Consider the following 144,179-nt stretch of genomic DNA (forward strand, 5'->3'; position numbering starts at 1 on the left):
AATCATCAATAAATGAAACATAATGTGGACTTTCCAATGGAAGGAACATCTACAAGACCAAATACATCAAAATAAATAAAGTCTAATACACCACAATATTTATGAGAACTCAAGTAGAATTGAATTCAGTTTCGTTTTTCATAAATGCAATGCTCACAAAAATCAAAATCAATTTCACAATCATTCAAACCTTCAACAAGGCTTGTTTTTTCAATGCCCTTAAACTATTTTCTCCAATGTGGCCAAACCTTTGGTGCCATAACATAGTTTGCTATGCAAGTAAATTTTTTTCAAAAAACAGAGCACCCTTAGGTACCCAAAAGCCATGTCCATCTACTAAAAGCGGAACCCTCACATCTTTCAATGAAGTATCCAAAAAAATTATTTTCACATAAATTCTAATACAATCAATATTGTATGCTTCTAGCTTATACAATGTGCCAAATCTGACAACTCTAGCAATCACCATAGCACCTCTAACCTTTTTACACCTTGCATCAAAAGAGACTACTTGCACACCTGCATCTATAAGTTTGCTAACAGATAACAAATTTTGTTTTTAGTCCAAGGATATGCAACACACCATTAATCCTTTTTACTTTACCACGACCAACAATATCTAAATGAGAATCATCACCCAAGTACACCTTACCTCCATTAAATTCTTCATATTCTATTAAACCAGTCTCTATTGGAATTCATATGAAAAAATGTACCTCAGTCAATTACACATGCATCATTATCTGTATGAGTGGCCAAAGTTGTAATAAACACATCACCATATTCCTTCATAGACTCATAATCAAAATCAAACTTCTTCTTTTTCTTCTTTGTTTCTTCTTTCCAATCCTTACAGAAGTGTCCTGATTTATCACAATTCTAGCAAATGATTTTGGACTTTCCAGAAGATTTGGATCTCCCTCTAGATTTGGATTTATCATGTTTCTCATTCTTCTTTCTTTTTTTCCTCAGGTCTTCCATGAGTAGTCAAGGCTTTCTTCGAACTGATCAATACCTTCCTTCGCATCTCTTCACCAAGCAAGGCACCCAACACACCTTCAAATTTTAAAATAACAGAAGTATTGCCAAAAGCTATAATAAGATAATCTCGTGAATCAGGCAAAGAACAAAGCAAGATCTAACATTTCTCATCCTCATCCATCTTGATGCCAATTGAGCCATCAACATATTGAATGCTTTCAGGTGCTCTGCAATCTATCCACCCTCTTCCATTCTCAAGGAATACAATTTTTTCTTCAAAAAAATCTAATTTAATTAAGATTTGGCTTGATACATCTCGTCAATCTTATTCCATAGCTTCTTTGTAGAGGTCTCTTCATGGACATTGATTAGAACAAAGTCTACCGAGTCTAATTAGGCCCGAGTGGCTTTATGATCCATAACATCATATTGAGTAGTCACAATAGGATCTAAAGGTCTTCAAACATTTGTATCAACAACATCCCATATATCTCAATATATTAGTAGATCCTCCATCTTCAAATTCCACATCTCAAAATTACTTCTAAAAAATTTCTCCACCTCTACTCTCACTAACGAACTTATTTGAAAATTCATGCAACAAGATAAAAAATTATCTTCTACACAAACTCCCACTCAAATCTAGATTAGTTCAAAAAATTCAACAACCCACAACTGAAATGAAAGGTGATCAAATTCTGATACCACTTGTAATGAAGTTAAGTAGCGGAACAACTTCCTACACAAACTTTGAGAGGAAGGTAATGCAAAAACTTTTACAGATCTTTATAACACTTATAGAAACTTAATAAAATTAAACATCAATAACATGCATACCACAACACAATGATTTATGTGGAGAAAACCCTTTTGGGAGAAAAACTCCATACTCCAAAAGATGGCCAATAAATTATTCAAAAATCAACAACATATTACAACATACTTGTAGAGCAAACTTCTTTCAAGAGTATAACCAACATAGGTCCTAAGGCAACTCAATAGCTATCAAACTCTTCGAGTGCATCACACTACATAGTCGTTAATACAATGCTCTTATAATATAGGGTTGCCTTCTAGGGCAAACAAAGCACACAAAAATATCCACCAATAGATCTATGACCTAATAATAAACAATCGGGATTTACAATAATAAGATACATTAAATGTAGCTTTATCAACTATTGAACATTCTAGAAGCACTTCCACAGCACACATAATACACTAGTAGGAAAAATCAAGCATTCCTTATCCAACACTCTAAATGCACTTAAACATTTGTTTTTTTTTTCAGACATCGAAACGTGCGAGTATAATTTTTATTATTGCAAGGTTGAGACGCCATTTTCCTAAGAAAAAGTTCAATAGCATAATTTTGATATTTGAAACCAAAAAATGGAGAATATCTTGGAAGAAAATGATCAATGGATTTACATATGAAATAAGAATCCAGATGATTGATTAGATGAAGAATGGATAAAAGTTAATAAAAAGTGCTTGGAATTATTCATGTGTTTATATAATTCTATTTAATTGAATTTTTATTGAGACTACTACATCTAAGTTGTGGGACATAATAGGAGATATTTATCAAACTAATATTCTCATTAATAAATTATTTTTAAAATAAAATTGCACCCTCTTAAGATGAAAAATGAAAACTCAATTGTAAAATACAAAATCTATTTGATCTAATCTTTGAGTCAATTAAAACCAATTAATGTCAAAATAGAATAAGATAAATGTATTCTATTATTATGTTCATTACCTAAATCTTAGGATAATATAATCCTTGCAATTAGTAGTTATTTTATAGTTGATCTAAAGCTATATGTCCTCATTGCCACCTTGCCTATAGAGGAAATAAGGAGAGAGAATCATATTATATATGTGGTAATATCTAAAAAGATAAGTAAGCAAAAGTCAAAGAATGTATATAAGTTTAAGGGAAAATATTTGGTAAAAGTGGACTGAGGTGTTGGAAGAATAATGATGATTCCTCTACAAGTAAATCATATGATAATGAATCTACTAATGCTTTTATTATTTCTGAAAACATGACTTCTAATAAGTCTTAATTGATAGACTTGGCACATAACATTTTTGAATACGTGACTTCTAATAACTCTTAATTGATAGAATTGGTTACATCCTATCACATGCACCTCACAAGGAGTGGTTTTCAGCATATAGATAATAATAGCACATAGAAAATATGAGTCAAGAGGAGGTAGAATTAATTTTCAATTAAAGAAAATGGTGAAAACCCTCAAGTGTTTATTGCAGACCCTTAGTTTAGATAAAATTTTGATTTATGTATCTAAAAAGTACGACTCAAGGTTGCATATTACTTTTAAGAATATGCAAGAATTATAGGTAGAGTCTACAAGGAATTTAGTATTGGCTAGGAACATACATTTGGCACCTCATTTAGGGTAGAAGCAAGGATCTATTAATATAATTGATAATTTTATATTTTATTAAATTGTGGCACCATAATATGGGTCATATTCCAGTCAGAGTGGTCTCAAAACCATCATAAATAATATGGTTGATGGTTTTTCTATATATTCTACCACTTTCAATTTCTTTCAAATCTATTTTATGGAAAACTAATATGGTAGTATTATAGTTACAAATTGGATATTATTCATATTGATATATTTTGTCTTATAATTTATATGCCTTCGATTATAAAGTGTTTCTACTATGTAATAAGTATAAAAGTGGGATCCTAGGCCTATGAATGCAAACTAAGCTCTCAAATCTCCATTGAATACCATTGGGACATAAATAAGTTCATATGCAACCGTTATAGGAGAACTGCACAATAGGATTTATGTTCCTTTGTTGCAATGGAGTTGAGATTATGAAATGTGTGTGAATGAACTAGGTTAAATGATTGGAAAAATTATAATTTTTAGTAATAAATTTAATATACATAATAAAAAACTAACAATAGGCCAAACCTACAAAGAAGACATAGAGAGGAACCTTGATCTGCAATCAAGAGCTAAAAGTGTTAAATTGGTGTGTTGGACACTATAATCTTTGGGGTGTCCAAACTGACAAAATGGGTCAAAAATACAGTCAAGATGTCACATAAGTTTGTCTCCCAAAAATCTAGATAAAAAGGTGTTAGACACGTGTGTTGAATGCCCCCTAGTCTAGGGGCTTTTGCATGTTCAAAATTTGTGAATGTGTACTATAATCTGCTCTACACTCTTGTAACACTCTTTGCTATCAGTTCTGAACCTATACACATGAAAACAAGGAAGAATGGTTGTGTTGTACAAGGGCTTTCCTAATTCAAACCATCTGTTGGTATTCCAACCTCTACAACAACTATGAATGATGAAAAAGAAAGCTTGTTCTAGAGAGCACGGAGACTAAACAATAATGGAAATGCTGAAATGAAATGATTATACCGTAGGTATGGAATGAAATGATTATACCTTAGGTATGGAACCCTCTCATGGAGTTAAACATAAAGGTGGTGATGTAATGCTCTTAGACAAGTCCCACAAGTGTTAATTCAATAACATGATCTAATCAAACATAATCAACATGAAATCATACTTGAATGTAGAGTGTTGTAGTCTGCTCCTCAACATGTAGAATACTTAGATTTGAAATGATTGAATGCTCTTGTAATTAATTTAACCCTTATAAAAGATCGAATATGTGCATCATATAGGGATCACAAGGTATTTTTGATAAAAAGCCAACATAAATTTATCTAGTACCAAAATCGAGACCAAATTTGAAAATGTGAAGCCCGACAATTGCATTAGCTGCAATTTTGAAGAATTTTAGCAGGATTGTTATGTTGGACACCTAGGCCCCATAAAAATAGTGCCTTCAAAATGGAATCACAAATGTTGGAGTTTGTTAGATCTAGTGCTAATACAACTATATGATGACAGTTAAATTATAGGATCAATAATGAATATTTAAAATAGAAATGACCCTAAATAGACTTTAAATGATCTAGGAAAAAGTAAACTAAAGTAGGTGCTAAATAGAGTGTATAAAATTCCCTCGAAGGCTATAAAATTCAGGCACGTAGCTGTATATTATTTAAGGAAAGCCATTTTCTCTTGTTATATAGTTCAAGGTTTACGATATCCAGTTGTAATTCAATACCAAATACAATCCGGTACTTGTAGTGTATTCATAATGGGAAACTTCAAAAGCTTATCACCATATCAAGTGTCATTCTTAAGCAATAGTATTCATTTTACGTTAGGAAAATTATTACAGAAGTGTTTAATGAAGTTATAGTAGTGTAAATTATGGTTTTGCCAACAGGTTCAGCTGAATTTCCCGTTATGGTTTTGAATGATCTCAAGGAGATAAGAAGGCTTCAATTATGAGCAAAGGCCCTACAGAATACCACGTTTACTAAGATCAGAGCTTAGTTACAATTTTCATCTCCACATTTCACCAAACATATTTTAATTCCAAGAAAATGCATGAACAGTCCAATGGCTTAAAAGATGTGGACGAAAAAAATTGGTGTTCCCCTGTGAGAGAATGACAATAATAATTGACCGAGAAAGAGTTGCAAACATCAATATTCAGCAATTGTACAAGGTAGGCAAACAATGAGAATCACAAGCAACAAACCAATGATGTAACAAAGGAGGATAAATAAACTCCAATTTCAAAAACTTGTGGAGTCTCTTAAATAATGAATGTATCGAACATTTGAACATATTGACATGTTTATTGAAGCATGTCCACTTGAAACTAGAAACATTTCGCAGCCTGATAATCAGCTTCAGAATATGTCAGGCCGTTTTATTCACATTTTTCTGTACCCTCAAAACAGATTTTGCAGCATTGACAAGTTGTTTTGTTTATTAAAATGCATTATTACAGCAATATATTTTTTAAACAAATCATGGAAGCTATTGATTTCTCTAGATTCATGTGTTGGCTATATATACCATTTCAACACAAAACTAATGTAGTGAATGCTTGTGTAAAAGCGCACACTTTAAAAAATGATTCTGAAGATTTGTTGTGAAGCCCTACAATCTTTGAGAGACTTAGTTCACCTAATACATTATACAGAACATCAACAAGTTTCACACTGATTTTTGGGAACAATGAGGAAATAAGGAAACTTTCTAGGTATTGATAAATTGTAATATGCGTATTGAAAACGATCTACAACTGGCAGAATCTAACAATGGTTGGTCACTGTCAATACTCAGTCCACATGAAGTATAAGTTTACCACTCACCACATGCAGTAATGAATGATATTCTTCAGAAAGATGAAACTGCCCCCATTGAGATCCACCAGAAAGTATCATTTTTTTCAAATGGAGGCAAATCTTTGCATTTCATAGCACCTGTAACTAAGGTTTGCAAAAAACTGATGAAGATTGTAGAATACCACTTCCCATTTTTTAGAAAACAAATTTTAGCCTCTACTTTCTTCAAGAGATACAAAATTATTTCTTTCCTTCAGAAATTCATCAACTGGCATACCAGATTTATCTGGATCACCTACTTCACAGCTTTCAGTACTTCCTAAAGCAGCTTGGACCCTACGAGTAAATTCTTCATCAGTGGGGGCTAACATATATCGAAGACTGAAACTAATACCATTTTCAACAAGGATCTCATGTCGTGGAATGATACGAGAACTCAGAGAGTAACTAAAGAACCTGTTTCATATCAGATTCTTAGGGATTAGTTATCATTAACTCAGAGAAAGGATTTTGGTTAGAGTTATCATTAACTTGAAGCAATGAAGAGAATTTCAGTTGATATCATCAAAGCAACTATAAGAGAAATTCACCTTGGGAATCCAATTAAATCCTTCAATGGTCGAACCATGACTCGCTTCAAGTAAAGGTATTTTGGTCGGATCACTGACAAATTGTACTTGAGCAACATTGGGAAATCGGCAATCATCCTGCCTAATATTTGAGGAGGAATCCCAATTGCAAAGAAGAATTTTGCAACGACCTCGAGCTTACCTGATAAACTACATCCAATAAGTTCTGGCTCAGATGCAATTACTTTCCCAATATCTGCTTCAGGAACTCCGGCTACTTCTATAAGGAACTTTACCTAAAATTCATGAAATAGCAAGCAATCGAATAAGGAAAATATGCATTATTCAAAGAAAACAATATCTAAGAATGAGCGTTGAAAAACAAGGTTACATCAACTGATATAAGGTGTGTCAACATCATCAAAATACTATTTTAGCACCGTGCAAAAAGTCAACAAATCTTGACAAAAATGAAGCCACAGGTTGCATACAAAGAGGAATGAAATACATGAGCTAGGTCTACTTCGTTAACAAACAAATTGCTTTCAATATATGAAATTAATACCGCAAATACATCTCCCCAAATTCATAGCGTCAATTGATGGCAGCATTCTCTAAAGAGTCGCATTCAAAATCCTGTTTAAATTATTTTTATATCTCACATATAACAACAGATTCACTTATCTGATTAAAATTAACAGTCAAAATGCTTCAAAATTTTGAGGAGGTTCATTTTAGTAAATGTAAAGACACTAAATTCCCATTGCCAACTGTCAGGATAAATAAGCACCAACTCAGAGATCTTGAAGGGGACGCTACAAAATAGCCACAACTATCTTAATTTGAGATGATGGAGCTCAAGCATTTGTCTTATTTCAACCAACGGTTTTTGTCTGTAGTAAATAAAGGTATATATTGTTTATATGTAGCATATTGACATTCATGCATACCACTCCATCACCCCTCCCTTATTTTTACCATCTTCATCCACAGTTCCTTGCAATGTTATTATATTCCCTTATACCCCAGCCTCATTCTTTTTAGGAGTTCTTGTCCGTACCCTTGGGATTCACTGCATCCCATTCCTTTTTTCTCTCTAGATATTTATTTCCCCCCATAAACTTCATACTTAACATTGTTATGAGTGTCTTCTTAGATTGTCACCCATTTAGAGCAATTTGCTTTCTAGCTTACTCAGATCAACCCTAACCTTCAATTATCAAAGATTTGTCTTAATCATCATGGACTATGCCTCCATGATTAGTAAGAAAAAAGACTTTAGAGTTGTAGCATTTAAAGAGAATAATTGACACATAAAACTATGAAATTAATACCCACAGAACATTTCCCATTCATTAATAAATGCAAATGAACAACAGTCACTTCCTTTCACCATTTCATACATTTTGATTTTCTACAATATCTTTTAGTATGCTATTGTAATGAACAAAGCCTGATTGTTTGTTCTTACAACAATCCCCTAGTTAACAACACAGCCTATTATTTACAATAAATCTTCAAAATAGGGAGTTTCTCATATAATCTTACCAGTGCTGCAACCTAAGTTGAGGAATAAGAAGGGAAACGAGACAAGAGAGACATTAGAAAATAGATGACAGCAAAAAGTATTGCCTGAGACTACTTACCAAGGCCAAAATCTAAAAAATTGATTGTTGAGCTACAGCTTCTTTTATAGCTAAGTTGTGTAACTACAGTCACTTGACCCTAACTCTGAGAGTTTAACATGGTTTGCACGCTTCATCTCAAAATGCTCCTACAAAATAGCGAGCTTCCATGTTAGAAGCCCTCTTCAAAACCTTGGGCAAAGGACCCCTACCCAAAGGGCATGTGGCATCTTTTAACTGTTCCCTCCATTATTAAGGTGTTAGCTCCAAGTGGGACCACATATCCATTTTTGAAATACATTTTTGAAACAACATTTTAAAACCACGCATGGTTTAAAAAAAATCATGCTAGTACCAGGTTTAAAGTGCATGTCCACTGTGCACCATGCATGTATTATCATTCCTGGACAGAAGATTGCACATTTCACACCATTTATGCATTATCATTCTTGAAGAGAAGATTCAGCACCTGAAGGAGAAGGGCAAGTAGCCATAGAAGATGGAGTATCTTCTTGGACAATAGAATCATGAGTTACAGTAACCACTTCATCTATATAATCATATATATGAGGACTAGGATCAATTGTTTGAGACAGAACCACAATTTGAGGTATATGATCACTTATTAATGAAGCTCATATAAATGCCGACATGAATCCTTTCCAAATATTCTTCACCAAACTATATCCTTGATATTCATGTTTAAAGCCACAAATAAATTATTTCTCTAGAACTCCAACAGCCAAATTCAAATGAACTCGCTTAGTTGATTTCTAAACCCAGTTCCATCTGGAATGGCATTGACATTAATATGTTTCTGAAACTGGTTCAGAACTATATTAACCCAGTTGAGCTAATCACTTTCATTAAACACTTATCTGTACATGGTACAATCGACACAAGCATACCGAAGTTTACTTTGCCTTGCATAGCTTTGTTGGCATCGTCCATAAACACCTCAACATCCAAGATCATCTTTCTTATATCATCTAGCAGGTCAAGAGGTCCGAGTAACAAGAGAACATATTTGAAAATAACCTTCTATTTATTAATTGGCTAGTTTTTTACATTTAATCATATTGTATCCAAGACTCTTGGTATTTTTAAAATATAATGCATTTTCTTGTTCACTGTCTTGGCTGTTAAATGAAAGTGATTAGCTCAACTGGACTAATACAGTGCTGAATCAGTTTCTCAAATGTATTAATCTCAATTCCATTCCAGATGGGACCATGTTTAGAAATCAACTAAGTAAGATCAAGAACCATTGGCGAACATAGCCCCTGTTTCAACTCTGCCAATAACTGTTATTGTGCCTTGTCCATATAAACTTTGCTTTAGCCCCCTTTTGTTACCTAGTTCAGAGACCATGCAAAGTGAGAGACTCTGAGCACAAACTTTTTGTAAATTTAGCTGGGTGCAAGAATCTCATTAGTTTTGTGAGAGATTTCAGGGTCAATATGTCCTTGATCACCTAAAACTTCTCTAGATTGACACATAAACCATCTGTGGCAAGTAGCCAAGGCAGTGGATTCTATCCATTCTAAAAGAGCACTTTCCAACATTGGTTTAATTAATCATTTATCACACCTTGTGTTTAAGTTTAATTAGGTAATTTCTATTTTTTTACTTGGATAAATTAATAAATAAGAGTGCATGTCATCTCCTTGATTGATGGTAGCACATGCCACCTCTACCTCACATTTTGACTGACAGTAGTTTGATGCCACCTCTCCCTCATCAAGATGAGTTCTCTTGACACCATAACTCCTACATGTTGAGCCAGTCCTCAAATCTATTGAATTTTACTCAATCTCTCAAGGACACTTATCATATTGACCGGTAAGTCAAAATTTGACGATTTGTATTTTTTTTTCTCAAAATTTCAGGACTCCAGATTTGTGGTTTATTTTTACCCTTGGTGAGCATATTTTTTCTCAAATTTGTAAAAACTTTGTGCAATATAAATGGGCATTTTATGCCTTTCCTTTGTAAAATACTAAAAGCACACTATAATAAAGTGCCAAAACTACAGTTTCTTTACATAAAGGGTGTAGAGTGTCCTTTCTGCTTTCCCAATTCTTGTTTGTTTCTTCTTTCTACATTGTCCAGCATGGCTGATATTAGAATAATATTAAGTTATTAAAGATACAACTTACAGGTGTAATAAAGTCACCTTAGTGGCAAGTTTTATTTCAATTTTTTTAGTTTGCTATTTTTAGCATTAGGTGAGTTATGTCATGTTTATCCATTTGCATGGTTTCATCCTCCATTCTCTATATAAGGAGATGAACCTCTTTGTAATTATTATCTCCTTAGTTAATAGAATATTAAGATATCAATCCTTTCATCTTCACAATGAATCGGAAAGGGTTGCTTATGAAGCAACCCCTTAAAACCATTCCATTTTGAAATCGGTGCCACTTTCTTGATTTCCAACGAATGTGCACAACTCTCAGGCCATGTGACAGCATGCCCAGGAAGCTTTAACTTTGTGAAAGAAACCTGTTGTTCGGAGAGATTTTGTGAAGGATAAAGTAAACCCTCCATTTGTGAAACCCATGTATCAAGCTTCTCTGCACTAATTTCACCATTGTAGGGTTGAACATCTATTTTTGTTTCTGCTTTGAAGAATCTTCAAAATTCTGATGCTTCTTGCTCAAGTTCACTCTTTTCAGGTTCATTTTCTTCTAGATGTTCTTTTGAGATTACCGCCATTCCTATGAAGGCCAGCACGATCACCTGTCAAGTTTCTCTTCAACATGGGTAATCCGTGCATCATCTACTTCCAACTTTCTAAACCTTGCTTCTCCATCTTCTACTGCTATTTTCTTCTGTTCTCAATCTCCTCAATCAATACCTTGATTTGATTTCAGGCTCAAAAAGCAACAGATCACTACTCCCACTTGCTCTAGGTGCAAGTACAAACCAAAGAATCAACAAAACATTGAGTAGAACCACACGTTTGCTATGGACAGTGAACCTGATCTGATACCAATCTGATTGATAAATAGAGAGAATACACCTCACAAATGTTGTTTTATATTGAGGAAAGTTTACAACTATGGTTCATACAAGCATTTGACTAAGACTTGGCTCCTTTCAAGTATTAAAATAAGACTAATACATAGCTGACAGCTCATTTCAAGCATTAACAAAAAACTAATACTTAGCTCATTTCGAGCAACCACACTAGAGACCAACAATGGAAGACCAAGAGTCACAACTTCAAATTCCACCTTGGAGTCAAATCTGCCCTAGAAGACAACAATGGATGACCAAGAGCCACAACTTAAAATTCCACATTAGATGTCACTTGGGATATTTAAGCTTGAGTCTCCACAAGTAGAACCCAATTCTTTAACCAATTGTGGTGGGCCCAAAGTTATACTAAGAGGGGTGTTTGAACCAGTATATAACACACTTTCAATTTTAAACTTTATTAAACAAAGAATGCAACAACTCAAATGCAAAGAACACAAGTACACAACATATACGTGGAAACCCTAAATAGAGAGAAAAGCGTGGCAATAAAAACTGCTTTATATGAAAGATAGTTTTACAACTTGTAGAGGCACCAACCCCTCATTCAATATTCCAGCTTTCCAAGGATGATGGATGATCCTAATCTGCACACCTTATACTGTATTTTTTCTTCTCTAATTAATCTCTATGTTACCCCAAGTTTCCGGGACAAGGATGGCAGGGGACGGCAGGATGAGTTCTAGGATGGCAAGATTTTTTGCCCATTTTGGGGACGGTGGGGGGGATGGCAAAGGGGACGGCTATATAAAATATAGGGAAATTTTAAATGTTCATATGAAAAATAGATAAAGCATGTAAATTTACATTATATTCATATGAAAACATAGATAAAGAATGTATATATACATTATAGAACTTTAACATACCACATTTGTGTCCAGAATTCATTGTCAATGCTCAATATGCTTTCTTAATTCAGAATTCATTGTCAATGCTCAATATGCATTCATAATTCAGAATTCATTGTCAATACTCAATATGCATTCATAATTGAAAATTCATTGTCAATATGCTAACACTTGTTTGCATGTACTTCATTGTTTCTTTCTAATTGGAGGATATTTTTATTAGAATATTTAATTATATTTTAGTCACCTATATTTAGTTCCTTGTTTAATGGTCATTTAGCTTTTTAGTTAATTAGCTTTTAGCTCTTTAATCTTTTACTTTAACGTTATGTTCTAATTATAGAACATCGTCTTGTAACCTCTATATATACGTGTGTATATCGTTCAATGTAATCATCCAATTATTGAATCATTCATTCAATTTATTTTTCATGGTATCAGAGCGGGTCGATGGGATTCTTTAAAGTTTGGCGAATTTTTTAATAAAAATTCATGGCCCTCTTTCTGGAATATTTTCCAGATTTTTTTTAATTGTTTTTTAATAAAAAACGATTTTGCTTTTTTGAAGGCTTTTTGAGGGTTTCGAGGGTTTCTGGTTCGTGGGCGAATTTCTTTGTGCTGGGCAGCAGTTCATGTTTTTTTTAGGGTTCTGGTTTTCGTGCCTGCAACCTGGAGGTTTTTTTTGTGCAGATTGAAATTTTCCTAGGGTTTCTGCAATTTTCGACTAGGGTTTCGACCCTTCAGTTCAAGTCGAAATTTTATTCTGGTTGCAGATTCTTGGTGGGTTTTTTGAGACCTCAACTGGGTCGTCATCATATTTTTTTGGGTGCATCGTTTTCCATGCCTCGATTTTTGAGACGTCGGATCTGCATTCTGATTTTAGATTCTTGGTGGGTTTTTCGAATGCTTTTCTGGGTTGGTCTCATATTTTTCTGGGTGCATTGTTTTCCATGCCTCGATTTTTGTGCCAACAAAATTGCCTTAGAATTTAAAAAGTCAGCAATTTTTGCTAATTCTGTGGATGTTGGGAATTTTGGTGTCTTTTGGGTGCTGTTTATGCTGTACATCTGACCTAGGGTTTCTACCCCTTTTCTTTTCCGTTTTTTTTGAAAAAAAAAATCGTCAATATTGTTTTTTTTAACAAAAAAATCAAAGGTATTTTTTTATTTTCTGCAAATTATTATTTTTTTTTGTTATTTTTCAAGAAAAATTTCAGGTTTTAAGTTTGAAGAAAATTTTAATTTTTTGGTTTCTTCCAAACCTCGAAATTCGTGTCTTAGAATTCGTGCCAGAATTCTCCTCCAGTGTTTCAGATTTTTTGTGCAGCTACTTCTATTCTGATTTTTGAATCAGATTCTTTTGTCTCATGCTTTCACTAGGTTGACCTTGTTCAACCTCCATTTTCGTGATGGCATCTTTGACCAACATCATGTTGGAACACAGTCAAAAGTTCAACAGCTACCACAACACCTGGAAACAGTGCATGTTCACGATATCTGAATATCGTTGCCTTGATCAGATTGATTTAGGCCAGACCTCGTCTTATAGGTCCCAGGGTTTTCATGATTTTTTCCTGAAAAATTGTCTGTCGGTTTTCTGATTTTTTCCACAAAAAATCATGGGGAGGGTTTTCACGATTTTTTCCTCAAAAATTGTTCGCAGGGTTTATAATTTTCCCTTAAAATTATCTCATCTGTAATCTATGATATTCACGTAAGATTTTAATTATCTGGGTTTTACCCTTTTTTTCCACAAAAACGATGATTTGTAACCTCAGATTTCTTGGTTTTTCGATTTTCTCCTCAAAATCGTAAATTCTCTTTTCGAGGGTTCCTATTTCAAGGTTTGACGGTTTTTTCCTCAAAATTGTGCTTTGTTGCAGTTAGTTTGGGTCGCGCCTGCCAGGGCGAACATCTGCAACTGTGGTATCTTGCAGTCAATTTTGGAGTTGATACTCTTCTGCAAAAGGGTTTGCTGATTTTCCTCAAAATCATGGTTTCAGTTTTCAGTTTGGTTACCCAACGTTAGGTTGGATGGATTCTGGTATTCTTGGTCATTAACCCTTTTCAGATCCAAGGAGGGTCTCCACTGCAACAGAGTGTTCTTTTCATTTGTGATCAAAAGACCTGCAGTGTCTTCTGTAGGGTAGTTAGTAGATAGAATTACCATTAAGGGAGGGTATTAGAATATTTAATTAGATTTTAGTCACCTATATTTAGTTCCTTGTTTAATGGTCATTTAGCTTTTTAGTCTAAGTTACCAGTTCGGGTTCGGATTCGGGTACGGATTCGCGGGTTCGGATTCGGGTACGGATTCGCGGGTTCGGCAAAATATATATATATATATATTGGGTACGGGTTCGTCCATACATATATACATATATTAATTATAAATTTATATATATACATATATATTATATATATCTTCAATATATACAATCCATACAAAAATAAAATATACAATGTGACTTTCCATACATAAATCATAAATCCATAATTGCCAATGCCAATAAATATCCATATATCGCAAATGTTATCAGTAAACTAATAACTAAAGTCTAATATCATATTCATAATTTGCAAAAAAGATAATATTCAAGTTTCAAGTTTCAACTAATTCTAGTTTCAAAATGTGAATATGTCATGACACAATAAAAATTCAAATTACAAGCCATCTATGGGATTTAAATTCCATATTCATTTTCATCTGAACCATCCATACCCAAACCCAAGGTCATCAAGTGATTCAAATCCAGCATCAATTGAACCACTATCGAATGGAATGTCACACCCACTAGCCAAGTCTCTCTCAAGTTCCATAGCTGCCTCGTCTATAGAGACTTGGGCAAGTTGTGCAACTGTAGCATCTAAATCAGCACACTCAGGGGCTAGATCCCAATTCCTTGTTGCACCCACATTATATTCAAGGTCCTTATGTGACAACAAACGAAGGTTGGAGTGTACGTAAACCAAATCCTCAGCTCTCTTTGCACCCAAACGATTACATTTGACTGAGTGGATGAAGGAGTATGTACTCCAATTCCACTCAGCTGAAGAAGAACTTGCAACCTGTTAAAGTTTAAAACATTATTAGAAATTTATAAATTATAAAATAAAAGTATGATAGCATCAAATGGAATTCGAAAACTATAAAAAATAAAAAAATACATACTTGGGAGAGAAGTTTAATTGCAAGAGGCTGCAAGTAAACGGAGCCTTGACCATATACATACCACCACTCATCAAAATCCATCCCATATCTAGCATTGAGAGCTACAACATCATGATTTTTTGTGGATACAAATTGGCCAAACTCCTTCATAACAACATTTCTTGTCTCTTCATCTTGATATATCTTTTTAAAGGCAGCTCTATAGCCAGAAGCAACCTCTGCATCTCTATATGGTGGTACCCTCCTTGGTGTTGCAAACATCTCTACACTATAAAATTTTGGTGTCAACGCAAATGCTAAGAGATATAAGGGATTGGTCATCTTGTTCCAACGGTCAACAATAATATTCTGCACAACTTTGAAAAATGTTTCCGTTGGATCATTTACTTTTCTTTTTATTACTTCTCTTATTTTCTCCACCATGCAATCCATGCCATCATAAATCTCACCCAAACATGGGCGATCAGTATCAGCATACCTAATCATGCTCATGATGGGCTCAGTGAAATTCAAAACATATTCCACAGTATCCCACCATTTCTCATCACGGATCAATGCTCTTACTTTTAGAGCTCTTTCTGTCTGGGCCTGCTTCCATACACTCCACAATCCATTGATGACCATAGAACTCAAGGCCTCTCGCACCTTCACAAGTTGTCTTAAGACGAGTGTGTGAGATGCAAATCGTGTTTCAGCTACCTAACATGACATAAAAAAATACACAACATATATCAATTATAAAAAATTTAAAAAATTAAAAATTTAAATTAGTAATTACCTTCAACAACTCCAACTTGGAGAAGGCCCTAAAAATGGCTTGTGACATATGATGATCAGTCACAAACATTTGAATCTCCTCGCCCTCCTCGTAAAATTTTTTCACCCAATCAATTTGTGTGCCAATCTTTTGCATGATTAAATTGAGTGAGTGGACTGCACATGGTGTCCAAAAGATGTGACCGTATGTAGCCTCCACTATAGTTCCCGCTGCCCTACAATTTTTAGCATTGTTTGTTATGACTTGGACAACATTTTGAGGCCCCACCATGTTAATGCATTCTATAAGGATATTGGCAGTGAAACTTGCATCTTTCACTTGCCCCTCACAATCCACCGCTTTCAAAAACATTGCCCCTTTAGGGCACATTGCTATAACATTGATCGATGGCCTATTTTTACAATCTTTCCATCCATCAGAAACGATGGTCAAACCTGTTTCCGGCCATGTATCTTTGATGACTTTCAACTGTGACTCTACGGATGCTTTCTCCTTTGCCAATAAGATGGTTCTCACCTTTTCATACCCTGGACAAACATAATCAGAAGGTGTGTTGCAAAGGGTATGTACCATGTCCCGAAAGTAAGGTGATCTAACAAGGTTGAAAGGAAGCCCATTGCCATAAATGCAACGCCCAATGCTCTGATCTGCAATCTCTCTCATTTCATTTTTGAAGGCAGTATCCAATGGGCCTCTTTTCCGTGAAGCCACAACATTTTGATTCTCTAGTGGAGCAACTGGTGGTTTCGGCATGAAAGGATGTGATCCGGCTGGTCTTGTGGAGCCAATACTACTAGAAGGCCTCGTAGTCTTCGAGCTTGACTGGACAAGAGAATGATCAGTCTTTGCTTTGCCACTTCTCCTATCAGCTTCCTCTTGTTCTCTAATATATTCCAAAACTAGATCTTTTGGCAGCCCCTTACCATCTGATCCCTTACAAAATTTTATTCCACGCCCGGGGATGAAACAAAGGTGGCCTTTCACTCAATACTATGAGCTGGTATACTCAGTGCCACAATGGTTTCACTTCCAAACAAAACCCCCACCACCAGACACTTGCTTGATCATTGTTGTATAATGCCAAAGTGGTGAATCTTGATCAATTTTAAAGGGGTTATTTTCAGTTCGGGCATGGGCAATTGAACTAGAGCTTGCACTTGCACTTCCAATTTCAGCCATTATGTATGATTATATGAATAATGCACCTAAAATAAAAAGAGAAAACACAACATTATTGAAAAAAATTGATAAAATTTTGGCATTATAACCCCATACTATGCATACAAAGTGTAAAAAAATATACAAAACTTATTTTAAAAAATTTAGAAAAACTTTTTTAAAAAAATAAAAAATTTGAAAAAAACTTGAAAAAATTCTTGAAAACTTGTAAAAAATTCAGATTCACTCACCTTTGATGGCTAAATCTTCCTTCTCCAGTGATTCCTATGCCTTCTATGTGTGTCTCACATCTTCATAGTCTCTACCTTCGAAGAAAAATGCAAAAACTAAGAAAGCCGGCTTTAGAGAAAAAATCTTCAAAAATGCAAATAGAATGAGTTGAATGAATGTTTTGATGCATGAAATGCATCATAAAGGGGCGAATTAGGGTTTAATTATTAATTAACTATTTTTTAAAGTACTTTTTTATTGGTTTTTATTGTTTTTTGACCCGTGGGCCCCCTTTTTGGGATCCCATGAGCCTGGGTTCACCCGGGCCGGACCAGGACCGGGCAAGAACCAGGACCTGGACCCTAGCCAATACCCAAAGAACCGGTAACTTAGTTTTTAGTTAATTAGCTTTTAAGCTTAATTTAGCTTTTAGCTCTTTAATCTTTTACTTTAACGTTATGTTCTAATTATAGAACATTGTCTTGTAACCTCTATATATACGTGTGTATATCGTTCAATGTAATCATCCAATTATTGTATCATTCATTCAATTTATTTTTCAATTTTGATAGTATTCCATTACTATTATGACCTACAATTGCTTCTTTATGCACTACCAAGTTTTGGGTGTTTGTGAAATTCATTACCAAGCTGTTATTCATATTTCTGAGTGCTTTTGGCTATGATTCAGACCTGTTTAACTGTCATATCAGTAAAAAGTCTAATATTGCAGACCTGCAACCACTTTTTTATGCAATACCAAGTTCTGCATGTTTGTGAAATTTATTACCAGGCTGCTGCTCATTAGTTCTAAGTGCTTTTGGAAGTGATTCAAACATGTTTACCCGTCATATTAGTGAAAATCTAGTTTTAAAGACCTATAATAAAATTTAAAAATGTTTTTTTAGAGCGTTGGAGTCTTTTTATTTCTAAATGTGCTAGGAAAAGGGGACGGCTGGCCGTCCCCAGGACGATTAGGAGACGTCACAGACGTCCCCAATCATATTGGGGGTAGGGGGACGTCCCCTAGCTGTCCCTGCGTCCCCAAAATGTCCCTGGGACAGGGACGGGGGATTTAGGCCTGGGGACGCATCGTTGGGTAACATAGATTAATCTCAGATCTGCTATGAAAACTTCCTCACAAATCTGCCCTCAAGTCTGCTGTAAGTCTGATTAGAAACCTGCCTTCAAATCTGCTCCAGGTCTAATCACAAATCTGCCTTAATTCTTCCTCTATTCTGCCATAAAATAAGCATAATACTTTCTTCGAGAATCTGCTCCAGTTTCTTCGTCAGATTTGCTTTGAATAGTTCATTAATTCTTCATACTATGCTCTTCTCCATTCACCATATTGGAGTCTTCAATATCTCCTTAAGTCTGAAATAAATCAGATCAAAGGAGTCTTTCAGGCCCTACGCATGCACACTGCCATTATGGCAGCAGGGTGATGTGTGTGGGGATGGGTGAGGGGTTACATTGGCCCCTACTATTGTAAGAGGAATTGAGTGGCGACCTCTGAACACGGCAGCAGCAGCAGCTTCGCCATCATTTGCGCCAGCCCCTATAATTTACACCTCACACAACACACTCTTCATTCATTTTCAATCTCTATTAGTATCCTTTAAAACATCTCCTTCCATTGAATGGTCACAAACAATTACTCAACAGCCGTGTCTTATATCCTTTCACCATCATACCTCTTAGTAAAGACAACTTGTAAATAAAACAAACCATTTTATATATTGACCGTTGTACTCTTATCTTTTATGAATTGTTTCTTATGTAAATTTATTCTTTTTATTTAAAAGAAATGTTCATTGATTAGTTTGTCACCATATTCCAATGAAACAGTTTAAGGAAATCCTACGTATTTGGATTCCTTACTCAATTTGTGACTTTTCACAATAGAAAGTTATGTCTCTTAGTCATACATGGCATTAACATTTGTTTGGACTTTATGCCTCCTAAAATCGTGATATTAACATATTATTTTATTTGTTTCTTATCTGATTCATACATAACCCATGCACTTTTGATATATGATATTCTGATCTGAAAATCAGTGTTATTCCCTGATGGTATATCATTGTGTAATACAAGCAGATTTCTGATTAATATTGATCCAAAGCATAAACCACTTTAAGTATATCTATGTTTTGTAATTCAATACTCCTTATCATTAAGTCCAAAATGGAAGTAGCATGATTAACTAATGCATAAGTACAATCTTGTGCATGTATGTGATATTCTCCCTTGCTTGACCATCAATGACATCTTAACAATCTCCCCCTTTGCAATTGATGGCAACTCTTCAATTCCATCAAGGTAGTGATCTTTATACAATGCTTCTCTTGCTCCATAACTCCCCCTTGCTCTAATCTTCTCCCCCTTTGGCCTCAATGGCAAAGGGTATGATAATGAAAGAACTCTCCCTTACTTCTTAGAAGGGTAGGGTAGCACCCTGTTGTGACCATTTCACACATCGCCCCATTAAAATGGGGACCCCCTCTTTTTTGCTTTTGTTTTGCCTGTTCTTCTCTCTGCTTTTAGGGTTTTGAGTGAGTGAGTGAGTTGTCTGGGCTAGGGTTAAGCCTTAGGGGTTTCTTTTGGATATTTTCAAGCCGAGTCCAGTCAAATTTTGAAGGTTATTACGCATCCTCCCGAAGATTGCGACTTTTGAAATAAGATGAGCCTGTCAGGAAGTTAGATATGTCTCAGGTTAGGTCTAGTCAAGGTTTTTTTGAGGGGAAATTCAAATTTTGTCTAAGTGTTAGCATTTTTGAAGATGGAATTGTATATTCTTGCCTAGGTAAGTTTTGATCAAATTTTGGAGGCGAGATGATGCCTAAAACAGAGAAATCGCTCCTGTCCTTCACTGGAGGCTCAGGGCGAATTTCATTCTAAGTGCAATTTCTTGTTTGCGAAGGCTTGCTAACTCGTTCCCGGCCTTAAAGATGACCCAATTATGCCTTGTGAAATGATTGAAGATCTAAATTGTGGATATTTTAGCTTAGAAAGGTGAAATCGCTCTTGTCCCTCTCCCAGGGACCAAGGCGAAAATGTTTTTTAGTACATTTTGGTCTCTGACTTTTTTTAATTTGTTTTGTGCAGGGTCTCCAAGGGAGCTAATTGGACGTGACTTGACGATTTTAAGGATTTTGAAGGTTTAAAAATGATGAAATTTGAAGGTTTAGGAAGAATTCGCCCCTGTCCTTTTCCCTGAAGGACCAGGGCGATTTTCTTTACACATCCCTTTTTGGACCTTTTTTGGACTTGAACTCTTGTTCATAGCTTGTAACAGGATGATATCTTCCCGAGCAAAGAAATTTCGAGATGAAAAGCAAAAAGATTTGGCCTAGAGGGCAAAATTCGCTCTTGTCCCTCACTGAAGGACCGGAGCTTGAGTTTCAAATTTACATTATCCTTGCAAGATTAAAGTGATTTTACGATTTGAAGAGGCCAAGGGAAGTGTGTTCTGTCCGTTGAATATAATTTGAGTGGGCCGCAAAGGAGGGAATCAACCCAAAAGGCAAAAATCACTCCTGTACCTCACCAAAGAACCAGAGCAATTTTCTAACAAGGCAAATCTTTTGAAAAGGTAAGGCAAGTTTCGTATTTGAAATGAATGAAAGAGGGCGTAATTGGTCCATTGAAGATAATTTCGAAGGATAGCAAAGCACAGATAAGTTAATAATTGCAAAATCACTCCTGTCCCTCTCCAGGGGACCAGGGCGAAAGACCTAAAGGACTACCTCTTCTCTCCAAATTGGGACGAACCTAGGCCAAGGCACAAGTTTGGAATGATACTTGAAGTGCTTCGGGGTGAAATGGAGTTGCAAGGACCACAAACTTCGATGACGATTGGCTAAGGCGCTCCTGTCCTTCACCAAGGGACCAAGGCGAAACCCCACATATGCCTATTTGCCTAACATTTTGAAATGCTATTTTTTGTTTTCAAAACTCAAGAGCGAGTGGGGAATGATGTTTTATGCTTTGAAGGCAATTGGAGGTTGATGTGATCGAGAGTTTGTACAATGAACTAAAAGGCGCTCCTGTCCCTCTCCAAGGGACCAGGGCGATTCTTATAAAATCAACAAATTTTCCTCCAGAATCACACCAAGGCAAGGTGGTGCAAGATGAGATATACCTTTTTAAAAATGATGAACAAGGAATTGCTTCCAAAAATTGACAATCCTAGGCTCAAATGCAAAAATCGCTCCTGTCCTTCACTGGAGGACCAGGGCGAAAATCTTAGGAGAGCCTATTTTGCCTTGAGGAAACGAGTTAAGCATGCATAGAATGAACAATGGAGATCATTGCTTACCCCCCAACTTGAATTGGCAATTTAAAAGATAAAGATCAAGGACAAAAGTGAAAAATCGCTCCTGTCCTTCACCAAGGGACCAGGGCGAAACTATCCTAAGGCATGTTCCTTCTAAAAGCCAAGTGAATTAAACTCGAGACTCCTATAAAAAAATGCCATTTTGGACACCTAGGATGAAGTTTTGAACGTGGAAACAAAAGATGCAAGGCTTAAAATACAAGAGCGCTCCTGTCCCTCTCCAAGGGACCAGAGCGAAGTTATCAACATTCATTATTTTTTGCCTTATTTTAGCAAATCGCACTAGATGCCAAGTTCGCTAGAAAAACTTCGAAATATTTTTAAAAAAATTTAATTAAATTGGCATTTAATGAAAAGCGCATAGCATTTAATAATTAATTTTAAGCCTTGGAAAATCGTTTTTTTATTATTTATTAAGGCATTCGAAATTAATTATTATTAAATTAAAATTAAAAAAGAGAGCGCTTGAGGTATCATTTTCATTGCTTAATTAAGTCGGCCTTCTTCTTTTATTAATTTTTTGTTTATTTTGGCCTATTTTCACCAAGTCGGCCTATGGGAAAATGAAGTGGTGAGCGCCTATATAATTGGGGTGTGTTGAGCGATTTTAATCAATCATTCATTCATTGTATCAAGTGCGATTTGGAGAAGCAAGGAAGAAGTGCGAAATCTGGTCTAGTTGGAGCGAACTTTGTTGGAGGCTAGTGGTGGTGGAATTAATGCTTGTGAAGACTAGAGGAAGTACATTTTGCTAAAGGGAAGACTTCAATCTACATTTTGCCTAGCAAATTCTCCTTATTTGCATCGTTTTTTAGAATTAATTCTCAAGAGGAGGTATGGCGAGATCATCCTAGTCCCAATATTGAAATTTTGAATTTTGAACTTCAAGTTTTTTTGAAATTGCATAGTTAATTAGGAAATGATAACTCAAAGATTTATCATGAAGTTTCCTAATTAAAAGCTTAAATCTTCCTTTCTAATCTATATTTCTACGTTGAAAAATATATTGCTCATTATGAAATGTTGTGTAGGTGTCAGGATGGCGACCCCAAAGGAAGGAGCATCCACTAGTCGTCCAACTCTCATGAAGGAAGATTAGAGGAATGAAGAATTGGAGACCAAGATCGTGTCAAAGTGGAGCAACATTGGAGATACCAACTTGGGAAACTTCAGTGTGAAGAAGTTTCGAGAGGTCCCTTACATTGGAAAACCATCACCTGTCGCAAAGAGAATAATTGAAAGTGGCATCATCAAGGCGGCCGGTTTCCCTCCAGCAATCCAGTGCCATGAGCTGATGATCGAGTGTGCCCGCCATTATGACCCACAATCAAGATCAATCGTGTCCAAGGAAGGGAACACTTTGGCTTACCTTTCAGAAGAGGCTATAAGCGAGGCTCTCCATCTTCCAGAACATAAAGATATGATTTACAAAAGCCTAGAAGGAGCTAGGTCCATGTATGAAGATGATCCAGACACTTGCTTGAGCATCATCAATAAGAATTGGTTACTCAAAAGTCGTCCTCGCCTGAGCAAGATTCCCAACACACCACATAGGATCGACTTCCAGGAGGAGTACAGAGATTTGATAACTTTGCTCAATCGAGTTACAGGGGCTCCTCAAGCCTTCTATTTTGAGAAGTGGATGTTCTACTTCATCCAAGTGATAGTTCAAGGACAAGGAACAATTCATTGGGCTAGAATTATTAGCCATTGCTTGGACGTGCAGTTGAGAAGACTAAAGGCTACCAAGTCATTCCACATGAGCTCATACATCATATATGCCTTGATTAGGAGTTTCGAATATGCAGGACTACCTCACAGAGGAGTGATCGGAAGAGGGCCTAGGGAAGTCAGAGTTTGTGAATCTTATGTTCATTTGCATCACCCACCAGGAAGTGACTACAAGATAGTCAATGATACCTTCACAATGAACATCACTAGGATATTGCAGGGCGGGATTCACAATCGGTTATCTCAAGATGCACAAGAGCTTGTAAAGAGGTATGGTGCTTGGTTCATCCAATTCCAAAAGTTTACATATATTAGAGTTCATGGGTGTCCTTCACCTCCCTATATGTTGCCAAGATATCCGACAGACAGGATAGTGCTACTTGAGGTGACTAGGCAGTTGGCGGCTTATGCGAAGGCATTCAGACACAGGCATGGAAATGGAATTCCTGTGCCTATCATACTAGGGAATTCAGTTGAGGTATGTCCTAATGCTCTAGCCTTGGATGATGCAGAAAGGGAGTTAGCCTTGTATTCATTTTCATTCTTTGCTTTGAGGGAGAATTTTGATCCTTATGGGTATATAGAAGAGACAGTTGGTAGAAAGTACAGGCATGAATGTCAGGTAGAGGACTTTTAGATGAATCTCTCAAGTGATCTAGAAGTAAAAAGAAAGATGCATTCCAGATTGCCTTTAGATTTCATCAGGAGGTGCAAAGTTTACAAAGTGGCTGATCAAGCTCAGGACAGTGGCAGACATCTCCAATCATCTTATGACCGAGAAGACAAAGCAGTGAAGATAGATTGGAACGAGCCTGAGGCTTTGGACTTAAAAGCTTTGATGGCTCCAGTTTTGTCATATACTCGCAAATGGGTAGATATACAACATCAAAAGTTGAGATATCAGAACGTACCAATAACTTTTACTTTGGAGGAAAAGCCAGGAGAAGGAGGAGCAAGCGTAAGTGAAGGCAATCCTCATCCTAGAAGTGCAAGTGAAGGCAATCCTCATCCCAGAAGCGCAAGTGAAGGCAATCCTCATCCTAGAGGCACGAAGAGGAAAGAAAGACCTGAGAAAAGGGAACCCTCCAAGAGGAAGCAAGAGGCCAATCGAGATCGCTCATCCGGTACATCTTCTCGACATGAAAAAAGGACAAGTCAGGATGTAGGACAGGAGAAGAGGGTACCTGAAGTCGAGGAATCTATGGAATCAATGGTACAGAATGATAAACACGAAGAAGGACAGGCATCTCAACGTTCATCAAGTCAATCTCCTCAAGTTAATGAGCTACATGAAGACAAGAATAATGATGAAGCGACATCTCCTCTCCGAGAAGAAGAACCATTGCCTCAAGAGATACAAGTTAGAGAGACAAGATCCGCCATCCCAGATTGGTTGAAGGAGAGGCTAACAAGGGTGATTGTGATCGAAGATGAAGATGATGTAATTGACTTAGAGAGCCTTGTAGGAAATTCTCAAGGAGTGACAGAAAAGAGGAAGGCCACCAAGATGTCCAAGATGATCAGAGATGAGACAGGGTCTAGGAAGTTGCAGATAGCTACACCAGCAGTGGACAAATATGAAGGCGAAATCCTTGTAGAGGAGTATGATGTAGAAACATTTGAACTTGGTCCACTCACCGCTGAGCAGACACTGGATGAGGCAACCGATTCATTTGAGGCACTTAAAGACAAGCTTAAAGAAGAAATGGAAAAGAATAGAAAGCTTGAGCAAGAGGTCGGTGCTTGCAGAGGCTACTTTAGCCATCTCAATCAGCCTTTGGGATGTCAGGATCCAGCAGTGTCTCCCGTGCAAGCACTTCCCCTTGAATCAGTTGGCGAGGCAGAAAGAGTTAAGAGCTTGGTTCAGCTTATGAGCTCTTGGATTGACAAGTCCCATACCGTAGCCGTTGAATTCGCAACAAGAATGATGCAGACCACCCATCGAGCTATCCAGGTCCTTGAGATCATCCACAACCTAATGATAACAGTAGCCGCCTTTGCCCACACTAAAGATGTTATCATTCCTGTTCTACAAGTAATCAGGCAAACACCAAGGAAGATCCTAGCACAAGAAAAGATAATGGATGGAGGACCTCATAATCTACTCCAGTGGTCAACTTTACTCCAGATGAAGGAAATTCTTTTCGAAGACATCAGCACCAAATGCAATCAAGTTGAGGAGGTCATCCATCCAATTCAGGACAAGGTGTTTGGGGTGTTATGTTCTATTCTTGGCAGAAGGATTGAAGATGAGACAGATGTGGATCTTCAAGAGTTGGAAGAGAAGGTCAAGGTCATATTTTGCAAAGATGAGAATGTTATCACAGATGAGCAAAGGGATCAAATGTTCGCTACTATGCTCCTGATTGAGAAAATCAAGGAACTCGAACCTGGATGGGATGCAGCTCTTCTCAAGGCCTTCAATCAAGTTATCCACTTGGAGGAACGGATGAGGAATCTTCCCGAAATTCCTATTGCTGAGATTGAAGGAATTGTGTCCAGATTCATTGCATATGCTAAGAAAGAGCATTGGAAAGGGAACAAGGTTCTAGAGGAGAGGTTGTTGTAGATGATGTGGCACCTTAATTATCATTGGTCTATGTTTCCTAGATTTTTGTGCCAATTAAATATTTGGCTATGCATTTAATATTGTTCAATAAAAGGGGAACTTTTTGTAATAAACCCTAATTATGGTTTAGGTGTTAGAATCTTAGCCATTGATCTTCTTTTGATCTGGGCCGTTCATTGTAATAGAGGATGCTATATATACCCTCACTCATTTTCATTTTGTAATTAGAGATTAAGAGGAGAAATAGATATTAGAGTCAGATAGTTAGAAGTTATTTTGTAGCAAGATTAAGCATTGAAGAGAGAATTTCAAGCAATTGTTGTCTATTTTGGCTTTGAGATCAATAAAATATTGAAGTTATGGTGTTTTATTGTAATTCTTGTGGCTACTTTCATGGTTGCTTACTTTCTTGAATCATTCTTGGTTGAAGTAGTATTTAAATTTGAAGGACTAAGTGTTGAGCTTGATCTTTGGTGAGATTCACGTTCCAAACCACTAGCTTCTTGCTGATTGTAAGGACGCCTTGTGTGGTCAACTGGAGATATTTGGATTGCTTAAACCTTCAATCATTATTGAACTATTGATATGTACCTTCATGGTAGTGTCTATGATTCTTGATGAATTGAAAAAAATCATTAGTCACCTTAGAAGATCGCATCAATTTCAGTAGAGTTGTTATTCCTTGGCAATACTGAAATTGGTAGAATCTTACCAAGTCTAGCCTACATTGAATCATCCTTAGGATTAGATTAGAATTCATCTCTTGCAAACCCTACCTTTTGATCCTTTTTTGAGAACTTGTTAGTTTTAGGAAATTTTGTTCCTACAATTCGGAAACGTAAGGCCCCTTGATGAAACAGCATTCACAACAACCACTGGTGCTTATCCACACGTAGAGACCCTACATACAAGAACCTTGGAGTCATCCTGATTGATCATTTTTTTGCGACATCTTCAGCAATCAGAGGCTTTATTCAAGAGAGGATAAGGTACCTTTGGGTATTTTATTCTGTGTTTGATTGTGTACAAAATACACGTCAACACACCCCTAGTTTTTGTCTAAGAAACTCAAAGGTTTCTCTTGGTAGAGGTTTTGTGAATGTATCAACAATTTGTTCTTTGGTAGTCACATATTCCAATTTTACTTGCTATTCTGCAACTTGTTCTCTCAAGAAGTGGTATTTGATGGGAATGTGTTTTGTAGCTGAGTGCATCACTGGATTTTTGGAGATATTGATGACACTAGTGTTACCACACAATATGGATATCAGATGATCATATTCCACTTTGATGTCCTTCAAAGTTTGATGCATCCAAAGTACTTGAGTACAACATGAGACTTCTGCTAAGTACTCTGCTTCAACAATAGATAGGGAGATAGAGGCTCGTTTCTTACGCAACCATGAAACAAGAAAGAATGCATTGCCACTTGTGTTTTTCTTGCCATCCACACTGCCAACCCAATCAGCATTTGTGTATGCTTTTAGGGTAAAGTCTTCACTTCTAGGATATTGTTATCATTTTATGACACCCTTGGTCCATCAGTGAGAACCGATCAGAGATATGTTCCATGGACTAGCGCTGCCCAGTTGATCAAGGAGAAAAACAGTGAAATCATGGTTTGAAGTGTTGCCTTGTCGGAAGTTCCTTGGCCCTCTCTTTCTCTTCTCCGGAACCCCAAGGTTTCGAGTTTCTTTGCCTTAGCCTCTTTCTTTCCTGCTCCGGAACTCCTAAACTCCAAGTTTCCGAAGTTCCCTTCCTTCCCTTCCTTCCCTTAGCTTTTCTTTTGTTCTTCTCCCCCGGAACTCCGGAACCCCCAGGTTCCCAAGTTCCTTGTCCAACTACGGTGACCCTAGTCTCCGAAGTTCCCCAACTACAGTGACCCCGATCCCCGAAGTTCCCCAACTACAGTGACCCCGGTCTCCGAAGTTCCCCTTCTCTCTTTAATCCTTTCCCTCTCTATCCCGGAACTCCGGAACCTCGAGGTTCCGAAGTTCCTTTCCTAGCCCTCCTTTCTCCTATCCCGGAACTCCGAAACCCCGAGGTTCCGAAGTTCCTTGCTCCTTCCCTTGTCTTCCTCACTTCGAGATTCTAGTCTCCGAAGTCTTCCAAACCTACTTCCGACTTGCAACACTTCCGGATAGCGTGATCGACACTCAAGGCTTTAAATGCTCTGACAGTTTTGGTGACTTATGCACTTTTTTTTGTGGAGCCACAGGGGTGCATTTAATGTTTTTGGCAGGATTTCCATCAAGGGAGGTACAGGGCCATGCTGGGTGACTTATTTCATGTCTGACTTTGGAAGGTCAGTCAATCTATCTTCCTCAGAATTGCCTTTGGAGGTATGGCTAGGTTGCTTGCATGTACAAGTCAAGTGCATGCACTTCCCTGCACTTCCAGACTGACATGCAGGGGTCATGATCACCATTGTAACCCATTTTTCTATATAAGGCTGTTATGCCTCATTGTGAAGGGTTCTCTCCCTGCTGCCTGGAGTTTTCTTATGCTCTCCTCTTCTCTTGAAGACTTGTAATCTTTGCATTTCTGCAACTGTAAGATTGGCGTTTGGCCTTATGATTAATTGAAAAACACTATTCTTGCCTTCTTTCAACCTATGTGTGTTGTGTATGCTTTCTTACCTTCATCATAGGTGCATGTTGTGGCTCTTTCTTTTCATATATGTTGTGTTAACTGGTTTTCTGAGTGTGACTTGTGGGAATCCTTCTCCCCTCTTGGCATTTAGTGGATTCTAACCTTCATCTATGCATTGGGGTTACTCATACAACTGAAAGTTGTGCATCTTCAGGGTGTTTCAGTTACTTACTTGTGTCATTTCGGTAGGGAGAGGAACAATCTCTTCTTGGTGCATCACCTCCCTTTGTTTCAAGCAATTTCTCTCTTCTCTTTTCCTTTGCAAGTTGATAGGGTAGGCTTAGGAATTAGCTTTGAAGTGTTGAGTTGGTTCAACACCTGCACCTAGATAGAGAAGGAAGCCGGCCTTCTCCGGAGATTCAACCCCCTTGCGCAAGGTCCCACACTTCGGGGTTGTTTCCATGTTTCACAAGGTTGCTGAGTTGATAGCTCAGCAAGGGTGCAAGCTTTTGTGATAACAGATACCATAAGCCAAAGTCCAAAGTCCCCTTCAAGTACTTGAAGATTCTTTTTACTGCTTGAACATGTGTTTCCTTGGGGGTTGCTTGAAATCTTGCTACAATTCCAACTTCTTTCACGATGTTTGGTCTTGAGGTTGTTAAGTAGAGCAAGCTTCCTATCATTGATCGATACAAAGTTTGATTTGATTTAGCAGAGTCATCATCTTTACTTAGTTTGCACCCTGTGACCATGGGTGTACTTACAGGATTGCACTCTTCCATTCTGAATCTCTTCAACATTTCTTTAGCATATTTTGTTTGAGAGATAAAGATTCCACTTTTGAGTTGAGTGACTTATAGCCCTAAGAAAAAGGATAGTTCACCCAACAAAGACATCTCAAATTCTCGTTGCATCCTTTGAGCAAAGTCTTGACACATTTCCTTTTTGCTTCCTCCAAAGATGATATCTACGTATACCACGACAATCAATTGGTGTTCATCTTCAATCTTGAAGTAAAGGTTGCTGTTTGCTACACCTCGCTTGAAACCTTGGTCTTGCAAGAATTTGTCCAATCTAGAGTACCAAGCTCTAGGGGCTTGTTTCAAGCTATAAAGAGCCTTCTTTAATTTACATACAGTCTTTGTTTTCCGATAGATTGAATCCTTTTGGCTGTTCAATATAGACCTCCTCTTCTAAGTGCCCATTCAGAAATGTTGATTTAACATCCATTTGGTACACTTTGAAATTTTTGCAGCGAGCATATGCCAAAAACATCCTAATAGCCTCATGTTGTGCAACTAGGGCAAATGTTTCTTCAAAGTCAACTCCTTCCACTCGTGCATATCCTTTGCACACCAACCTACCATCTTCATTCAATTTGTTTTTGAAAACCCCATTTGGTGCCTATCACATTCTTGTCCTTGGACCTTGGGACAAGTTCCCAAGTTTCATTCTTCTCTATTTGGTTTAATCCATCCTCCATGGCTTCCACCGAATGTGTGTCCCGGCTAGCTTCCTTGAAATCTTTAGGTTCAATCATGGAAAGTTAGGCCATGTGATTTGGTGTTGTTGCTAATCTTCTCCTTGTCTGAATTTCTGTATTCATGTCACCAATAACGATAGAAATATCTGAAAGCACACTTTGATGACATGGTTGACACATTAGTAGAAATAAAAATATCAACAATGCAAGATCTGAGGACCTGAATAGGAGGAATCTACTATCGAACCTGGAACAAAGTTAATGCAGTTTAAAATATAATCATGAAAAAATCCATACTTTCAAACAACAGAAACAGGAAAGGAAGATAAGCACTAACCACTGGTCGAGTTTTCTTATAGAGACTGTATGTTAATAGCTTTGGAAATTTAACCAGAACTTCCCCAATAGCTTCATCATTAACTCCAATTGCACGCAAAAATCGCACCTTCAAAAATGGTAAGATAACCAAAACTGTTAAATTCCATCCCTCACTTTATGTTCATATGTGGTTGCACTCTTACATCTCAAAATTTATATGAAAAATATATATAAAATATATGATCACATGATTCTCTTAGCTAGAATTTACAGCTTATGATCATTCAGAGAGTATGAACAATAAGCACTGGCATTTCTTTGCATTATTGTTAACACAATTTCAATTCAAAAAATATAACTTGCATTTCAGCCCCAAAACTGCAACCAGAACTATTTATTGGAAATGCATGATACTGATATCTCAAAGTCTAAAAGCTGCTAAGCTCACATGAACTCAAAACTGTTACCTTGGGAGCTATATTTTCTGTGAGATTAAGACAAAAAATGGATGGTTCTTTTATAAGTAATCTCCTCATTCCAGATCGCTGAATGCCTAGATAGTACAAATATTTGACAAGAGGTTTCCATCCTTCCTCAATATTACAGGCAAGCAGACGAGGCCGTATTGCTATTAATCTTCCCAGATCTGTATTGCTAAGGCCAAATTCTTGCAAGTATTTTGCCTGTCAAGGAAAGGAAGAAAAAACATGTCATTTATAATAGTTTTTATCACTTGCCAATATGATATCATGCTTTAATAACTAAGAAAACCAACTTGCATTATTTCCTATGATTATTCCTTAGATGGAAGTAAAATTCACAAAAACATCTACTAACATGTGAAACAAACAAACAACAAAACAAAAAACATAAGTTTTTTTCCTTCTTCATAGATACAATAAATTAAGTTTCCACACTGAATCAAGATGTCATAAACTCAATCTGGTTTATACAAGGAGCAGTTGTGTTTCCATGTCCTAAAATATTAAACAAATTTTTTTTAAGAGTATATCAAATTTATCAAGGATCGAATTCAACAGGCAACCCAGAATCTATCTTTTATAAGAAAACACCAACAGATCACTAAACCCTATTTTTTACCAAAACCTCGGCTTTAATAGACACATCGATTTATGTATGCTCTAATATACAAAACTTGTGTATACCCTAAAGTCAATTACCCTCCATAGATTCTATGATTAGCTCAGAATCCACTTGCATTGTTTGTGTATGCTTGTTCCTTTTTTAGACTTTCCATCATTAAATAAAAAAGACAAATATTCTATGGGGAATTGGAATAAGTACGTAAGGATGGACAGAGGTTTGATTAAATTTTCAGTTGTAACTGTTGGATATATATGGGCAGTTGCCTCCAACAAACATATCTACTATTGCCTATCCTATGAGCATTCAGTTTTGATGCTTGACGAAGCTCTCTTGGGCATTCACATGGTGCACCTACATTTATTGTAGATCCTGTACCTTACTAGCTTGCACAATGGAGATCTTCCCACTTCCAAATATTTTCTCATCGATCTCAGAGATCAACAAATGTTAAATGCAGTACTGGAATAGGCAGTGTACATGTGATTCAGCATGTACATAAAAAGATGGCGAATCCAACATTCTTTGATAGACAAAAATTACAAAAACTAGACAGGAAAAGATATCAAGATACTATGATCTTGCAAGTTATGCAAGACCATCTGAAAAACGAATGACAAGACACTAAAGGTGCATTGATGAAAATTATTTCCAGCAGTCTGTATAGGTATAGAAATAGACAAGTGAATGCAATTTGGTAAAAATCATTTCAAAAACATGGAAGGAATTTAATGCATTTGAGAAAGAATTTATATTGCTACAAGATTTTAATGAAAAGCTACATAACTCTATAATGCAAAACATGGTCATTTAAATATAGTCTACATATATAACCAGACATGAAAAACTGACAAGCATGTTAGAGACCTCAGTATATGGGCTCAAAAATATATAGCAGTTTCTTTAAAGTAAAGAACCAAAATGAAATTAGTGCATCCGGCTTTATTAGGGGACTTAAAAAAGAGACGTGAATCTAGAAAGCAAGGCCATAGGAGTACAAGATCCCAGGTATTAGTGAATCTGACAAAGAACAAGAATAACCATCGTCCAGTCAAGTGATACGAAAAGGCTTAAGCCAATATTGAATTAGTGACAAATAGACACTAACAAAGACAAAAAGAAGGTCTTCCAAACCAAATGTAGAACAGAGGGTGTCATGTGAGCAAACTTCTTGATGAATCATTGCTGTAAAACTTATCAAGTTTCAGGGAATGCTTTGAAGAATCACCCACTTAAGTTGAAGTTAAGAAAAGAGGCTTACGTCTTACTGATGCATTGCAATACGTCCAAGGATGCTGTGTTATGGCTATAAAAATCCCAACACCAAAACTATCAATGATGGGAGAAGTAGCTACTATGATGCAGCAAGAAAACCCATAATACAATAACCAAGTTTTATGAAGCAGGAACACTAAATTTGACAGTCAAACCTGTCTGAACCTGTATGGGCAAAAGAGTCACCTTTAGGTCAATTTGGTGGAACTTGATCTATAGGGTAAAACCTTAGCTAAGCTTGAAGGGTGTTCTCTCTTGGCCGCAGGCAGATGTGAGCTATAGCCAATAAGTGTAACTACCACTTGTTATGGGACTTTTTCCCCAAAGTGAAAGAAAATTATTTTTTCATGAAATAACCCTTTAAAATTGAAAGGAAGATACCAAGAAAAAGGATATTATGTTCTTTTAATTAAAATGAGAATTAATTAAGATAATTTACATAAACTATTTTAAAAGGGAAGGAATAATTGTATTTATTTCAATAATTATTAAAAATGCACCGTTGTGAAAGGTTGTGAAGGTTGAAAACCACCCTTTAAGGCTCATATAAAGCATTTCTGTGAAACTTGGAAAAAGGCGTAGTGATCACTCAAGGAAGAACATTTTTTGGTGGGCTATGGGCATTGGAGAAGGGGGCACACAGAGTGTGTCCAGCTCGGGGTACAAAGTACACTCGGGATTATCTTGGCTAGGGCTATGATGCATAAGCATGGTGTGAGCAAGCACATGCTATGCTTTTACACAAGTTCTCTAGAGCATGTCATAGCTATGAGGATGAAGAGCATTGAAATCTTCGAAGGTTGAGTAGCATTTCCAAGTCTTGTGATTCAAATAATTGTTTTGCTTATTATTAATCTAAGATATTTAAAATTATAAATAAATGAGACAGAGTTGATAATTCTCAGAAGATGTTATTCATTTCCTTTTGTAATATTAATATTCTTGGATGTAGCTATATATATTAATGATGGGGATCTTAACATGCTTGAGTCTTAGATTAGTTAATATTGATAAATAAGCATTTTTGTGTATTTATATCTAAATTATAGATATGCTTTAAAATATTTAAGCTCAGATGATAATAATAAATCCATTGACATACAAAATTAACTCTGACATATTAAATCTATATAATTTTATACTCGAGAAAAGTAGCATTACACCACTAAAACAAATCTAGGAGGGGTTGGCTAAGCTTCCTTCTAGCCACGATTCTAGTTGCAGATTGTAAACTACGAAGGAGTGGAACCAAAAGGTACTTTGGTGGGACAAGAACTCTCAATTAGCAATCATAAGTCATAAGTATTGAATCCAAAAGAATGTGATTACTTGCAAGTAAACATGGACTAGCATCCAAGGTATGTCAAGACTTCAAACCAGCATTTTCTTTTTCTTATGTTTCACTGGGTTTCTCAGTTAAAAAACCACAAGATTTTGTCAACATGGGAAAACAACATGGGTTATGCTCTATTGATTAATCATTAATCCAAGTCCTTCTCCCTTTTTCAAAAAATAAACTCTTCTTTTTGTTTATAAGTACTCGACCTTTTCATTTTTGCATCGTTTTTTTATGTTTTCAATTTGTTGTGTTTTTAGTATTTTAAACCTAAGCAATTGAATTCCATTTACACCTTCAAATTGCCATGTCAATGTTGTGTAAATGGAATGCTACTATGCCTCCAACTCAATTAAATTGTCTCTAAGGCCTTCATCTAGTTTCATCCTCTCTACGTATATTGTAAGGCCCGTCATGACCTTCTCCCTAAACTTAATTGCTCAAAACTTCAAAGAAAAAAAATTTGGAGTTTACGTATCCCCGTGGCATTTATTCGTTCATGGAGTTGTTTCCTCCATCAACAATCAATGATGCACCAAATGATTTCATATTTTATCTTGTTCCCACTATAATAATACAATATGGCCTCATTTTTGCCTTACCCATGGCCTCATTGAGATAAATCATTGGCTTTTTACCCCATCAAGCAAACGCAAATCTTGACCAAGGTTTTGTCACCTAGAATTTTAAAAACTGAAAAACAATAACATTTCAGAAAACAAAAAAAACAGAAAATAGAAAATTCCTTCTAGAATTTAAGTTTGTTAAACTTACCTAAGAATCTCCTCTACACTCTTGGTGAGCCCCTCACCAAAAAAAACTGTCAAAACCTTCTTCACTTTCAACCTTTTCGATTATGAAGCATCCAACCCCACATTGCTCACAAGCATCTACTTGAGAGAAGTTAATACCCCTAGAATGCTTTGCAAAGTGGCAAAAGTTGTGGTAACTTGTGCCACACTCAATTCCCCAAACTCCTTTCCTTTTATGTGCTCTCCAATCAAACTAATCACCCAAGACAGGTTGTAGATAAATTTCGCAATGTTTTTCTCATTCTCAAACACACTTTTGATCCATCCAATATTCCCAATGTCCTTGAGTACTAAACCAAAGCAATGGGCAGTGGTGAGGATGCCTCTCTTATATAACACTTCTTGCAACTACGTTGTCCATGAAAATTTGGACAACATTTTCCACACCAATCATCTAGATACACTCGAATAAATGGCACAAAAATCTCAACATTCTTGACTTCATGAAAGACATCTGCAAACTTCAAGAACACCAATGTGACATTTGAAGCCACTAAAAAAATTACTAAGGTCATGTACTTGACATTTATCCACCCATGAAATAAAATGTTGCAGTCTTTTTTCAACTATATTTTTCTTTGATCTTCTACAATTAGTTGTGCATTTCTTATGGCTTCCTCTATCAATGGGCCATTGAAATGCAATAAATTTGGTCCCTTAAACCCTAGTAAAACAACAATTAACAAATTTGCCAATGCATCCCATTATGTATTTGCCACATTAAATGGTATATCATTGCAGTGCAAAAAATTTCCAGCCATCATCCTCATCTCATGGTACTTTTGGTTCTATGTAGTACCTTAAACTAAAGGTTGTACACTTAAAACATTGCAAAGAATAAAGAAATTAGGTGGGGAATTTAGATGATTAAACTCTCCTCGATGTGAGTCTGATTAAACTCTCCTCGATGTGAGTCAAGGAATGCCAAATCCATGGACCAAGAAGAGGTTCAACCTCATATCCAAATAGCCACAAATGTCAAAAAGGCTTGGAATCATCTCAAGGTAGTATATGAATGAATCCAAGAATCAAAATCAAATCCTCCATTTCCAATGTCATATATTACAAATGCAAACTGGTCAAAAATTGGAGAAATTTTTAAAAACAAATTGCAAAAATCAAGACATCGCTAGGAAAAACAATATTAGATGACTCTCTTGTACCCATTTTCCTCAAAGCATTGCCCCCTACCTTTCATGTGTGTATCATTTGTCTCAATGTTGTTGACAAAAAGCCATCATTTAAGAAGTTGGTTAATTTGCTTCAACAAGAAGAAGCATTTGGTAATGAGGTCTTAGATTCTAAAGATAATCAAACCCTCGCATGTCAACAAAAGAGAAAGAAACCTGAACATTAGAGTGGTTCATTAGGTTCATCAAAAGTCAAACAAGACGATACATTTGCATAGAAGAAGAAGATTTGGTCATCCCAGTTTGAAGTATCTCTAGCATTGAGTAAACGAGACATGGTGCAAGGACTTCCCCCCATGAAGAAAACATTTTTTTTTCATTCCCACTATCTTGTTAGGAACTTAGGATACAACATTGGGCTTCTCTTCTTGCTACAAAAACACAAGCCTTTGGTCCTCTAGATTTGGTGCACACTGATATGTATGGACCAATGACACTCAATCATAATCATACCCAATATTTTCTACTTTTTGTGGCTGATTATTCCAAAATAATGTGGTTCAATTGCTTGTCTCACAAAGATCAAACCTTTAAAAACTCAAAGAACTTTGAACCCTTGCAAAAAGGTCACTTGGTTACTCCCTCAAGACCATCAACTTAAATCGAGGGAAGAAATTCACTAGTAAGGAGTTGTCAAAACTGCTTTCAACAAAATGGAATCAAAGGACAATTGTCCACAACATATATGCCTCAACAAAATGGTCTTTCAAAGCAATGTAAGTATAGCATTATAGGAATGGTATGATGCATGTTAAAGGATGCAAATCTAGTTCTTGCATTTTGGGCTTAAGTTACTTATACAACTATATATTTGTTGAATAGGGAACCCACCAAAGAGCTCGAAAATATCACACCTAAAGAAGTCCTCCCTTTCAAATTTGAGATTGTTTGGGTGTAAGACTTTCATGCACATTCTCAAACTGCAAAGAAAAAACTTGATTAAAGTCCTTAAAATTCATTTTACATGGATATAATTCATATTGAAGGGATATTGGCTTCTAGATCCAACGTCAAAGAAGTTGTATGTCAATAGGGATATAGTTTTTGATGAGGAAAAAGGATGTAACATATCTTACTCACCATCATCTGTCATCCACCAAACACCCAAAATTTATGAGATCACTAATAAACTTGAATACACTCGCCACGCAGCAAAATTATGTAAAGAAATGTGAGAAAAGGCTCTGATTTGAATGAATTATTTTCCACTTCTATAGCTACCTCAATTATCATCATCTATGCACAAAAGACTTAAATGGTATATACCACCATGAAGGATGCAAAGGCAAATGTAGTTGTAGATATGTCCAACTCCAAGTCAAAGACTTATAGCAAGTCTCCCGAGGAAGTGACTTATGTGCATAGTCATTTACAGTTCCCAACCAAAAACAATAAAGCAAGACCTTGAATCAAAACATTGGAAAGATATCATAGATGTAGACTATTAGGCATTAATGAGGAACAACACTTGGGAACTTGTTGATCTTCCCCCAAGGACAAAAAACATTAGTTGCAAATGGGTCTTTGATATTAAATACAAAGAAAACAATAGCATTGACAAGTACAAAGTTGAATTCAAGGCTAAGGGTTATGTACGAAAAGAAGGCATTGACTATGAAGAAACCTTTGCATCTAGTGCAATGATCAAAACAATCACAATGGTTTTAGCAATGGCAAGATAGTTTAGTTGGCAAGTTCATCAAATGGATGTCAAGAGTGCTTTTCACAATAGACATCTCAAAGAAAAAGCCTATATGACTCAACCTAAAGAAGAATATTGCACTCGGGCAGAAAAAGAAAGTGTACAGACTTGTGAAATCCCTCTATGTAACAATCTCTCAAAGCCTAGTACATCAAGATTGATGAGCTCTTGTACAACATGGATTCACCAAGAATCCCTATGATCCCAATCTCCACCTTAAAGAGCAAGGAGGGAGATTGTAAATTTGATTGTATGTGTTGACAATCTAGGCATCACTAGGAGTTTTCTGCAAACAATTGCAGCAACAAAGAATGATCTCAAATTATTGTTTGAGATGGTATATCTCAAGATCCTACATTATTGTTTTGTACTTGAGGCGTGGCAAAAGAAGAGTCAAAATTTTGTATCTCAAATGAAATATACCAAGACATTGCTCAAGGAATACAGGATAGAAGATTGTAATCCCATGTTGACACCAATGGACACAAGATTGCCACTTTCCAAACATGATTCATCACCTCAAGCGAAGGTACTCTTTAATGCCAATTGATTGGGAGTCTCATTTACCTAACCTACATTTGACCAAATAATATCTATTCTATCAATTACCTTTCACAGTTTATGCAAGAACTTGAGGTTTCACACTGGAAAACAACAAAGCAAGTCTCAAGATGCATATGTGGTATGGTAAAGTATAGCAAGGAATGCAAACAGAATAAACAATTTTCTTTGCAAAAATACACAGATGTAGACTGTCCAAAATCTTTGGATGACAAGAAACTGCTTTAGGCTTTGTTTTCTTTTTGGGAACTAGTCCAATATCATGGGGGAGTAAAAAGCCAACCACTATTGCTCGCTCTTTTGTAGAAGCAGAATATTGTGTTGTTGGTGGAGCTATATGTGAAGCAATGTGGTTAAATTGCATCTTAACAAGCATGGGTTTACCTAAGCCACATCCTACAATTCTAGTATAGAGTAATCCAGAAGTTTTGAAGCTTGTTCAAATTGAGGTTTACTGCCACTACATTTGCTGAGTTTTACTCTTGAGTTTTACTCTTGAGAAAACTATATAATAAGGGGGCAATTATAAGAATAAATATTATATCATTGTATATATATATATATAATATTCACACATTATTATTAACATAAAGCGGTTGGCTGGGTGGTTGGTCAGTTTCCACTTCTAAACTGACATTCTCATTGTATATTGCCTACTGCCTTCAACAACAAATCGCTCATTGCTTCTCCCAAGTTTATCACGTACTATAGATTCTAGACATTGAAAAACAGTCAACATCATAATTGTAGGGCTTTCATTCTTTTGAATTTGAAATCTGGAAAAAGAAAGGAAAAAAGAATAGAAAACAAAACAATTACCTGTCCAAATAAAATCCAATCTAAAAAAATCCTTCAATTCATACTCATAATGTCCCTTTTTTGGGATATTCTTTAAAACAATAATATTTACTCAAAACATGATAATAATTTATCAAAGATTATGAATTTATGATAATATTCAGGTCAATAAATCATAACACAATACCCAAAGCTTTTGATTAAGGGTCAAGCAGGTTTTGAAGGGACCCGAAGGGCTTATTCTGCTCCTCATGGAACATTTTAAAAATGCTAAAGGGAAGAAGAAGATCCCTCTTGATATGGATAATTTGAAGTCGGATACGGAAGATAGTGAGAAAAACCCTTTTTCGGAGGGAGTGGATGGCAAACAGAGGATGAGGAAGACCCTGATTACGATATTGAAAAGGAAATGAAGAAGCGAGGGGGTAACAGATCAGATAAAAAAAAGAAATGTTTCTCCCTTAGATTCGGATTTGCAGAGTAGCGATGACAGTGAGGGTTTGAAAGATAGTAAGAAAAAGAAGAAGTCTAGAAGGGCCTCCCCTGTTCGTTCCACCTCGGAGGAGAGTGATCACGATAGCCAGAGGTGTAAGGATGATTCTCTCCCTGAACCTGACAGAGACAGCAGACCTCCTTTTCGCAGGGACCTGAACCATGAGGCACCTTTGCTCAATCTGGATAAGGAAAGCCATAGTGACCTGCTTGCAGTGGCCAGAAATGCTGCAGTTGACAATTTCAGAATGCAGAAATTCTTTTTCCATGAAATTAATGAGATGAATATTGCTTTTCAAGGGATCAAAAGTAAACTTGAAAGCATACACTCAAAGTATGATTCTTGGTTGGAGAAAGAAGGCAAAAATATGGTTGCTTCCCTCCAGAAGGCTATCAGAGACATTGAACACACGAAAACAGATTATGAAGATAGAATCTCCAGGCTGGAAATCAACTATAAGAAGACCAATGATAATCTGGTTACCCTGATCAACTTCAGTTATAAGGTCATCAAGAACAGTGCTGAGAACATAAGGGTATGACAGAGAAATTTGAGAGAATGCAGGATACTCAAACCAGTTACATTGATCTTGATGGGGGTGGAAAGCAAAGTCATCAGGATGAAGGAAAAGACCCCAGTACCCATACTAGAGCTAATCTCAAGAAGATGGCCAAGCATTCCATTCAGCGTCTGAAGGATATGAAAAAGCTTTCTATGAATATTTCCCAGCTTGAAGTGGAAGCCGCTGAGGCTCTGAAAAACTTAAACTAGTTGTTCGTCTTTTTTGTCGGTTGTTGGGTTTTGTGCTCTTGTTTTTGGGTTCCTCTGTTGTCTTGTTTGAGGGTTCGCTGCCTGTGTGCTGCTTGTTTGCTGATGGTCTGCTGATGGCAGCTTCTTGAACACAATACCCAAAGTTGATCAAATCATGAATTCTCAAAAACTACATTGCAAATCTGCTGAATTAGAGAGTTTCGTCCCTACTCAACAGTGACAATACCAAGGACCCCCATCCCTAGCTTGTCAAGGGAGTGAAAGGATTGTCGTCCTTCAAACCCTTAGCCCACCTTGAAGGGTTTCCATCCTCCTTGACAAGATTTGGATCCAAACTCAGTAAGAGCATTATAGGTCCCCAACCTTACAATTCTCGTGAACCCAAAAGGAGAAATACTACCTAGAATTCAAAACTGATAAATAGAATGAATTTCTGAAATTACATACTGCCGAATGACTAGTTGTTTGAATCTAAAGGCCTGAATTGATATGCTGAATTGATTTCTAATTAATGCCCTCTACCAATGAATTATACTCCCCTTTATATCTCTAATGTGAGGGAATCGCAACTTTTCCTTTGCAAGGGACACACCCTTTCAAAACTAATCCCTGCCTCCTCAGTCGGCCCATTCATTCAATCGCTGTCCTTATTAAATTTCATCACTCAAGTTTGGCTGCGATCTGATTGGTAAGGGCTGTGATGTCTTGGTGGGGGCATGACAATACTACCAATCAGCCTACAATCAAATCAAGATGCTGAGATTGTAATCACTGAAGATGAAAATGACAAAAATTCAGGGTTCTATCATCTTTGACTGCATTTTTTCCAAGCGCAGAGTTTAGGTAGAAACTTGGCGAGTCCAAGAAATTTTCATGAGAAAACTCATGAGCTTTTTGCAAGACCATGCTCGCAAGTTATTCACAAATTACCTAGCATGACTCACCATGTTCGCAAACTATGGTCCAAATGGTGACAAACTGCAGCAAGTGTTTCATGGGTTTGAATGGACCTTTTGCATATCTACTGGCAAGGGTTTAAGGGTATGCAAAAGACTTTGGTAAAGCACTTGTATTTTCAAAAAAATCCCCAACAATTGTTTCATTTACTGTGTTTTTGAAAGAGCCCTGAATATTCATCATGGCTGTCATTTTAATTTACAAAGAAGATTGTGAAAGTAAACTGAAAAGATAAGAGAAAAAATAACCCTTACATATTTGATAAAAACAAAAAAAAATCTATTTTCAGCCATGGTGATTGTGGCTTACCTGGTAATGAATGAAAACGATCCTTGTCACTGAAAATGACTGCAAATATTCCACTTCTTTCCTCCTCCCCTTTCCTTCATTTTCTTTAGTTGCAGATGCAAAAATAAAAAATTATTATGACAAGGCAAGTTTCAGTAGGTAATACAAAAAGTTGTGGGTTAGGTCTAGGGTTAACTTAGGGTTCCATAAAGGTTGTGAGAAAGCTTGTGGAACCTCCATGCCCATTTTAAAATTTATTTTTAAATGTCACTGGTTTTTAACTGATTTTCTTTTCTCCAGGAGACAACCAAACATCTGTGGGGCACCAAACCTCCAAGGATAGTGTTTCTAAGACACTGTTTCAGTTTCCCCATGTTTCTAAGATGCATCCCAAGATGTCCCACTATCCTAGAGACACCTAGGGATTAGGGACAGTGTGTGTAGAGGTGGAGAGATGTAGGTGCATCCCTATGTTATAGTGGAAAATCAGCCCCTGCAAGTTCATTCTAGAGTTGTGGATAGCAAAGAACAAAGAAATGCATCTGCAAGCAAAGAGCACAAAACAGCACAAACTGTAAAAGATTATAGGAAAAAAATTTAAAAAGTGAGGTGTTGTTCATCCTCCATTTGATCTGTGGTTCGATGGCACTTATGCTGAGAGACTAAATTGTATTGGATGTGTCCTAGTCCTAGAGTATTCTTGAATTATCCTGGCCCTTCAGTGTCGATGGTTTCCATTTTGAAGGCAACTGGAATTGTTCAAACTTCACATAGTGATTTCTCAAGTTTCCTTTTGTTGAAAGTGTGTACTTGTATTCTAAATATTTCTGATTTGTCAATTGAATCTCATTGAGAAATGTTTTGAAAAATTTTGATTGCCTTTATTATTATATAAGAATTGTATAGCATATTTTAGGTAGTTGTCTAATTGATGCTCTCTTTCCTCCCCTTTTACTTGGGGAGTAGATTACCTGCTTCCTGAAGCCCTAAAAAGTAAGCTTAGGCATAAGGGCAATGATTATACATCAACAGAAAAAATGAGACTTCAAACCATTTATGATTTGTTTCATTCCATAAACACTTAATGAAGTTAACCACTACTCTCAGCTGTCGTAATGGGAAATTTCTGTTCAAATGATCAGAAGTATTATAATGACTGATATGAAGTTCATAGCTGCATCGTTTCTGTTCATCATCCAATTAATGAGATGAAGTTGAAGATACTAGGGAATTAGAAAAATATAAATTTTAATCATTTTCATCATCATATAAAATGTTCCATAACATGAGATGAAAATTTTAAAAAAGAAAAAAAAGTGCAAATGAAGAAAAACTTAATAGTTAGATACCATGATTGACGTATATTGGGTACTATAATAAACAAACTGCACATAAGATGTTAGTTCTGAAAATCTTACAGATGCAGAGAAAAAACCTTGTTATTCATGTCTTCCAAAGTGAAAAAACCAATCACTTTAGGATACTCAAAAAGCATGGTTCCAAAGTCTTTATCACTCATGCCAAGCTCCAAGAAAAAATTCACTCTACATTTGAGCTCCTCAATGTCAAAAGACAATATTTCTGGACAATGGCTTATGATGAAACCCATCCAATCCATAGCAACTCCACTATTTTCTAGAAGTTGGACATTGCAATCCAGATCTTCTATTGGACGTCTTATAATTCTCTCATTCTTTGTAAGCACCACCCCAAGATATCTCCCTTTGACATGGATTGATTTCAGCCACCGAACTCGTAGTCTTAAGCCTTCTAGATCATCAGCAGCAGCACTCACCAGCTCCCCAATACGTGGAAATGACATTTGATTATGCTTTAACCATCTGTGTACAGAGAAGGGACCAATATAAGAGTTTCCACAAGTCCACAATTAAGATCGATATTTGCAATGTGCATAAAGACAGCCATATTAAAATTTAAATTTTCTCAACCAGCTCTGTTACAAAAATTTGCATTCACTCCACCCAGAAGTCTTCTGGACTAACTTCTCTTCTAAGCCAAAAAATTTCATTCCTATTCATTGAAACAGTTCAGCAAATAAGTACTTCTTATCATGACAGATTGAATAGTGAAAATTGTATGTGGAAGAACAATATTCTTAATTTGCATGTATTCTGGCATATCTGTATTTCAATGAGGACAGTTTAAACAAAGACCATAGCAGTAAAAATTATTCTTGAGATTAAATCAGCAAATCATACAACAAAGGTATTTTTGAAAAATCTCAATTTTATTGGGCAATATTGAGTTAGTTTTTTCAGCAAAAAGAAAAGAAAGAAAAATCAAGCAACAGACAAAATTACAAAAAATAAATGTTTAGGATTAGACAGCTCTGTTACAAAAATTTGCATTCACTCCACCCAGAAGTCTTCTGGACTAACTTCTCTTCTAAGCCAAAAAATTTCTATTCATTGAAACAGTTCAGCAAATAAGTACTTCTTATCATGACAGATTGAATAGTGAAAATTGAATGTGGAAGAACAATATTCTTAATTTGCATGTATTCTGGCATATCTGTATTTCAATAAGGACAGTTTAAACAAAAGACCATAGCAGAAAAAATTATTCTTGAGATTAAATCAGCAAATCATACAACAAAGGTATTTTTGAAAAATCTCAATTTTATTGGGCAATATTGAGTTAGGTTTTTCAGCAAAAGAAAAGAAAGAAAAATCAAGCAACAGACAAAATTACATAAAAAAAAATTGGCCTACCTTGAAAATTTGGTCAAAAATGTACAGCCTGAGTTGGCCTAGTGGTGGAGAACTTATGCTCTTGAAAGAGAGGTGACAAGTTCAAATCCCACAAGGGGATAGGGTATGTACACTTTATCGGCTTCGGCCCATTACCAATTAAAAAAAAAAATTTGGTCAAAAATGATCAAACTAGTAATTAATTCAGGTGATTTTATCATGATAAATCACAAAAAGTGTGAACATTTTGTTTTGACTGATTTGTAAGTCAAACTCCTTTTTCTGCTGAACAAAATAGGCATGCTGTGAGTCGCAATTTTTTCCCATGTTTTGCTTCTTTTAAAAGATTGCATGTAAACCATAACTAGAAAAAAGTAGATTTAAAGACATTTGTAAATTTCATTGCTTGATGCGTAAAAGTGTATCAAAATGAAAAGTATTGCTGATTTTGGGTCTCACATTGATGCAATTTCAACATGAAATGTATTTTAGTAATATTATAATATTTCTATAATGGTCATTTAGTTAGTATAGGATAATTTTTTTCGTCTTTTGTTTCTGTTTTAGAAACATTGTATGTAAATCTCTATTTAAGGAGTTTTAATCTCCTTTGTAATATATCGATTTACCATTTCATGGTATCAAAGTGGGATTGAGGATAATTACTATACAACTATTGTATGGAGTTTTTGGTCAATTTTTTGATAATCATGGCTTTATTTTACCATAAAAATATCAGATTTCTATTTGGTAAAATTTTTAGCATTGTCTACCTGCAAAAACCCTAGAAGGGTTTATTTCAAAATCGCAAGTTTTAGAAGAAATATTTTCAAGGGCATTTGTCTGAGAATTGAGGGTTCATTTCAAAAGGGAATCGCACTTGCAAAACACGGACGTCAAAAGTTTTTCTTCTCAGTTCAGCTTGCACGAAGTTGTTTTCCATGACTGGTCCATGTGTTTCCTCTGTGCAACGGAACTGCATTGCCACCTCACTTTTGCAGCATCTGAATGTTTCCTCTACACAACTGCATTCTGCTCACATTTTCAAGTGTCTGCTCGCACTAGATTTCACAGCAATTTTGTGGCTTGTTTCTACACAGGACTAGTTCGTCTTTTTCTCCTCCCACGATGAGGGTCGAGCTTAGTCTGTGATGGGTCTTGCAGAAGTTTTTTCAAAATCGTGATTTTTTCGGCCACGTCTAGGGTTTTCAAATATGCATTTTTGACTGATTTTTTAATGAAATTGGGGGTACCTGGGTTTGTTGACTGATTTTTGACCCAAAATCAGGGGTTTTAATTTTTGGGCTGATCGCCTTGAGATTCGTGCCATCTGCTCGCTGAAAGTTTTGACTAGTCTTTGACAGAAAAATCAGACATTGTTTGCCAATTTTTTTATAAAAAAATTGAATTTCATTGTTGGAGTTGATTTTGACCTGAGAGGGATGGTGTATGCGTTTATAGCCAAAAGACCAATAGATCATTTCAAAACATCTGCATGGTACATTGATTTTGGAGCTTTGTGTCATTTCACACACAAAAGAGATTGATTTACGAAGTACAAGGCGTGCTCCAATTTTGTGATCTTTGGAGGAGATGAAGAGTATAGAATTGTGGGCAATGTTCAAATTACATCTGATGGGAGAAATTTCATATTTCTCAATGTCTACTATGTTCTGGGCATGGAGCTCAATCTGTTGTCTGTTAAGTCAGATCATGCGACACTGTGTGAAGTTGGATGTCATCTTTAATGCACACAAGTGCAATTGTTGATAAAGAGTCCAAGAAGACAATTGTTGTTGGCCTCGAAGATCATGGATTATTAGACTAGTTGACATCGGAGATTCTCCAGAGCATGCAATGGCTGCGAAGAGTACATCCATCAATTCTCTTTGGCATTAGCAGTATGGGCATCTCAACCTATCCTATCTCTCTCAACTGGCTCGGGAGAATCTAGAGACAGTTTACCTGAGATTCAGTCATAGTCACATGGTGTATGTGGAGCTTGCTAGGCAAGGAAGCAGCATCACACTCCTTTCTCAGACATAGATGCTTGGAGAGCATCCAAGGTCTTGCAGTTGGTTCATATGGACCAATGAATACTGGATTGGTCACTAGTGCCAAGTAATTTCTTTTGTTTGTCAATGAGTTCAGTAGGAAAGTGGGTGTTTTTCCTAAGGCAAAATCAGATGTGTTTAATGAATTCTAGAAATTTAAAGCATTAGCTGAAAAAAAGTTAGGATGTCAGATCCTGGCTTTTAGGTCAGATAATGGGAAGGGGGGGGGGGAATTTTGTTAAAAAAAATATTCACCAACTTCTATGCTAAACATGGTATTAAGCATCAGCTTACCACACCCCATACCCCTCAGCAAAACAGCAGTGTATACCACAGTGTACCTTCTGAACTGGTCTCCACACAGGCCATCAAGAAGATGACCCAAAGGAAGTGTCACGACCCGATTTAGATCATTTAGTTTTAGATTACTTTTATTTTTAGAAATTGATATTTTTGACATTATTGATGTGCGTAATAACATTATTTTGCTTTTTGATATGATTACTAATGTTAAATGATATTTAATGTTATTAATGACGTTTTAGTCATTTAAATGTAATGATGGATATAATGCGTTTTTATCGTGATCTGACGCCCTTTTGTCGACTATGAGGTGCTTGCAGGTTTTGACCGTTGAAGGCGGACATATGACCGAGGAGGGGTCTTCTAGCTTGTCGGCAGTGACTTACGAAATGGGACCCTGTGCAATTATAAATTAAATAATTAAATAAATAAATCAATTGAAGAATTAAATTAAATAAATAAAATGTAATAATTAATTTATTCGAAAATTAAATTATTAATATATAAAATCAACTTAAAGATTGTAGTTCGTAAATCATAATATCTAAAATATAAAAAAAGGATTATTAACTTGCGTGGATAAAATTTAAGATTTATAATCAATAATTATAATGTTATCAACATGCATGAGATATTATTTAAGAAAATATAATAAATAAGCATGCATGATTTTGAAATTAAAATTGAAAATTAATAATAAACGATTAAACAAAAATGTAAACAAATTCAAAGATAACACTTTGAATGCAAACGACATGCGTGGGATGATATTTTAAATTAAAAATATAATCATGCGTAAAATTAATAAAAGGCCAAAGATTTATTGATTTTTCGAAAACTAAAATTAAAGCATGAATGCATAAGTCATGCACTTGAAAATAATTACTACAATCAGTTAAGATTTTCTTTATTTATCTAAATATTAAACTCATTATCATCTAATTTTTAAATTAACTTCATGCATTGAGACAAATTTAGCCAAAGCAATTATTAATATGAGGTCGACTATTCTATTTTTCATGTCCAATTCTTCTTTAATTTTCTTCATTCTCCTGTGATTTGCTCTCGGTCTGCAAGACAGCTGAAGGGAATCAAATACTCAAATCGAACTTGGGAAAGCTGAGTGAGTGGTCGGTTTGCTTCTCTTCCTCACAGCCAGATCTATTTATAATTCAATTTATTTCTTTACTCTGTCAGGTCGAATTAATAGGTTGAGAAACTTTATGTTGCTGATTTACAAAATATAACCTTTTCTTGATATGAATGCTAATCTTTTTCTTTTAAAGTTATTTGGGGTTACCTCTGCAGATAAATCGATCTGCTATAGGGCAAATTGGAGATTGTTTAAATTCATCTTTAGGTTTTTACAATTTTGGAAAAATACCTCCCATCACCACGTTTGGCCTGCAGAGAAGCCACCTCTCCTTTCCTCACCCCATGCCTGGCTGGAGTGCCACGTAGGTTAGCAGAGGATGCAGATTTGAATCGCTGTTTACTGATTTATTTGGCAAAAAAATTCAACTTGGTCTATTTCCTACCAGCTCCCACGCCTTTCTCCTTCTCTCTCCCTTTTATTACTTTCTGCTGATTCCAATTGGAAATGGCGAGTTTGAAGGGGGCGGTGATGATTGATTTCCCCACACCTTTCTTCCTCCACACCTTCCACCCTTCTTCCTCCACGCTATCTGTCCTATTGCTTCCCTTGGGGTCTGCAGAGAATTGCACTGAGGATCAATTTGGGCTGACTGGATTTATCCCTAGCCAGTCTATTTTACCACGTCTTCCTCCAATCTCCCACGCCTTCTGTTTGGTCTGCCAGGAAATGAATTTTGGCAAGGGCAATAAATCTTAGATGACTAAATCTGTAACTAATCGCCCTCCCTCCTCTGTCACCGATTTGTAGCTGAATGGTTTGTAATTTAACTGTTTGCATATGTAAAGGATTGTCTCATGTTCTATTCACTAATTCCCCCTCATATCGACTTGCCTGGTAAGGTGAAGTGGAGGCAATAGGGTTGGATGGTTTAGCTGCAAGAAGTAAGAAATCGTTCTTTCCTCCTTTCCTTAATACTTTATTATTTATTTGCAATCCACACCTTACCTTTGTTTAAATTAACTTGAGTTTTGTTTTGGTGATTTAGGATTTGCGGGTTTTGAGTTATATTAATTTATTAGATCCCTTCGTCCTATGTTTGATCATAAGTCGATCTATCTCGGCTAATTCAATATGTTGAATCTAGATTTCAGCTTGGGTTGCAAGTTATTTTCTTTTAAATCCATTAATTTGAAGATCTTTACATATAATTTTGTAATTGAAGTATTACATAAATATGCATGTACTTAGGATTGAAGTTATAAAATGGAAATCTAAATGTGGGTCTTAAGTCGATTTTTTATATATATATAAGTATAATTGGTTTGATTAAATACTGGAATTATGGGAAAAGTTTGAAAACAATATAAAATATAATAATAATTACAATAATTATCATTAATCCGGGAGGGGTTAATTTAATTCTCCTGTTTGAGATGGATGCTTATGGAAAAAGAAGTGCTTGATTATGGGTTAACCACGGAAGGGTGTTTACACCTACCCCAATAGGGTTAAAACTCGGCCGAGTAATTTAATTATCTCCCTGCCATAACACATGTAGTTAGTTCAATGGTTTGGTTGTTAGTTCTACATGCATGCACAGGTTCCATTCCCGCCAGTTGGTTCCGGCTTGCTAGGATACTCCGTCGTGAGGGACGGGAGCTTATCATGAGCACCGAGAAGAGTAAGCTTCATTTGGTTGGGCGGATAAAATGCCTAGGTCATATGTCCGTCTTCCAGTTTGCAAGTTGGAGGTTTGCCCAAGGGCAATAGAGACAACACATTCGGAGACAGAGAATTCAAATAAACTTTATGTAATAATTATATGTTGTATATTGTATCTTATTTGTAAAATGATCAGCATGATCTCATGTAACAGCTATATAAAAGACCTGTAAGGTCCTATGATGTAATGCAACAGAAAGTCGCCATGTAATATGTAACTAACAGAAAGAAGAGAAAAACCACTAACCTACTAACCCACTAACATGCGTCTTTCTTTGCATGATTTACTTTCCGTTGGTTAGCTTTCTTTTCAAGTATGCATGCATGTTCGCATTTAATTTCAGTTAGATAACTTGATCATGATGCATTAATTATGAATTCTGCATGTTAATCAAATTTTGTGATAACTCCTGCAAAACATCACTTCTACTTTTCCTTTATGAATGCATGTGTTGATATTAAATTTCATATAATTGACATTAATTACGACTTATGGATTATGCATGTTATCCTACTGTCATGCGCACTTTACTTATGTTTTACTATGATGCATGATAAGTTTGCATGTTAGACGTGATTCAAATGAATGTTAAGTTTCACTTGCTTACTTGCATGTATGTCAACTATCCTAACTCTTGCATGTACATTTAATGGAATTAAATTTAGAATTGATTATGAATCATTTATGAAGGTTAAATTAGGGTTAGACAAGCGGGTCCTTACAGGAAGCATGGTCTGGGAGGAACCCAAAAATCAGCCACCTGAAGGTTTTTGGTTCGATAGCATATGTTTGGATTCCAGATGTCAAGCGGACCAAACTGGATTACAAGAGCTAGAAGTTGATGTTTACAAGCTACAATGACAATCATAAGGCCTATCGACTGATTGATGTGGACACTAATCATCTCACATTCAATAGAGATATTGTGTCTGATGAAGAAGGTGGGCCCTTTCAACTCTCTTCTCCCATTACAAGTCCTAAAGATCAACCTTTGAAGGCTAAGGATTTGAAAGTTAAGCTTCCATTGGCTTCACCTAAAGGGAGGGATTATGATGATTTTGCATGTCTGGAATCTCTTAGGCATGATCCTATACCTTCAAATTTCCCTCAAGATAGCCTAGATCAGCATACAAATGACTTCATTCATACAGATGACTTCATTCCAAGCAGCCCAAGTCATGATGATCGTCCTGATTTGGAAGATGCTTTTACTCTCTGGCCTAAGTGGTGGAAAAAGCTCATTGGTGATGTTCGCGATGATGAGCTTGTTGAGGGTAGATCATCTAGAGGCAGGAGTGAGAAGAGTACAATTAATTTTTCTCTTATGGCTAACATTCAAAGTGTTTATGAGTCAAAGGATTATGTAAAGGCAAAAGGAAAACCCAAAAAGGCTATCAAAGCTGAGCATCATAGTCTTTTGAAGAACAACACTTGAGTTCTGTCAGATTTTCCACCAAGGAAGAAACCCATTGCCTGCAAATGGGTCTATAAAGTGAAATATAAAACTGACAAAACTCTTGATAAATACAAAGCTCGGTTGGTGGCTAAAGGGTTCTAACAGAGAAAAGACATTGACCATGAGGAGACCTTTGCTCCTACAACAAAGATGAGCACCATTCGGCTGGTTTTATCCATTGCAACACAGTCTAGCTAGAAAGTCCATCAAATGGACATGAAGAGTGCCTTTCTCAATGGTGATTTGGAGGAAGAGGTATACATGACGTAGCCTTGAAGTTTCAAGGTTTCAGGTAAAGAGTACCAAGTATGCAGACTATTGAAGGCTCTTTATGGCTTAAAACAGGCCCCCAAAGCGTGGTACATCATTTCAAAGAAGTCCTTCTAATCCTCACTTGTATGTCAAGAGAATTGGTAGTGACATCATTCTTCTTGTCATCTATGTGGATGATATCATCATTACTGCTAGTGGAGCACATTTGCTTGAGCAGATCAAACTGAATTTGTGTCAGGTATTTGATATGATACATTTGGCCTTTTGCATTATTGTCTCGATGTAGAGGTTTGACAGATAGGTGGCAATATATTCATTTCTCAGTCGAAGTATGCTGGGAGTTTGTTGGATAAGTTCAGAACGCGAGACTACAAAGTCTCATCTACACCTATGGAGAAAGGGCTGAAACTATCAGCCAAATCATATTCACCAGTGGCGAATGAATCGACATTCAGGCAACTAGTTGGTAGCCTTATCTATCATACAGCCACTAGACCTAATCTAAGTTATGTTGTGAGCTACATATCGCTTCATGACAACCCCCAAGGATGAACATGGGTTGCAGCAAAACATGTATTGAGATATGTGAAAGGGACACCTGACTTTGGCATTTTGTACAGCAAAAGCGAAGATCCTCAGCTGATTGGTTTTACAAACTCAGATTAGGCAAGTTTTGTTGATGATAGGAAGTCAACTTCTAGGTATGTCTTTAGTCTTGATACGAATGCAGTCACATGGACCAATAAGAAGTAGCAGGTAATAGTTCTTTCCTCGACAGAAGCAGAAGATCAGAGAACTGTTAAAGCAGCATGTGAGGCAATATGGCCACCAAGGATGCTTTCTAACATACAAATGTCTCAAGCAAGGCCTTCACCATTGTTTTGTGACAATCAAGGGATGCTAAAGCTTACCAAGAATCCAGTCTTCCACGAGCGCACAAAGCATGTAGATCTTCATTGTCATTTCATCCAACAGCTTGTTGAAGATGGAATTGTGATATTGCAGCTGAGGATCAGACAGCGGATATTCTAACCAAGTCTATGAGCCCAAACAAGTTTGTAAAATTTAGGGGGCTACTTGGTGTAGTTAGTAGAATGACCATTAAGGGAGGGTATTAAAGTAATATTGTTGTTAGAATTATCTTTTATTAGCTAATAATTATTTATTTAATTATTAGTCTATTATACTCTATGCTTAAGCTAAACTTAGGCATCTTATAATTCTTTAGGGTTTTCACCTTTAGGGTTTCGAGTATCCTCTTATTAGGATTCTCTCTTTGTATTTTCATAACAACTGTAATTATTGAATTGCATTCTTATTGCACAATCAATATGATTCTTCTTTTCTGGATCTCTGAATTCTGGCCTCCATAGATATTTGTTTCTCTCTTGTTTCGTGGCAGGTGTTTGATTGCAGGTGATCTTTGGGAGCTGTAGAGTTGATTTTTCCTCAACTCCAATATGGTATCAGAGCTCCAGATCTGCATGCCCCTGTTCTCTTCATGAGACTTTTTGGGCCTTGTTCTTCAAATCTGTGTATTCAGGGGTTTGTGCAGTTGTTTTTTTCCATTTCTGGGGTAGCTGATTTTTTGGTACATTTTGGTGCCAAAAGGACCTCACGGTTGGATTCAAGAGGCCGATTCCATGAATTTTAATTCGACCTATTTCGGTGACAAGGACATCTGGGCCATGATTTTTTCATTGGCACGCTTTACAAGGCACAAAAATCCATACAGTTGTACCTGCAAATGCATCAAAAAAAATTTGTCAAAAAATTTTATTTTTTTTTTTAATTTTATTTTTCAACCCTCTTTATGCCCTACAAGAGGGGTTTTTTTCTTTTGGTCGTAACTTGGTCATACGGAGGTGCTTTTTCCAAAAACCTTAAATCGTCGGAAAGCTCTTTCCGAGCTCTATCCAGATTTGGAGGTTTGAACTTTTGATTTTGCTTTTTTGATGGTGTTTTTTGCTGTCAAAGCCAGAAGTTCCTTTTTGCACTCCGGGAGACATAACTTGAGCATCCGAACTCCGTTTTTCAAAACCTTTATATCGTTGGAAAGCTTGTTCTGTGTTCTTTCCATTTATATGAGTTTTCTTTCAAGATTCTACTCCAGGTATATTTTATTCATTTTTTTTGCTTTTCAGCATTCTAGTGAATATCTTGGATGTTTCAGGTCCTGGGATCTCTTTGTTTGAGTAGGATGTCTCGTCTTTGGCTGTTCTTTCTGTTTCCAGTCTTCTATCTCTTCTTATCATTGTAGCATTTTATTTATGCAAACGCACTGAGATAAAGTGCCACCATGCATTGTATACTTGGGATCTTGCACATCTTGTGCCTTACTGTACATGCACTACTTATAAAGTATCATGGGGGGTTGATGTTTGCCTTTGTTTGCCGTCTACCTTTGTCAAGTGAGTGTTCCTTCCACGACATTAGCCTCATGATGTGTGTCAAGTGAGTGTTCCTTCCACGACACTATGTACTTTCTCTGCACCTTCGATGTTCCTGGTTCTTCGTCATGCAGTTCTTGTTGGCCGTTCTTTTCAGTGTCCCTGTCCCTCTCCCTTTTCATCATTATGGGGAGGTTTGTCCTATTGTTCTAATGCTTCCTTGGTTCGATTGATCAGCTCTTCAAGCTTTGGTGTTTCATGCCATTTGTATCTTCGAGTTCAGTTGTTTGCCTTTGTTTGCCATCTGATTCGAGTAGTGTTATTTGAGGGCACTCATGCAAATTACAGTCTTCTCTACCTGGTCATGTTCTATTTCAGTGGAGGTTTCTTCAGATCAGTAGTTACTCTTCGATAGTGTTTGCAGCTATTTCATGCTTCAGTGGTGTTCTTCTTGCTCTTTTTTTGTTCCTATCTTCTGGAACACTCTTGTTTGGAGGCTTCTTAGACCTTCACTTGAGCTTTCATCTCTTCTTGGAGAGGCATTTTGTTCTCACAAGGTTCTCCTTTTTATCCACTTTACAGAGATTTTATTGTACTTGGGTACCTCATCAGGCCTAGTTGTCGGGACCCATTGTTGCTTTCATGCATTTTTTACATGTTTTTTTAGTCCTTAGTTGTTTTTTAGCTACTCCCTAAGTTCATCTTAAGGGGGGGTGTTGGAGTAATCTTTTATTAGCTAATAATTATTTATTTAATTATTAGTCTATTATACTCTATGCTTAAGCTAAACTTAGGAATCTTATAATTATTTAGGGTTTTCTCCTTTAGGGTTTCGACTATCCTTTTATAAGGATTCTCTCTTTGTATTTTCATAACAACTGTAATTATTGAATTGCATTCTTGTTGCACAATCAATATGACTCCTCTTTTCTGGATCTCTGAATTCTGGCCTCCATAGCTTTTTTGCTTCTCTCCTTCTGTGATAGGTTTGCATGCAAGTGATCTTTGGGAGCTGTAGAGTTGATTTTTCCTCAACTCCAATAATTGTAATATTTCTATAATGGTCATTTAGTTAGTTTAGGCTATTTCCTTTTCACATTTCCTTTCTGTTTTAGAAACTTTGTATGTAAATCTCTATAATAAGTTTTAATCTCCTTTGTAATATATCAATTTACCATTTCAAAATGTGGATTTCGCTCTTGAAGCATTTGTCCATGCACTTGAGAGTTGCCACTCAATGCATCCCGTGGCATATGAATCTGAGATTGACAGATATATTTGTCTCCACATATGGCCAAGGTGCAAGATTTATTAGTGGAACCAGATGGAAGGTGTACTGAGTAATGAAGGCATTACATCTGTGAGCTACTTAAGCAACATCTTCCATCAACAAGTTCAATGAATATTTAACACTTTCAAAGGAAATACTGCATAGGGTGAACTTGGATACTTTATTGCAGTAGGGGCAAAGGATGCATGAGCTGTTAATTTTAAGCAATCAGATGTTAAAAAAACCAATTTGATTATAATCGGACTGTGTATAAACAGTAACAGCAACAAAACACAAAACACAAGACACCAATACCCTGGGAAAACCTCCCTCCTGGAGGTGAAAAACCCAGCCTTTAAATGTGATATGTATTATCTCAAATATAGACAGTTTACAAGGCAATGACTTATCTCAGATTGCAGTTCAAAAAATCAGTGATGAATGCAGCCCTTCATTAACAGCAGATGATAAGGCGGAGCAGCAAATGTCTGGATATGATTTGCACAAGAGACCTTAAGATGAACTTTGACAACTTCGCTACAATCAACCTTGAAGAGTTTGCATAATCGCCTTGCACAAGTTCGCATTAGGAAGGATCGCTGCTAGGAGAGCAGATAGGAGAATATCAAATGAATGTGTGTACAAATGACTTCATCTTGGAGTAGTTATATATCAACCTTCGGCGCTAATCATCCTCAAGTCAGCTTGCATGAATAATGTTATATTGTTATTGTATATTTCCCACGTTGGACATTTGGGTCCAGCCCAATAGTTATTGGATTGCCTCCATCCCAATGACACATTGTATTGCCTTTCCACGCTACATTTGGGTCTAGCCCAATAACACATTGAGTTGACTTCCACGTTACATTTTGGGTCCAACCCAATGACACATTTACATAAAAGATAATACAAGTGTATTTTAATTGTCATTGACAACATTAAAATACAATAGGTATCTGAGCTAGCTACTATTTCAACACTCCCTCTTAGCTAGGGAGGATAACTGTCACATGTCATGATCCATTCATGACTTTCATCTTGCATTGCCCGCAAGAGTGAATGTATAAGCTTCATAGAGTATACCTATAGTAAAACACATAAATATCATGAACTCATTTCATGATGTCCATCTTGCATTGCCTGCAAAGGATGGACCCACCTTGCATTGCCCGCAGAGGGTGGAAGAGGTCTTACACCTCAACCTTCTCCCAGAGAAGGACATGTTGTCACCTTGCATTGCCCACAGAGGGTGACTCCACCTTGCATTACCCGCAGAGGGTGGAAGACGCAAACTGAATTGTATCACTAAGATTGAGACTCCCTCTCAATCAATGTTGTGTTCTCCACCATTCCAAGCTTCTCTCTGAAGTACTCAAACTTCACCCGAGCTAAAGGCTTGGTGAGAACATCAGAAACCTGTTCATCAGTGTTGATACATTTCAGCTGGATGGCACCTCTTTGTGCCATATCACGAATGTAGTGATAATGAGTTTCCACATGTTTTGACCTGTCATGAAACATGGGATTATTAGACATTTTAATACAACTCTGATTATCACAATAAATAATAGTGGATTCCCAAGGTTGTCCAAACAACCCAGCAAGAAGTTTGTGAAGCCAAACTGCTTCTCTAGTTGCCACACTTGAGGCAATGTATTCAGCTTCTACAAAACTTAATGCAACTGAGGACTGTTTCCTACTGGCCCATGAGATCATAGCGGAACCCAAGCTGAAACAGATTCCTGAAGTGCTTTTCCTGTCAATAACACTTCCAGCCCAATCAGAATCAGAGTAGCCTTCCAAGTTGAATGTTGTGTTGATTGGATACTTCAGCCCATAGCCAATTGTTCCACGCTAGTATCTCAGGATGTGCTTGGCTGCCACCAAGTGAACATGCTTTGGCTGGTTCATGAATTGGCTAAGTGCACTCACTGCATAGCAAATATTTGGTCTAGTGTTGACTAGACACATCAAAGATCCAATCAACTGCCTATACTCTAAGGGATCTGCAAAATCAGAGTTAGCTGCAGAAATACTCAACTTCTTCAAGTTAGTTTCCATAGGAGTAGACATAGGTTTACAATCCATCATACCAAATCTTTTCAATATATCAATAGTATATTTACCTTGACTTAGAATAATTTCATTAGGTCTATGCCAAACTTCTAACCCTAGAAAGTAATGAATTAGACCTAGATCCTTCATTTCAAATTCAGTAGTTAATTCTTTCTTACACCTAATGATGAGACTATCTTCACCAGTTAGAAATAAATCATCAACATATAAAACCAGAATTAGCATTTCACCATTAAATATTTTAAAGTAAATGTTAGGATCAGCATCATTCTTATAAAATCCTAAACTAACTAAGTACTTATCAATTCTTTCATACCAAGCTCTAGGAGCTTGTTTGATGCCGTAGAGAGCTGTCTTCAATCTGCACACGAGTCTCTCTATTATGAATCTCTTAACCTTCAAGTTGTTCAATATAGACTTCTTCCTCAATAACACCATTAAGGAAGGCAGTTTTTACATCCATTTGATGTAATTTCTAACCTTTGGCAGCAGCAATAGCTATAATAGTTCTAATAGAAGTATATCTAGCAACAGGAGCAAATGTTTTTTCATAATCTATGCCTTCCTTTTGAGAGAAACCAAGAGCTACAAATCTAGCTTTATATTTCTCTATACTACCATCAGCAGCATGTTTAATTACCATTTGGAAGAAACAACAGACTTACCTTTAGGTCTAGGCACAACATCCCAGACATCATTCTTGATGATGGATTGATACTCTTCGTCCATAGCTAACTTCCATGCTTGTTGGTTCATAGCTTCTTCTATGCTGGATGGTTCAACCTCAATGATGTTGCACATCATTGCAACATAGTTAGGGAGCTTCTGAGGTCTCTTACTTTCTCTGAAAGTGCCACTAAGAGCTACAAACTTTTCTGCATCTTGAATTGTGCTTCTAACCCAAAGGGGTCTTTCTTGCTAACTGCAATATCTCTAGGTCCATCAGTTGGAACTAGAGGCTCAGGAGGATCATCATGCTCAATAGGTTCAGGAGGCTCAATAGGCTCCCTCTGAATCTCAGGGTTAGTACCAATATCCATATCTTGATTATCATTAACTTCTTTATCATTATCAATAAGAGAATCTTTAGATTTCTTAAAAGCAATATTTTCTTCAAAGGTGACATCCCTAGTTACCTCAATGTACCTTTGACCAGGAATGTAGATGCAAAATGCCTTGGAAGATTCACTATATCCAACAAGGATACCCTTCTTCCTGGAAGGCTCTAACTTAGTCATTTTTTTCCTTTGGCACATGAACATAGACAAGACTTCCAAAGATCCTAAGGTGGCTGATATCTAGTTTGACTCCTGTGAAAGCTTCCTCGGGAGTTATGTTCTTCAGGACACGATGAGGACATCTATTTTGAATGTACACAGCATTCTTGGATGCTTCAGCCCATAAGATCTGTAGGTCCTGATCGTGAATCATAGCTTTGGCAGCTTCAACAATGGTTCTATTATTTCGTTCAGCTACACCATTTTGTTGATGATTGTAGGGACGCAAAACTCCCTCTTAATTCCTGTTTCTGCACAAAAGTCATTGAAGCTACTTGAGGTGTATTCACCTCCATTGTCAGATCTTAACACTTTAATCCTTTTACCAGACATATTTTCAGCTAGAGCTTTAAATTCTTTAAACCTACTTAACACTTCATCAGATTCTTTAGATTTTAGAAAGTAAATCCAAGTCTTTCTAGAAAAATCATCTATAAATGTAAGATAGTATAGAAATCCGCTAGGTGAAGGAACAAACATAGGTCCACATAGATCAAAATGAACAAGTGCTAGTTTTTCTTTAGCTCTACTTTCACTTTTATGAAATGGACTTTTAGTGTTCTTACCTAATGCACAACATTTGCAAGCATCATCATGAGATTGATTAAGTTTAGGCATACCTTTAACCATCCTTTCAAGTGAAGGAAGTGCCTGATCATGAAGATGACCGAGCCTTCTATGCCATAGCTTGCTAGATTCAGGCACTTCATGAATGAGTGCTCGAATGGGGTTAGCTGAAAGCTTATACAAACTATCATATCTATTTCCAATAACATGAGCAGATTTAATACTAGATAAATTAGGCCATGCAAGTACTTTACCCTCAGAAAATGCTATTTGATAACCTTTATCTTCTAGAGCAGAAATAGAAATTAAATTCCTCTTAATTCCAAGGACAAATAAAATATCACTAAGATGCAAGGACATACCAGATTCTAAATTTAAAGAAGTACTACCAAAGCCTCTTACCAAATATTGTGCATCATCACCAATTACCACATGAAGATTGGACTCTTTCTCCATCAAGTCTGAGAGATGCTCTCGATATCCCGTGATGTGTCTAGATGCACCACTGTCGATCAACTAAGTGTTGCTATCGGTTGGCACATTGCTGGACAAAGCAGAAATGAAGAGATAGTCTTCATTATCCTTTGAGTTTGCAACTTCATTCAAGTTGGCCTCCCCTTGCATGGGCGAATTCTGACATTCTTTGGCATAATGTCCAAACTTGTCGCATCTGAAGCAACGGACACGTGAAAGATCCCTTGGCTTCTTCCTTGAATCGAAAGCTGGAGATCTGAAGTCTCTATCTCTTTTGAAGTTGTTCTTCTTCCAACGGGCTCCCTTCCTTCTAACATGTTGAGATGCAAGCACATATTGATCTCCTCCATGAGATCCTTTATGCATTTCTCTGGCAGCTAGGCGTGACTTCTCTTGAATGCAATCTGACCGGAGGCGATCGAAGGAAGGGAATTAAGCTCTTCCACTAATGCTTTGAATGAAGGGATCCCAAGAGTCAGGAAGACCATTCAACGCAATCATGACAATACCCTTGTCCACAACCTCGCTTCCAATGGCGCTGAGTTGGTCCTTCAATTCTGAAATCTTCATGAAGAAGGACATGACTAAATCTCCTTTGCACATTCTGACTCGAAGAAGTTGCTGCCTCAATGTGAGTGTCCGGCTGATATTGTTGATCTCATATATCCCTTCTAGATGTTTGAACATCTCTCGGGCTGTCTTCAATTTGGAGATGACTGGAACAAGATGATTCTTCACGGAATCAATAAGGAACTTCTTTGCTTTGAGAGCATTCTTCTTGAATTGCTTTAGCTCTTCCGGATCCGAAGGTTCAGTCAGATCCATATCTTCCACAAACTGTAACAGCTCTAATTCTTCAAGTGCAAGGAGGACACGAACCTTCCATGATGTAAAATTGAGGGCACCTTCAAGTCTATCCTCTACTTTTAGACCTGTAACCATCTTGCAAAACTAAAACAGCAAACTGACAGTAAAGGGCAACTAATAATCTGATTATTTGAATGAACCTAAAGCTTTGATACCATGTTAATTTTAAGCAATCAGATGTTAATTTAACCAATTTGATTATAATCAGACTGTGTATAAACAGTAACAGCAATAAAACACAAAACACAAGACACCAATACCCTAGGAAAACCTCCCTCCTAGAGGTGAAAAACTCAGCCTTTAAATGTGATATGTATTATCTCAAATATAGACAGTTTACAAGGCAATGACTTATCTCAGATTGCAGTTCAAAAAATCAGTGATGAATGCAGCCCTTCATTAACAGCAGATGATAAGGCGGAGCAGCAAATGTCTGGATATGATTTGCACAAGAGACCTTGAGATGAACTTTGACAACTTCGCTACAATCAACCTTGAAGAGTTTGCATAATTGCCTTGCACAAGTTCACATTAGGAAGGATCGCTGCTAGGAGAGCAGATAGGAGAATATCAAATTAATGTGTGTACAAATGACTTCATCTTGGAGTAGTTATGTATCAACCTTAGGCGCTAATCATCCTCAAGTCGGCTTGCATGAATAATGTTATATTGTTATTGTATATTTCCCACGTTGGACATTTGGGTCCAGCCCAATAGATATTGGATTGCCTTTGCACGTTACATTTTGTGCCCAGCCCAGTGACACATTGTATTGCCTTTCCACGCTACATTTGGGTCCAGCCCAATAACACATTGAGTTAACTTCCACGTTACAATTTGGGTCCAGCCCAATGACACATTTACATAAAAGATAATACAAGTGTATTTTAATTGTCATTGACAACATTAAAATACAATAGGTATCCGAGCTAGCTACTATTTCAACATGAGCAACTCCCATTTGGTACCTAAATAGTGTTTTGCTTGTTTTGAATGCAATGAATTTGTATACATACAAAGTTGTTTTGTGAACAATAATAAAAGAGAAAATTTTATATTATGTTTCGATCTCTCAATTAATGTGGCTTTGTCTGAGCAATTTATCAAAGAAGTAAACTGAGAACAACTTTTGCATCTAAGGGCATTTCTTGGGGCATTTAAAATAAAGTATGACAAATTTGAAGATTACACTCTCATGCAAATTCTAAGCTTCTCAGTGGGTAAAGTGTTTCAGGGAAATTTTGTGCAGCACAGCTCTTAGCTTTAAAGCTGATGATTGATTTTAAATCTCAAGTATTAATGAGGATAACTACAAAGATAGAAACTCTGTAGCCATTTTTGCACTGTGGTAGACGAGCATGCTTAGTACCTAAGTTAAAATAAATAAATTTTAACTTATATGCCAGAGAAGAGGGTAAAATAAATTTTGCAATGGAAAAGTTATTATCTAATATTATTGAGGATTAAAGCCAAGGGGATTAAAAACATACCTCAAAAAAAATTTACTGCTTCTAGTTCTGTTGGCAATCATGTCACTACAGCAAAATTTCCCAGGTATAGTCAGTCAACTAGTGGTTGTTACTCTATACCTAAGTTAACAGTTCTTGTCCTTTTGGCTTGGGTCTAGGTCCTGGTTCGTGCCCGGTCCTGGTCCAGCCCAGGTTCGACCTGGGTTCCACCCAGGTCTTTCCCAGGTGGTCGGGTTCCCTGTGGGTGGTTCCACCCGGGTCCTTCCCAGGTGGCCGGGTTCCCTGTGGTGACCCACAGAGAATCCGACCACCTGGGAAGGACCCAGGTCGAACCCAGGAGGATCCGGGTGAGCCCAAGCCCGTGGGTTACCAAAAACGGGGCCCACGGGTCAACAAACAATAAAAAAGGACTTTAAAAATAGTTTTTTAATAATTAAACCCTAATTCGCCCCTTTATGATGCATTTCATGCATCAAAACATTCATTCAACTCATTCTATTTGCATTTTTGAAGATTTTTTCTCTAAAGCCAGGGTTCTTAGTTTTTGCATTTTTCTTCGAAGGTAGAGACTATGAAGATGTGAGACATGCATAAAAGGCATAGGAATCACTGGAGAAGGAAGATTTAGCCATCAAAGGTGAGTGAATTTTAATTTTTTTACAAGTTTTCAAGAATTTTTTTTGTTTTTTTCAAATTTTTTAATTTTTTTTTTTCAGTTTTTCTAAATTTTTTTAAATAAGTTTTGTATATTTGTTTTACACTTTGTATGCATAGTATGGGGTTATAATGCCGAAATTTTATAAAAAATTTTCAATAATGTTGTGTTTTCTCTTTTTATTTCAGGTGCATTATTCATATAATCATACATAATGGCTGAAATTGGAAGTGCAAGTGCAAGCTCTAGTTCAATTGCCCATACCCGAACTGAAAATAACCCTTTAAAATTGATCAAGATTCACCACTTTGGCATTATACAACAATGATCAAGCAAGTGTCTGGTGGTGGGGGTTTTGTTTGGAAGTGTAACCATTGTGGCACTGAGTATACCAGCTCATACTATCGAGTGAAAGGCCACCTTTGTTTCATCCCCGGGTGTGGAATAAAATTTTGTAAGGGATCAGATGGCAAGGGGCTGTCAAAAGCTCTAGTTTTGGAATATATTAGAGAACAAGAGGAAGCTGATAGGAGAAGTGGCAAAGCAAAGACTAGTCATCCTCTTGTCCAGTCAAGCTCGAAGACTACGAGGCCTTCTAGTAGTATTGGCTCCACAAGACCAGCCGATTCACATCCTTTCATGCCAAAACCACCAGTTGCTCCACTAGAGAATCAAAATGTTGTGGCTTCACGGAAAAAAGGCCCATTGGATACTGCCTTCAAAAATGAAATGAGAGAGATTGCAAATCAGAGCATTGGGCGTTGCCTTTATGGCAATGGGCTTCCTTTCAACATTGTTAGATCACCTTACTTTCGGGACATGGTACATACCCTTTGCAACACACCTTCTGATTATGTTTGTCCAGGGTATGAAAAGGTGAGAACCACCTTATTGGCAAAGGAAAAAGCATCCGTAGAGTAACAGTTGAAAGTCATCAAAGATACATGGCCGGAAACAGGTTTGACCATCATTTCTGATGGATGGAAAGATTGTAAAAATAGGCCATTGATCAATGTTATAGCAATGTGCCCTAAAGGGGCAATGTTTTTGAAAGCGGTGGATTGTGAGGGGCAAGTGAAAGATGCAAGTTTCATTGCCAATATCCTCATAGAATGCATTGACATGGTGGGGCCTCAAAATGTTGTCCAAATCATAACGGACAATGCTAAAAATTGTAGGGCAGCGGGGACTATAGTGGAGGCTACATACGGTCACATCTTTTGGACACCATGTGCAGTCCACTCACTCAATTTAATCATGCAAAAGATTGGCACACAAATTGATTGGGTGAAAAAACTATACAAGGAGGGCGAGGAGATTCAAATATTTGTGACTAATCATCATATGTCACAAGCCATTTTTAGGACCTTCTCCAAGTTGGAGTTGTTGAAGGTAATTACTAATTTAAATTTTATTTTTTAATTTTTTAGTTTTTTATTTTTTATAATTGATATATGTTGTGTATTTTTTTATGTCATGTTAGGTAGCCGAAACACGATTTGCATCTCACATACTCGTCTTAAGACGACTTGTGAAGGTGCGAGAGGCCTTGAGTTCTATGGTCATCAACGGATTGTGGAGTGTATGGAAGCAGGCCCAGACAGAAAGAGCTCTAAAAGTAAGAGCATTGATCCTTGATGAGAAATGGTGGGATAATGTGGAATATGTTTTGAATTTCACTGAACCCATCATGAGCATGATTAGGTATGCTGATACTGATCGCCCATGTTTGGGTGAGATTTATGATGGCATGGATTGCATGGTGGAGAAAATAAAAGAAATAATAAAAAGGAAAGTAATGACCCAACGGAAACATTTTTCAAAGTTGTGCAGAATATTATTGTTGATCGTTGGAACAAGATGACCAATCCCTTACATCTCTTAGCATTTGCTTTGACACCAAAATTTTATAGTGCAGAGATGCTTGCAACACCAAGGAGGGTACCACCATATAGAGATGCAGAGGTTGCTTCTGGCTATAAAGCTGCCTTTAAAAAGATATATCAAAATGAGGAGACAAGAAATGTTGTCATGAAGGAGTTTGGCCAATTTGTATCCACAAAAAATCATGATGTTGTAGCTCTTAATGCTAGATATGGGATGGATGCTGATGAGTGGTGGTATGTACATGGTCAAGGCTCCATTTACTTGCAGCCTCTCGCAATTAAACTTCTCTCCCAAGTATGTATCTTTTTATTTTTATAGTTTTCCAATTCCATTTGATGCTATCATATTTTTATTTTATAATTTATAAATTTCTAATTATGTTTTAACTTTTAACAGGTTGCAAGTTCTTCAGCTGAGCGGAATTGGAGTACATACTCCTTCATCCACTCAGTCAAACGTAATCGTTTGGGTGCAAAAAGAGCTGAGGATTTGGTCTACATACACTCCAACCTTTGTTTGTTGTCACATAAGGACCCTGAATATAATGTGGGTGCAACAAGGAATTGGGATCTAGCCCCTGAGTGTGCTAATTTAGATGCTACAGTTGCACAACTTGCCCAAGTCTCTATAGACAAGGCAGCTACGGAACTTGAGAGAGACTTGGCTAGTGGGAGTGACATTCCATTCGATAGTGGTTCAATTGATGCTGGATTTGAACCACTTGATGACCTTGGCCTTGGGTTGGATGGTTCAGATGAAGATGAATATGGAATTTAAATCCCATGGAGTACGTACTCCTTCATCCACTCAGTCAAACGTAATCATTTGGGTGCAAAGAGAGCTAAGGATTTGGTCTACGTACACTCCAACCTTCGTTTGTTGTCACATAAGAACCCTGAATATAATGTGGGTGCAACAAGGAATTGAGATCTAGCCCCTGAGTGTGCTGATTTAGATGCTACAGTTGCACAACTTGCCCAAGTCTCTATAGACAAGGCAGCTACGGAACTTGAGAGAGACTTGGCTAGTGGGAGTGACATTCCATTCGATAGTGGTTCAATTGATGCTGGATTTGAACCACTTGATGACCTTGGCCTTGGGTTGGATGGTTCAGATGAAGATGAATATGGAATTTAAATCCCATAGATGGCTTGTAATTTGAATTTTTATTGTGTCATGACATATTGACATTTTGAAACTTGAATCAGTTGAAACTTGAAAATATTATCTTTTTTGCAAATTATGAATATGATATTAGACTTTAGTTATTAGTTTACTGGTAACATTTGCGATATATGAATATTTATTGGCATTGGCAATTATGAATTTATCATTTATCATTTATGATTTATGTATGGAAAGTCACATTGTATATTTTATTTTTGTATGGATTGTATATATTGAACATATATATAATATATGTGTATATATATAAATTTATAATTAATATATGTATATATGTACGGACAAACCCGTACCCGTACCTGTACCCAAGAAAAGAAAAAAATTGCCGAATCCGCAAATCCGTACCCGAATCCGAACCCGAATCGGAACCCGAACCAGTAACTTAGCTCTATACCCATGTCTGAGAATTTATCAGAAAGGAATGATGACAGTCCAAGAAGTAAAATATTGATTACATGAGGTTTTGTGATAAAATGAGGGATCTGTGAATGATCTCATTTGCCATTGTCCAGAAAACAAAGATTATTAACTCAGATAAGTTTTATTGACTAATAATATATACTTTTGCCAGTATGCACTTATACCATAGCACCCCTTTTCATAAGAGCTTAAACCTGTTGACAAGGATCTGATTATATAACAGAAAAGTTAGAGACCTAAGAGGCTGGTTTGGCTCTAATTTTTTACTTTCCATAGCAGCCTTTCCTTGATTGCCACACCACTTTCTGTAAGTGCAATGGAGAATTTTCAAGATCTGCATTTATCCATGAGGCCTTTTAGTTATCCTTGCCCTTAGAGCAGCCTGGTTTCTTACATATATGATGGCTTCTAAACTCAGTGGTTCAACTGCTGATGCTATCAAAAAATGGCCTTGCCACTGAAGAAACCAAAAAACATTGTTCCCAAAGTGTTTCACAGTCCCCACCAAATATGGTTCTTCATGTTCCTGCTTCTGACAATGCATGCAAGTGATTAGAACAACTTACTCTTTATAAGTTACTTTGTATGGAGAATTTCTTCTGAAGTATGCTTATAAATTGGTTTAGTAGTACATTGGTCTCTCATGGTGTTAAGCTGGACATAATCAAAAACTAAATCAAATGTTTTTCCTCTTCTGCTTAGCAGAAGCCAACCATGCAAATGTTATCCTCAAGCATGGTGCTTGGTATGTCTGTAATTCCCTGCTTGTTTTCTCCCTTTTCAATCCCAAAATTGCTGCTCACACTCCTAGAAAAATCAATCCGCTTTAGGGCCAGGCAAATGTGGTCCTGTAGGATAATTAATAGGCTCATCAACAAGATGTGAATGATTAAGAACCAATTGCTGAGAGTGGATATTCTCTCATTCACTTCAGGCTCAGCTAGACCCAAGAGGGTATTCCTAGAGGTATCTTTAATAAGACCCTAAACCCTAAACCCTAAACCCTAAACCCTAAACCCTACTGAAGATAAACAAACTAAAAGCAATATAATAGTATCCAATGCATGGTTGGCCCCAAAGGTTGTCACTAGACCAAAGATTAACCTATTGAACATAAAACCTCTATTAAGCTACAAATGAAAGATGAAGATGCGCAAGACATAATTCCTTAAGATAAGAATTATTATGACTTGCTATAGATGCTTCCCTAGATGAATCATTGATCATGAGATGCATACAAGCTAATAACATACTACCAAACGATTGGCAAAAGATGTCTTTTGTTTTAAGAGTATAGCTAATCTTGAATTTCTAGAATCGGTGCCTAATCCAATGGATTACAAAATCACAATTTATCAAGAGAAACAGCACATCGAAATCACAACAGAATATAAGGTATGCATATGCATACGCCGAAGATATGATATTAAACAATAGAACATACTTAATAATCCATCTCCGAACAACAGAAAGTCATATGGAATAAAAAAGAGACTATTACAAAGATTGCAATGATTTCGATGTTGCAACATTTATCAAATCCTTATTACAATCATACCAGCAAATGTGGCAAGAGGAAACTCCAAGCTAGAATGTTGTCACAATTTGTCACATAGATGTTCCCTTTAAGATCTAAAAATGGCCATGGAGACATTCAATAATAGATTTACAACCTCCTTGTGATTTACAAAACATGTTGCTCTATAGGTAACTAGACTTGCCCGAGTTAAAACCTTAGACAATATTTAGCATTTGCCTTTGCATGAGAAGAAATGATTGGCCCCTTGGATAAAAAACAAATTGGCATTCATAGCCTTTTGTTTCGTCACCTAGTTGCTTGCAGGAATTCAAAAAGGAACTGGAGGTCATAAATGTGGCATAGAAGAGAGGCATAAAAACTAAATGGGCAGTTTGGAGCTAGCATGAAGATCGGTGACATCTAGAACTCAACCACCACATTCATGGGGAACTAGACTTCACCATCTACCATTGAAAGGGTCATTAGGAAGCATGTTTGTGCCACAATTTCCACTCAACCCTATTTTTCCATTGCTAGCTGTTTTTCTCTATGTTACCCTGAGTTTCCGAGACGGGGGGACGGGGAAACGGGTTTCCGAGACGGTTTTTTTTGCCCGAATCAGGGGACAGCAGGGGACAGCTAGCTATATATATATATATATGAATAATGAAATTTAATAATAGCAAGTAGCAACATAATAACATTTCTTATGTTCAAACCCTAGTTTGCTTGAATTCCTCCTCCTCCCGTTTGCAAACTGCCGTCCTCCTCCTGTCTGCAAACTGCGTTTGTTTTTCTTTTTACTTATGCGGCGTGACTGTCCCATATGATATCGATATATTATATGATATCGCCGGTGATAATAATAAAGTTAATATAAATAAACTTATTAACTTTTCTGCAGACTATAGATTATAAATTATAATTTATTAAATTTATAATTTTTAAATTATAAAATTGTTATAATATTTATTATGTATTAATAATTATTAATAAATAATAAATATTATAATATTATATTAGTGATCTTTAAAAGATTAAAAAAATTACTTTAACTATCAGGGATCCAAAAATAAATTTTAAAATTAATTGCTCTTAAAATAATAATAATTTTTTGATTTTTTTTATTGTCGTATGAGTCGGAAACGGCCAGCCGTCCCAGGGGCAGTCAACGGTCCCAGGAAAAATGTTGACCGTCCCCGAGTTTCCGGGACGGTTTCTGAAAATTTTCGAGGATCGGGGACGGCTGGGAAACGTTTCCGGCCATCCCCAAGTCCTCAAAACCAGGACGGTTTCCGAAACAGGTGCCTTGAAGCTGGATACGTGTTACCGGGTAACATAGGTTTTTCTCTTTTAGTGTAACCTTTGCCAAATATTGTTCTTACTAACCACTCTCTCATCCATTTTTTGATTGAGTGGGATCTCCAAAAGCCCAAGATTGAAAACCTGCAGCTTTACCTAAACACATAAGCATGAGTTTGCCTTGGTTCATATCTAACGTGTTTGGAACCTTGTGCCACATCCAAAATGTGATACATGTTGGATTGTTTGGTGGTCCAATGCCACTACTCCCATTGTCTATTTTTCCAGATCCATGGCTGCCAAATGATAAACGTCCCTTGAAGATATTACATAGCAATAACTCCAAAGCTCAATTGTGACACTACTCAACTTGAAGCCACACCCTTTCACAAGCCTCTACAATTTCAAGTGACCAAGCTTTGCCACTAAGTGCAAAGTGTTGATGTTTATAATGCCAAAGAATTTCAAATCAAAGCCAAGATTCATTGGCAAAAGGTTGGTGACAAGGTTTCCAAATATAATTCAAGCCTCAAGGACCCATAATGCAATTTAAAAGATCAAGGCCATTTGAGAAGCAAATAAGCATCTCAAAGAACTTCCTAATGTTTTGAATGCTTTTAAAAGTTCAACACCATATAAATGTCTTCAAATCCTAAGAATCTTATCAAACTCAAGAACAAACCCTTAAGTAATGCTTAGATGTTCCCTATTGTCTTTCTACCACTCAAAAGTTGACTTGTAGCAAGCTTCTTTCCCTAGAAGATCTACATTAAGTTGTGACTAGCATGACCAATGGTTTCCCTTATGAATATTACAAACTATTCATCCTAATCTGCACAAGTTTACCAAGAAGCCTTAGGGTGAATCATCAATAGAGGCAATATCAAATTCATACCTAAGGTTGGTTACCCAAAGTTGATTTGCAATTCGAGACCAAGAGACCTATGTTATCGGGAAAAAGTGTATAGTTAGTAATGTTAATTATCAATAGTTAGTTAGCCGACGGGTAGGTAGTGGGAGTCGCGACGGTTGGGTCGCACCCCTTCGGCAATCATATATTGTATCACCTCCGGGTGTTGTGGTATGTAATGTTAGTCGTGTGACATGTAATATGTACGACAGATATAATATGAACATCCTTTGACATTAATGGAAAGATTATTCTGGTACTTCTTTTGTATTTGCATTGTGCATTACTGTTCGATTTCTGTATTCTTCCTGTTTACCCAGTGAGGTAAACATTTGGCGCCGTTGCCGACACGAACTCAGGAACGGAAGACACGGATGGCGCACAGACACAATGGGCCTACCCGTTGGTGAAGTAAACCCGGAGAACCGACGACAGCAAAAGACGTGTTGTGTTTTGATTTATGTGTGGAGAAACATGAAATTGTACCACAATTAATGCCCAATTTACTGAATAAAGACAGAAATAAGAAATTAGAAACCGACGAGTGGGAGGCTGCGCAGAAGGCTTTGATTCTGGAACAACGTGTAGAACGTAGACGGAGGCTAAGGCAACTTGCCGAAGGACGACCTGCCGAAGGGTTGCCCGAAGGGAACCAAGGAGGTGTCACGGAAGGTGCAGAAGCCGAGGGGAATTTCTACGCGTCGCCAGACTACGGTAGAGCGAGAAGCCTTGAAGAGTTTCTGGAGGAAACTAGGTTACGGAGAGAACTAGTTGAAGAGACTCGAGATCGGTTCAAAAACTTATCTCTCACGCCACAAAGGGAGGATCACCGAAGGGAGCCGGGCACGGGTGACGACGAAGTGCCACAAAGGGAGGATCACCGAAGGGAGCCTGGCACGGGTGACGACGAAGGGGAAGTTAACCGCACGGTAGGTATAAGGCAGAACACTGTACCTTCGGTCACCACCACAGGAGACATCAGCGGCATCGGAGGAAGTAACCGCACAGTAGGTACAAGGCAGAACACCGTACCTTTGGTCACCACCACAGGAGGCATTAGCGGCATCGGAGGGAGCAGCACCAGAGGGCAGACACAGCCACAACCACCTCCAAGTAGACGATTTCCATCAATGGCGACCAAACAGAAGTTACCCAAATTCAACGGGGATAGCAAAGATGATCCCGCACGGCATTGCCGTACATGCGAAACCATCTGGACAGCCAACGGGGTGACTGACCAGGATGAATGGATGAAGCAGTTCCCCGCCACACTGAGAGGAGTGGCTATTGACTGGTATGCAGACTTGGATAAAACCAGTGTAACTACGTGGGATGAATTGAAGAAGGCATTCGAGAAGGAATTCCGGCTTCTCCGAGATGATAACGAGATAGTTTCCGAAATCTACGGAACAAAGCAAGGAAAGAAGGAGACCGTACGGGCGTACGGGCGCCGACTAAAAGAGTTAGTCGGGAAAATGGAAAGCCAACCGGCCGATGGCTTGAAGAAGAGGTGGTTTGTCGAGGGTTTGAACCCTAAGCTACGACGGAAGATGAAAATTGTGCCTCCAACATCCTACGACGACGCATACAACCGGGCCATGGACCTGGAAAGTGAAAATAAGACGGCCAAAAAGAAGAAGAATAGACCTTCATCATCATCTAAAGATGATGACACATCGGAAGAAGAGAGTAGTAGTGACGAGAAGTCGAGGAAGAAAGTCACAGCCCTTCAAAAAGATATGGAAAGGATGTTAAAAGAATTTAAGACAATGAAGGGGACTACAAGTAAGGACGATGAACTATGGTGCACGGAGTGTAAGGAGAGCGGCCACACGAAAGGTGCCTGTCCCAAGAAGGCATTTTGCGACATCTGCCAGATTATGGGGCATTCTACGAAGGAATGTCCATACAATCTGAAGGCACGTAACCAGCAAGTGCTCTTTGCGCAGGAGCAGCCATCCACATCGGAGGCAAACAATAATGCATCATCTGGAGGATACCGGGACAACAGACGCGGCGGTGGAAGGAATAGCAACAATACCAATAACGGAAGCCGTATCCAGTATGACGTCAAGGGCCGGCCAATTATCCAATGTAGGGCCTGTAATCAATGGGGGCACTTCGCCCGTGATTGCACGAAGGAAGCCAGCCCTCAGCACCTCTGCCGTTGGTGTGGGCCAGGCGACCATGAGGACGCAAATTGCCCGCAGGCAGGGGTGAATCTCCTCAACATTGAGAAGGCTGAGAAGACTGGTGAGAAAGAAGTATTGGCGATCACCCGCGCCCAGACGAAAAAAGCCACTTATCCCGACCCCCGTACGGAGAAGGAGAGATTACGGGAGGCAAAGGCCAATATTGAACGTGAGATGACAACCGAACGACGGGACAACGAGGTGGCGAGTACATCATTCCGTACGGAAGTGGAAAATAACATCATTGGGCAAATATTGCAGATGGAGGTGCCGATAAAGGTAAAAGACCTTCTAGACTCTATGCCACAATTGAGGACTGCCATCCTCACCAATGTGCAAAGCACCGCATCGTCGAGTGCACCACAGGTAGGGGTTCCCGCCACCGCTACGAAGAGTACACCACAGGTGGAGGTTTCCGTCAGCCCTTCGACTGACCCGATGTTACTAGCCTTGAGCAGTGGTAGACACCCAGCTGTGGTAGAAATGGGTATCTGTGGGACCATTCTGAAGGACACCATTGTGGACGGTGGATCTGGGGTGAATGTACTACCAGAAGAAACATGGAAGCGGCTGGGGAAGCCCACCCTGTGGCCACCCACATTCAACCTGGTGGGAGCGGACCAACACGGCATTAAGCCACTCGGCCTGTTGATGGCCCAGCAAGTGACAATTGGTACGCAACCATTCTTGTTAGATTTCGTGGTCATTCCCTCGAAGAAGAAAGGCTATGACGCCATCCTGGGGAGAGTGTGGTTGATCAACGCAAGGGTAAACCACAACTGGAAGAAAAATACACTTTCCATGGAGAAGGGAGGGCGAAAATATACCATTGACCTACACACCCAAAATGTCGGCGAAGAGCTCGCCTCTTCCGACTCGGAGGACTCTAATAAAGGGGAAGGGGGTCCCGATGGAAGTAAGGGCAAGAACGCGATGGAGCCGAACAGTGAAGGGGTGCTAGAATTGGAGGGATGTTCTGAAGATGAGAGATGCTCACTTAACGGGCTCTTCCATTGGCAGATGGAAGATTACGAAATGTTCCAAAGCTACAGGCTCGAAGTAGAGGAACCAGAGCAACCAACAGAGGTGTACCTGCCGAAATACAAAGAATATTGGAAGGGAGACGTCCCAAACCCTGGCGACGTAAATAATCCGAAGAGTGTCGGCACCGATTGGAACCCTGTGTGGAAGGCCGCAGCCTTCAAAATCTTTATTATCCTTCTTCTTCTTATGTACGGGAAGGAGGTCGTGGTCCCTGTAGAATTTGTGGTTCCAGGTCTTTCAATGACCAGTGAAAATAGATTGGCCACCAACGGGTACAAATTGAAACCTTACCACGCGAAGCGCGTAGGGGACCCGAGAGGCCAAACAGACACTCGAGAGTCCGGAGGGGGACCCGAGAGGATGGAAGGAGACTCGAGAGGCCGGGCAGGCGACTCGCCAGGTATAGGACCAAAACAGGAGACTGTCGAGCGAGGAAAACCGAGAAGGATGAAGGGCAATCCCAGAGACAGGGGACCCGAACAGACGACTTTCTAAGACATCTAAATTAGGAGAGGAGGGAAAAAAAAAAAAACCGTACGGTCGTATGACAGGCGACCGTACGGTCAAAAAAAATTATTAAAAAAAAAAAAAAAAAAGAAGAAAGAAGAAAGAAAGAAAAACGAAGGAAAAGAGACCACCGTACGGTGGCACCACCAACGATGGACACCACCGTGCGGTGGCACCACCGAAGGTGGAAGCCACCGATGGTGGAACCCACCGTGCGGTGGACACCACCGTGCGGTGGCACCACCGAAGGTGGAACCCACCGTGCGGTGGACACCACCGTGCGGTGGCACCACCGAAGGTGGAAGCCACCATGCGGTGGCACCACCGAAGGTGGAAGCCACCATGCAGTGGCACCACCGAAGGTGGAGCCCACCGTGCGGTGGAAGCCGCGAAGGGCCGCGTGGGCATAAAGCCGCCTACCGAAGGGAAAACCGCCGAAGGAGATAAAAAGCTACCGAAGGGAAAGCCGCACATGCCGAAGGAGATAAAAAGCTACCGAAGGGAAAGCCGCACATGCCGAAGGAAGAAAAGCAGCCGAAGGGAAGACAATCACCGCACAAATGCAGAAAGAACCAATTACACCGCACGAAGTAGGGAAGTCACCGCAGGATTGGAGGTGGTATGGCGGGACATTACAGTGCCTAAAAAAAAAAAAAAACGACGACGGATTGAAAAATGATTCGATGACATCTGGAGCCTGGACACTGAAAATATTGGAGTGTAGAAGAAGGGTTTTTGACATCATAAAATATCACAGAAATGCAGTGCGCCATGGACTTTCATGGGGTTCTGAAGGTTGTAAATTGGTGTTGGCGGCGGGGGCGCTGCCCCTCGACCCCGCCCTGTACTGCGACACCTGGGGCACTGCCCCAGGACCCCACGAGGGGCGCTGCCCCTCGACCCCGCGGGGGCGCTGCCCCTCGACCCCGCTGGGGGCGTTGCCCCCAGACCCCCAGTTTATTTTGGAGCTACAGAATACCACGGGAAGTGTTGTGCTTGTCCGTACTGTGAGAAGGAAGCCTGCAGCTAAGCATTGGCGGGAATGCCATAAGCCGTAGAGGGAGACGGATTTGGAGGTTGGGAACAAACAGAGTTTGAGGGAAGGCATTGCAGGTCCGCACAGTTGTATGACACCAGGGAGTTATTCAGTTCAGTTTTTAGCCTTTGGGGAGTGTGATGGCGGATTTGAGGTGTCTCCTAGCATTTGTGCCAGCGGATTGTGGTCACCTCCAGGCATGACTGGTACGCTTTGAGGAACTCGGAGGATGTCTCGGCGGGACGTGAGGTTGCCGTGGTGGATGCATAGAGGGCTCGGGAGGAGCTGACCACCAGGTTGGAGGCAATAGTCGCGTGAGACTTAGTTCAGCGTACCCAGGAGTTGGATGCCGGGAGAGCAGCACGGGTGGCTATCGAGGACAAATTGGCTAGGGAGACCATATCAATTGAGTAGCAGTGGGTGGAAGCTGAGACTGAAAAACGTGTTTTGCAGACAAGTTTGGGTTAGGCACAGGAGGATTGTGATGGCCAAGGAAGCCATATTGGTGAAATCCGCACTTGAGCATTGGCTGGTAGCAGAAAAGGTTTTCAGGCAAGGACGCAGCAAGTGTATAAGATCTGGGCCCGACTAGCGTCAGTAGTTCCTGCCATTCATCTCTATTTTGTATTAAGTCGTCGGAGTCGACTTCATTTCTTGGGGGGGATGATGTTATCGGGAAAAAGTGTATAGTTAGTAATGTTAATTATCAATAGTTAGTTAGCCGACGGGTAGGTAGTGGGAGTCGCGACGGTTGGGTCGCACCCCTTCGGCAATCATATATTGTATCACCTCCGGGTGTTGTGGTATGTAATGTTAGTCGTGTGACATGTAATATGTACGACAGATATAATATGAACATCCTTTGACATTAATGGAAAGATTATTCTGGTACTTCTTTTGTATTTGCATTGTGCATTACTGTTCGATTTCTGTATTCTTCCTGTTTACCCTTTCACAAGCCTCTACAATTTCAAGTGACCAAGCTTTGCCACTAAGTGCAAAGTGTTGATGTTTATAATGCCAAAGAATTTCAAATCAAAGCCAAGATTCATTGGCAAAAGGTTGGTGACAAGGTTTCCAAATATAATTCAAGCCTCAAGGACCCATAATGCAATTTAAAAGATCAAGGCCATTTGAGAAGCAAATAAGCATCTCAAAGAACTTCCTAATGTTTTGAATGCTTTTAAAAGTTCAACACCATATAAATGTCTTCAAATCCTAAGAATCTTATCAAACTCAAGAACAAACCCTTAAGTAATGCTTAGATGTTCCCTATTGTCTTTCTACCACTCAAAAGTTGACTTGTAGCAAGCTTCTTTCCCTAGAAGATCTACATTAAGTTGTGACTAGCATGACCAATGGTTTCCCTTATGAATATTACAAACTATTCATCCTAATCTGCACAAGTTTACCAAGAAGCCTTAGGGTGAATCATCAATAGAGGCAATATCAAATTCATACCTAAGGTTGGTTACCCAAAGTTGATTTGCAATTCGAGACCAAGAGACCTATCCCTTAGCTCAATATCTATTATAAGTTGATTACCAAAGCCCTTGCTCTACACATTAGTCACAAACTAGATTCATAAAATGACAATTTCTTGTAGATAACATTATTGTGTGTGGGAAGGTATTAAGGGGGCTAGGAAGTCCAACCAATGAGCTAGTTTCCTCAAGATTGACTTTAAAAAATCTTATGATAGGATTGAATGGCCCTTTATTCTTTCCATGCTCTTTGCTCTTGCCTTTGGAAATAACATTCTTCAATCTGTGAGAGCATTACTTGCCTTTCTATTAAAGGCATTCAATCTAAGTAATTTCATCTTTTTAGGTCAATTAAACAAGGATCTCTTCTAGTTCCACCACTCTGTATGTTGGCTGCTGGTTTGGTTACCTTCTTACAAATGCCATTTCTCAGAGAATGGTCAATTTTGGTTACAGAAAAATGGTTGTTTTGGACAGCTCAGAAACACCTTGCACAACAAATTTGTCTTGTGCAGCATTTCTCTGGCAGTTCTGTCTTGCAAAGACAGAACAAGGATGCTGGTTTGCACAATTGGACAGCTCAGCAAGCACCTTGCACAACAAATTTTTCTTGTGCAGCAATTGATTGGGAGTTTTGTCTTGCACAGATCACTTACACAACAAGGGTATTGGTATGCAGAGCAAGGACATTAGCTTGCGTAGTAAGGAAGGCACCTTGCACAGCAAAGGAAACCCCTTGTGCAACAGAACAACTACATTAACTAACTTTTCATGTCTTGTTCAGTAACTCCAAAACCTTTAGAAGTACACAAAACACAATTGTGCAAAACATTTTGAACAACCAGTATAAGATAATGAGTAGAATTTAATAAGAGAATTTTTATAATATAAAAGCATGTTTCAGGGATATGAAATGAGTGCACAATAATAATACATTTCTGGGGCTCATCAGTTTTGTATCCATTTCTTATAGCTCTCTCTACTTCTGTTTTAGTATCCAACATAGTTAATCTCCTTCTTTTAAAAATACTCTGTACTTTGCCTAGTGGCTTTGCCATAGAAGCCCAATTTTAGAGTTTTTGTAATTATCCTTTATCAGAAGAAAAAAGACTTTGTATGGCTCTCTTTTAAATTGATCCAAATCTTTGAAGAGGATGATCGACTTGACTGATAATGGATTCCATATTTTTCCAACTAAATAGTGGAGATTTGCAGGTGAAGTGTAGTTTTATTATTTTATTGCAAGCTTATATTGGAGCCTAAGAAAAACGATGTCAAAGCATTGAGCAATTTACCATCAAAGAGTAAAGGCTCAATAGAATTTGAAATTTTGACATATGAAAAGAGCAATGAAAATAATCAGACCACGAACTTCAGAGCATCAATTGGTAAATCAATGATAAGCCTAAGAAAAACATTAAGGCAAACTCTTGTATTGCTATGTCCCATAGGCACATGTTCTTGTGACCCCCCAAACCATGTCCCTGTCCCTAAAGCCATTTCCAGAACATAGGTGCCCCTGGCCACCCCTTTGTCCCCATGATTTTTGTGGACGAATCACCAAACCAGGCACTTTGAGGCCCTGAATTCCAAGGATGTCTAGATGTCCCTAATTTTTTTTCAATTGAACAAAAATATAAAAAACTTTTTGTGCCCATAAGGTCCTCCACGCCCCTTATCAAACTCTAAACCCTCCCTATAACTAACCCACCTTCCCATTTGCAATTCACAATTACCACAAGGAATTTGAATTTTGCACTTGCAGCCATAAAGAGGAAGGAAAGATCACTCGTTGTCAACATTTGACATTGACTTAATTTTTCATTGTTGTTATACTTAGCATTGAAGCTCAATTTTGATGCATTATGTGAATGTCTAAACTGGAATCTTGATATCATGTACAGCTAAACTTGAAAACATCCTACCCTTGCTCTCCCCCTCCCTCATCTCAAATCCTTTCACCCATAAAACAATGGAAGCACAAGTTGGTATCCCTAATCACATTCGAATCCCACCACCGTCCTCTGAATCAAGAGAAAAAATTACTCCAAAGCAAAGATTCGTCTATCCATATTGCATTGGCCATTATTAACAACTGTTTGCAAGGACAGTTAATCATTATAGAGAGTAAGCTAAACCAGCTTGAAAAAGTTGTCTCTTTTTGCCTTTTGTATTCAAGAGAAAAAGGCTATCAATATGTTATGCAGAAGTGATTTCCCCACCACTGTAATGCCTCAATCTATTTGACCGGAATCTCATACGCATCCAAAGCAAAACTGAAGCCATTAAGAAAATGCTCACCACAGAGAAGCAAAGGTCACAATCGGTTGAAGTAATGCAACAAAAACATCATCACATTGTTGCATGCTTCATTACAAATGCTATGAGCTTTCTTTAAGTGGAAAATATCATTGGCTGGAAATCCCGTAGCCGACCAGGAGAAAGTGGAACTTGAGGAACTTGGATGCAACATAAACACAAATAAGGCTAATGGGCAAAAATACTTTCCCTCGCAACAAGCATCAGTATGTGCATCACCATGACCCATTTTGGGGGAATACCTGCTCTCTCCTTTGTCTCAACAAAGAGAGAAGAAAACATTTCCTTCAAAAGTATTTTGCCATGATCACTTTCTTATGTAGTGCTACTATGTCTAGCTATTGTTGCTTTTACTATTTACTGGATATAGCCATTTGTTATTAATCATTTATATAATGTAATTTTGCTTTGTATCAATTTCTTACAGTTCTCTCTACTTGTCTCTTAGCACTCTACTTATGTTATCACCTTCCTTTATAAAAATTCTCTACATTGCCTAGTGGTTCGCCATAGCAGCCCAGCTGAAGTTTTTGTAATTTTAATATTTTAATTTTATAAACTTGTCAAAACAATTATCCTTTATCAAAAAGAAAATGCCTGTTTCTAAGGCTTCCTTTATAAAGATCCAAGTCTTTAAAGAGGGATCAACTTGACAAATAATAGGTTTCATATTTTTCCAACTAGACCATGGAGCTTTGTAAGTTTAGTGTTGTTTTAATGTAAGCTTATATAGAGCCTAAGCAAAAATATGTTGAAGCATGGAGCAATTTATTAACAAAGTGTAGTGTCATAAATTGGATACCCTTGCAATTTCACCTATATTTTGTATCCACTTTAGTGTTCGTTCCCTTAGTGTTTCTGTCAGCTCATTTCAGCCCTTGCATTAGCCTCTTTCCTTATCAGTTATCAAGGTGCTCAGTCTCCCTTTTCAGTGATCACCTTTTTGTGTCATTTTTGTGTTAGCCTTATGTTTATCTAGTTTCTAACTATTTTTTAGCACGAATTGCCTGGACACTAACATGTAGCACAAATGTCACAAATGTATCCGCATAGCGCTAGCATCCTGTGATAATATGTCACTCAAAGGTTGCTTCCTAGAATTTTCCACTTGTCACCTTCCCAAGTTAGTGTAAATGGTTCAAAATGATTCGTAATTACTCATCAGCCCCTTTCATTTCCCTTCTCTTCTCATTTTTAAATCAATCTTTCATTCTAGACAATCTCTCTAGGGTCTCTCTCTCTCACTTGGCTCTCTCGCAGTCTCAAACTCTCATACAGTTCTCTACAGCACTCTCACAACGTTCTCTCACAGCTCTCTTGCTCTCTCTCTCTCTGGCTTTATCAAGCCTTGCAAGTAACATTGTTCTTTTACCTTGTATCTCTGAGCATCTTGGGGATTATCAAATCATCTTATTTTTTTTATCATTGTTCTCATTTCTAGACAGACTTACAATAAGAACACGCGCTGTCTCTCTTTTTATCTATCACTCTTGGCTTGCTGTGGAGGTGGAAACACCAAAAAAGGGATTTGATTGGGGCAAATCCCTAGACAACCCCAACATTTTTCCTTTTCTTTTGCTTGCAAGTATTTTGAGAGTGTTCGACTGCACAAAGGATTGAATGTGTTTGTTCATTGTTCATTCCCCTTATTTGAATCGTTTATACATTATTATCTAGTTCATTTCTTTATATTTCTGCTGTATAGTATTTGCCGGTGTTTTTCGTTTCTGAGTTTTGCAGGTTAGCCGAATCACGAAGTTGGATCTTCATGGTTTTTGTGTTTTTTGTTCGTTGTTTGTACAGGATAACAACATTACGTGTGAACATCTGCACTATGCACTAGTGTCCTTGGTCGAGAGCTCTAAATTTTGATTGCAAGTTCCTTAACATCTCTATTTTCTATTTCTAGTATTAAGAAGTTAATTTTATTTCTCCATTTTCATATATTTTCACCAATTCATTCCTTTCAAGCCGTTTAACTAATTAAACTTAGCTGAGTGTAATTAATGGAGTTTACTCTCAAAAGAACCTAGTTTTCCTTTTGTTAGTGTCAAATTTCCTACATTACACAAAAAGCAAAGACTAAATAGAATTTGGCATATAAAAGGGGCAGCAAAATGCTCAGATCCATGAACTGAAGAGCATTCAATTGCAAATTGATGATAAGCATATCAAAACTATCTTATTTAGTTTTTGCTCTTACAGCTTGGAAGGTAATCTGATGCATTACGTGAATGTCTAACTAATCTTGATGTCATGGACAGCTAAATTTGTGAAGATAACTTTGCCTCCTAGACCCTCCCTCCCTCTCTCGTGTTAGATGATGACATTCATATAGGAAACCCATGTTCAAATCCCCAAAAGACAAGTTAAATGCTAATATGTACAAATGTCAACTGAAAATCGTCAAAGGGGGCAATCCAGCAATGATAAGAAAGTGAAATGCAGAGAAGAGTTGTAGAAGATAAACTCAAGGTGTATAATCAGAGCATTCATAGGTGAGACCCACATTCAAATCACCACGAGACATGTTAAATGATAATATCTACAAATGTTTCATATTTAAATCAGGTAAACTACCACATTCAATCATGGAGTTGCATACGGAAAGGACAAGGCCAAGTGCAAGTCATGAGTAAATTTGACGTGTTAAAAGTTAATATATACAAATGTTGAGTGTTTAAATCAAAAAAACTACCACATGCAATTCCAGGCAAGCTGAATCTAAAATGCTAAATGCTAATATGTAAAAAAGTTGTGTGTTTAAATAGGGTAAACCGTCATATCTATCTGAGCATTGCGTGCCCCAATAGACATGGCCAGGTGTAAGTCCTGGATGAATAAGACTTTAGACAATCATACAAAAAATTACATATAAATTTAAAAATTAAAAAGAAATGCAAATTGAAAGTAAGAACTCACTTGACAAGTTCGACAACCCCTGAGTTTTTGATGCAGAACCTTGCACGAGTTGTAAAATTTGCATTGGCAAAGTCTGTGTTGCTTTTAGTGGATGCAGCTTTGATTATGATGTAATCTACAAATCCATCCAAGTGAGATATCAAATTATCGGAATACTTCTGACTCAGATTCGACGCAGTCATTGCTTCCTTTAGTAATTCTATAGTTCTAACTCTTCTGATACGCAATGCCTCCTTCAACGCCTCTTCGTCCAATTCTCTAACCTTCTCCACCTTTGGGCTACTACCAACTCTTCCAGGAAACCTAGGGGTTCTACTTGCAACCGTACCAACATCATCTAAGTGAAGCTCTCTCTTCTCACTATCCGTCAAAATGGCTTCTTCTTCTTCTTCTTCTTGTAAAGTTTCAGAGTAAAGCAAAGACAGGGGCCTTGCATTTTGCTTTCTCAAAATCACGCCTTTGTTGATTTCATCAGTGGAGATGTCAGGATTTGAATTAATTTCTTGGCATTTGCTTTCCAATGCAATTGCAGCGGGGGTTTGATGTATCACAATTCCTGCCTGAAGAGTGCAAAATATGCCGGATTTTAGGGGAGGAATGTAAAATTTGTTTCTTTTCAACCAAGTGAAAGAATGGTATTCTAATGATATTGTGTAAACTGATAAACATAGAGAACAAGGAGGAGGAGATGGAGATGATGCGCAGAGCATCCACTTCATTTTTTATGACAGGTTTAATTAATCAAAACCCATTCTCAGTTGTGTTCAGTAAGGTTTATAATGAGTTACCCACAACCACGACCCCAAGATATTTGTTCTGCCATTAATGTAGACTAGATATTTTTTCTGCTTATTCACTACCACACCCCTAAAAAATTATCCCACTCCACAACGGAATAATATTTATGTGGAATAATATTTATGTTTTTTTTTTTGTAGTTCTAAAATACTAGATATCTAATTAAAAGCTTTGTGGTAGACCAATTACTTTAGTTTATATTGGATTTATTTTCATTTGTTTCTTTAAAATTGATGTAGGGGAAGAGCACCATTAGATAACATATTTCTAATAACCGTCACTTTATTGTCATATTGACCCCCCAATAGCCGGTATAGTGAAAACATCATTACTAAATTTGTTTTGTACCAATAGCTGATCATTTTTTGTAATTTTTTGTTCATAATTGGCCCATTGTGCACCACTATTGGAACATTTGTGCACCACTATTGAGACATTTGTTAACAAGTACTAGCGATTTTGAGTTGACGGTTACTGAAACATCTTTAGTTAGGTATCAGGCGACACTTTGAAATGTGTACTTTTTTACCTTTGTGGGCATAACTGATTCCACAACGTGCATCGTTACTACCCAGAAGCCAGATCAATAGCTATAAGCAGTTAAGTCGCATACGAAGACAACTAAAAAAACAAAATCAAAATCCGATGTATCGTTTAGGATCTGTGGGTGCGTGAAGTTAGCTATGACGGCTATGGGTGCTCTTCCCCTATAAGTGATTTGTTGTTAATTAAGTTTTACATATATTTTGAATGTTTGTATTTAATTTTTAATTTTTTTATTGATTATTTTGGGTCAGATTTAAAGAGAGAGAATTGAACTTATTCAGATTTATAAGTATTACAATTATAAATTTGATTTTTGATCTTCAAAATTAAATTTAATATAGTATTAAGGTGATATCTCTCTAACTAGTAATAATTTGTTGACTTGAGTGCAAAATATTCAAATTTGTGTATTAGCATGTTGTATGAAAAGAAGACCTTGATTCATTTGAATCATTCAACGAAAGGATCATAAAAGAGTTTGATTGTAGGTTGCATCGTTATTACAAGAGCATACCATCAACATATGGAATGATAGACATATATTAGGTATTTGTGTGGTGTTGGTTGTCTCAAGCACCTTCAAACTTGTCAAAAAAATATTAGATAAATATAAAGTTTTCAATGAGACTAGTAATGGAACAATAGGTGCATCCCATACCAAGCACAACAAACTCTGCATTTGTCTACTAGCACTAAACCATTTTCAGAGATGGTTGAGGTGAACATGTTTTTAAGAAAAATTGATTACGGGTTCAAATTCACAATAGAAAGTCAAATCTACATAAAAAGGTTCAAGTATTTAAGTGCAAGGATCATATTCCTAGCTAGTAATCAAACTAAGATATAGCGTAATTAACTTTAGAACCTTTTCAAGGTGATATGATATAGCTTTTATTATGAATAAAATAATGAATTAGAGAGTAACATTGACAACAAAATTTCTTCATAAGCTTATAGTTAAGTGCCCTAATCCATTTATTAATTTTAGTGCTTATCTATGAACAATACTTGTGTATTGTTTATAACTTGACTTGTTATTCTAAGATAATTTGTTTATCCTTTTTATCAATTGTTTTATTCGAGATAATTTTTATAGGAGGCTATAAACACTTATTTTTAATCATTTCCTAAAATAACCTAGTACCTTGTCATGTCCTAGTCATAATGTAGTCATATTCCCTAGTATCCTTCCAAATTCTATACCTGCCATTAAAAAAATTATTATCTACATAAATCCAATTTTCCATTATATTAATGTATTTATGCACTATCCATTTTTTCGTATCCAAATAATATCTATTATCTATTTATCATAGTTTAAAATATCTAGTCAAGATTCCTTTCTAACCCCCCTCCTTATGCCATCTCTATTTTTATACCATGCAAATCCAATTTGAAATAAATAAATAAATTGGGGATAGTTACCCTCACCCATATTTGTAACCCCATGACTTTTCTTAGCTAGTTAAGATTCCCCACTTTCTCTCATTCAATCTCAACCATCCATTAAGATTGAACCTCCATCGTTCATGTTCCCTTCACCAGGTCTATAAACCAGCTCCTTTATCTATCATTTCAAGGATTCTTGAATGATTAATTCTCTTGTGCATGCTACTAATTTATGCAACCTACATTCCATAAAAGAGCATATCTATGGTATCATAGTGGAGATTTTTACTTTTATTTTGTTTCTAGTTTAGCTTTAATTGTTGCTCTATCTAAGTATAGTTACTTATTTGAGTTTTTTGGGTTTATTGAGTTAATTTGGTTTTCATAATTCAAATTGAAGGTGTAGACACATAAAATTGACTAAATTAATATTTAATTAATTATGTCTTTATTGCATGTTTAATTTAATTAATCATATTAGCCTACCATTACCTTTAAATTAATTAAATTATATTTAATTAATATCCCCTTTCCACTTCTTCCAGATATTGATTTATTTCAATAAATCAAACTCACCTTTATGGAATATTCCATTTTTGTCCCTAATCCTAATCAGCTAAATTAATTCATAATTAATTATGCTAGTTTAGTGATTCCTACAAACCTATCATCTAATCCCTTCATTATCCTAATTAATCCACTTTGTTTCTTCCAAGGTTGCTCACACATGTGTGAGCACACATCCCCCTTCCCCCTAGGACCTTTGTTCCTCCCAAGGTGGGACCACATTGACTTTCCATCCCACTCCCCCTTGTGACACTTGTCACAAGGCTAAGCTTACAAATTTGGGACCACACTTGTGGGACCATATTGATCCTCACCCTCTCCCCTTTGTGACATTTGTCACAAGGCTAAGCCTTCAAACCTAGGACTATATTCCCTTTCAATATAAGCCCTTGATTACCCTTTTAATCTTGACCATCCATTTCTAGGCTCCTAAATCTATAAATTGAAGCCTCTATCCATCAATCAAGGATCCACTTTTATGCATCCTCATGCTACCCTTTTATCCACTTTTTCATTGCAAACTTGTGTTGTCCTCTTAACATCATAAGCATCTCCAAATCATTACCCATATATCCTTACTTTGTTATGCGAGTGTGAGCAATCCACACTTAACTCCACTCAATCTCCCAATCTTCATTTGACAACCTCAAAGCAATGCGGTTCGTGGAGATGAGGAGGACAAGGAAGACCGAAATGGCGTAGGGAGCATCATGAGTGAAGTCTTTCTTTATATTCATGTTTCTCATTTATGCATTTTCATACTTCCTTGATATCGTTTTTAAAATGGTTTTATTTGTAATGGTTTCTAATCTTACTAAACTTGAGTAACTGTTTTATGGTGTTACAGAAGGTCTACATTTTTTGCATGCCTGATGGGATACCCACAAACTTTATTTTGTTGGCCTCTTTCTTGAATGTTTTTTAAACAAGTACTATGCTTGATTTGTTGGTTAGTTTATTTAGTTATTTATTTCAAATACAAATCATGTTGACTGTTTAGATCTAGATTTTTATCACATACATTTAATGTTTTTTTTTGTGTGTTGAGTGTTTAGATCATTTTTCAAAGATAGTTGAGGTGAACATATTTCTAAGGAAAATTGATTATAGGTTCAAATTCACAATAGAAGGTCAAATCTACATAAAAGAGACAAATATCTAGGTGCAAGAATTATATTTATAGTTAGTAATCATTCCAAGATACAATGTAGTTAATTTTAGAACCTTTTGGAGGTAATATGATATAGTTTTGATTATGAATACATTAATGAACTAGAGAGAGCAAAATTGACAACAAAATCTCTTCATAAGCCCTATAGTTAAGTGCCTTAATCTATTTATTAATTTTAGTACTCATTTATGAACATGCTTGTGTAGTGTTTATAGCTTGACTTGTTATATAAGGTAACTTTTTAATATTTTTTATCAATTGGGTAAAAGCACAATGTTGTGTCACCCTTTTATAAAGGAAGTGGCCAGCACAACTAAAATTGTTTAACTTCGACCGCATAAAACTGACATTTCTATATTGAATTTCAAAATGATGTAAACTAATTAAATGTAAAAATATTAATAAAATTTATGTCTATTATTTAAAAAAAAAAAAAATTAAAATTGACATTTTTTTTATATCTTCAAAGACAGATTTTTTATTACTAAAATAGTTGAAAATCGGGGGTTCTAGTTGATGTCACCAAAAAAAATGAAAACGAACTTATTTTTTCTGATTTTAATTTTTCAAATAGAGGACATATAAATGCAGTGCTAAAAACAAAATTAAATTTTGATGTATATTTTTCTTGTAATAATATTTTTAAGTCCAACATAGCTGAATTTGGTAGTTTCCATTCGGCGTCACCTTTTGTCTACTAAATTTATCATTATTAAAAAAAAAAAATTAACCCTTTTGGAGAAGATTCTCTCATCTAGTGAAAAATATTTTTTTTAATTTTTTTTATATCATTTATTTTTTAAATTTTAATATCATTTTTTTTTTTTTTTAAAATTTCAAATCAGCCTCTTTTAGAACTGAAAAAACCTACTTGTTTAAAAAATAAAAAATATTAAAATTAATCAAAATATTAAAAAAAACATGTGTCTAGATTCCTGACTTCGAGCTCTACAAAAAGGTATTTTTTTATTTTTGTAAAAAAATATTATGCCTGAAGAAAAGTAAAGCAGAAGTGAAAAGTTTTAGAAATCAAACAAAATGGTGATTTTGCTGCCACATCACCTGACCATAGGATAGTTTGGCCGAACTATTCTGAACTTTTAGAGTTCAGTCGAACTCTCTCCCGCCGACTATGGTCCCCCAGCCGACCAAGTGACAAAATGTCATGTTTTTTTGTTTTTTTTGTTTTTGTCTTTTTCACAAAGTCAACCCAGGGTTAATTTGAAGGTCATCTTCAACGTATTTTTGTGGGTGACTTTTGAAAAGTATTCTTTTATCCAATTTTATATTTTTTTACGTTAATTTTTAATTTATTAATGTAGAGAATGATTTAATATTTATATTATGTGTGTAATTTGACATATTTTCTTTTAAATAATGCCAAAAAATTAGAAAATTTGTTTAGATGTTTGTTTGTCTTTTCTTTTCTAGTTTAATTAGGCTCACATCTTTTTTGCATTTTGAGGTTAATTAACTTGCTTGAAGTTTCTTGTGCCTTTGGCATGATTTGTGTTTAGATTGAACCCTAAAGGTGATAACAAAAGTATCCTCTCTCCTCACCTTCCATTGGACCTTGGGTATAAGAGAAATTGTTATTATCTTCTTTTTAGGTAGAAGGGTTTGCCTCCCGCGAAGCCCATAAGGCCAAGTGAGAGGGAATGACCCAAGCAGTACTTTTTCAACCTGCTATATAAATTAATATGTTAGGCGAAAGCCACAACGACTTGGTGAAGATGGCCTATCCGACAGGTTTCCTAAGTATCCACACTTGTGTGAGATGCGTAAAAATCCTCTTATGAGGACTGGGATAGATTCTTAAGCGGATCACCACCACATTGATAGGCACCAAGGACTGTTGAAGTTCCCCCACTAGAGTAGTGGCCCACCCTTATTTTTTTCCGAACATCGCAATAATTTCATTGGAAGGGGATAGTTGGTTTTCCCCCAACATACTCACCATATAGCTCCCTTGAGATGAGACAAAAATCCTTGGCTTAGCATAAGCTACTTGTATCTTTCTGAAGAGAGGGTGATTGGAACATCCTTCCATTCCTAGAGGCCCCTACCTATCCTCTCTCAAAAAGACCAAAAAGTGTACATGCTCATCTAGGTGTTATGACACTTGAGTCGACAGAGATTCCAAGATGTGGGTTATTATTATCGCCATGAGGCCTTGACCTTAGGATAAGAAGTGTTTGAATTGTTTTTTATTGTGTTGAGACTAGTGGAAATTGGGCTGAATTTGGCCTACGAACATACACATTGATGTAATTTTTTGGACTATCACTAGTTTGTAACAACCATTGTGTCTTCTTGTTTGCAATGTTCGATTTGATTGGCTACAAAAAAAATATGCACAACACTTCTTATTTAACATAATTTATAAGTAACATAGATATTTAGATGATTATTTAGTATGTGTAACATAATTTGTACCTAACACAAATATCTAGATGATTTAGTACATGTGTCATAATTTAGCTTGTTGTCATGTAGCTAGGTCAGATCCCTTCTAGGACCGACCTAGTGCACAAAATGCCAAGTGGCATGTCGGCCTTGGCATTTGGATATCTTAGTTGATGAGTCTAATTTGAGGCGGGCCCTATTTGGGTGAACCACTTGTGTGTAACTTGTGAATAAGTTAAATGTAACTTTCAACTAAGGGAGACTCATATGTAACTTGTAATATATAGGTCTAACCCTATCCTTGGCGCCAAAAGTATATGGCCGACTTGAAGTCTATTAGGAGGTATCGATTCATATATATACAAGGTCATGATTGCATCAATAGATATGAATTCAATAACATGAAGGACATGTAGTGTGCTCGGGGGTGACAATAAGAGCTTATCATCTATGATTGGGAAGGCAACAGATCTGATGTTTGCCTATGGTTAATGAGCACTACCATAAAATCAACATGGTATCAGAGCGGGTTCCTTCTATAGAGCCTAACCGCTTGAAGGTAGATCGTGTGCTTTTGAGGGAGTTCAATCAAATTAATTTGCAGACTGAGAAATCTAAGTGTAGGCAAACATTGATTACCAAGCCTCTCAACTCAGACGTGAGCATCACATATGCTCTATGGTGAGTAATGATCATTGAGGTGTCGATGATCGCCATAGATCTGTCATTAGTACTCAATGACAACTTCAGTTTGATGCCTTGGCGTTGAAAGTAGCCAAGCCTGGTATCAAAATGCTAACAATAACTGGAGTCGCTATGGACATCTCTGTCCATTTTAACATTTTATATTTTTGAATTCTTCATTCAAGGAGGAGAACATGTTGTGGAGGATTCTCTCCAGCGATCGTAACATTTTACTAGAAAATGACAGAGATCACTCGCTTCACGACGCTCATGGATAGAGACATAGACAAGGTGGCAACAAGCATTCTGAGAATTCAACGAAGCGACGCGCGTCGGTACGCATGCTATCGACTACTCAGTGTAATGGAAGGTTGAGATCGAGCAGTAGCACAGTGGCAAGTTTTGTGATGATCACATTAAGTTGTACACAAATGTGAAATGTGTGTGTATGGGGACGAAAGCGAATGGAGGCACCTAACGATTAGGAATGATGGAGAAGGCCTCCATGCAATAATACCTTGCAACAACTCTCACATCATCCTAGAAGCTTCGAGAGTCACATGAAGCATTTGTTTCGTTGAAGCCTGCATAGGCATAATTGGATGGGGTTGTGAATTGGATGATATTTCAACTGAAGGTCCAGTTATTTGAGTTCTTACTTATGTCACTCTTGAAGATCATCTCACGATTATCCTAGGATGGGCACTGCAGCTTAGCATTCTGGCACACCCTGCTATAGGTGGATTTATGTCGTATTTATGTGGTTGGTCCATTTGTTGTGAATGGTATTAAAGGCATTTCTTTAGATGATGCTTAAGCTATGTATGAAGCATATATTGTGGACAGATGATGAGTGATGGCGAGGGCCAAAGGCCACGCAACCATCATATCATCACTAGGTGCTTCAGTGTGATCAATCCAAGTGAATGGAAATTCCATTGCTAAGAAAAATTATAAAGATAAGTACTATTTATGTTTGAATAATGTTCATGAATTTTTAATTAAGTCATGCTATATCATTGAATAGTGAATCATGTATTGACATTTCTCCTGACTATCATTATCTCTCTCTAAAATGCTTCCAAGACAAATCAGAGATTGCATCAAGGAAGGAAGATTGCTTGCATTTCTTTATAGAGGAAGAATCAGCATTCAGAGGGAGTCTAACATATCGTCAGAAGTAACCTTGGATGAAGAGGTCAGAAGGTTGAGAGGGAGCTTGACATTTCAGCTTCAGAGGGAGCCTGATTTTTCAACTTCATAGGGAGCTACATCGTCTTGAATATTTGGTTAATGCATTTTTCTCTGTGATGGAGAAATTGGGAAAGAATGGAAGATTGAAATGACATCAAAGAGAGATTATTTATAGTGACACTCTTTTAAAAGATGGCAAGAGATCCTCATCAGGGATATGCACGTGCACAAAATAGAAGGGTTTATTATAAAAGATACTACTCAATGAAGAAAAGAAATTGATGAATGATCAAAGACTTCTAACACCAAGGAGGAGGTCCCAATTAAGGATATGTAATTAAGATCTCCATTAGGGATGCTTGTTCCAATATGAGAGAAGGAATTCAAATATGAATACACCTCTACAATCAATAAGAAATCCTTATAGAAGACACTACTTCACAAAGGAGAAATTTTAATCTTAAGAAGGAGAGATGTTTAAAACCACTCTTGCCCCCCATATATATAGGGAGAAGAGATGAGATATAAATAGGCTATTATGTTGCTTCCAAAAGTATGATTGCACATGAAATTATACTATCATGAATGACAATGAGCCCCCAGTAAGTGAGCTACCAATGTCACATAATGATGAGCAACATAATAACAATTAATATTATTTAAAGACATGATAGATTGAATGAGGTATTTGAATATGACATGTTAAATGCTCTACTATAAGTGAGATTAAAAGCATGTATAAGAAGATGAATGTTAAAAAGTCTTTAGAAAGAGAGAAGTTTATAGGAGAAGAATAGGCCACTAAGTCATGCTTTTCTTGCACACAAGAGATCTTAGGAGAGGGATAAGTGTAACTCATTAGAGCCTTATTCCTAGAAGAAAGGATTTTAGAATGAGTAGAAGATAAAGCCTCATAAGTGGGATTAGAAATATCTTGAGGAGATTCATAAAGAGATTTGTTCATCATCAAGATTTCCTTATGAGGGGGATGAGTGTTGAAAGAAGTAGAAGATGATTTAATTCTAAGGTAAGATTATAATCACTACTAAATATAGCATTCACATTGAGAGATGGTCTTTTAGATTCTTTGGTGGGCTTAGAAGGATCATATCCAAGTCCAAATGAAGCTTCATGTGTGTTATGTTCTAAAGGAACTTTAATTCCTTGTTCATTTGCGCCACAATCATTGCCATTATAGCCACTCTTAGCTAAAATGTGAAAACTAGGACCATAAAGGGATGCCAAATCAGAAAGAGATGGTGATGCCTCATAGGTATCAGTGCTATATGAATTAGAGGAAGGATTTGAAGAATTATTTGAATTAGAAGCATCCACAAAGTGGTTGCTTAGTTGTTTAGACAAAGTGGGTTGCTCTTCAGGTTCCTCCTTAGATTTCTCCTTCTCGGTCTTAAATTCTTTCCAAGATACTCTATACTCTCCGACAAAAGTAGGGTTAAAGTCTAGAGATCCCCAATCATCATCTGAGAGCACTCCTTCGGGAGAAAAGATATCCTCGGGAGGAGATTCCGATTGAGTAGAAGAATCAAGAGTATTAGAAGGAACAATATCATTAAAGGAAATATATGTTTTTTAAGAAGTAGGACGATTGGGAGAAGAATGGGAAGTAGTTGAACAAGAGTATCTAGCTTTTAATGGAGCTTGAATATTGGTATCAACTAACAAGGTGTATGTCTTATTGTCATAAATGAACTTGACTTGCCTATGCAAAGTTGAGGGGACAACTTGCATGCTATGAATCCACGGTCTCCCTACTAGAAGGTTATATGTCAAATTACCAGGCATGACATGAATAGATGTAGGTAACATAACGAGACCTACCTTAATAGGCAAGGTTATGACACCTAAACATTGTTTAGAAATATTATCAAAGCCTCGAATAGAAAGAGAAGCAGGTTCGATGAGAGAATGATCCACATTAATCTTATCCAATAAGTCCACACCACAAACATTAAGGCCAAACCCATTGTCCACAAGGGTTTGTCTTATAGAACTATCATTGATAATAACCACAATCATAAGAGGATCACATTGATGTTGGATTTCACGAGAAGGTAACTCATCTTGTGTGAATACTGTATACACTTAAAAATGGTCCGAAGATAGTTAATTAAATACGCAATTATTTGATTAATCCCCCTTCCCAATTAATTGAATTCACAAGCAATTTGATTAATTTCTCTATTCATCTACTAGTAAATAAATCTACATGATGTATTTACATAGTTCATTTCATATCCCCCTTTGATTAATTAATTCTAAATTAATTAATGTACCCCCATATAAATCAATTCTTCTAATCCCTAATTAAGATTAACAAACTCAAGTTTGTTGAGATTAATTATCATTTTCTAATTATTTGAATTTCTAAATTCAAATGAGCACATGGCTCCTAACTTCTAACCACATAACCTTACCATCCCCTAACCTAACCCATTCCACCTAACTCATTCCACCTAACCCCAGGTTTAACTAACCCTATCCTATCTTGCACATTCTAACATCCTTATCCTAACCTCCCATGGTGTGGATATTCTCCCCTTGAGACACATGGCACTTTTGCCACATGTCTCCTCCGTTGGACACTTGCCCTCTCATGAGCAAGGCTTCTTGACACTTGTCACCACAGAGATGACAAGTGTCTCTTCCTCCAACCTCTTCTCTAACTTCCTCAATCTCGGCCCTTGATATCTACAGATCAGATCTGGACCATTGATTCCTACCACCTTATCTTTGGCCTTGGAAATCCTATAAATATCCCTCATTTTGGAGCAAAAAGGATCCATTGCATTCATAGCTTTAGCATGATTACTATAGGCATTTGCATTTCAATTATCTAGTAATTTGCATTTTGGATTAATCATAGCATGTTAATCTAGTTTCTTAGATCATGCATTTCATATCATTTTCATAATCAATCATGATCAAGTAGCTACTCAACTCTTGAGTTGCCACTTTGGAGGTCATTGCTCCGCTAAGAGCCAATCAATCCAACACCTTCAAGGTCCTCAAGAATAGAGGAAAATGGGACATTCCAAGGAAGGCTTATGGTTTGCATTTTTAATCTAGTTTTCAATTAAGCTTTTCATTATGTTTTATTGTCTCATTATATGTGTATGCCTTCTTATATACCACATTTTTAGCATCACATTAATTGGCGTCCACCATGGGGCCTAGCCCCTTTGATCTTTAACAAGTTTGCTTGCAGGAAATTTCATTGACAGGTTGATTAGCTCTTTCGGAGTGCAAATTAGCTCTCTTGGGCTCCTGAATCACGTTCTTGGTCTCTTTTGTAGCGTTTCGACACCTCAAATGGCATTTTCGGGAGACTTCTCAACTCCGTTTTCATATTTTTCTATACTTTAGCGCTTTCAGTCTTTACTTTAGCATTTTTGGTATGCATTGTGGCATTTTTGGCACATTTGTCAGCGTTTTCAGTCTGTTTGACAGCGTTTTTGGTGTGCAAAGTAGCGTTTTGGGTCCATTTGACAACGTTCTTGTCAAATATGATGGCGTTCTTGATCAATTTGATGGCGTTTTCAGTTTTTTATTGATTTGGCAAATATTGTATGTTGCATTCCTTATTTCTGCTTCTGGACTGTCATTTTCTTGAACCTAATTTGCAGATTATTGGTTTTGTAGGTACTTATTTCATTGTGAAAGACCAGAATCATAAACTATTTTGTCGTCAAAGAATGCAATATAAACTACTAACTTTGTTTGCAGCCATGGGATTTTGCACTTATTTTTGTTAAATTAGGCACATAGACTAATTACAATGGAAATGAACAAACATGTCTTATGTGTTTTGATGATAGGTGAGTATGCTCTCACCTTTATTAGGTGATCAGAAAGCTAGACTCATCTTTTGCTTTCAATAGTGCATATGTTTAGTGGGGCTTCCCTCCCAAGGAGCCTATAAGGCCAAAGCCATTAAGGCCGGTGAGAGGGGAACGACCCAAGTGGGAACGACTAATGCCAAGTACTCCAACCCACTATAAAATAAATGTGATTTGATGAAAATCAAGTCAATGACAACACTTGGGAATAGCTCTCCTCTGTACCTTCGGGTATATCAAACCTTGGTTTTCAAGGTTGGGAGACCTCTTAATTGAGTTTATACCCCGATGCATCGAACGGATCCCTTACTAGTTCCAATTAAAATTAGAAGCTACCCGGTTTACCTTCGAATATTATTAAATTCTTAGTGCATGGAGGGGAAAGAATCTCTCCTTAAGATACTCACCATATATCCCTCTTGAGCGTATGTGCAAACTCCCCTTTTGAGACCTTATTGCTAGGCTCATAACGAGACTCCACTAGCTCTCGCAAAGGCAAAAACACGGGTGCCCTTTAGGGGGTGACAAGGTTGTGTGAGCTGACAGGGTACCAAGTTGTGGGCTAAGAACTAATAATGACGCCAATCTCCTTAGGATAGACTGATTGATGTGTTTTCAATTGTTCAAAACCCATGAAAACTTGGGTTTTCTTTAAAGCATCTTGAACATACACTTTATGTGTCCTTTGGAACAAAAATATAATATGATTTATGTGTTTGTAAGTCAAGTCAAGATATCATCCATTGAAATACAACAAACATTGAAAACTCAAACTTCAAATTGTCAAATTTACAAGTTTCACAGCAGATTAGCTCTTTCAGTCCAAATAGTCACACCTACGGTCCAAACAGTTGCATTCACAGTCCAAACAGTTGCATTCACAGTCCAAACAGTCGCATTCATAGTCCAAACATTAGTTATGTCGGTCCAAACAGTCGCATTCACAGTCAAAACATTAGCTCTATCGGTCCAAACAATCGCATTCACAATCCAAACAGTAGCTATGTTGGTCCAAACAATCGCATTTTCAGTCCAAACGTCATCTCTCTTGGTATGAATGTTAACTTTCTCATATTTCAACATTAACTCTCCAAGGTTGAGCACATTAGAGTTTCTGGTCTAAACAACAGAGTTCCTGGTCTAAACAGCAAAGTGCTTAGTCTAAACAGTAGCTCTCTTGGTCTAAAGGTCAGCTCCCTTGGTCTAATCAACAACTCTTGTGAGTTGAATGTCAAATTTCTCATGTTGCAGCATTAGATCTCCTAGTTTGTACTTGTTAGGTCTAAATATCAGTTCTCTGAGTCCGAAAATCACAAAGTTGGGTCAAAATTGCAATCTCCTAAGTTCAAACACTTAATTTGTTGAGTATACACATCATTATTTTGAACTTTAGAGTCACTGCAGTGCAGAATAACGTTTTTGGTTTGTTTCTCAGTGTTTGTGGTCTATTTTTCAGCATTTCTAGTCAGTATAGCAGCATTTCTGGTCAGTTTGTCAGTGTTTCTGGTCAGTATAGCAAAGTTCCTAGTCATTTTGTCAGTGTTTCTAGTAAACTACACCAAAATCAGAAAACAAAAACAACCCATTTCTCAGATAGTCAAACATAGAGACTAGGTCATCTTCTTGGGTCATTCAATCAGGTTATCTTCTATCAAAACAGATTCAAGACTAGGCACACTGAGATTCACAAGTATTCATCCTCAAACAAGTTCAAGATCTAACACCTTAAAGTGCAACATCACATTTTATTTGATAAACTGATCGTTCAAGCATAGTTTCTCATCAGGATCTATCATCCTTTATCATGAAATTACAACGCTTGATCAGAATAACCTCATTCTTTATCATAGGATATATCATTCCTATTGAACTTGGTCATATCAAAAATCACAAATTTTGCACTCCAAAACTAAGATCAAAAAACTTGCCAACAAACAAATACTTGAAAAGATCATTTCCTCAACAATTGATCACTTAGTTGTGACACATTATTCAAGATTTAAATCTCACAAAACATTCAGAACACGTGTATGCCCATTCTAACCAGGGCTCAGAGATGAAAGATTGCAGAAACATAAATAAAAATGTTTGAAATAACTGAAGATTATAGAAACATGGAACACGAAGATGAAATACAAGTTGAAGGGGAAATAACAGAACAACATGTCAGTGACATCAAAAAAGATTCTCAATTCGATAAATTTATGGAGAAAATATTGGAGGGAGAAAAAGAAAAATATTTCCTAATGTTAGCAAAATCTGGTGCTACACTCCCCCAAGATTTTGATGTGAACAAATTGACACAAAAGAGAAGTGATCCCCCCCTTAATAACAAACAATACAAGGATATTTTTGGTCTCAAAATCAATGACACGTCAATTCCTAGTAACACAAGAACCAATGAGGAAACTTACATTCCCAAAAGGGATGACGTAGAAATTCTAAATAACGTTCAATCCAATGAGGATACAAGAAGGGGTAGAGATGATACAAGAAGAGATCAAGATCCTCCTAGAAGGCAAAATCATGGTTATACAAGAACAAATCATGTTGATAATCCTATCACAACTCTCACACAACAAATACAAACACTACAAACACAAATTCAAGATATGCAGAGAGGAAATTTTAGAAGATACTCGCTTCAAGAAATTTGTCCTTATCCATTTGACATAAATCTAAATATGATACCATTTCCTATAGGTTTTGAAACTCCTAGATACAAAAAATATGATGGAAGCACTGATCCCCAAGATCATATACGAGAATTTTGCACAATGAGTATGGAGTTTGCACATGAGGATACCTACTTGATGAGATTATTTCCAAAAAGCTTAACCAGACTAGCTATGGAATGGTTCTCCAAACTTCCACATGGAATCAGATCATTCTCAGAATTCGTGGATAAGTTTGTTTCACAATACTCTTACAATGTACAACATGAAGTAACAATGCTAGACCTATGTAATGCCAAACAAAAGAGTGGAGAACCTTTCATGACATTTTTATAGAGATGGAGACTGTTAGCTTCACGATATCCTCATACAGTGCCAGAGTATGAAAAAATGGACATATTCATTGACAACCTAAATGATCGAATGAGTTATCATATAAAAACGCAAGGACATCAAAGTTTTGGAAAGATGATTGATAATGGAATCATAATGGAGGAAGCCATGATAAAGAAGGGTGAGTTGAAAATATTCAAAGAAGGAGTCCATCCTCCTAACAACACTAACAACAACAACAATGATAAGCCAAAGTTTTGGAATAAAAATCATAATGTCGTCAATGATGGGATAGTGGATAACAACAATGTGAAACCAAAACAACCAAATTTTAAATTATCCAATCACTCAACAGCGACTCAGCAAAACAACAATCACCAAAAAGCAACTATCAAAAATTTCTTTTGAAGGCAATTTACAAACATTGGTGAACCCCTTGAATCCGCATTAAAAATGCTTCTCACAAACAAATTAATTACTTTACCAGAAGAAAGAAACTTTGAACCCAAGGTAAAACTTGCTTGGTGGAATGACAATCGTTATTGTGATTTCCATCGAAACAAAGGACACCAAACATATGTTTGTCAACAATTAAAACATCTCATCCAAAATTTGATTGATAATAGAGTGATAACTATGGATGGATATACAACAACCGAATCTCACACAACTTTCAAAACTTCGCTCCCTAACTATGAGAAGGGTGAATCATCAACATGGCAGAATGGTAAAGGTAAAGAAAAGATAAACTATGCCCATGCATATGACAATGTGGTAAATGTGATCGTGGTTAAAGAGAAACAACATCAAGAACCCGCTCATGTTATTACACGAAGCAAAGGCAAAGTGGTTTCGTCGGGTCCTACAACAAACACGTCATCCACTACCAAACAATACAATCTATGGATCAATTACAGAAAACACCTGCACAAATATCCATCTTATAACTTTTAAAGCTTTCATCTGCACACAAAGAAATTCTAGAAAGAGCATTAGTCGATACAATAGTGTCCAAAGATCTTGATATAGATCAATTCCAAACCATGGTGGGACACCTCACAACCCCTCACTGCTTATCATTTACCGAAGAAGATGACATGTCCTTGCAACATCCCCATAATGCTCCCTTGCATATTGAAGTCCTCATTCACAAGACATGTGTTAAACGTGTCCTAATAGATGGTGGTGCTGGCTTAAATATTTGCTCATTGAGTCTTCTCTGTGCTCTAGGTTATTCAGAAGATGCAGTTGATCCCTGGAAAAAGATCACCATCAAAGCATATTAATGAAGAAGAGTGTTCCTCTAAAGGAATTGTGATATTACCCATCAGAGTGGGACCTTTGCAGAAAGACACAGCATGCCAAGTTCTAGACTTGGACATATCATACAACATACTCTTGGGAAGACCCTGGATACATGACATACAAGCTATTCCTTCAACATATCATCAGTGCCTAAAATTTCCCTACAATGGGCAGGAAATCATGATCTCAGCAGATTCAAATCCATTTTAGTATTGTAGTAATCTCAAACCAACTCAAGAAGTCATTGTTTCTCATAATAGGGAGGCACCATCTTCAAACACACAAACCAAAGAAAAATTATTTGCCTCAATTTTGTCAAGTATGGAAAAACAAATGCAGCTAAGAGATCGAGGGAACGGAGAATATTCAATATCCCAATTACCACTTTCTCCTAAATCCTTTGGAAAACCATCAAACTCTAAACAACAACCAATTGTGAAACATCTTCCAATATTTGATGGAGAACTTGTTAGTGTTGGGACCTTATTAGAGGAAACAAAAGACAAAGATGTGCTACAATGGCTATACAAGGATGAAGAAGTCCAAAAAAAGATCAACAATGTCAGAATACCCACTGAAAAGTATGGAAAAGGATTTAGCATCCTTAAAAAAATGGGATACACTAGAATAGGTTCTATAGGAAAACGAAAAGAAGGTATCTCAGAACCTATCCAACCTCATAGTCAGCAGGCTACAAACAAAGCAGGCTTAGGGTACAAACAAGTTACTCTACCAGAAGACACACCATCTAGCCAACAACAAGAAGAATATGAAAACAGACAAGAACAACTTGCAATTGAAAGGGAAGAAGCATCTGCAAAGCAACAAGCACAAGCAAACATGAAATGGCAAAAGAAGCAATCTCCTAATCAACAAGAGAAGCAAACCAATGATACCTCCCAAGCAACATTAACTCTTAATCAAAACAAGAAAGAAGCTAATACAAGTCAAGGAGAGTTGATAGAAAAGTTGACAGAACTCAATCTCAGTCCAGAAGAAGTTGAATATGAAAGAAGAAAAGATATAGCAAGAAAAACAAAAGAAACAAATCAAACGCTATATGAACAAATTTGTAGATTGCAAGCTGCAAGTGAGATAGATTCTAATGAATGGGAATGGGATTCATATCATTCTAAAGAATCAACTAAAGAAAATTGCTTTGAAGAAGATGTAGGAGTCGATGTAGTTCACACGTATGCAGGGCAAACGTTAGGAACTAGTCCACTTGAATTAGAATCACATTCGGCTGACTTGGACTTAATTGAGGACGATCAGGAGCTCCTTATGCGAGGTCATTCTGATGAGGGTACCATTCTAGACATTAACATACATATCAAAAACTTTTACATATCTATCATGACCCTTGATACCCTTGAAACATCTCAACCTGAGGACCCCTTACCTCTAATCCACCCCGAACTTATTGATTGGGAAAAGGAAGGACATACTGCCATTGATATCTTTCCAAATGACTATGCCATATCTATATATCTTAATGCAATCGAACCCACAACAACTTTCACCGGGAAATTCAGCAACGCATCTTCCAGTCAAGTGGGTGCCAAATCTCCCAGTTGCAAAAAGGAAAATAAAGAAAACAATATAAGGTCTAATGCTGAAAACCATTTCTTGGCAACATCAAATCAGGAAAAAGTAAAAAGAAAGGATGCATCTAACGGTGAAAACCTCCTCGAGGTGCCGAAAGATGGGAGATTTGACACTTTACTTGAGTACTATCAAGAAATGTCATCCATTTTGATCGAACTAATAGAGACAGTTAACATTGGTACAACAGAGAAACCAAAGATCCTACATCCAACGAATTCTCTGTCAAAATGCAACAATATATGGAATTCTTCAAACGACGACAAATCAATTTCGCCTGGTCATATGCAAACATGCCAGGATTGGATCCAAAGCTTATTATGCATCACTTAAATGTCAGTCCAGGAGCCAAACCAGTTAAACAAAAATTAAGGAAGATGCATCCACATATCGCTCTCTTGGTCAAAGCAGAACTAAAGAAATTACTGGATGTAGGATTCATCAGACTATAGCATATCCTTAATGGGTATCAAACATCATTCATGTTTCAAAACTAGACAAAAGTATCAGAGTATGCACAGACTTCAGAGATCTTAATAATGCATGTCCAAAGGATGACTTTCCTTTGCCTAACATTGACATCATTGTAGATTTAATGACTGGACACTCCATGTTTTCTCTAATGGATGGTTTCTCCAGATACAATCAGATTAAAATAGCACCTGAAGATCAAGAAAAGACAATTTTCACATGTCCGTGGGGTACTTTCTGCTGGAACGTCATGCCCTTTGGACTAAAGAACGCAAGTGCCACATATTAAAGAGCTATGACAACGATATTCCATGACATGATGCATACATTCATGGAAGACTATGTGGATGACATCTTGGCCAAATCATACAACAGAGAAGAACATATAGGGATACTGGAAAAGATCTTTGATTGGTTAGAACAATTCAAGCTATGGCTAAATCCTAAGAAATGTGCCTTTGGTGTCACTTCAGGCAAGCTATTGGGATACATTGTTTTAGCTGGAGGTATCGAAGTAGATCCGGCTAAGGTCAAAGCAATCATGGAAATGACATCTCCCAAGAATATCAGTCAACTCATATCACTCCAAGGAAGACTCCAGTCAATCAAAAGATTTGTTGCTCAACTAGCAGATAAATGTCAACCATTTACTCATCTATTGCACAAAAATGTTCATTTCAAGTGGGACCATCAATGTGAGGACACGTTCAACAAGATCAAGGCCTATCTCATGCAACCACCCATCCTAATGTCGCCAATTCTAGGAAAGCTGTTGTTACTCTATGTATCGACCACCGAAGTATCATTAGGAGTTTTGCTCGCACAACAGGATAATGAAGGAAAAGAACGGGCCATCTAGTACATCAACAAAACACTAGTGGGATACGAGCTCAACTATTCCCCAATGGAAAAATCATGCATGGCGGTTGTTTTTGCTTCTCAAAAATTAAGACACTATCTACTATCGCACTCCATCAAGTTGATAGCTAAAATTGATCCATTGAAGTATTTGCTCAGCAAGGCAACATTAACATGACGATTAGCAAAATGGATCATGATCCCGAGTGAGTTTGATATTGAGTATGTAGACAAAAAAGCTATCAAGGGGCAAGTCATTGCAGACCAACTAGCCAAGGCACCGTTTCAAGATGATCGTCCTTTACTCATTGAATTTCCAGATGCTGATATCCTAATGGTCACCACAAAAACATGGCAATTATACTTTGATGGTTCATATACACAACATATATCAGGAGCAGGTATTCTATTTATCACACCACAAGGTCATACAATTCTGAAAGCATACAAATTAAGCTTTCCATGCACCAACAACACAACAGAATATGAAGCTTTGGTTATAGGTATCAAAATGGCTATAGAGTGGAACAATACACAACTTCAAGTCTTTGGAGACTCTCAGCTCATCATCAATCAAATTAATGATGATTACCAAACAAAGGATGACAGACTAATGCCTTACAAAAAGGTGGTAGATGATTTCAAGAAGTATTTTGTCGAAATAACTTTTGAGCAAATTCCAAGGAATGACAATAAAGCAACAGATGCCATGGCAACACTTGCTTCTCTACTTCAGACCCAGGAAAATCAAGAGCGTTATGAATTCCTGGTAGAAGAGTTGTTTTACCCTGCTTATAATTGTCCTGATTCCCAAACAATCTGTCACCTTGTTGGGCATGATTCCTCCCGCTATGGCCAAACTTATACATACCTAAAAGATAACACCCTACCTCCTGATTTATCAAAGAACCAAAAGAGAAACTTTATTCGCCAATCCTCCTATTATACTCTTGTCGTGGATACCCTGTTTAAACAAGGTCTAGATGGTACTCTTTTAAGATGTCTTGAACAAGAAGAATCTGAGAAGGCCTTAAATGAAGTCCATAACAACATTTGTGGCACTCTTTCAAGTGGTCTTACCCTTTCGAAAAAACTCATACGCTTGGGCTATTATTGGCCAACTATGGAATGAGATTCCTTTCAGATAGCTAGAACATGCAAATAATGTCAGATCCATGGGAATTTGATTCATGCACCAACATAAGAACTTCATGCTTTGACAACATCTTGGTCTTTCTGCCAATGGGGTCTTGATCTAGTAGGAAAGATAAATCCTTCTTCATCCAATGGTCACAAATTCATCCTTGTAGCTACGGAATATTTCACAAAATGGATTGAGGCAGTACCTCTCACAAATATCACAGGAAAATAAATTGCTGCATTTATCTTGAACTACATCATCTGTTGCTATGGAATACCCATGACCATTATCACTGATAATGGGCGACCATTCAAGAATCAGGATGTACAAGAACTATGTGAGAAATTCAAGATCCAACACAGATTTTCCACACCCTACTATCCACAAGGGAATGGGCAAGCAGAAGCATCAAACAAAACTATTTTGAAAATGCTCAAAAAGACAGTGAATGATGCTGGCAAAGATTGACATATTCAATTGAACCCTGCTCTATGGACCTACCATACTAGTATCTGCACACCAACAGGTGCCACACCTTTCGCTCTTGTTTATGAATCAAAAGCAATACTACCAATAGAAGTAGAGATACCTTCTCTATGAGTATCATTAAAAGGTCTTATCCCAGATGAAGAACAACGAGTATCTAGATTGCAGGAGTTAGAATTGATCCATGAATGAAGACAAAATGCCTTTGATCATTTAAATGTATATCGGCAAAGAATGTGCTGAAGTTATAATCACAAGGTCAAACCACGAGTCTTTCAAGTTGGAGAACTAGTACTAAAGGAAAATCCACAAAACTAGTCAGATCAAGAAAAGAAAGGAAAGTTTAAACCAAACTGGTTAGGTCTGTTTGTGGTCACAACAATATTTGGGTCAGGAGCATATCAACTATCAACACAACATGGGGATCAACTTGAGGAACCCATCAATAGCATGCATCTGAAGAAGTTTTATGTCTGAAAAATAAAAAAATCCCAAAACAGTGAAAAAGTAGAAAAATCCAAAAACAGTGAAAAAGAAGAAAAATCCCAAAACAGTGAAAAAGCAGAAAAATCCAAAAATATTGGAAAAGCAGAAAATAAAAAAACAGTGAAAAACAATGAAAAAATAAAAAAAATCAAATATGAGAAAAAGTGCAATAAAAACAGATGGTGAAAACCTGGCAAATAGGCACTATCTGTCAGCTAGCTCTTCCATCTATTAGTTCATGCATCCTTCTTCTTCCATTCATTTCCATCAGTGCTATTCATATCCATCATAAAGCCTTTGTACATACGCAGACATCCCAGGTGATTTCTCGTCTTGGTTTGAATCATTTTATATATCATAATAAATTTTGTTTCTAGGCTGGGGGCAAAATCCTAAACCTAGCTGGGGGCAAAAATTTTCATCATTTTGACCATAATCAAATAGGTAGAACAACAGTTAGACAACACTGGTCAAGCAAAAAACTGACACATCAAATGGTGAGCATAAGATCACATTGTCAACCATCAGCTATCACATATCAGCCTAAACATGACAAACACATATCAATGGATGATATATCTTGACTCGTGATTTTAACACTTTGACAATAATGGTTCAACTATTTTATCTTGATTTTCGCTATCATGATTTCTGAGTGACTCCAAGATGTCTTTGACTAAAGGAACGAGAAAGGAACATGATATTTTTCTTGTCTACTGTCTATAAATTAATCGCTAATATGTGCAAAGTTGTCTCAGGACATAATCATCGAAGTATCATGGAAGACATTTCGGACTTGCATATAGAAATGGTTAATACTGCCTGTTTTACGCAAGCAACACTCAGGTCATCTTGGTTCAATTATACCTCAATGCTTGTGCTAACTTGCAATATCAAAACCCAAGAAATTAGTGCTCAGGTAATCATGGTTCAATTATACCATTGATGTTTGCACTCACTTCCCACATTTTTAAAGGCTCAATGATGAAACAAAGCAATGACTCCATGACCGGTTCGATTGTCGCATTGCATTTCATTTTGCATTTGCATTTTTAAAGTAGATTTGCATTTCATTTTGCATGGGATCACAACACTCATCTTTTCCAAGGCCAAAGACTAACATGGTGTTATCTCTCTTATTACATGATTGAGTACATTGGACAATAACAAAAATAATCAATTCATTCATCCTGCATGATAAGTTAGTTCATCTCATGTAACCATTGCATACTAAGGCATCATTCATATAAAGTATCCAATCATTCATTCATTTAGTTAGATCACTGCATGGCATTCATCTAATCTCAAATCATATAAACTAGCATCATTGCATTGCATTGTATCCATCTCATATTAACATGCATGAGAAAATCAGAAAAATATCATAAACATCGAACACATGGCATTGCACATACATCACATAGTACTTATAAGCATTGCCATACATATTCACATTTGCATAACATCATGTAAATACTGCATCATCATATGAAAAGTATGCATCCATCATCTAGAATCCATAAGCATATAGAAAATAAAGCATAACATCATAAAATTATCTGCACAACATAATCATATATCAAATAGAATGCATCCATCATCTCATAGGTCATGTAGAGCGAATATGATCAACTACATATCATATCATCAGAACAAGATCAATGTCCAAGGTACAATGATATCACAAAATATATGAGATACATCACAAATATGCATCACAGGAATCATCAATATCTCATCACCAAAAAGGTGTGTACATGAATGGATCAATGTCCCATATCAGTGTGACCACTAAGACATAGAGAAGAACTTTGTCCTAATGCGACAGGTATAGTAACACCAGCTGATACCCTTGTGCCTGGGTCCCCATCTGGGGGATCTCTCTGAAGTGGCCCTGTCACTCCTCGACTCTCAGTCTAGCTCTGTCTCGATCTCCTGCTCAGTTGTGAAAATCTTGGAGCCCTCCGATCAACAGGAACAACAGTAAAGTATAAGGTCCTGTAATACTCAGCCGCTCCGATCCCCTAGCGCATCATCTTTAGAGAAGTCTTCCCTGAAATAGACTCTCCTGACAACTGTACCTGTGCCTCGGCCTGCCGACACCTATCTCTAGTTGCATCTCTCTCGACCATGAGAGAAGCCATCTGAACCTCTAGCTGGGCCATCTGAGAGTCCCTCTCTGCTAGTCGACTCTCTAGCTGTTGAACCTGAGTCTGTAAGTCCATAATCTGAGCCTACTGTTGATGAGGTGACATCCTAATGAAGATCTGTCAAGGTGCCTCTGCATATGGCTGCTCAACTTGTGGTACTGTCATAGGTACCTACTCAACTAGGGGAACCTCCTGCTCTGAGACCTGATGCCCCTGATCCCTTGGACCTGATCTCCTCCATTTGACCACCCGAGCCATCCAATCTGTATATACATCTCTGGCAGATCTAGAACTGTTGGCTCCCGGTGTGCCTGCCACTGCCACAACTTGACCATCTCCCCCATCATCATTTCCTCCATCGTCATCTCCAACACCATGATCTCCTGCATCTCCTCCATATCCATCTCCATCTCCGCCATCATCTCCGCCTCCACCTCCTCCCCCCCACCATCCCTCTGTCATCTAGGAGCTCTGCATCATAGCCTCTCATCATCCTCATCTAAAACTGGCTCTAGCTCATCCGGACATGTCAGCCTCGGAAACCTGTGTATAGTACAATGCACGGTGTACTCATTTGTCATCCCGCTATCCATCACAATTGGAAGATAATCCCAATCCAATGGCCCCAATGATCAATAATTTGCACACGCCTGGTCGTATGAAATAGAAGGCCCCTAGGTAGCCACATCCAATCTTTTGCGAGCATAATGAGTTGTACCCTGTGGTATCCCCTGTATCCTGCCGTACTGTCTCAAAAACCTCATACAAAGGAATCACTCGATGACATAGGGTGTTGATCCAATCAGGTATCGTGTCATAAATACATACGACATCTCCAATGCATCCTCGGGCCAAATCTCACAATCCTTATATGGTCTCCTTATCATAGTATCCAGATCATCCAGTGTCCGTCACCAGTACTCCAATTTTCCTAGCTTTTGCTAGACAATGATGTCTGGATACCCATCAGCATAAGGCCTGCCTATAGGTCTATCTTTGTCAGCCAATGGTCGTGTGATAGACAGGTGATCCCATGCCCAGATCTGAATCACGATCACCCCTGTTGATAATGCAGTCGATCTCTCGTACACAACTCGGTGCAGGTCATGATACAAGTGCGCCAGCATGCATGACCCCCATGCAAATCGGGTCCCCTATGTCACCATCTGCTCAAGAAGACGACCCCATCCAACAGATAATCCCTTTGACCTATGATTAGGACAAAGGAAACCTTCAATGAATCTGGCGAGAACAATGGGTAATTTGGCATACTCTAGCTCTAACATCTCCTACCATACAATGTCGTATCCGCCTATCTCATCATCCTCGAACACTCGACAAAGTGCATCTGTCCCACCCTGCTTGTTGAGATCGTAGTACAGTAGCTCGCCCATCACATGGATGCGCAATAACTGATAGACATCCTCGGGTGTCACTGTCATCTCGCCCATCAGCAAATGAAAAGAGTTGTGCTCGCTATGCCAATGCTCTACTAAGGCTTTCAATAATCACCGGTTTATCAAGGGTCGGGGCATGTCGAGAAGGGAAGATAAACCACACCTACCAATGTGGTCTCGCTCTACCTGGCTAAGGCGGGGTATCAACATCCATGTCTTCGGGAAGCGCTCCCGAGACTGGAGAACAGTAAAGTGTTCCTGCAATTAAATCATTTCATCATATCAGTTTCTTGATTTATCTATCTATCAAATCAATCTATCTATCGGTCTATCTTGCTCAATTGAGATTTTTATCAAATCTCATTGGGCCCCTATCAATGACGCTCATCTATCATGGGGTCATTATCAATCCTATCTCATCTCGCATATATATCGAGATAATCAGAACTGATAATTAAATTTATCAATCAGGAGCGTCTAATTTTATCAATTAGATAGCTAATCAAATCTTACCCTATCAAAATAAAAAATTAAATCAAATTGACAGCAAACCCAACCTCTTTATCAAATCAATTCATCAAAAAATTGACAAATCAAATCATTTTCTCAAAATCACACAAATAAAAAAAATGCTAAAATTCTCAAAAAAATCATCAAATCGAAAAGGAAAAAAAATCACCAAAAGATAAAAAAATCGCGAAATTATCGAAAAATCATCCAATGTCGAAAAATCGGCAAAAAAAAATAAAATCGAAAAATCTCAAAACTAAAAAAAAAAATAAAAAAATCTAAGTCGGGCTCGACCCCCCTCCCCACAGTGGTGCCCAAGGCGCCCAAGGCACCTATGGTGGCACCCAAGGCGTCGCCCATGGCATCGACGACGCCTCTCGCGACGCCGAAGGCGCCAACGGTGGCGCCCGGGGCGATGCTCGCGGTGGCGGCCGCCGCCCCCCCAAAAACATGGCATTTTTAATCCAAAAATTGATTTATTTATTTTTTAAGATGCATGCATAATTAAAAAAAATTCAAGATGCACGATGAAAATTTTCAAAAAATCCTCCGAACCCATTTCGTAAATCGAAAAATCCATCTCAAAAATGTAATTTTTTTACCCAACCCATCTGGCAAAAGCGCTAAAAAATATATTTTTATGCAAACAGGTAAATTTTTCAAAAATCAACTAAGAATTAACAAAGATGGGTTTTCTCGAAATGCGTACCAGTGGACTGTAGGCCGAAGGACGCTCGTATCGTTGAACTCGCTCGAACCTATGCTGGTGGTACGAGATCGCCATTCCTTCCTCTAGAGAAACTTTCTCAAACAAACTAGAGTGCACAAATGAAGTGGTAAAAAAGAATTTACCTTTTTAAACTCACAATGGGGCATTTAAGTGGGATTTATATTCCACTAATTTTTAATAATCTAATCAACAAATCAACCTGGCAGGGCAACATTTTCAAATTTCGTATCGGGAAATGAATCGCATCGACTCTGAAAATCTCTAAAAATCGGAAAATCATTAAAAATCTAAAAATTGTAAAAATTTCAAATAAAAATAAAAAAATCGCGAAAAATTCAAAACATTGCCAAATTTTTTTATCCAATTCATCTCCCGAGGGGGCATCCTCACATCAATATCTATCAGACAACGTCTGGGGCATCATATTGAGATTTATCATCTCAAAAATCGAAACCGCATCGAAACCTTATCATATCGAGATTTATCATCTCAAAATGGAATTAGTATCATATCAAAACCAAATCCGCATCAAAATCAAAATCGAATCTGCATCCTATCGAAATCAATATCAACAACATCATCAATTGAGCTTTCTTTGAACCAATGCGTCGTCACATATCGCTTCAAAGAGGGGCAAAATGTATACACCTCAAAATGGTTTGAAGATAGTTAATTAAATACGCAATTATTTGATTAATCCCCCTTCCCAATTAATTGAATTCACAAACAATTTGATTAATTTCTCTATTTATCTACTAGTAAATAAATCTACATGATGTATTTACATAGTTCATTTCATATCCCCCTTTGATTAATTAATTCTAAATTAATTAATGTCCCCCCATATAAATCAATTCTTCTAATCCTTAATTAAGATTAACAAACTCAAGTTTGTTGAGATTAATTATCATTTTTCAATTATTAGAATTTTTAAATTCAAATGAGCACATGGCTCCTAACTTCTAACCACCTAACCTAATCCATTCCACCTAACCCTGGGTTTAACTAACCCTATATCTTGCACATTCTAACCTCCTTATCTTAACCTTCCATGGTGTTGATATTATCTCCTTGAGACACATGACACTTTTGCCACATGTCTCCTCCCTTGGACACTTGCCCTCTCATGAGCAAGGCTTCTTGACACTTGTCAGCACAAAGATGACAAGTGTTTCTTCCTCCAACCTCTTCTCCAACTTCCTCAATCTCGGCCCTTGATATCTTCAGATCAGATCTAGACCGTTGATTCCTGCCACCTCATCTTTGGCCTTGGAATTCTTATAAATATCCCTCATTTTGGAGCAAAAAGGATCCCTTGCATTCATAGCTTTAGCATGATTACTATAGACATTTGCATTTCAATTATCTAGTAATTAGCATTTTGGATTAATCATAGCATGTTAATCTAGTTTCTTAGATCATGCATTTCATATCATTTTCATAATCAATCATGATTAAGTAGCTACTCAACTCTTGAGTTGCCACTTTGGAGGTCATTGCTTCGATGAGAGCCAATCAATCCAACACCTTCAAGGTCCTCAAGAATAGAGGAAAATGGGACATTCCAAGGAAGGCTTATGGTTTGCATTTTTAATCTAGTTTTCAATCAAGTTTTTCATTATATTTTATTGTCTCATTATATGTGTATTGATTTTTATTTTTTTTAAGATGCATGCATAATAAAAAAACATTCAAGATGCACGAAGAAAATTTTCAAAAAATCCTACGAACCCATTTCGTAAATCGAAAAACCCATCTCAAAAATGTAATTTTTTTACCCAACCCATCTGGCAAAAGCGCTAAAAAATATATTTTTATGCAAACAGGTAAATTTTTCAAAAATCAACTAAGAATTAACAAAGATGGGTTTTCTCGAAATGCGTATCGGTGGACTGTAGGCCGAAGGACGCTCGTATCGCTGAACTCGCTCAAACCTATGCTGGTGGTACGAGATCGCCATTCCTTCCTCTAGAGAAACTTTCTCAAACAAACTAGAGTGCACAAATGAAGTGGTAAAAAGGAATTTACCTTTTTAAACTCACAATGGGGCATTTAAGTGGGATTTTTATTCCACTAATTTTTAATCATCTAATCAACAAATCAACTTGGCAGGGCAACATTTTCAAATTTCGTATCGGGAAATGAATCGGATCGACTCTGAAAATCTCTAAAAATCGGACAATCATTAAAAATCTAAAAATTGTAAAAATTTCAAATAAAAATAAAAAAATCGCGAAAAATTCAAAACATTGCCAAAAAAATTTATCCGATTCATCTCCCGAGTGGGCATCCTCACATCAATATCTATCAGACAGTGTCTGGGGCATCATATTGAGATTTATCATCTCAAAAATCGAAACCGCATCGAAACCTTATCATATCGAGATTTATCATCTCAAAATGGAATTAGTATCATATCGAAACCAAATCCGCATCAAAATCAAGATAGAATCTGCATCCTATCGAAATCAATATCAACAACATCATCAATTGAGCTTTCTTTGAACCAATGTGTCGTCACACATCACTTCAAAGAGGGGCAAAATGTATACACCTCAAAATGGTTTGAAGATAGTTAATTAAATATGCAATTATTTGATTAATCCCCCTTCCCAATTAATTGAATTCACAAGCAATTTGATTAATTTCTCTATTTATCTACTAGTAAATAAATCTACATGATGTATTTACATAGTTCATTTCATATCCCCCTTTGATTAATTAATTCTAAATTAATTAATATCCCCCGATATAAATCAATTTTTCTAATCCCTAATTAAGATTAACAAACTCAAGTTTGTTGAGATTAATTATCATTTTTCAATTATTAGAATTTCTAAATTCAAATGAGCACATGGCTCCTAACTTCTAACCACCTAACCTAACCCATTCCACCTAACCCTGGGTTTAACTAAACATATATCTTGCACATTCTAACCTCCTTATCCTAATCTCCCATGGTGTGGATATTATCTCCTTGAGACACAAGGCACTTTTGCCACATGTCTCCTCCCTTGGACACTTGCCCTCTCATGAGCAAGGCTTCTTGACACTTGTCAGCACAAAGATGACAAATGTCTCTTCCTCCAACCTCTTCTCCAACTTCCTCAATCTCGGCCCTTGATATCTTCAGATCAGATCTAGACCGTTGATTCCTGCCACCTCATCTTTGGCCTTGGAATTCTTATAAATATCCCCTCATTTTGGAGCAAAAAGGATCCCTTGCATTCATAGCTTTAGCATGATTACTATAGACATTTGCATTTCAATTATCTAGTAATTAGCATTTTGGATTAATCATAGCATGTTAATCTAGTTTCTTAGATCATGCATTTCATATCATTTTCATAATGAATCATGATCAAGTAGCTACTCAACTCTTGAGTTGCCACTTTGGAGGTCATTGCTGCGATCAGAGCCAATCAATCCAACACCTTCAAGGTCCTCAAGAATAGAGGAAAATGGGACATTCCAAGGAAGGCTTATGGTTTGCATTTTTAATCTAGTTTTCAATCAAATTTTTCATTATGTTTTATTGTCTCATTATATGTGTATTGATTTTTATTTTTTTTAAGATGCATGGATAATAAAAAAAAATTCAAGATGCACGATGAAAATTTTCAAAAAATCCTACGAACCCATTTCGTAAATTGAAAAACCCATCTCAAAAATGTAATTTTTTTACCCAACCCATCTGGCAAAAGCGCTAAAAAATATATTTTTATGCAAACAGCTAAATTTTTCAAAAAACAACTAAGAATTAACCAAGATGGGTTTTCTTGAAATGCGTACCGGTGGACTGTAGGCCAAAGGATGCTCGTATCGATGAACTCGCTCGAACCTATGCTGGTGGTACGAGATCGCCATTCCTTCCTCTAAAGAAACTTTCTCAAACAAACTAGAGTGCACAAATGAAGTGGTAAAAAGGAATTTACCTTTTTAAACTCACAATGGGGCATTTAAGTGGGATTTTTATTCCACTAATTTTTAATCATCTAATCAACAAATCAACCTGGCAGGGCAACATTTTCAAATTTCGTATCGGGAAATGAATCGGATCGACTCTGAAAATCTCTAAAAGTCGGACAATCATTAAAAATCTAAAAATTGTAAAAATTTCAAATAAAAATAAAAAAATCGCGAAAAATTCAAAACATTGCCAAATTTTTTTATCCGATTCATCTCCCGAGGGGCATCCTCACATCAATATCTATCAGACAGCATCTGGGGCATCATATTGAGATTTATCATCTCAAAAATCGAAACCGCATCGAAACCTTATCATATCGAGATTTATCATCTAAAAATCGAATTAGTATCACATCGAAACCAAATCCGCATCAAAATCAAGATCGAATCTGCATCCTATCGAAATCAATATCAATAACATCATCAATTGAGCTTTCTTTGAACCAATGCGTCGTCACACATTGCTTCAGAGAGGGGCAAAATGTATACACCTCAAAATGGTTTGAAGATAGTTAATTAAATACGAAATTATTTGATTAATCCCCCTTCCCAATTAATTGAATTCACAAGCAATTTAATTAATTTCTCTATTTATCTACTAGTAAATAAATCTACATGATGTATTTACATAGTTCATTTCATAGCCCCCTTTGATTAATTAATTCTAAATTAATTAATGTCCCCCCATATAAATCAATTCTTCTAATCCCTAATTAAGATTAACAAACTCAAGTTTGTTGAGATTAATTATCATTTTTCAATTATTAGAATTTCTAAATTCAAATGAGCACATGGCTCCTAACTTCTAACCACCTAACCTAACCCATTCCACCTAACCCTGGGTTTAACTAACCCTATATCTTGCACATTCTAACCTCCTTATCCTAACCTCCCATGGTGTGGATATTATCTCCTTGAGACACATGGCACTTTTGCCACATGTCTCCTCCCTTGGACACTTGCCCTCTCATGAGCAAGGCTTCTTGACACTTGTCAGCACAAAGATGACAAGTGTCTCTTCCTCCAACCTCTTCTCCAACTTCCTCAATCTCGGCCCTTGATATCTTCAGATCATATCTAGACCGTTGATTCCTACCACCTCATCTATGGCCTTGGAATTCTTATAAATATCCCTCATTTTGGAGCAAAAAGGATCCCTTGCATTCATATCTTTAGCATGATTACTATAGACATTTTCATTTCAATTATCTAGTAATTAGCATTTTGGATTAATCATAGCATGTTAATCTAGTTTCTTAGATCATGCATTTCATATCATTTTCATAATCAATCATGATCAAGTAGCTACTCAACTCTTGAGTTGCCACTTTGGAGGTCATTGCTTCGATGAGAGCCAATCAATCCAACACCTTCAAGGTCCTCAAGAATAGAGGAAAATGGGACATTCCAAGGAAGGCTTATGGTTTGCATTTTTAATCTAGTTTTCAATCAAGTTTTTCATTATGTTTTATTGTCTCATTATATGTGTATTGATTTTTATTTTTTTTAAGACGCATGCATAATAAAAAAAAATTCAAAATGCATGATGAAAATTTTCAAAAAATCCTACGAACCCATTTCGTAAATCGAAAAACCCATCTCAAAAATGTAATTTTTTTACCCAACCCATCTGGCAAAAGCGCTAAAAAATATATTTTTATGCAAACAGCTAAATTTTTCAAAAATCAACTAAGAATTAACAAAGATGGGTTTTCTCGAAATGCGTAGCGGTGGACTGTAGGCCGAAGGACGCTGGTATCGCTGAACTCGCTCGAACCTATGCTGGTGGTACGAGATCGCCATTCCTTCCTCTAGAGAAACTTTCTCAAACAAACTAGAGTGCACAAATGAAGTGGTAAAAAGGAATTTACCTTTTTAAACTCACAATGGGGCATTTAAGTGGGATTTTTATTCCACTAATTTTTAATCATCTAATCAACAAATCAATCTAGCAGGGCAACATTTTCAAATTTCGTATCGGGAAGTGAATCGGATCGACTCTGAAAATCTCTAAAAATCGGACAATCATTAAAAATCTAAAAATTGTAAAAATTTCAAATAAAAATAAAAAAATCGCGAAAAATTCAAAACATTGGCAAATTTTTTTATCCGATTCATCTCCCGAGGGGGCATCCTCACATCAATATCTATCAGACAGTGTCTGGGGCATCATATTGAGATTTATCATCTCAAAAATCGAAACCGCATCGAAACCTTATCATATCGAGATTTATCATCTCAAAATCGAATTAGTATCATATCGAAACCAAATCCGCATCAAAATCAAGATCGAATCTGCATCCTATCGAAATCAATATCAACAACATCATCAATTGAGCTTTCTTTGAACCAATGCGTCGTCACACATCGCTTCAAAGAGGGGCAAAATGTATACACCTCAAAATGGTTTGAAGATAGTTAATTAAATACGCAGTTATTCGATTAATCCCCCTTCCCAATTCATTGAATTCACAAGCAATTTGATTAATTTCTCTATTTATCTACTAGTAAATAAATCTACATGATGTATTTACATAGTTCATTTCATATCCCCTTTTGATTAATTAATTCTAAATTAATTAATGTCCCCCCATATAAATCAATTCTTCTAATCCCTAATTAAGATTAACAAACTCAAGTTTGTTGAGATTAATTATCATTTTTCAATTATTAGAATTTCTAAATTCAAATGAGCACATGGCTCCTAACTTCTAACCACCTAACCTAACCCATTCCACCTAACCGTAGGTTTAACTAACCCTATATCTTGCACATTCTAACCTCCTTATCCTAACCTCCCATGGTGTGGATATTATCTCCTTGAGACACATGGCACTTTTGCCACATGTCTCCTCCCTTGGACACTTGCCCTCTCATGAGCAAGGCTTCTTGACACTTGTCAGCACAAAGATGACAAGTGTCTCTTCCTCCAAGCTCTTCTCCAACTTCCTCAATCTCGGCCCTTGATATCTTCAGATCAGATCTAGACCGTTGATTCCTCCCACCTCATCTTTGGCCTTGGAATTCTTATCAATATCCCTCATTTTGGAGTAAAAAGGATTCCTTGCATTCATAGCTTTAGCATGATTACTATAGACATTTGCATTTCAATTATCTAGTAATTAGCATTTTGGATTAATCATAGCATGTTAATCTAGTTTCTTAGATCATGCATTTCATATCATTTTCATAATCAATCATGATCAAGTAGCTACTCAACTCTTGAGTTGCCACTTTGGAGGTCATTGCTTCGATGAGAGCCAATCAATCCAACACCTTCAAGGTCCTCAAGAATAGAGGAAAATGGGACATTCCAAGGAAGGCTTATGGTTTGCATTTTTAATATAGTTTTCAATCAAGTTTTTCAATATGTTTTATTGTCTCATTATATGTGTATTGATTTTTATTTTTTTTAAGATGCATGCATAATAAAAAAAAAATTCAAGATGCACGATGAAAATTTTCAAAAAATCCTACGAACCCATTTCGTAAATCGAAAAACCCATCTCAAAAATGTAATTTTTTTACCCAACCCATTTGACAAAAGCGCTAAAAAATATATTTTTATGCAAACAGCTAAATTTTTCAAAAATCAACTAAGAATTAACAAAGATGGGTTTTCTCGAAATGCGTATCGGTGGACTGTAGGCCGAAGGACGCTCGTATCGTTGAACTCGCTCGAACCTATGCTGGTGGTACGAGATCGCCATTCCTTCCTCTAGAGAAACTTTCTCAAACAAACTAGAGTGCACAAATGAAGTGGTAAAAAGGAATTTACCTTTTTAAACTCACAATGGGGCATTTAAGTGGGATTTTTATTCCACTAATTTTTAATCATCTAATCAACAAATCAACCTGGCAGGGCAACATTTTCAAATTTCGTATCGGGAAATGAATCGGATCGACTCTGAAAATCTCTAAAAATTGGACAATCATTAAAAATCTAAAAATTGTAAAAATTTCAAATAAAAATTAAAAAATCGCGAAAAATTCAAAACATTGCCAAAAAATTTTATCCGATTCATCTCCCGAGGGGGCATCCTCACATCAATATCTATCAGACAGCGTCTGGGGCATCATATTGAGATTTATCATCTCAAAAATTGAAACCGCATCGAAACCTTATCATATCGAGATTTACCATCTCAAAATCGAATTAGTATCATATCGAAAGCAAATCCGCATCAAAATCAAGGTCGAATCTGCATCCTCTCGAAATCAATATCAACAACATCATCAATTGAGCTTTCTTTGAACCAATGCGTCGTCACACATCGCTTCAAAGATGGGCAAAATGTATACACCTCAAAATGGTTTGAAGATAGTTAATTAAATACGCAATTATTTGATTAATCCCCCTTCCCAATTAATTGAATTCAAAAGCAATTTGATTAATTTCTCTATTTATCTACAAGTAAATAAATCTACATCATGTATTTACATAGTTCATTTCATACCCCCCTTTGATTAATTAATTCTAAATTAATTAATATCCCCCGATATAAATCAATTCTTCTAATCCCTAATTAAGATTAACAAACTCAAGTTTGTTGAGATTAATTATCATTTTTCAATTATTAGAATTTCTAAATTCAAATGAGCACATGGCTCCTAACTTCTAACCACCTAACCTAACCCATTCCCCCTAACCCTGGGTTTAACTAACCCTATATCTTGCACATTCTAACCTCCTTATCCTAACCTCCCATGGTGTGGATATTATCTCCTTGAGAGACATGGCACTTTTGCCACATGTCTCCTCCCTTGGACACTTGCCCTCTCATGAGCAAGGCTTCTTGACACTTGTCAACACAAAGATGACAAGTGTCTCTTCCTCCAACCTCTTCTCCAACTTCCTCAATCTCGGCCCTTGATATCTTCAGATCAGATCTAGACCGTTGATACCTGCCACCTCATCTTTGGCCTTGGAATTCTTATAAATATCCCCTCATTTTGGAGCAAAAAGGATCCCTTGCATTCATAGCTTTAGCATGATTACTATAGACATTTGCATTTCAATTATCTAGCAATTAGCATTTTGGATTAATCATAGCATGTTAATCTAGTTTCTTAGATCATGCATTTCATATCATTTTCATAATCAATCATGATCAAGTAGCTACTCAACTCTTGAGTTGCCACTTTGGAGGTCATTGCTTCGATGAGAGCCAATCAATCGAACACCTTCAAGGTCCTCAAGAATAGAGGAAAATGGGACATTCCAAGGAAGGCTTATGGTTTGCATTTTTAATCTAGTTTTCAATCAAATTTTTCATTATGTTTTATTGTCTCATTATATGTGTATTGATTTTTATTTTTTTTAAGATGCATGCATAATAAAAAAAAATTCAAGATGCACGATGAAAATTTTCAAAAAATCCTACGAACCCATTTCGTAAATCGAAAAACCCATTTCAAAAATGTAATTTTTTTACCCAACCCATCTGGCAAAAGCGCTAAAAAATATATTTTTATGCAAACAGCTAAATTTTTCAAAAATCAACTAAGAATTAACAAAGATGGGTTTTCTCGAAATGCGTACCGGTGGACTGTAGGCCGAAGGACGCTCGTATCGCTAAACTCGCTCGAACCTATGCTGGTGGTACGAGATCACCATTCCTTCCTCTAGAGAAACTTTCTCAAACAAACTAGAGTGCACAAATGAAGTGGTAAAAAGGAATTTACCTTTTTAAACTCACAATGGGGCATTTAAGTGGGATTTTTATTCCACTAATTATTAATCGTCTAATCAACAAATCAACCTGGCAGGGCAACATTTTCAAATTTCGTATCGGGAAATGAATCGGATCGACTCTGAAAATCTCTAAAAATTGGACAATCATTAAAAATCAAAAAATTGTAAAAATTTCAAATAAAAATAAAAAAATCGCGAAAAATTCAAAACATTGCCAAAATATCTTATCCGATTCATCTCCCGAGGGGGCATCCTCACATCAATATCTATCAGACAACGTCTGGGGCATCATATTGAGATTTATCATCTCAAAAATCGAAACCGCATCGAAACCTTATCATATCGAGATTTACCATCTCAAAATCGAATTAGTATCATATCGAAACCAAATCCGCATCAAAATCAAGGTCGAATCTGCATCCTCTCGAAATCAATATCAACAACATCATCAATTGAGCTTTCTTTGAACCAATGCGTCATCACACATCGCTTCAAAGAGGGGCAAAATGTATATACCTCAAAATGGTTTGAAGATAGTTAATTAAATACGCAGTTATTTGATTAATCCCCCTTCCCAATTAATTGAATTCACAAGCAATTTGATTAATTTCTCTATTTATCTACTAGTAAATAAATCTACATCATGTATTTACATAGTTCATTTCATACCCCCCTTTGATTAATTAATTCTAAATTAATTAATGTCCCCCCATATAAATCAATTCTTCTAATCCCTAATTAAGATTAACAAACTCAAGTTTGTTGAGATTAGTTATCATTTTTCAATTATTAGAATTTCTAAATTCAAATGAGCACATGGCTCCTAACTTCTAACCACCTAACCTAACCCATTCCCCCTAACCCTAGGTTTAACTAACCCTATATCTTGCACATTCTAACCTCCTTATCCTAACCTCCCATGGTGTGGATATTATCTCCTTGAGACACATGGCACTTTTCTCACATGTCTCCTCCCTTGGACACTTGCCCTTTCATGAGCAAGGCTTCTTGACACTTGTCAGCACAAAGATGATAAGTGTCTCTTCCTCCAACCTCTTCTCCAACTTCCTCAATCTCGGCTCTTGATATCTTCAGATCAGATCTAGACCGTTGATTCCTCCCACCTCATCTTTGGCCTTGGAATTCTTATAAATATCCCTCATTTTGGAGCAAAAAGGATCCCTTGCATTCATAGCTTTAGCATGATTACTATAGACATTTGCATTTCAATTATCTAGTAATTAGCATTTTAGATTAATCATAGCATGTTAATCTAGTTTCTTAGATCATGCATTTCATATCATTTTCATAATCAATCATGATCAAGTAGCTACTCAACTCTTGAGTTGCCACTTTGGAGGTCATTGCTTCGATGAGAGCCAATCAATCCAACACCTTCAAGGTCCTCAAGAATAGAGGAAAATGGGACATTCCAAGGAAGGCTTATGGTTTGCATTTTTAATCTAGTTTTCAATCAAGTTTTTTATTATGTTTTATTATCTCATTATATGTGTATTGATTTTTATTTTTTTTAAGATGCATGCATAATAAAAAAAAATTCAAGATGCACGATGAAAATTTTCAAAAAATCCTACGAACCCATTTCGTAAATCGAAAAACCCATCTCAAAAATGTAATTTTTTTACCCAACCCATCTGGCAAAAGCGCTAAAAAATATATTTTTATGCAAACAGGTAAATTTTTCAAAAATCAACTAAGAATTAACAAAGATGGGTTTTCTCGAAATGCGTATCGGTGGACTGTAGGCCGAAGGACGCTCGTATCGCTGAACTCGCTCGAACCTATGCTGGTGGTACGAGATCGCCATTCCTTCCTCTAGAGAAACTTTCTCAAACAAACTAGAGTGCACAAATGAAGTGGTAAAAAGAAATTTACCTTTTTAAACTCACAATGGGGCATTTAAGTGGGATTTTTATTCCACTAATTTTTAATCATCTAATTAACAAATCAACCTGGCAGGGCAACATTTTCAAATTTCGTATCGGGAAATGAATCGGATCGACTCTGAAAATCTCTAAAAATCGGACAATCATTAAAAATCTAAAAATTGTAAAAATTTCAAATAAAAATAAAAAAATCGCGAAAAATTCAAAACATTGCCAAAATATCTTATCCGATTCATCTCCCGAGGGGGCATCCTCACATCAATATCTATCAGACAGCGTCTGGGGCATCATATTGAGATTTATCATCTCAAAAATCGAAACCTTATCATATCGAGATTTATCATCTCAAAATAGAATTAGTATCATATCGAAACCAAATCCGCATCAAAATCAAGATCGAATCTGCATCCTATCGAAATCAATATCAACAACATCATCGATTGAGCTTTCTTTGAACCAATGCGTCGTCACACATCGCTTCAGAGAGGGGCAAAATGTATACACCTCAAAATGGTTTGAAGATAGTTAATTAAATATGCAATTATTTGATTAATCCCCCTTCCCAATTAATTGAATTCACAAGACATTTGATTAATTTCTCTATTTATCTACTAGTAAATAAATCTACATCATGTATTTACATAGTTCATTTCATATCCCCCTTTGATTAATTAATTCTAAATTAATTAATGTCCCCCCATATAAATCAATTCTTCTAATCCCTAATTAAGATTAACAAACTCAAGTTTGTTGAGATTAATTATCATTTTTCAATTATTAGAGTTTCTAAATTCAAATGAGCACATGGCTCCTAACTTCTAACCACCTAACCTAACCCATTCCACCTAACCCTAGGTTTAACTAACCCTATATCTTGCACATTCTAACCTCCTTATCCTAACCTCCCATGGTGTGGATATTATCTCCTTGAGACACATGGCACTTTTGCCACATGTCTCCTCCCTTGGACACTTGCCCTCTCATGAGCAAGGCTTCTTGACACTTGTCAGCACAAAGATGACAAGTGTCTCTTGCTCCAACCTCTTCTCCAACTTCCTCAATCTCGGCCCTTGATATCTTCAGATCAGATCTAGACAGTTGATTCCTGCCACCTCATCTTTGGCCTTCGAATTCTTATAAATATCCGTCATTTTGGAGCAAAAAGGATCCCTTGCATTCATAGCTTTAGCATGATTACTATAGACATTTGCATTTCAATTATCTAGTAATTAGCATTTTGGATTAATCATAGCATGTTAATCTAGTTTCTTAGATCATGCATTTCATATCATTTTCATAATCAATCATGATCAAGTAGCTACTCAACTCTTGAGTTGCCACTTTGGAGGTCATTGCTTCGATGAGAGCCAATCAATCCAACACCTTCAAGGTCCTCAAGAATAGAGGAAAATGGGACATTCCAAGGAAGGCTTATGGTTTGCATTTTTAATCTAGTTTTCAATCAAGTTTTTCATTATGTTTTATTGTCTCATTATATGTGTATTGATTTTTATTTTTTTTAAAATGCATGCATAATAAAAAAAAAATTCGAGATGCACGATGAAAATTTTCAAAAAATCCTACGAACCCATTTCGTAAATCGAAAAACCCATCTCAAAAATTTAATTTTTTTACCCAACCCATATGGCAAAAGCGCTAAAAAATATATTTTTATGCAAACAGCTAAATTTTTCAAAAATCAACTAAGAATTAACAAAGATGGGTTTTCTCGAAATGCGTATCGATGGACTATAGGCCGAAGGACGCTCGTATCGTTGAACTCGCTCGAACCTATGCTGGTGGTACGAGATCGCCATTCCTTCCTCTAGAAAAGCTTTCTCAAACAAACTAGAGTGCACAAATGAAGTGGTAAAAAGGAATTTACCTTTTTAAACTCACAATGGGGCATTTAAGTGGGATTTTTATTCCACTAATTTTTAATTATCTAATCAACAAATCAACCTGGGAGGGCAACATTTTCAAATTTCGTATCGGGAAATGAATCGGATCGACTCTGAAAATCTCTAAAAATCGGACAATCATTAAAAACCTAAAAATTGTAAAAATTTCAAATAAAAATAAAAAAATCGCGAAAAATTCAAAACATTGCCAAAATTTTTTATCCGATTCATCTCCCGAGGGGGCATCCTCACATCAATATCTATCAGACAGCGTCTGGGGCATCATATTGAGATTTATCATCTCAAAAATCGAAACCGCATCGAAACCTTATCATATCGAGATTTACCATCTCAAAATCGAATTAGTATCATATCGAAACCAAATCCGCATCAAAATCAAGGTCGAATCTGCATCCTCTCGAAATCAATATCAACAACATCATCAATTGAGCTTTCTTTGAACCAATGCGTCATCACACATCGCTTCAAAGAGGGGCAAAATGTATATACCTCAAAATGGTTTGAAGATAGTTAATTAAATACGCAGTTATTTGATTAATCCCCCTTCCCAATTAATTGAATTCACAAGCAATTTGATTAATTTCTCTATTTATCTACTAGTAAATAAATCTACATGATGTATTTGCATAGTTCATTTCATACCCCCCTTTGATTAATTAATTCTAAATTAATTAATATCCCCCCATATAAATCAATTCTTCTAATCCCTAATTAAGATTAACAAACTCAAGTTTGTTGAGATTAATTATCATTTTTCAATTATTAGAATTTCTAAATTCAAATGAGCACATGGCTCCTAACTTCTAACCACCTAACCTAACCCATTCCACCTAACCCTGGGTTTAACTAACCCTATATCTTGCACATTCTAACCTCCTTATCCTAACCTCCCATGGTGTGGATATTATCTCCTTGAGACACATGGCACTTTTGCCACATGTCTCCTCCCTTGGACACTTGCCCTCTCATGAGCAAGGCTTCTTGACACTTGTCAGCACAAAGATGACAAGTGTCTCTTGCTCCAACCTCTTCTCCAACTTCCTCAATCTCGGCCTTTGATATCTTCAGATCAGATCTAGACCGTTGATTCCTGCCACCTTATCTTTGGCCTTGGAATTCTTATAAATATCCCTCATTTTGGAGTAAAAAGGATCCCTTGCATTCATAGCTTTAGCATGATTACTATAGACATTTGCATTTCAATTATCTAGTAATTAGCATTTTGGATTAATCATAGCATGTTAATCTAGTTTCTTAGATCATGCATTTCATATCATTTTCATAATCAATCATGATCAAGTAGCTACTCAACTCTTGAGTTTCCACTTTGGAGGTCATTGCTTCGATGAGAGCCAATCAATGCAACACCTTCAAGGTCCTCAAGAATAGAGGAAAATGGGACATTCAAAGGAAGGCTTATGGTTTGCATTTTTAATCTAGTTTTCAATCGAGCTTTTCATTATGTTTTATTGTCTCATTATATGTGTATTGATTTTTATTTTTTTTAAGATGCATGCATAATAAAAAAAAATTCAAGATGCACGATGAAAATTTTCAAAAAATCCTACGAACCCATTTCGTAAATCGAAAAACCCATCTCAAAAATGTAATTTTTCTACCCAACCCATCTAGCAAAAGCGCTAAAAAATATATTTTTATGCAAACAGCTAAATTTTTCAAAAATCAACTAAGAATTAACAAAGATGAGTTTTCTCGAAATGCGTACCGGTGGATTGTAGGCCGAAGGACACTCGTATCGCTGAACTCCCTCGAACCTATGCTGGTGGTACGAGATCGCCATTCCTTCCTCTAGAGAAACTTTCTCAAACAAACTAGAGTGCACAAATGAAGTGGTAAAAAGGAATTTACCTTTTTAAACTCACAATGGGGCATTTAAGTGGGATTTTTATTCCACTAATTTTTAATCATCTAATCAACAAATCAACCTGGCAGGGCAACATTTTCAAATTTCGTATCGGGAAATGAATCGGATCGACTATGAAAATCTCTAAAAATCGGACAATCATTAAAAATCTACAAATTGTAAAAATTTCAAATAAAAATAAAAAAATCACGAAAAATTCAAAACATTGCCAAAATATTTTATCCGATTCATCTCCCGAGGGGGCATCCTCACATCAATATCTATCAGACAGCGTCTGGGGCATCATATTGAGATTTATCATCTCAAAAATCGAAACCGCATCGAAACCTTATCATATCGAGATTTATCATCTCAAAATCGAATTAGTATCATATCAAAACTAAATCCGCATCAAAATCAAGATCGAATCTGCATCCTATCGAAATCAATATCAACAACATCATCAATTGAGCTTTCTTTGAACCAATGCGTCGTCACACATCGCTTCAGAGAGGGGCAAAATGTATACACCTCAAAATGGTTTGAAGATAGTTAATTAAATACGCAGTTATTTGATTAATCCCCCTTCCCAATTAATTGAATTCACAAGCAATTTGATTAATTTCTCTATTTATCTACTAGTAAATAAATCTACATGATGTATTTGCATAGTTCATTTCATACCCCCCTTTGATTAATTAATTCTCAATTAATTAATATCCCCCCATATAAATCAATTCTTCTAATCCCTAATTAAGATTAACAAACTCAAGTTTGTTGAGATTAATTATCATTTTTCAATTATTAGAATTTCTAAATTCAAATGAGCACATGGCTCCTAACTTCTAACCACCTAACCTAACCCATTCCACCTAACCCTGGGTTTAACTAACCCTATCTCTTGCACATTCTAACCTCCTTATCCTAACCTCCCATGGTGTGGATATTATCTCCTTGAGACACATGGCACTTTTGCCACATGTCTCCTCCCTTGGACACTTGCCCTCTCATGAGCAAGGCTTCTTGACACTTGTCAGCACAAAGATGACAAGTGTCTCTTCTTCCAACCTCTTCTCCAACTTCCTCAATCTCGGCCCTTGATATCTTCAGATCAGATCTAAACCGTTGATTCCTGCCACCTCATCTTTGGCCTTGGAATTCTTATAAATATCCCTCATTTTGGAGTAAAAAGGATCCCTTGCATTCATAGCTTTAGCATGATTACTATAGACATTTGCATTTCAATTATCTAGTAATTACCATTTTGGATTAATCATAGCATGTTAATCTAGTTTCTTAGATCATGCATTTCATATCATTTTCATAATCAATCATGATCAAGTAGCTACTCAACTCTTGAGTTGCCACTTTGGAGGTTATTGCTTCGATGAGAGCCAATCAATCCAACACTTTCAAGGTCCTCAAGAATAGAGGAAAATGGGACATTCAAAGGAAGGCTTATGGTTTGCATTTTTAATCTAGTTTTCAATCAAGTTTTTCATTATGTTTTATTGTCTCATTATATGTGTATTGATTTTTATTTTTTTTAAGATGGATGCATCATAAAAAAAAATTCAAGATGCACGATGAAATTTTTCAAAAAATCCTACGAACCCATTTCTTAAATCGAAAAACCCATCTCAAAAATGTAATTTTTTTACCCAACCCATTTGGAAAAAGCGCTAAAAAATATATTTTTATGCAAACAGCTAAATTTTTCAAAAATCAACTAAGAATTAACAAAGATGGGTTTTTCTCGAAATGCGTACCGGTGGACTGTAGGCCGAAGGACGCTCGTATCGCTGAACTCGCTCGAACCTATGCTGGTGGTACGAGATCGCCATTCCTTCCTCTAGAGAAACTTTCTCAAACAAACTAGAGTGCACAAATGAAGTGGTAAAAAGGAATTTACCTTTTTAAACTCACAATGGGGCATTTAAGTGGGATTTTTATTCCACTAATTTTTAATTATCTAATCAACAAATCAACCTGACAGGGCAACATTTTCAAATTTCGTATCGGGAAATGAATCGGATCGACTCTGAAAATCTCTAAAAATCGGACAATCATTAAAAATCTACAAATTGTAAAAATTTCAAATAAAAATAAAAAAATCATGAAAAATTCAAAACATTGCCAAAATATTTTATCCGATTCATCTCCCGAGGGGGCATCCTCACATCAATATCTATCAGACAGCGTCTGGGGCATCATATTGAGATTTATCATCTCAAAAATCGAAACCGCATCGAAACCTTATCATATCGAGATTTATCATCTCAAAATCGAATTAGTATCATATCAAAACTAAATCCGCATCAAAATCAAGATCGAATCTGCATCCTATCGAAATCAATATCAACAACATCATCAATTGAGCTTTCTTTGAACCAATGCGTCGTCACACATTGCTTCAGAGAGGGGCAAAATGTATACACCTCAAAATGGTTTGAAGATAGTTAATTAAATACGCAATTATTTGATTAATCCCCCTTCCCAATTAATTGAATTCACAAGCAATTTGATTAATTTCTCTATTTATCTACTAGTAAATAAATCTACATCATGTATTTACATAGTTCATTTCATAGCCCCCTTTGATTAATTAATTCTAAATTAATTAATGTCCCCCCATATAAATCAATTCTTCTAATCCCTAATTAATATTAACAAACTCAAGTTTGTTGAGATTAATTATCATTTTTCAATTATTAGAATTTCTAAATTCAAATGAGCACATGGCTCCTAACTTCTAACCACCTAACCTAACCCATTCCACCTAACCCTGGGTTTAACTAACCCTATCTCTTGCACATTCTAACCTCCTTATCCTAACCTCCCATGGTGTGGATATTATCTCCTTGAGACACATGGCACTTTTGCCACATGTCTCCTCCCTTGGACACTTGCCCTCTCATGAGCAAGGCTTCTTGACACTTGTCAGCACAAAGATGACAAGTGTCTCTTCTTCCAACCTCTTCTCCAACTTCCTCAATCTCGGCCCTTGATATCTTCAGATCAGATCTAAACCGTTGATTCCTGCCACCTCATCTTTGGCCTTGGAATTCTTATAAATATCTCTCATTTTGGAGTAAAAAGGATCCCTTGCATTCATAGCTTTAGCATGATTACTATAGACATTTTCATTTCAATTATCTAGTAATTAGCATTTTGGATTAATCATAGCATGTTAATCTAGTTTCTTAGATCATGCATTTCATATCATTTTCATAATCAATCATGATCAAGTAGCTACTCAATTCTTGAGTTGCCACTTTGGAGGTCATTGCTTCGATGAGAGCCAATCAATCCAACACCTTCAAGGTCCTCAAGAATAGAGGAAAATGGGACATTCCAAGGAAGGCTTATGGTTTGCATTTTTAATCTAGTTTTCAATCAAGTTTTTCATTATGTTTTATTGTCTCATTATATGTGTATTGATTTTTATTTTTTTTAGGATGCATGCATAATAAAAAAAAATTCAAGATGCACGATGAAAATTTTCAAAAAATCCTACGAACCTATTTCGTAAATCGAAAAACCCATCTCAAAAATGTAATTTTTTTACCCAACCCATCTGGCAAAAGCGCTAAAAAATATATTTTTATGCAAACAGCTAAATTTTTCAAAAATCAACTAAGAATTAACAAAGATGGGTTTTCTCGAAATGCGTACCGGTGGACTGTAGGCCGAAGGATGCTCGTATCACTGAACTCGCTCGAACCTATGCTGGTGGTATGAGATCGCCATTCCTTCCTCTAGAGAAACTTTCTCAAACAAACTAGAGTGCACAAATGAAGTGGTAAAAAGGAATTTACCTTTTTAAACTCACAATGGGGCATTTAAGTGGGATTTTTATTCCACTAATTTTTAATCATCTAATCAACAAATCAACCTGGCAGGGCAACATTTTCAAATTTCGTATCGGAAAATGAATCCGATCGACTCTGAAAATCTCTAAAATTCGGACAATCATTAAAAATCTAAAAATTGTAAAAATTTCAAATAAAAATAAAAAAATCGCGAAAAATTCAAAACATTGCCAAAATATTTTATCCGATTCATCTCCCGAGGGGGCATCCTCACATCAATATCTATCAGACAGCGTCTGGGGCATCATATTGAGAATTATCAACTCAAAAATCGAAACCGCATCGAAACCTTATCATATCGAGATTTATCATCTCAAAATCGAATTAGTATCATATCGAAACCAAATCCGCATCAAAATCAAGATTGAATCTGCATCCTATCGAAATCAATATCAACAACATCATCAATTGAGCTTTCTTTGAACCAATGCGTCATCACACATCGCTTCAAAGAGGGGAAAAATGTATACACCTCAAAATGGTTTGAAGATAGTTAATTAAATACGTAGTTATTTGATTAATCCCCCTTCCCAATTAATTGAATTCACAAGCAATTTGATTAATTTCTCTATTTATCTACTAGTAAATAAATCTACATCATGTATTTACATAGTTCATTTCATATCCCCCTTTGATTAATTAATTCTAAATTAATTAATGTCCCCCCATATAAATCAATTCTTCTAATCCCTAATTAAGATTAACAAACTCAAGTTTGTTGAGATTAATTATCATTTTTCAATTATTAGAATTTCTAAATTCAAATGAGCACATGGCTCCTAACTTCTAACCACCTAACCTAAACCATTCCACCTAACCCTGGGTTTAACTAACCCTATATCTTGCACATTCTAACCTCCTTATCCTAACCTCCCATGGTGTGGATATTATCTCCTTGAGACACATGGCACTTTTGCCACATGTCTCCTCCCTTGGACACTTGCCCTCTCATGAGCAAGGCTTCTTGACACTTGTCAGCACAAAGATGACAAGTGTCTCTTCCTCCAACCTCTTCTCCAACTTCCTCAATCTCGGCCCTTGATATCTTCAGATCAGATCTAGACCGTTGATTCCTCCCACCTCATCTTTGGCCTTGGAATTCTTATAAATATCCCTCATTTTGGAGCAAAAAGGATCCCTTGCATTCATAGCTTTAGCATGATTACTATAGACATTTGCATTTCAATTATCTAGTAATTAACATTTTGGATTAATCATAGCATGTTAATCTAGTTTCTTAGATCATGCATTTCATATCATTTTCATAATCAATCATGATCAAGTAGCTACTCAACTCTTGAGTTGCCACTTTGGAGGTTATTGCTTCGATGAGAGCCAATCAATCCAACACCTTCAAGGTCCTCAAGAATAGAGGAAAATGGGACATTCCAAGGAAGGCTTATGGTTTGCATTTTTAATCTAGTTTTCAATCAAGTTTTTCATTATGTTTTATTGTCTCATTATATGTGTATTGATTTTTATTTTTTTTAAGATGCATGCATAATAAAAAAAAATTCAAGATGCACGATGAAAATTTTCGAAAAATCCTACGAACCCATTTCGTAAATCGAAAAACCCATCTCAAAAATGTAATTTTTTTACCCAACCCATCTGGCAAAAGCGCTAAAAAATATATTTTTATGCAAACAGGTAAATTTTTCAAAAATCAACTAAAAATTAACAAAGATGGGTTTTCTCGAAATGCGTAGCGGTGGACTGTAGGCCGAAGGACGCTGGTATCGCTGAACTCGCTCGAACCTATGCTGGTGGTACGAGATCGCCATTCCTTCCTCTAGAGAAACTTTTTCAAACAAACTAGAGTGCACAAATGAAGTGGTAAAAAGGAATTTACCTTTTTAAACTCACAATGGGGCATTTAAGTGGGATTTTTATTCCACTAATTTTTAATCATCTAATCAACAAATCAACCTGGCAGGGTAACATTTTCAAATTTTGTATCAGGAAATGAATCGGATCGACTCTGAAAATCTCTAAAAATCGGACAATCGTTAAAAATCTAAAAATCTAAAAATCGTAAAATTTTTAAAAATTAAAAAAAAAAAAAAAATCGCGAAAAATTCAAAACATTGCAATTTTTTTTTAATCTGATTCATCTCTCAAGGGGGAATCCTCGCATCAATATCTATTAGACAGCGTCTGGGGCATCATATCGAGATTTATCATCTCAAAAATTGAAACTGCATCGAAACCTTATCATATCGAGATTTATCATCTCAAAATCGAATCAGTATCATATCGAAACCAAATCCGCATCAAAATCAAGATCGAATCTGCGTCCTATCGAAATCAATATCAACAACATCATCAATCGAGCTTTCTTTGAACCAATGCGTTGTCACACATCGCTTCAAAGAGGGGCAAAATGTATACACCTAAAAATGGTCTGAAGATAGTTAATTAAATACACAATTATTTGATTAATCCCCCTTCCCAATTAATTGAATTCACAAGCAATTTGATTAATTTCTCTATTCATCTACTAGTAAATAAATTTACGTGATGTATTTACATAGTTCATTTCATATCCCCCTTTGATTAATTAATTCTAAATTAATTAATGTCCCCCCATATAAATCAATTCTTCTAATCCCTAATTAAGATTAACAAACTCAAGTTTGTTGACATTAATTATCATTTTCCAATTATTAGAATTTCTAAATTCAAATGAGCACATGGCTCCTAACTTCTAACCACCTAACCTAACCCATTCCACCTAACCCTGGGTTTAACTAACCCTATCCTATCTTGCGCATTCTAACCTCCTTATCCTAACCTCCCATGGTGTGGATATTCTCCCCTTGAGACACATGGCACTTTTGCCACATGTCTCCTCCGTTGGACAGTTGCCCTCTCATGAGCAAGGCTTCTTGACACTTGTCACCACAAAGATGACAAGTGTCTCTTCCTCCAACCTCTTCTCCAACTTCCTCAATATTGGCCCTTGATATCTTCAGATCAGATTTGGACCGTTGATTCCTGCGACCTCAACTTTGGCCTTGGAATTCCTATAAATATCCCTCATTTTGGAGCAAAAAGGATCCCTTGCATTCATAGCTTTAGCATGATTACTATAGGTATTTGCATTTCAATTATCTAGTAATTACCATTTTGGATTAATCATAGCATGTTAATCTAGTTTCTTAGATCATGCATTTCATATCATTTTCATAATCAATCATGATCAAGTAGCTACTCAACTCTTGAGTTGCCACTTTGGAGGTCATTGCTCCGCTGAGAACCAATCAATCCAACACCTTCAAGGTCCTCAAGAATAGAGAAAAATGGGACATTCCAAGGAAGGCTTATGGTTTGCATTTTTAATCTAGTTTTCAATTAAGTTTTTCATTATGTTTTATTGTCTCATTATACATGTATGCCTTCTTATATACCACATTTTTAGCATCACAAATACAATTTGAGCTTTGGGTTTGTTTGAAGGATCAATCAAAGAAGCCATGTTATTAGGTGTCATTGCAAGTGGGACATCTATGTTTTTAAAAGCATCTTGTAACATCCCATGATAAGCAGGTGAAGTTTGAACCAAAACCCAAATAGAAATCTTGGCAGGAGTAGCTTTTAGGAGTGCGAAAAGAATCATTCACATGACCACCTTGAACCACTAAGATTGGCTTACGTTGAGAACTTTGAGGAGGACATGCACCTTGAACTGTGAAGAGGGTTTTATTAGCTGTTTCATTCACATGTATCAAATTTATTGAAGATGGTTTAGGAATATCAAAGGTGTCCTTATGAATTTTAGAAGAAGAATGGGCAAGATTGTTGGAAGGATTGTTGATAGTCTCTTCTTGCACTAAAATGTTATCATGGACAAGATCAATTTTAGGAGATAGACTAGAAGTAGGCATTGATGTTTTAGAAGGAAGAGTATTAGTGGGAAAGGTCATATCATCCTTTATTATCAAAGGATCTACATGAGGAATAAACTCTCTAGGAGAAGGATCAACATTACTCTCTAAAGTTTCATTTTTGAGAGGGAAACCTTTGAAAGAGATGTTAACAATCTCTTCTTGAACTAAGGTATCCTTATGAGTAGAACCTAGTTGGGAAGAAGGAGATTCCCTACCTTCAAAGGGAGAATGATTGAGATTCATGGAAGGTGAGATGCTATCAAGGGGGTTACTCTCACATGGTAGAGAATAATCAACACCTTCTTCTAATGGTTCATCCCAAATAGTGAGGTCTTTGAAAAAAATATTAGAAATATCTTGCACAAAGATGTCCTTATTGTTATTGCCAATTTTGGGAGAAGGGATAACATTGTTCATTAATTCTTCATCCTTAGGAGGGAAAGCATCACTACATGTGTTTAAATCATCCTCTTGCCTCAAAATGTGTTCAGTAGGATCTTTAGGGGAGAGAGAATTAAGGAAATTGGTTATGATTTCATCTTATTTTTCTAAGGCATCTTCGGGGCAAGGAGAAGCATTTCTCATTAATGCATCATCTCTAGCACGAATTTTGTTGAAGTCAAAAGAGGAAATTCCATCACTAGGAAAAGTAGGGATACTACCATCTTCTTGGACAAAATGATCCTCATGAGGGGAGTATTCTTTAGGAGGGAGATGAACATCTTGTTGGTATTATGGATGTGTTGCATTAGTTTTGTCATTGATGTCAACACTTATCCTTTTGGAGATCTATGGTTATATTGTTCACCGACAGTTGAGATGATCATAAATGAACCAATACAAAGTGCACCAGTACAAAATATGGATCCAGTCATATTGGCATCATCAGAGAATTCCACAGTGACTGAACAACAACAACATGTGAATAAACCTAGGTATGTAAGACTAAATCACTCAGAAAATCAGATTAATGGGAATAAGTATCAAGGTGTTATGACAAGAGGAAGACTGACAAATGAAGAGGTATGCTTAATTTCTCAAATTGAACCAGCATCTATTATTGAAGCATGTGAAGATGAAATTGTTTCTAAAGTTTTAAGAGATTTTCCACCGACATACACAATGAAGGTAACTACTATTAATGAGTTGAGAACAATTCCTAATATGTCAGTATCTAGAGATATTTTGGTTGGAAAACTTTCAGCATTTGAGCTTGAGGAATTTGGTCCTATTGCTACAATTAAGACAGATTTAGCTTTCAGAGCATCATCATCTGCAACATCATCATCATCATCTGAGAAATATGATTGGAAAGCACTTTATGCAAAAGAACTTGAAGATATTAGGAGGGAAAATGAAGAACTGGAAGAACTTGAAGCACTATTTGCAAGGAAGATGCCTAAAGGTCCAGTTGGAAGTAAGTATGAAGGTAAAGCACTGTTTAGATGTTTTAACTGCAATAAAGTTGGTCATATAGCATCTAGATGTCCTGATAGACATGCAATATTGAGAGAGGAAGCTAGAAGAACATATAAGCCTAACCCTAAATATTAGAGATACAGAAGAACATAGATAAATCTTGTTACTATGCTGATGAAGGAGTTACAAATGATTCTGATGAAGAACCGACAGACAATGGATGGGCATTTGTTGCAATAAAAGAAGATCAACCGACACCTATTGTTCCACTGGTAGAGCAGGCCCTAGCAGCTAACATTGAGGAAAAAGATGAATGGATCATTGATAGTGGATGTTCACATTATATGATTGGTGATAAAAGTAAATTCTTATCTTTTCAGGAATATAATGGAGGTCTACTAAGATTTGGCGATGATAAAGCTTATTTAATCAAAAGAAAAGGCACTATATCTTTGGATGGTAAGCACAATACTGACAATGTTTATTATGTTGAAGGTTTGAAGAATAATCTTTTGAGTGTTGGTCAATTAGTTGAAAAGGGATTTCAGTTACAATTCAAGAATGGTAAGTGCAAAATCATGAACAGAACTGGATTGAAGATTGCAACCGGTAATCAGACTAAAGGTAATATCTTTCATTTGAATAACAGTGATAAGACATGCTTGATTACACATATTTATGAAAGTTGGTTATGGCATAAGAGACTCTGTCATGTGAATTTTGATTGCATTGTAAAGATCAGTTCAACTAAGGAAGTAAGGGATTTACCTAAGATTGTGAAACCTCATAATCTGTTATGTAAGGAATGTCAAGTGGGAAAGCAAGTTAGAACAACTTTTAAGAGTATTTTTGAGAAATCCAATAATGTTCTTGATTTAATTCATACTAACTTGTGTGGTCCGGCAAGAACAAAAAGTCTATAGGGAGATAGATATTTTATGCTAATTATTGATGATTATTCTAGAATGTGTTGGGTTACTTTTCTAAGGGAGAAATCATAAGCTTTTGGAAAATTCAAGTTATACAAGGCAATGGTAGAGAATGAAATCAGTAAGAAAATCAAATGTTTAAGATCTGATCAAGGAGGAGAATTTACATTTAAGGAATTTAATACATTCTGTGAAGTGAATGGAATCAAAAGACAACTATCAGCACCTCAGACACCTTAGCAGAATGGAGTTGTGGAAAGGAAGAACATAACTATTCTGGAAGCAGCTATAAGCATGATATTGGAAGCAAATCTACCTCATGTGTATTAGAGAGAAGCAGTGAATACAACGGTTTACACTTTCAACAGAGTTCACATCAAAGGTGAAATCGGTAAGACCCCTTATGAACTATGGTTTGGTAATACTCCTACTCTTAAATATTTCATAATATTTGGAAGCAAATGCTATATTAGGAGAGATGAGTATATTGGTAAATTTGATCCTAGAAGTGATGAAGGAATATTTATTGGTTATTCATCTAAGAGAAAGGCATATAGATGTTTCAATAAAAGATTGCAGAAGATCATTGAAAGTGCTAATGTGAAGATAGATGAACAATTTAGAGGCAATTCAAGGTCTGTAGATTTTGAACCGGCAAATTGGTCTAGGTTATGAACCGGTATGCGTTATCTATTCCAGATCAGCATGACACGTTATGGAGATGATTTATTGTTTGGATATTGTTGTAAATGTATTGAGCTGACATGTTGTATCGCATCAAGACTTATTTGTAATTGATCTTATTGTAATATTCTTAGTGAGCCGACCTACACATTTGGTCTTAGGTTTTGTATATATGTAAGATCTCATTTGTGAGATGAAAGATATGATATGGAAGTGAATGGTATGTAAGGTTATGGTATTGTAACATGGTATATGTGAATATTGAAGATCATATGAGAAGAGCATAGAGAAGGTTCAAGGAAGGTTTGAAGGTGTTTATCAGAGCTTAACCGGTACTGAATCCAGCATTGGAGATGCTATTTTGAGCAGTACATTATTCTAGGATTTAACCATCCTATTGTAGTCATTGCGACTCCCATTTGAGCAGTGTGCTCTAGGCGGTTGGCCTTTCTGCATGTGCAGCCCCCATTTGTATACACATACTATCTGTAGTAGTATCATTTGATTGTGGGTAAGGTTTCCCACCATGGTTTTTTCCTTTACCGGGTTTCCACGTACAAATCTCTATGTTATGTGTTGTGGATGTTGTTTCTCTTTCTGTTTCATGCATTAAGTTTCACCGGTATTGATATTAACTGTTAATATGTTAATTGACATTAAGTTTGGTTTACCGGTATTAAGTATCAAGTTTGATTAAGTTATAATTGGGTTGGAATTCATTGACAACTGATTCACCCCCCCCTTCTTAGTTTCCCTTCCGGTTCCTAACACATCTTTCTCCAAAGATTCATGCTTAGGAAGGAGATCTTTGAAATAAGTGCTCATAACCTCTTGTTGCACTAACATGCCCCCATTGGTAAGACCAAATTTAGGAGAAGATAAGTCAATACCCATCAATACCTTTTCACTTAGAGAGGCATCATGTAGGGAAGGTAAAGTAACATTGAGAAAGGTGTTTATGATATCATCCTCTTCCTCTAAGATAGCTAGATGGGAAGGGCACATTTTAGGAGAATTGTCAAGATCACACTTCAAATCTTCATCCTTAGAGCATGGGAGAGTTCTAAAGGGATTAATAAAAAATCTTTTAGGCACTAAAATGTTGTCATAGATAGGAGGAGGTTCTTTAAGAGATGGAAAAATTGAAATAAGGGAAGCTAACCCATTATCACATTTATGAAATGAATGCATCATGACAACAATTTTCTTCTTTCAAATGATAACATATGAAAAATAGAAGGAAATGTTCAATTTTAACCAATGTAAGCACTCTAAATGTTGATTTAGAAAATGAAATGTATGAGTGAAATGTGTTCCTAAATCAGATTTGAAATTAATGATCCAAATTAAGCTATCCACAAGTTCAATTTTGAATTGAAAAAATTAGGGTTTTAACAAAATTGACCTCTAAATTTTTTTAAATTTCCAAGGAATTGAAACTTGTAAATGTAAATTTGAATTTGAAATAGAAAAAACACTCAAATTTAAGAACATAAATCAGAATTAAAGAAGTTTGGATTCACGTCGGGTTCACCAAATTGTGGAGGGGAAAAAAGCGTGACCGATTGACTAGGACCTAATCCCACTTTAGCCAACACATTGGGAATACGAAAGAGCCTAGGGAGATAGCTCACTTTGGATATTTCTTGTGAGAAAGAGAGAGCCAAGGATTATCTCTTAGGGTTTCTATTCCTCTTGTTGTAAATGAAAGAAAGATGTGAAAGATTGACCAACTAGACTAGGAGATAAACAATGAAGCACATATGAACTGAAATTGCACAAACTTGCAGGTCTGGAATTGAGATACTGAAAGCAGAGAAGGGGGAGGAATCTGAATGTGCACCTAATGCTGAAAGATGGACCAAACTGACCAGGACCAGGGTGCCACGCCCCTGTCCTTGATGGATTTGGGGCAGTCTGAAGCTTATGGGTTGTCCTTGTGCCTTTTCTTGATCTAAAACTCCTTTCGGGTACTCGTTTCTGCACCTGCAACTGAAAAGAGAGGGTTTGGGTGGCTATATAGGGTTTTGCCTCAGTCAATCCCCTATGTTGGTGATTTCCACCTCCACAAATAACCGATTAGTATAGTAAAATAGTGTGTACAAGACCCTAAAATGAAAGCAAACAATCTAGAGCAACCCTAAAAAGTAAACCCTAATTGCTTATAATTGACAAAGTAAATGCTCTAAATCAATGATGCAAAGTGATCTAAAGCATAAATGTAAATATGTAAATTGATGTAATGAAGCTCATGCAAAGACATGAAAATAACATGAAACCATACCCAACCCCTAAGGGAGGGGTACAAGCCAATCGTCAGTCGGTGATCTCCTATTATTCTTCAATGTCTTCAAGGCTCCTAATTGATGATGAATGCTTGATGAAATGTTGTTGAATGTTGTTGAATGTTGTTTAATACTCCACACAGGCTTCTCTTTCACTACATAGAAGGCTCCTTGTGCTCCAAAAACCTGCTCTTAGATTCTTAGATCCGATCCCTTCAAATGAAGAAAGATAACTCTTATGTATGAAACCCTAGATCTTAATTTTGACTTAATTTCATCTTTAGACCGACCCAGGATTTGAATTTCCCACCAATATTTTGGGGTTAAGCATTATAATATCATATAATTATGCTCCCAAAATTTCAGGAAAAAAGCCGAGGACCATGTGCACTTTGCACATGGTCTGACCAACTTTTCACCAAATTTTTAGGGTCGTAAGATATGATGATATTAGAGTGAATCCCAAAGTTACAGCTGATTTTGAGATGTTTTGATATGCGAAATCGGGCCTTAAAGGTTGAAATAGGACATAGTTAGGGTTTATGATTAAATGATTTATAGGAGGAATCAAATAAAAAGGGGCACACTTAGGGTAAAGGGCCCACTTTATGATGTGGGGAGTGATGAAATATGACTTTAGATTTAATTAAATTAATTAATTAAATTCTTAAAGGGAAATTACAATGCAAGATGCAAACACACTAAGGCGGGTGCTAAGCTAAGTGTGTAATTGTACCACCCTAGCAATGGTGTACAATTTACGACACTACAATGACATAATTTACCTAACATAAATATAGATAGATGATTATTTATAGTACATGCAAATTTATGAATACATGAAATTCATATCCAAAAGTAAGGTCTACTTAGGAGAGTCCATAAGTTGCCCGAGATTCATGGTTCGTTGGTAATGTAATTCAAGCACATACTAGCCACTAGATTTTTTAATCGACTCAAATTTTGTGTAAACATTTCAACCATTTACTTTTGTCTAACGTGACAATATGACCAACAAATTCAAATGGATGAAAACCTTTCTATGGTAGAGGGGTCTAGACTCTTGGTGTTTTTTTGGGTTTTGTAGATATTGTGTTGTATTTTGGATTCCTAGGTGCAAGTCAAGGGGGATTGGCTTTCATTGGGGGTCGAGACCCAAAGTGGTCACCAGGGTAACTCAATGAGAGTTTTATAATCAAGTGAAAATTTAAAATAATGAACTGGGGTGGGTAGCTAGTTCACATTAATAAAGATTAAATTGTTGCCTCTCTTACTCCCGAATGCTTGTATAGGTTCAGGGTAAGTTGAGAAGGCTTGGAATGGCATCCACCAATCTTGTCCCTTTGAAACGTTGGTGTGGTCCAGTAGAGTTTTTATGGTGGCCGGGGGTCGATCGAGGTCACTAGGGTAATCCAGGATGGAGGCCGGGACCTAGTGAAGAGTCACTAGGGTAACTCATGACAACTTAGTGATGACGCTCTTCCCTATTGCATACCTAGTAGTCTCTCATGGATTTGTCCTTCTGTGGATCACTTGGTCCTCTAGAAGTTGGTTGGTTTACTGTTGAGTTCCTATGATTATAACCTTTCGAGTCTCTTGTGACAGTAGCTTTGTGAACCTCATGTGAGTCATTGGTATCCTCGTATTCCTCCTTCCAACTCTTGGTCTAGCTAACACCTCCTAGCATTGGGGGCGGACCTGATGGTACTGCATTGTTGGATGGAGTTCTATTCGCACCCATTGGGTTTTGGTTCATCCTACATCATGTTTGTGATGGATCGTGGGAAGATTGAAGACTTTCATTATGTACCAAATTTATGTATTCACTCCATTGTTTGTACTCATGGATATTATATCCTTATGGATATCCTATGATGTAACCAATGATCACATGTATATTCTCATGACAATGCATTATGTATCATGGTCCTTGTAGAAGATAGTGCTATCATATTTTTTGAGGTTTCATATGTTCTTATATTCTTGATTAATGTTATTCTTGAGTATCATCATTGTGGGGCCTTGAGGACTATTGCTAGATATTATTTGTATAGCTTATCTTTATCTTGTAGTATCATGTTACTCCATCTATTTGTATAGTTTATTTTATTTTGAAAAAAAATATTCACATTTTCATTGTTTTTATTTGTTTGTCCTCTGGGCCTCATAGAAGGGCGTTACACTTGGTATTAGAGCCCATGTTCAAACACTGGGTTCTTTGGGTGTTCTTGGGTTCAGTTGTTGTTTGTATGTTTTCCGCGTATACTTAATCATTGTCGTAAGCCTATCTCATACGTGTTGTTGTGTTGTCCTGAATAATGTCGAGAGCACGAGGTAGAGGCTATGGAAGAGGCCGAGGTAGGGGATGTGGTAGAGGGGTAGCATATGACAGTACCCCCTCACAGAGTTCCCAGGGGGATTCTGGGAATCATAATCGTGAGTAGTCAACTTCAACAAGAAATTAGTTGCAACTTTTTCTTGAGCAGCTCCTTAACTGATTGGGTCCTCGCCAAGAGAATGGGGCTCATGAGAGGTCTCCTGTGAGGCTTATTAAGGACTTGAGATAATGGGAGACATCATACATGAGGGATTTGATGAGAACTCAACCTCCTAAATTTAATGGTGCCACAACTGGTCTTGAGGCAAAGAATTAGCTGATAAAGCTAGACTGATGTTTTACAATGCATCCCTTCAGTACCACTACTAATGAAAGATGTGCAATCATGCACCTGAGGGGTTGCACATCTACCTGGTGGTAGTTAGAATAGTAGAAGCTTTGCCTAGATATTAGCAACATCTCTTGGGAGTTGTTTGTGAAATGATTTTGAACACGGTTCCTATCATATCATTGGAGGCAATGCAGAGTAGATGAGTTCCATGATTTGCGTTAATTAGCCATGTTAGTAGAGTAGTATGAGTGTCATTTCTATGAGCTCAAAAGATATATAGGTATTGGAGATGATGAGATGATTTTAGTGCAACACTTTATCGGGGGTCTCAATGATTGGATCAGTGGAGACGTGCATGTTTTCAAACCTAAGACCATGGAGGTTGAAGTTGAGAAAGCTCATTTGGTTGAGGAGAAAATTTCTAGGGCAAATAGGAATCACTCAGGAGTGTAGACTGGTAGTTCACCCGTTGGCGGTCAGGGTTCTAGAGCAGCTCAATCTCAGGGAGCAAGATCATTCCATGGTTAGCAACAACAATAGTCAAAGCATAAGAACTCTTATTATTATTAAAGTGAGGGTTCTCAATCACGAAAGAACAAAAATTGGAAGAGGAACAAGCATGAACGCAATGACCAACCTTCTCACAATACATAGACAACAACTAGTAGAGGTGGTCATCAACAGTCGAGTGCACCTTGTGGGAGTGGTGCTTATGGATGGAGTACATGAAGTTTCTTTTGTGGTCACCAGGGTCACATTGCTAGATATTGCCCTCATAAGGGTACATAGGGATCCAACTATAAGCCAACTACTTCAGAGCCTACAATTGGAGATGGCGGCAGGAGCCATAGGATTCGTGCAGCGGTTGACAATCGCAAAGCAGAACTTCAGTGTACTATGGTGGAGACATCAAGTGTGTTGCATGGTAATATTGTATCTATCTTATTTGATTCTGGTGCATCTTATTCTTTTATTACACCTTCTCGTGTTAAGTGATTTGGACTAGCGATAGTAGAATAGGGTGTTAGGTGGCAAGTAGAGTTAGCTTCAAGGGTTAAGGTTGTGGTTGAATCCTTGGTTCGTGGATGTGAGTGGATCTGCATATATCATGCCTTTGTGTTCCTATGACATTATTTTGGGTATGGATTGGTCGTTAGTCAATTAGGAAGTCATAGATTGCCAGAATAAGACCATGAAGTGTTTGGATTATTCTGGTAGTATGGTGGAAGTGGTTGGCATCGACAGACATGTTTCTCTACGCTTGATTTCAGCTATGCAGTTAAAACTATGTATGCATCAAGGATGCTAGTTATTTATTGTGTTAGTGAATGACTTGGAACTAGATGAGAGTCGGGAGGTATCCCTTGATGATAATCCCTTACTAAAGGAGTTTGTGGATGTCTTTCTGAGTGAGATTTCAGGAATGCCTCCTAAGAGGGACATTGATTTCAGAATCGATATGGTACCCAGAGCTGAACCAATCTCACGTACACCATATTAGATGATAAATCAAGAGCTTGAAGAACTCCGTTTGCAATTGAAAGATCTATTGGTGAAAGGGTTTATCTATCCTATTGTCTCTCCTTAGGGAGCACCTATTATATTTGTGAAGAAGAAGGATGGGTCACTTCATTGTGCATTGATTATCAACAATTGAACAAATTAACAGTGAAGAATCGATACTTGTTGTCGGGGATTGATGACTTATTTGACCAGATCAAGTGTGTGAAGGTATTTTCCAAGATTGATCTTAAGTCAGGGTACCACCAGTTGAGGATTATGGAGGCGGATATTTATAATACAACTTTCCGCACTCGCTATGACTATTATGAGTTCATTGTTGTGCCATTTGGGTTGACTAATGCACCATTCGTCTTCATGAGTCTTATGAATGACATGTTTAGGACTTACCTAGATAGATTTGTCCTCGTTTTTATTGATGACATACCAATTTATTCTAGGACCATGAGGAGCATGAGGAACATCTGAGGCAGGTTTTTCAATGTTTGAGGGAGAATCAGTTGTATGCCAATGTATAAAAATGTGAATTCTTTTGGACAAAGATAAAGTACCTTGGGCATGTTATTTATGGAGATGGTATTTCCGTGGATCCCTCAAAGATCCAAGCTATTCTCGAGTGGCCTACACCTACGAATATTTATGAGGTTTGCAGTTTCATGGGTTTGGTAGGTTACTATTGAAGATTTGTTCAAGAGTTTTCTAGGGTTGCTCATCCCATCACTTCCCTGTAGAGGAAAGGGAAGAAGTTTGTGTGGTCAGAAAAGTATCAGGAATCTTTTTTAGGTTCTTAAGGAGAGGTTGACCAGTGTGCCAATTTTGGCGGTTCCCAACCCATCTAGTGATTTCATGGTTTGCATAGATGCATCCTTGGAGGGGTTAGGAACAATATTGATGCAGGAAGGGAGAGTAATTGCTTATGAGTCCCGTAAACTCAAGAACCATTTTCTTAATTATCCCACACATGATCTTGAGCTAACAACCATTGTGCATGATCTGGTTCATTGGAGACACTTTCTTTTGGGGCATTGGTTCGAGTTGCATACAAATCATCACAACTTGCAGTACATATTTATGCAGTTGAACCTGAATGCTAGGCAGAGGAGGTGGATGGAATTCTTGTGCAAATGTGATTTCGAGGTTAAGTATATTCAAGGAAAGGAGAATGTGGTTGTTGATGCCCTTAGTCATCGTTGGCATGAGATTTCTGTAGTATCACTTGAGGTGGATTTGAGAGGTTAGATTGTGGCCAGACTCCTTGCAGATACCTAGTATCAGGAAGTTCGTTCCGAAGTGGATTTTGGTAGAGCTTTGGAATGTAGATTCGTAGGTTATTCCCTTGATTCTGATGGTCTTTTGTGGTATATGGGATGTATTTATGTCACTTCTTCCAAGGATCTTGGTACTTTGATTCTATCTGAGTCACATCAAGCACCATATTCTTCTCATCCTGGTGTTAAGAAGATGCATGTGAATCTTCGCCAGTTGTATTTTTGGCTGGGCATGAAGAGGGATATAGCTGATTTTGTTGCTCGGTGCTTAGAGTGCCAAAGAGTGAATGCAGAGCATTAACATTTGATAGGTCTTTTATAGTAGCATCTTGTTCCAGTGTGGAAGTGGGACATTGTTTCTATGGATTTTATTGTGGGATTACCTAAGTCCTCGTTTTGTCATGATGCTATTATGGTCATCGTGGATAGGTTGACCAAAGTTGTACATTTCTCACTTGTTCGATCTTCTTATAATGCAACAATGATGGCTGGAATTTTCATGGATTATATTGTTAGACTTCATGGCATTCCACAAAAGATCATTTCTAATAGAGATCCCATATTCACATCAGCCCTTTGGAATTCTCTTCGCCAGGTGTTAGGGACTCAACTAAAATTCAGCTCAACCTATCATGGACTGAGATTGATGGGAAAACTGAGAGGGTCAACCAAGTGTTGGAGGACATTCTTCGGACATACGTCATGGACCAACATACTCGTTGGGAGGAATACCTATACTTGGTGGAATTCACTTATAACAATGGGTACCACAGTTCCATCGGTATGGCTCCTTTTTCAGGCATTATATGGTCGTCCTTGTTGGAATCCCTTCAGTTGGGACCAATTAGAGGACAAAGTGCATCTGGGTTCGGATATGCTTCATGATATAATGCAGCAGGTGGTGAGGATCAAAGAGCATTTAATGGCATTGCAGGATCAACAAAATGAGTACGCCGACATGCATAGGGTGGATCGTTAGTTCTCGGTTGGTGATTGAGTGTGTATGCGTGTGCATCTATGGAAGAATCCAATCTATTACAGAAAGGGCTCTAATATTGCACTGCGTTTTGTTGGCCCGTTTGAGGTTTTAGAGTGGATTGGTACAGTTGCCTATCAACTTTCTCTGCCACCTAGTCTTTCGTGCATTCATGATGTATTCCATGTTTCAGTTCTTCATCTGTATCATCCTGATATCTCTCACATTCTTGATTAGAATTCTCTATAGGTTGAGGATGGGCAGCTAGCTCTCAAGCCTATGGGTGTTTTGGAGCATAGACATCGGGTTCTCAAAGGTAGAGACATTGAGCAAGTCAGGATCCAGTGGGATCCTAATGATTAGTCTTCTGCTACTTGGGAGGAGGCTTCTTGTATGCATGAGCTCTATCCATTTCCCTTTGCAAGCTTCTAGGAGTTATCCTGATACTAGGGGAGGAGGATGTAGTGCCCTCTCTCTTTTGTCTTGTCAGACTTCGTGGTTTTGAGTTTCTATGTGGTTTCAACCCTTTTTTGTGTTGGTCGATTTTGATTTGGATATGATGTATGTCTATGTCTTTTGGATTCATATGTGATTTTCATACTCTATGCTCTATGGATTGTTGATATAATGACGATTTTCATGTTGTTGACTATGATGTGATTATATGATGTTGTTTATGCTTAGTTAGTCAGATGATTATTGATATGGATTATATATGTGATGTTAGGATTTAATCATTATATTTATCAATGTTTAATTGTTTTGACATACACTGTGTTTTATCCTTGATGTGCTTGAGTGAAAGGGGAAAACACCACACTTCTCTTTATAGGCAAGCTAGATCACTTCCATTCCCTTTTCTTGATATGATATTATATGGTTTATATGTACATGCTTGACAGTTTGTTTATGCAATTGCAAGTACCGAGCATTGACTCCACCTAAACCTTTAAGTTTGAGTGTGCTCTATGACCTAATGGTAAAGTGGAAAACTAGAGTTATCAGTCAGACCCTTGACGTGGTCATTTCTCCTACGAGAACAAGATCCCTGTCAGGTATCCTTGTTCATTGGTTGCCCGGTCATGTCAGTGTTAGTCCTGTTGGCCTTTTGTGTTGGTTAGTCTCAGTCTATTACCCTTGTATTTAGTTTATTGTTTAGCCTATAATATTAATGAGAAAGTATTAGTATTAATATATTAAATATTAATGA

The 144,179-nt window shown here is 36.9% G+C and overlaps 1 protein-coding gene across 2 annotated transcripts; it reads right to left on the reverse strand.

Annotated features, from left to right (window-relative positions):
• Nucleotides 1-5,867: 5,867 nt before the first annotated feature.
• On the reverse strand, nt 5,868-82,208 carry LOC131051995 (transcription termination factor MTERF2, chloroplastic). Of its 2 annotated transcripts, XM_057986594.2 has the most exons (6): nt 81,341-82,207; nt 43,385-43,790; nt 31,130-31,345; nt 30,682-30,789; nt 6,793-7,067; nt 5,868-6,658 (listed from the first exon to the last, which is right to left on the reverse strand). In XM_057986594.2, exons 1-6 carry the CDS (start codon nt 82,057-82,059, stop codon nt 6,412-6,414), a joined length of 1,971 nt encoding a protein of 656 aa, XP_057842577.1. In that variant the 5' UTR covers nt 82,060-82,207; the 3' UTR covers nt 5,868-6,411. The 2 variants fall into 2 exon arrangements, with proteins under 2 accessions (XP_057842577.1, XP_057842578.1); XM_057986595.2 differs by lacking the exon at nt 30,682-30,789 and having other exon boundaries at nt 81,341-82,208.
• Nucleotides 82,209-144,179: the final 61,971 nt, after the last annotated feature.

The sequence above is a fragment of the Cryptomeria japonica genome, chromosome 2, assembly GCF_030272615.1.
Source record: "Cryptomeria japonica chromosome 2, Sugi_1.0, whole genome shotgun sequence".
NCBI lineage: Eukaryota > Viridiplantae > Streptophyta > Pinopsida > Cupressales > Cupressaceae > Cryptomeria > Cryptomeria japonica.

Coding starts and splice junctions, on each gene's coding strand:
- LOC131051995 (XM_057986594.2), bottom strand. CDS start 82,059: ATGAAGTGGATGCTCTGCGCATCATCTCCATCTCCTCCTCCTTGTTCT. Junction 31,346..43,384: donor TGGAAGACATGAATAACAAG/GTTTTTTCTCTG, acceptor TTTCCTTGACAG/GCAAAATACTTGCAAGAATT. Junction 30,790..31,129: donor CAGAAAATATAGCTCCCAAG/GTAACAGTTTTG, acceptor CCATTTTTGAAG/GTGCGATTTTTGCGTGCAAT.